This window comes from Eschscholzia californica, unplaced genomic scaffold, assembly GCF_041429995.1.
Source record: "Eschscholzia californica isolate CP2 unplaced genomic scaffold, dmEscCali1.0.p SCAF_3, whole genome shotgun sequence".
Lineage (NCBI taxonomy): Eukaryota > Viridiplantae > Streptophyta > Magnoliopsida > Ranunculales > Papaveraceae > Eschscholzia > Eschscholzia californica.
In genome coordinates, this window is record NW_028238420.1 from 65,770,661 (window position 1) to 65,890,591 (window position 119,931).

Genomic DNA, 119,931 nt, shown 5'->3' on the forward strand with positions numbered 1-119,931 from the left:
ACTATGATAAACTTGTTTTAAGGGCCCCCTTGCCCTTAGAACTCTCCATAAGGTTACCATTTACCTCCCATTATCATCCAGATAACTAAGATAGGTATGGCCAAAATTTTCGTTTTAAGTTTCTAATTAGTAGTCCCCCGAATGGATTAGGAAACCATCTCCTCCCCTAATTCTCTTTTGGTTATATATATATTTAAGTTTATTTCACTATAACCACTAGCCTATTCAATCTTAATTTCTTTCATATAATTTTCAGCCCCACCATGCCGAAAACTATAATTGCTTCTAAATATTTTCCTATCAAATATTCTGCAAATTTTGATAAATTTCTATTTCCCAACGATCGTGAAGGAATTAAATTATTAGTTCAAATCGACCTTATAGAGAAGATACAAAAGAAACATAGACGGTTGAATGAGGAAGAAGAAATGGGTTTCTACATAGAAGAAGAAGAAGTTATTCGATCTGAGAAAATGACAATGAAGGAAGATTCTTCCATATTGTTCTTGTATAAAGAAACATGTAAAGACTATTTAATTGACCGCCTTCTTGCTGACTTAAAACTTGATGAGAGTTCTTACTTAACTTTGATAACAAGAATTTCGAGTTATATTTCTCAAGAATGGGAGAAAGTGGTTAGTAATGGAGGGACGGATTCGTTAGGGATAGTAGTAAGTATTGAGATGGTAAGTGTCGAAGAACTCGAATGTGATGTTAGTTTAAAGGTGCCTGTAGTGTCCCAAGTGGTGGGCAGAAGCTGGACGGAGACAAACAAGAAGGAGGAAGTACTAGTTCATAAGAAAGTTGATGAAGTAGGGAGAAGAATTGCATAAAATTACATGAAGTAGATGGAGATATCTAAGACATAGAAGCCCACGTTCAAGAAGAGTTGTAGGAGGAAAACGAAGAGAAAAATCTATTTTGTTAGAGGGAAAAATAGACAGTTGAAAAAAAAACGAAGAGAGTATGAAACCAAAAATGGTTTGCCGTGGAACTAGTTTTCAGGTTGCCAAGTTTATAAAAAGAACGTTCATCAAAAAAAAAAAAGTTTATAAAAAGAAATTCTTGCAACAAAAAAAAAAGTTTACAAAAAGAAATTTAGTTTGAATGTTTAGAACGTTTCTTGTAATAATTACTCTAGTTCTTTTAGCTACTGATTTCTCATGTAAGATGAAGTGAAGTGGAGATTAATGGGACATGAAAGGAAGTGTGGTAAACGATCTATTTTAACTTTCGATTGTCAGTTTTGTTATTTCTAAAGGCTTTTCTTTTATGAATTTGTCTTGTTTACCGTATCAAAACAAAATTTTACCTGAACAAACCCAACTCTTTTATGAATATTTTCTTTTTTTTGGAAATCAAACTTCATTTAAAGGCCAAAAGGCTAATGAGAATTACATCATGAAGTTTAAAATAACAAAGACACAACTACAATCGGACAAACAAGACAAGTTACGCCCACTTGGAGTGCCTCAAGAGCTGCCTGATCTAGCTGGTGGGCTTCATCTGGTACTACCGCCACTAACCATCTAAGGGTAGTTTTATAACCAATGCTTCTTTCACCTTCTTCTCTTCTCGCCGTCAACCGTGGCGTGCAGATCTCCGGTTAGCGCGCCTCTGATTCCGGTATATCGGTAGAGAGAGTTGTGAGTTGATGAAGAAACTCCCAATCGTGGTCTATGATCAAAACACTCGACCTTGAAAAGACGAAAATAACAAAAGGTCCTAAAGACCAACAAAACAGACCCTAAAGACCAACATAACAGGCCCTAACGACCAACAAAGAAACATAACCTTTATTATACTAAGTAAATAGACAACTAGGAACTCTTTCTTCTCCGCATCACTCACTGGATCGATCTTTGATTCCTTAATACCACCATATGAATGAACCAGTTATTACCCTGTAATTAAGAACAACTTTCACCAAGAGCACCACCGACGCCACCACTAGAATCCGACGATTGCCCAAAAATCAACGCCACCCACTGGAGATGAACATTTGATGGAAAATGTTTATTTGGTCAAAACAACCATAACAGGATGTTACTCAATTTTGGAGAGACCTTGCAAAGAAATCTTTCCAATACCTAATACAATTAAAGGAAATTTAATTCCTTGCTCATGACTCGAATTTGTAGGTCTCAATTCTAGAGTTCTAGAAAGATAAGCTTGGGATCTAGAATTCTTAACACTATAGTAGTAGATCAGACGATTTTCAATTTTACCACAACCGAATGGCTCTTCTAACCCAATTGAACCGCAAGTGATGAATAGTAAGCGCTATTGGTGGGAGTATTAAGCATTAATAATGGTGAAGAACACATCTGTAATGGTGAAGCACACATCAACCATGTAAAGAAATCTCCACAACTTTTTCCCTTCTGAAAATATAGGTATATCTAAGTCAATTGACTTGATCCCATTCTGCCCAAATAATGGTGATTATGTAATTTAGAGAATGAAAACAAAAGAGAGAAAAGAGATGGGAGAGAAATAGGAAAGAGAGGACCCTAGAGACTATTCAAGGAGGAAAAAGTAAAAAAAGGAAGAAAAGAAGGGGATCCGGCGAAAGACTCCCCCTTCGCCGGAAGAACAAACACAGATCTGGTTGAAGAGAGAGAGAGAGAGAGAGAGAGAGAGAGAGAGAGAGAGAGAGAGAGAGAGAGAGAGAGAGAGAGAGAGAGAGAGAAAGAGAGAGAGAGAGAGAGAGAAACGCTTATGGAGAGAGAGAGAGACCATCTTCCTACCACAAAAAAAAGTCTCTTTTATGAATATTTGGTTGAGTATGGTTTTTACGAAATCCTGGCTTCACCCTGTTTAAGTGTATGCTCAAACTTAATAAATACCAAGATTTTTGAGCGAATTTGTGGAGCCTTTGTCAAGAACAAAACTCATGTTTTTTCCACCCAATTCCTTGTAATCCAATTTTTTTTCTTCTTCCCCAAACCGACAACTTCATCCATATCCAACCAACTAAGCTAGGAGTGGATGTTTAAATATACGGGAGTGATACATGTATAAAGTCTTTGACAAAATTCTTGACTTAATGACTCATTTTCACTAAAAGACAAAAATTCATCAAAGTTTTTCAAAGTTTGACTTTGATCAGGACCGTTCCCTTAGCATTTTGTCAACAAGATTCTTTGTACATTTAGCATTTCCCTTAAATATATGGGCTTCTGTTAAAGGGCTATGACCTAAAAGTCGCCAACAGAGGTGTTGCTATGATAAACTTGTGAGAGTTTGAGGGTCTGATTCTCTATAAGCAACCCAACCAACAAATTTCAAACTTTGGGGGTAAAAGGGGAAAGAGATGACTTTAAAAGAAATGGGCCTGCCTTTTGAACTCGCCATGATCCCCCGATAATATCTAGATAGATAAGGCACCACCAAAAGACTTCAATTCAAAACTTTCTAATTATCAGTCTTTTTTTTTTTTCTTTGTTGAAAAAAAATTTTTATTACTTGGAAATCAGGAAATGGACTACGGAACAGTTTCCTACCCAAACTCTCTTTCCGTTAAATACTATCTATATATATGAATATTAAAAATTGCTTCTAAACATCTTCCTACCAATTATTTGGCAAGTTTTGAGAAGTTTGTACTGCCCAATTGTAACGGCAGAATATCTGAATTATTTGTTCAAGTCAACTTAATAGAGAAGAAACAAAAGCAAAAGAGACGGTCGAATGTGAAAGGAACACTAATCAAATACTCGGTAGAAGAAGAAGAAGTTATTCGATCAGAGAGTATGACAATGAAGGAAGATTCTTCTATATTATTCTTAGATAGTTATAAAGAAACATGTGAAGATTATTTTATGGACCGCCTTTTTGTTGACTTAAAACTTGGTGAAAATGCCTACACTTTGATAGAAGGAGTTTCAAGTTATATTTCTCAAGAATGGGAGAAAGTGGTCACTAAAGGAGAGATGGATTCGCTTAGGGTAGTGGTGACTATTGAGGTTCTACACATCGAAGTACTCGAACATGAAGTAGAGAAAGTTACAGAAAATTACATGAAGATAATCGACATATCTAAGACAAAGAGACCCATATCCGAAAAAGAAATACTAGACAGAAGAGAAAATGGATATAAATTGAGCATCTTATTATTATAGTGAGAAAATAGATAGTTATCGGACTAAGTTCTTGATGGTTGATTATCGATATATTACGAGGTTTTGGGTTTATATTTGTTCTTTTTTATGTAATATAAATTTATTTTTTTAGCAAACTTTTTAAGAGAATATGAAACCAAAAGTTGTTTGATGTGGGATTAGTTTTTAGCTTCCAAGTTTATAATTTTTTTTTTTATGGTTTGAACTTTTAAGATACTTCTTGTTTTAATTAGCATTTTTAGCTAGTGATTTCTTATTAAAATTTTGAAGTATAAGTCATGAAAGGAACTATGATAATCGATATGTATTCTAATGTTAGATTTATTGTTATTATTATTATTACTTTATCTCTAAATGCATTGGCTTTAGCATGGTCTTGTTTATCAAATCAATCACTAAATAGAAAAACCAAGTTATAACTGAAGGCTCAACAAGCCGAACTCTTTTTGTGGGTATGTGTAGGTTTTGAGTACGAACTTTTTTTGAAAGCTGACCCCATGGTTGGCAAATCTAATTATTTTTTTGACGAGTTTTGAGCACGAGATGATTGTAAAAAGCCTCTTCGAGCCGCTTGAATACGCTTATAGTCAAAGATGAAAAGTATCTGGCTAACGAGATTAGTGGATGTTAAGTATGTGCTGAGTGTCTGTACCCGCCCGATTCCTACACCTACGATTCCTACACGTCCTGTAGACTAACCAACCTCCTACTTGTAAATTGGTGTCCAATCCTTCTTTCCCCTCAAAACCTAAAGTTGGCGAATTTTTAAAACAGAATTGATTTTGTCCCCTTTCTATTCTCATTGTCTTTCTCTCTCTACCCAAATTAACCCTTTGGGGATCTCCAAGAGACTTCTTCACCTTCGATGACTCCAAAGCTCCTCTCTTCTCTCTTAACATTTTCAACTCTTTAAAACTCTGGGTTTTGAAGTTGGGTTTTCCTTCTGAGCTCTGATTCATACATACCAACCCACCACCTCAAGAGTTTAGAGAGAGAAAAAGATGGCTACCCTTTCTTCATCAACCTACAATTCATCTTCTTCTCGTATTAACTCTTCTTCAGCTTCTTCTTTATCTGGTCGTCATGGGGGTATTACTCTCTCTTCAGTACCTAAAAAATTTCTTCCTAAGAAGATCTCTCTTCCATCTCCTAGATATTGGAATGTCCTTCACATGCAAGATGGTTAGTTCCCCTTTTCTTTTTTTGTTTCCTAATCCTCTTTTGTACTCTGGGTTTGAATAAAACTTACATTTTTAGCTGATTTGTGCTTGTTTTAATGATAATTTCTCAATTTATTCTTAATATGTTTGATTAGTTCATTAATTTCATGTCATTTTGCATCTTGGGTTTATTTGATTATGTTGTTTTTGTATTCTGTGATGTGGGTTTCCTCATAGTATCATCATCTTAGATTGCTAACTGACTCTAATGATTCAGTTTTAGTAGAAAGGGGGTTGGGATTAGATGGGTGATGCCTTTTGTCTTTAAGCTTTTTGATGATTAAATGGATATATAAATGTGGGTGTAGGTGCTGTAACTGCAAAATTGCCCATCATTGCAAACGAAACTCCATTAAAGGAGGCGAAAGATGGGTCTGTATTGATTTCGACCCCGGAGGAATTGAGTAACCTAGCAGGATCTAAAATCAATGAAGATGAGACAGTTAGTATAACTGTGGTTGGAGCATCTGGGGACCTTGCCAAGAAAAAGATATTTCCTGCGCTCTTCGCACTTTATTATGAGGATTGTCTTCCAAAGGTTTGATTTTGTTCTAAACTTAATGCACTTAATTCATTTACTTGTGTGATTCTTGAATTGAGTTTGACTAGAACTTGTTATATTGTTACAGCATTTTACTGTGTTTGGTTATGCTCGGAGTAAGATGACTGATGCCGAACTAAGAAACATGGTTAGCAAGACTCTTACTTGCAGAATTGATAAGAGGTATCAAATACTCCGAAATGTTTTATGTCCTTTAACTTGGGTCTTGTTGTCTTGTGTCTAGAGTAGTCTAGTAGTTACACTTTTCTAGACATTCAATTATAACTTTCGGGTTGCGTAATGTTTGTTTTTCTGCTGTGGATGGAGGATGAGGAGTTTGGTTCGATGATTACCGTTTGAATATTGATTGTTTTCTACTTTCCAGGGAGAACTGTAATGAAAAGATGGAGCAGTTTCTAGCGAGATGCTTTTACCATTCTGGGCAGTATGACTCAGAGGAGAATTTTGCTGTGCTAGACAAGAAGCTGAAGGAGCACGAGGTAACCTGGATTTAATTTCGAGTAACTAAATTCCGCACACGACAAGTAGAGTTTTAGTGTTTAATGGCCACTTGGTCCTAGTCCGCATTGATTCAATTTGGCGGAAAAATGTGCAATAAAGTAGTCATCGTTATGATCGCGATAGCCATTTTCCAACCATCTTGAATATGCCCAATAACCTATATACTCCATTCAATTCTGTCTTCGTCTATATGGATATTCTCTGCTCTATTTGAAATTGAAAGCATGAACTATGTCTTTTCTCATTGTTAAGCATCTTTTGTTTCCATTTATTTTGACAATGATAAATTGGTTATTCAGGGTGGAAGGATTTCAAACCGGCTTTTCTATTTATCAATCCCACCAAATATATTCATAAAAGTGGTAAAATCTGCCAGTCAGTCGGCATCTTCTTCCAATGGTTGGACGAGGGTTATCGTTGAGAAGCCCTTTGGACGGGACTCAGAATCCTCCGCTGCTTTGACAAGAGGCCTAAAAGAGTACTTGGTAGAGGATCAAATTTTCAGGTAAGAGCTAGCCGGCTACAACTTTCTCTCTTTCTAATTGTACTATGAAAATCGAACCTTAGTAAGTCTGGCATTTGGTCATCAGGATTGACCACTATTTGGGGAAGGAGCTTGTGGAAAATCTTTCTGTTCTTCGCTTCTCCAATCTTATCTTTGAACCTTTGTGGTCAAGGCAATATATAAGGAATGTTCAGTTTATCTTCTCCGAAGACTTCGGCACAGAGGGACGAGGAGGGTAAGCTGGTTTTAAACTTACATATTCTTGGGTGTGATCTTCCGTAAGAATATATCGTTTATTCCCCTTGATATTGTCCGTTCAGGTACTTTGATAGTTATGGGATCATAAGAGACATTATGCAGAACCATCTTCTTCAAATACTAGCCCTTTTTGCCATGGAAACTCCTGTCAGTTTGGATGCCGAGGATATCAGAAACGAAAAGGTTTCTATTTGCAAACCAAAATCTCGTTGCTTTTGTCAGTATATCCTTCTAATTTGAGTTGTTTCTTTTTCAGGTTAAAGTTCTTCGCTCAATGAAGACTTTGCAACTAGACGATGTGGTCGTTGGTCAGTATAAGAGCCATACTAGGGGTGGTATTAATTATCCGGGTTACACAGATGATGCTACAGTACCCAAAGACAGTCTCACACCAACATTTGCAGCAGCTGCTCTTTTCATAAATAATGCGAGATGGGATGGGGTTCCGTTTTTAATGAAAGCGGGGAAAGCATTACATACTAGAAGGTACGTTTTCATTCCCGGTTGGCATCAAAGGTAGCCAGTTCGTGTTTGTTATTGAAATCTGAAAGTAATTTGCTTGGTTAAAATGAAATTCATATGGCACAAGTAAATTTCACATAAATATAATGCGGATTAAGATTCATAAAAAAACAAAGCAACCATAAACTACCTTGTACACCCTCATTAATTTTTTGACCTTCTTTTGTGTGCCTTACCCACGTTACTATCTTCTTCCTATTGTTTCCTATGTTCGGTTTTGAGCCCGACTGACTTAAATGGGTGTTGTTTACCTTTATCTCGTGCAGAGCAGAGATTAGGGTACAGTTTAGGCATGTCCCTGGTAATTTATATACCCGGAACTTTGGGATGGATCTTGATCGAACAACAAACGAACTGGTTATCAGAGTGCAGCCTGATGAAGCCATTTATTTGAAGATCAATAATAAAGTTCCAGGGTTGGGAATGAGGTTGGATCGGAGTAATTTGAATCTTCACTATGCAGCAAGGTACGTAAAAATGTCTTAGAACTTGATAAATATTATGGATGCATTAGGCTTTTAGCCATGTCCTGGCTTGGGTATCGTAGGACAGCAGAAACATACAGTCTTTGAAGAGTATCGAAACCAACTTGAGTCTGAAGGCTAAACGAACATGGCTAAAACCTTCTTACCTAGACAGACATACATGATGCCGTTGCCCTGGTTTGGTCCTCTCTTGGATGCTTAATTTGATATCATGATCTACATTATTATATAATGTCAGACCTAGAAGTCTCTTGAAATCGGATATTGAATTTTAAATGTCCGATATAATGTGGATGATTAGTGTTCTTCAATATATTCCAATAACCCAATACTCGGGGATCGTTCCATCAGTGACACATTACCAGACACAACATCATCTAACGGTTCGATCTCAGTACTATGTAAAGATACATATCTCAGATCTCGAAAATAGTGGAAACACAATGATGAAATTTTATATGTTCATTTCTCTGTCAACAAAAGCTGGGTCAACTTCTCAACTAATCTTTACCTTACTCTATACTAAACTGCAATTTCTACTGATTAATGGTGTTTTTTCTGCTTGTTTTAAAATAGATACTCGAAAGAGATTCCAGATGCTTATGAGAGGCTACTACTTGACGCAATCGAAGGAGAACGGAGACTATTTATTCGGAGTGATGAACTAGATGCTGCTTGGGCTCTCTTTACTCCATTACTGAAAGAGCTCGAGGAAAAGAAGATAATCCCCGAATTTTATCCTTATGGAAGTAGGGGTCCGGTTGGAGCTCATTATCTTGCAGCTAGACACAATGTTAGATGGGGCGATATAAGTGCTTCGAGTACCACCAAAGGTGAAATTTGAGAAGATAGAGACTTGCTGCAAATCTCAATGTCACAATGCACCAAAAAAAGAACTCATAAGGAGATGGATTGAAACAAGTAGTAATATTGATGAGGAGTTGGGAGTTCTTTATTCAGAGGGAAGGATGGGTGTGTGAAGATTTGTAACGAAAATTGATGTTAGAAGAATAAAAAGTATTTTGTTTTTAGACTTGTGATTCTTAAAGTCTATCATTTTCATTGTTTTCTCGAGGTCATTTGAAATCTGACTCTAGGTCTAAATTGACTAGAAGTTGGAATTGACTCGGAGTTAGTTTTCTGAATGTTTTGCATCTCTTTTAAACAACTGATTTGGTTGGTGGTGAGTCTACTTGAGTCAATTCTAATTCAACCGATTCAGTCCAGCCAATTTATATTGAGGCATACGCAAAAAAAACAAACACAACCTTAGGTGGTATTTACAGCTACTAAATTCATACTATGTCAACTTCATTGATAGAGGAAGTTATAAGTGGACTAAAATAGCAGAAGAGCAAAAAACAGGGACCAGAACAGAATTAAATTAAATCAGGTAAAATAGAGTGGGCCAATAAGTGGGCTTCTTCATTTTCGTCACGGTAGTTGAATTGGAGTGCCCATAGAGGGTGACCAGTTAGTCGTTTCTCGGGTTGAATCCTCCAAGTGAGAAGATCCTGACCGTCCGTGAGAGCGTCTATTAGATTAGAGTTAATTCATTTCCCAACCTAATCAGCCAACAAGAGAGAGAGAGAGAGAGCTCTTAGGGCAACTCCAATGTGGGGCTCGGGCTCCCAATTTTGGGAGCTCCTGAATTTTGGGAGCCCCGGGGCTTAGAGCAACTCCAATGTTGGACTCCCAAATCTAAATTTTGTACATGTGTGGTGTAAGTGTGTGAGGTTTGTGTTTTAATTTTCACCCATTAAATTTTGGCTCTAAAAAATGATTATGTATTTCGATTATTATGTATTTGGTTTTCAATCAATGAAGTGTGTTAAGAAAAAATCAAAGAAATTCTATTTAAAAAAAATAGAATAAAAAATGATTTACATTTAAAAATTACACCAAAAAAATTAAATCAGAAAAAGATTAAACAAAATAATAACAAAAAAAAAAAATTAAACATGGGGTGGGTCCACCCCAATTCAACTGTTGGGAGTCCCCATGCTCCGCTCTGGGCTCCCGGGTTGGAGGGCTGGCCACCCCACCCCACCCCACCCCACCCACCCACACCACCACATTGGACATGCTCTTAAGTTGTTGATGAATATCTATCTGGTCTTCTCTTTCTTTCTTTCTTGCCTCTCACCACCTGATTTTGGATCTTCTTAGGTTTTCTTCTATTTTCTTGGTTCATGGGACTACTCACCTTTAGAGTAGTGGATAATTTTCTTTTTTTACCATATCCAACGGCCAAGATTGTGGATAACGATAATATAGTTCTCTTTTTTCCCACCAAATTACTTCAAGTTTCCCTTTCCTTAATTATGGAAACCCTAATTGTTGGTCCATACAAGAAATTGAAATACTACTACTAACTATCATGACAGAGATAAAGATCATTACTAATTTAGGGAAATATCTATGATTTAACAAACTTGGGTATCTGGCAAAATTTCAAATAACAAAACGGTAAAAAGAAAAATTTAGGAAATACTAGATTAGAGACTAATACAGAAACTATCCCAAATTGAAAATCTTTAGTTACTAATTGTTGCCTTTATTATTGGTATTACAAATTAAGTTTCTTTTATCAATCATAGTTGTCAAGTTTCTAAAAACTAATCAAAACACATTCTGTTTTTTTATTATGATTTCCTAATTTTCTTTCTTCAAAAATATATTTTTAATATCTGTTCTTGATTAAATTTTAGAAAGACAGATTCTTTATAAACCCCAATTATGTTTTCTCAAAACCATTGAAACTTCTTCTTCTTCTTTCTTCTTCTACTTACTCGTGAATGTAGAATTTGAACTCAATATGAAGAAACATATGATGAGTATGATATTACATTGTGGGTCGGATGCGATTTCTCAAGTTTCCGATTCCAATGTCTATAGCAACAACCGTAGTTCGAATAAACGTCAAAGACTAGACAACACGGCATCGTCTGCGAGATTCAAAGGGGTGCTTTTGCAACCGAACGGACACTGGGGCGCACAAATTTACAAGAACCACAATCGTGTATGGCTTGGGACGTTCAAATCGGAAAAGGAAGCGGCTATGGCTTACGATAGTGCAGCTATTAAACTTCGAAACGGGGATGCACACAGGAACTATCCTTGGACTAATCTAACTATTCAAGAACCAAAATTCCAAGATCTATACACAACTGACGCAGTACTGGATATGATTAAGGATGGGTCTTATCAATCTAAGTTTGTCGATTTCTTGAAGGGTCAATCTCTACCATTAATTGATAAAGAATCTGGGATGGATCACAACTTGTTAAGAGAGAGTGGTAGTAATGGAGGATATTCATGTCAACAACTCTTCCAGAAAGAGTTGACACCAAGTGATGTTGGAAAGCTTAACAGGTTAGTCATCCCAAAGAAGTACGCCGTTAAATACTTCCCCCAAGTTTTTGAGCTTGGTTCGAAAGAAGACACGACGACGGATGGTTGTGGCGGAGATGAAGTACCCTTAGAGTTTTATGACAAGCAAAGGAGATTATGGAAATTTAGATATTGTTATTGGAAAAGTAGCCAAAGTTTTGTGTTCACTAGAGGTTGGAATCGGTTTGTTAAAGAGAATGAATTGAAGGCAAAGGATGTAATTACATTTTACAGATATGAGTATAGGGGATGGCCTGTAAGGAAGGAGCGGTTCGACATGATAGATATATCATATAATGGAGATGAAAGTAACATCGGTCACTTTGGTGGATTCGATGGGTATGTTGGGAATAGGTTAGACTTACAGTTAGGTTGTGGTAGAAGTAGTACTAGTATTGAGTGTGAACCATCAAGTAGGGATGGGCAAGCAAAAGAAGAAGATAATGTAATGGTCGGACTAGTTCTGCCACCACCACCGGTGGTGATGGAGAACAAGGGTGTTAGACTTTTCGGCGTAAATATAAGTTGACAGAGGACTATATTATTTAGTTGCTTCTCTTTTTCATTTTCTAATTCGAGCTTTTAGGAATTCGGTCCTAAGAGTGATTGTAACTTTTGAATTAATACAAAGAGCACTACTTTTTTTTTTTTTGTTGTTGTTGTTGAAAGACAAAGTTTTAGTTTACTTGGGTATTTTTTTTCATATTCAGGTACGGAAACTCGATCTTAAATCTTAATTGACTACAGTCAGACATGAAAATTTTGTTTTTGTCTGACTAGACTGAATAAACTAGTTGAGTTAGATTTTACATCTATTTGAGTCGACGAGTCAAATTCAGATAATGAGAAGAAAAAAAATCCCACCTCAGATTGTGCTGTGCTTCTTAATTGTTGCCATGACTTGAAATATTACCCTTCCTTTGGAGTTTTTTTTTTTGTTGAAGGCCCTTTGGAGTTGTTGGTTTTATAGGCTAATCGATAAGTAGTACTCCTACTCGGTACATGTTTTTCTGTGACATGTTCATTATCAAGTGGCTAGGAGTATAAGCTCTTTGTGAGTATACTTTATTCTTCGAAAACCATTTATTATCTAATTGTGCTCTTTATATCGGTTGTCTGGATGCTATAAACATGTAGTCCTTAGTACCCATTTGGCCATTTGTAATTGTAGCAGTCGTATAATTTCCGATACAACCATTACCTGCTCAATTCTCTTTACTTGTTTTTACTGATGTCTGGCCCAGATTGGTGTACCTATAGGCACTCAAGCCGGTTCAAAACAGAACTTCATCAACCCGCTTGAAGCTGCAGGTACAGCCGTTTCCAACACAACAATTCAAGTAAATTTATGGTATGTATAGTAAGTATTCTTGTCACATGCACTTTATGTGTGAATAGTCCCACACTGACAATAGAAACTTTCATAACTACAAATAATTATGAGTATGGGATATGAAAAATACTCTTACCGACTTCTTTTTTTTTTTTGTTGAAATCTCTTACCGACTTCTTAGTCGCGGCAATAAGGATTACTAGACCATGAGATGGATGTGAAGTTCTAGAGGCTAGTGTTTTTCAAACCTCGGAACTTCGAATAATATATCAAAATCCAACGGCACATACAAGTGTAGACTTGTTGGGCAGGGTAGTTGACATACCAAATAAATGTAGGACACTGAATGTCACAATCCAACAATTAAAATGGGTTGGTTGGGTTTCACTCAAGTTTTGAATGACTCTCACTAGTTTTTATTATTATAAAGTTTTATATGTGTGTTATGGTACTATTATTATCTATTATGCATGAATACTGTCTAGTTATTTAAGACTTTATGAGATAAGAACAAGTTGAATTTGTCATCGAGAATACCCCGCCCATATCGTTATTAATGTATGTTGTATACCTTTTTTTTTTTTTTTTTTTTTTTTGTTGAGCATGTATGTTGTATACCTAGTTATACTAAGCAAATATTCTCTTAATTAAATAACTTGATTTTTAGTAGGGCACTAATTACCTAAGGACATTTTCAGTCTTTCTCAATATATTCTCAAGAAATAGTCCCTTTAAAATCACTTAGAAGGAAGGTTGCTTGCTTTGAAGAGTTCTCATCATCTCATGACCTCTTGGCTTGTACCAATGAGTTTCCACTAAGGGCTATGATCCACTTTTCCAATCCAATCTAGCTAGGAGCATAAATTCATATAACTTCACCAATTTCCCTATATAGAGCTAGTTAAAGAACCCATTTCTTGGTCACTACTTGTTCATCCTCTCAACTTCAACCTAATTAAATTTCTCTTCAACTATTATTAATTATTATCAATAAAGAAGCCCCTCTTGATTGAAATTTCTTGCAGGTTTGCCATGGACTTGCTTCTTCACAAGATCATCAACTTAATTCTCCCACCTGTCATCTTTATCATTCTTTGTATCACTATACCTCCTTATTATCTTTACAAGTTCTTTTACTCCATCTTAAGAACATTCTTCCCCATGGAAGATATGACCGGCAAGGTCGTTTTAGTTACCGGTGCTTCGTCCGGCATAGGCGAGGTTTAGCACAACACCTCATTTCACATTTTGTAACACTATCATATAGATATATAGAAGTTTAGACATTCTTATAGTTAAAAAAGTACTTATACTTGGTTTTTTTGCATGTATTTATGAATGTTCATAGCAACTTGTGTATGAGTATGCAAGAAGAGGAGCTCGTCTAGTCCTCGTAGCGAGAAGAAAAAAACTACTTGAAGAAGTTGCAGAGAAGGCGCGTCGATTTGGATCTAAAGATGTTTTAGTTGTATGTGGTGATGTTTCTAAGATCGAAGATTGTAAACAATTCATCGACGAAGCTATAAATCACTTCGGACGTTGTAAGTATTAGACTGCTAAAACTATACCACATTTTCGATGTTTATTTCCTATAGTGAATATCTTTGTATACTTACTTACAGTGGACCATTTGGTAAATAATGCTGGTATAACAAGTATTTGCCCGTTTGAAGAAGTTGTCGATATTCTCAACTTCAAACCCATGATGGTAATGAGAATCTTGCTTACTTTTCTCCTATTTTGAGATGAACATTATGTATGTGATTAGGCATTGATTATAATATATTGTTGTAAATGGTGTTTTTTGTAGGATGTTAACTTCTGGGGGTCAGTTTATGCTACTCATTTTGCAATTCCTCATCTCAAGAAAAGCAAAGGCAGGATAGTTGTTATTGCTTCCCCCTCTGGATGGTTGCATTCACCAAGACTTACCTTCTATGGTGTATGAATAACTTAGCCCTAATCTTATATATATATAATATATAATATGTTTTTTAGTCCTAAATTATTGATCTTGATAAAAAACTTAGTTAGCTTTATAAAAAATAATAAGGATTTAGTCCTTGAATAAATGTGTATGGTGATTTCAGGCTAGCAAAGCGGCATTGATAAACTTTTATGACTCGCTTAGAGTGGAAGTGGATCCGGATATCTCAATAACAATAGCATCTCCTGGTATAATCGAAACGGAGATGACCCAAGGCAAGCACTTAAGCAGGCAAGGTCAACTGCAAATGGATGAAGAAAACATGAATGTATGTATATTTTCTTATTTGCTACATCATTAACGATAAAAGTATACTCTCGTGTAGACCTTTGTGCACCGCCTTCAAGTATGACAAGAGTTATTTTCGAATTTTTCAAATTGTATAAAAACAAAATTACCCTTTGTCCTATTAGGATAAGGGGATGCCCAAGGATATACGCGATGGTGTACTTCAATTATTTTTGTTGCTAAATTTAACACTTTTTTTTTTTTGCAATGTTAAGATTTGAAATTTGGTCTTCTATGTTAGGGGGAAAATGGGTTTTTTTTAGTTATTGTATATATAGATCACTTGATAACCTACTTACTTGGTGTGATAATTTGACAATGGGCAGCTTCTTATCGGGGCATTTCCACTAGGCGGTGCGGGGACATGCGCAAAAACAATAGTAGAAGGAATTTGCAGAGGAGAGAGATCCATAACAGAGTTGAAGTATTTTGGAACAGTTTATTTGTGGAAAGTTCTTTGCCCTGATATCACTCACTTGGTTTTCAAGTGGATTATTTCTTTAAAACCTTACAAGGCTCGTCCTATTCCAAGTACCAATGCCACAACCAAAATACTTGAAGAAGAAGAAGAAGTTGCAACCAAATTGAAGTAAATCTTATGATTCACTCTTTCTAATTTTGCAAACCCTTAAAAAGATTCTCAGTAATCTATACTGTTTTGAAAGAAAGTTTATGTATGTTTTTTTTCTTGATTACTTTTGTTAATGAATGGGGATTATTAATTGTTATCTCTTGTGTTTCAAACATATCGTTATTGTTAAGTTTATGACCATCCAACTCAAAACCAATTGACAATGAGTGGAGAGGTTGTAGACATTATATTCTTGGTTGCTAGATATATACACATTCTCCTATGTCGGACTATTCTCACGCCCCCTTACGTGTGTCGGTCTTTTGAGCTTGAAACGTGTGTGTTTTTTCTTTTCGGTTGACGTGGAGCACGTGTGACTTTTTAGCCTATCACGTGTGAGCCTAGCTCTTAATATACCATGTTAAGTTTGTGATATTTCAACAAAAAAAAAAAAATTGACAATGAATAGAGATGACCTACAAATTATATTCTATATTGCTAGATGCACCTTCTCCCATTTGGGATCATTCTCATATTTATAATACTATATATGTGAACAATCAAATCAACATTTGCTTGACCAAAGGCCGGTGACAGGCTTAGGTGGCCTATCTACTTGACCCAAGGCATGTTGGAAGACTGACTTATGTGGACGGGTAGAGAGAAGTCACTTCTAGATGTTTCTCGCGTCTAGATGTTAAAAGTTGTGGAGAAAAATTAAAGGGAGAAAGAGAGCGACATACGTGAGCGATCACATTTTATTAGGAGGAATGACTTTACTGCTTACAAACAATATCCTTAACAAAATAATATTTCATCGATCATAATCGTATATTATAAAGATGAAATAAACATAAAACTGTCACACAAACTAAGACTTATATGTTGGTGTTTGGATTCACTTACAGTGGTTGGTTTCATTAATATCAACACATTTACTATTCACTTCTCCACCTCTATCTCAACTGTACAAATATTACATTGTTTGATAATTATGTTTATATTATATTACATGAAGGATATTCTTAGTTTTTTCATTCTAATTAATGAATTTATAAGATTATTTTAAATGATTGTTTTTCAAAAGCATAGTCTATGTGATGAGAATTGTTACAAAATAATAGGTCCTAGCTCGTTCTGATAGCACCATCAAAAGCAACCCTAGGTGAGTCAAGATGTGCTATAAGAGGACTAAATTCGAGCCATAGACAAATACAGAGTACACCGATTGAAAAAATTTCCTACATAATCGATTATGGGAGGTTCTAATTGCCCATTCTTAGTTAGAAGAGATGCTCAAATTAGGAACCAACTAAACTACCAAGTAATTATACAAATTAAGTCTTGTCAAGATTGTTGGCCTTTGAAAAGAAAGTTTTGGAGCATGTAATATCATCAATTTCCACTGGCCATAAATTTAGTAGATGACCATTCTGTCACAAGATGGTAAATTTATTAAAAAGTAGGTGTGGGAATTCAATGGAATGGGATTTGAGATTTTATCATTTCTTCACTAGTTGGCCTTTAAGTGTCTCTTCAAATCATTCTTCTAGTATGTCTATGTAATTAAAAAAGTAGTTCAACCAACAACAAATTTCAGATTTCAAGTTTTAATGTGCTACTCTACTTGACTATACAAAAATTCTAGATCTTTGATTTATCAAGATTTGAAATGATTCTAGTTTTCTTTTTTCTTCCAAAAAGTGATCTCATATGACTGGAGTCACTCGTCGTCACTTTGTCTCTACGTAGAGCTAAGGTTACGAGGTAGGGGGTCCATTTCTGAAACATCATCTCTCTCTACTTTTTTGAAGCCTATTAGGTCTAACTCTCCTAAAAAATCGGCAAAACATTTCCCGAGTCTACTTGTATAGTTTACTAGTTTATTGTGTAGTTCAAAACTTGCATATTTGATTACAAGAATGTGTAGTGAAAAATGCCAACTGAATAAAAACGAATATGTAGTGAGAAATGCTAACTGAATAGAATTTTTTTTTTCTTTGTATCAGTGTTCGATGGAAACGAACCAGAAATAATAGGTCTAAGTTCAACAGGCACAAGATTTTGTTCTTGATGAGCCTCCACGGGTACTCCACCTAATACTAAGCTTAAGCTCACATCGCCCAAGATATGGGCGCTTTCCTAAGCATATTAGACTATTATGTTTACTCACCTTCAATGACAATGCACTATTGGCTACAATACCACTTACAAAAACCCAAATGACAGTAATTGTCGACATTGACCTTGTTTTGGCCGCTTAAGCCGAACGTATACAAGATTTTGTTTCCGAAAAAGATTCAACTAATCCATTTTAAAAATCATGGCGTTTACTACATTTAAGCTCACACCTCTAGTACACGCTCTATGATCTCATATAGGGTTTTTCAAAGAAGCATTCTAAACCTTACCTAATAAACTCCTAACACCACTCCCTAAAGTAGGATTAATGCATTGTATCCCCCCCTAACAACTCATAATTTCACATGTCTTTGTCTTTTTTTTTGTTCTTGCAATTCACATGTCTTGTCTAACCATCTAAATTACGGATAATTTAATGGCGAAAAAGTAGGAGAGAAGATAACCATATATTAGCATCAACCACTTTGTGTCCTTGTAAAAGAAATTTTTGAGTTTTATTCATAAAATCTTGATCTTGAGTCCTTGATTACTTCAAGAAATAATGGAATTGATTCATGAAATAATGAACATACTTGTTCCTCCTATCCTTCTCATGGGGGTCCTTATATCCCTACCTCTTGCCTTCATTTGCAGGCTTCTATTTTTCATTAAAAGATCATTTTCCGTCGAAGACTTGACCGGAAAGGTTGTCATCATTACCGGAGCATCGTCCGGTATCGGAGAGGTAAATTCCAATTTTACCCTTCACATGAACTAAAAATCGGTATTTTATGTTTATATATTGATCTATAATGTCTTGACATATTATCTATATATTCATATATCTTGTAGTATTTGGCTTATGCTTATGCTAAGAGAGGAGCTCGTTTGGTACTTGTTGCAAGAAGAGAAAGTCTTCTTCGAGAGGTTGCCGAGAAGGCTAGAAGGTTTGGATCTCCTGATGTTTTAGTGTCATTGGCTGATGTTTCTAAAGTTGAAGATTGTAAAAGATTTGTTCAAGAAGCCATTACTCACTTCGGACGTTGTAAGTAATTATTAGATACTATTTCAGTAGATGTTCATGTTATATAGACATACTTCGCTACTGGTTGGAGCGTTACCAAGTTGTCTCCAGACCAGACCAAGGGTTTGAGAGATGAAATCATACTTCGCTACGGTAACATTTCAGAAAAAAAAATTCCTACTTAAATGTATTTTATAAAACAGAAATGTTAAGTTCACAAAAAATTTTGGCAAAAAGAAATGATGTGACAAGTCTCTTTTGAAAGTTTGACATAATCCTGACAGTCAAAACATGAACGAGTCATAAAGGGAACGGTCCAGATTCAGTCAAACTTTGAAAGGAATCTTGCCACGTCATTTCGGCAAAAAAATTGTCAAATTTTGTTTTGAAAGGATCAATTATTTTTTATTATGTCAAGCTACTTAGTTTGAGCTTGAGATTGTTTAGATGTTAATATTTTTTCTTTTCCTATTTTTTGGCATTTGTTAATATTAGTGGATCATTTGGTAAATAATGCTGGAATATTAAGTGTCTATTCATTTGAGGAAGCAACTGATATCACTCTTGCAAATCATGTTATGGTATTTAACCCTTCCATATATTATTCCCATTAATAATGGGTTCTTTTCATAATTATTCAATTAAACAAAAAAAAAATCTCATTTGTGTAGAATGTGAACTTTTGGGGTTCAATTTATGCAACTCATTTTGCAATTCCTCATCTAAGAGAGAGCAAAGGAAAGATCGTCGTGATTTCATCAATTAGTTCATGGTTGTATGCGCCCAACTTGATCTTCTATGGTGTAAGTACTGCATAAGTTCTTGAAATAGAAACTATTGATACAACAGAGTAATTCAACAATTATACAATAAAATTCTTTTTTTGTCGTCAGTTTCATTAATTTATTGGTTTTGTAGTTCGAAACTTGATATAAAAATAACTTAGCTAGGCCACAATAATAGAATTGTTGTGTAAGTTTGTCGTGTCAATAGAATTACGTAGTTAGTAAACTACTTATCTCTCAACTTCTCTGAAATGTTATTCTAACTATTGTGTATTTTGATCAGGCAAGTAAAGCAGCAATGTTGAACTTTTTCGAAACACTTAGAGTTGAATTAGGTTCTTCTGTTAAAATATCAATAGTATCTCCAGGGTTTATAGAATCAGAGATGACTCAAGGTAAACACTTCTCTAAAGATGGGACTGTTGATCTTGACCCTGGAAGAAGAGATGTAAGTACAATTTCTATATGTATATATAAGTTTTCAAATTCTTGATTTGCTATGATATCATGTTGAACAACTATTTTATTTGAGCAGGCAGTGGTTGGGATGCTTCCGGTAAGAGGAGTAGTGGAATGCACAAACACCATTGTGCGCCGTGTATGTCGAGGAGACCGAGACATAACAGATCCATCCTGGTTCAAGACTCTGTACTTGTGCAAGGTATTTGTGTCCGAGACCGTTGAATGGTTTTTCAATGTGCTTTTTGTGTCTCAACCGGGTAACTCAGCGCACAATCCACTCGGACGAAGGATTTTAGACACCACTGGTATCAAGAAATTCATCTATCCAGCTTCCATCTTGTCGGATATCAAAGGGAAGTAGCCGAGTGAAATCCATGTTTATGTACGTGCAAGGTTTATTTATTATAGCTTAGCTCTTTGCAATATCTATTCATTTACAAACTCATCCTACCAAACAGACGCTTAATGAAATTTAAACGAGCTTCTTTTAGGTTCGTCGATGTATTGATCTAACAAGGCCATGGTTTGCATGATATGTGAGTATGTGATCATTGTTACATTAGGAGTCGTTACATCACCATAGGTCATAGTGACTCACTCTAGCCATGTCCATGTAGTTTGTGTGTGATTGTACATGAGTCAAAGTCTAATTTTGAGGATGAATTAAGAGATCATCTTTATTAAAAATCATTCAGTTGATGGTCTTTAGCATAACAAATTAACAATGTATGGTAGCATAACAATGTATGGTGCAAATGTTGTGTGTGGTTGTAGGAATAGAGTAGGTAAGACTTGAGAAATGGGGAATTCATAGTCCAGAGTGAACACTAACTTTAGGAAAACCAAAGACTAGCTACCCATACACCTTCCTACATCTAGAACTCATTTATACCTAACACAAAGTTGATCCTCATTTGTTACAACCTTATTGGTTGAGAATTTGAAATGGAAACAAAAGCTAGGGCTTCTCAACTTCTTTTGGTTGTCCCTTATTGGCTCCAATCCACTTAGGGCAACAATTTATAGCTTCCAATCAGTGGGTTGATCTACCATCCTTAAACAAAATGTATTTTTAATTATGAATATATATATCATGGAGAGATAACATAAAGTAGTTTCTAATTAGTAGTGGAGGAACCCTTTTTTTTAGTAACTATCTTTTTTCCTGTCTATATTAATGAATGCATGTCTCTCTATCTACTTACAATCTAGTTTTTTGATTCATAAACCCTAACCAAAGTGGAAGAGGAGAGAAAGAGTCACTACTTGTGTTCTAATTGAAGTTGGTAGTACTTGTTAGCTAGTTACAGTTAGAAATGAAAAAGTTTCTAGTGATTCTAGTCATGGTCATAGTACTAACTAGCATGGGTCTAGACTCGGTCGACTGCGCATTTGGAATCGAACTCGACCCTTGCACGCCACCACGGTGTGCGATCGAATGCAAGAAAGTTCTGCGAGACAAGTACATGAGCGCTGCTTGCGTGACGGGCAACAGGGGAAAGTTTTGTGTTTGTTTAGGTTGAAGGAAAACAAGCCAAGGAAACAATTTGAAGTATTAGGTCTTATTTTGTGTGAGTTCAACAAAAAAAAAAGGTCTTATTTTGTGTGGGTAAAAGATATTACTTATGATAAGCTTAAGCTTAGGTCCTATTTTCATTTTAGGCTATGGTGTAGGCTTAAAATATTAAACGTGGTGTCTTTCACCCAATAAATGTGTGGACTAAATATTGGGAATTTTATAGGCACCAACAAAATTGCCAAGTCCAACACCCATATAGGTGAAGAGAAGTCATATGTAGGGAAAAAAGGACCATGTCCACACAACATCATACTTGATTTGAACCAAGTCAATAGCTAAGCTGACACGATTTTTTTTATTTAAAAATAAAAAATCTTCTTCACTATTACCAGGAGAAAAATGTTAAGGAACACGAAAATTAGGCAGATTCTGGATTGAAATGTGGTTAGATGTGATTCGTGTTTTCGATGATTTTGATCAACTGAAAATGAATCATGTCAAACCTCTAACTCTTATCGTCACAATCTTAAAGTATAAGCCAAAACTAAACATAAAATTGTTCTTGTTGTCTCTTTTTCACTATTGCCAGGAGAAAAATGTTAGAGAACAAGAAAACTAGGCAGATTCTAGATAGAAATGTGGTTAGATATGATTCGTGTGTTCGATGATTTTGATCAACTGAACCTGAATAATGTCAAACCTCTTACTCTTATCGTCGCAACCTTAAAGTATGAGGGAAAACTAAAACATGAAATACTTCTTGTTGTTTGAGGGTGAGTTCGAACCTTTGACCTTTGTTACACAAACCAAATTCTTAACCACTAACCTAGAGTTAAATTATGAAAATACTTAGTTCAAGTTATATGTATAAAAGACGGAATAACTCATTAAACTCCAAAATAGAGGCCCTTGCGTATGTTGGAGTCCAAAACAGTCGTTTTGGTTGTTTTAGGGTTGGCTCGCCCCTCTAACCACCACCTCCCCCAACATCAGCACCACCACTCCAATCTTTTTCTTTTTCCTAAAATGTGATGTGCTCTAATAATGCGTGTGAGCTTGGAAAAGTTTGAATCTGAATTGTGAACCTTTATCTTTAAGTGGACTTTGAACGAATCTTGTGTGCCCCATAATACTTCCCTATTTAAACCAGCTTGGCGCACATTAGCAAAGGTGCAAGTTAGCATCGACTAATTAGCTAGCCGCTCCCGCAGGATCCGCTTGTTGTTGGCGCAATTTAGATAAGCGCAAATTAGCTTTTACAATCCTTTATCAGCTGCGCAAGTTAGTTGCATCGCACTTTAGCAACGTTTGTGGCACATGTTTAGTGGCGCATGTTAGCGACAAGTGTGTGGAAACTTAAAGGACGGCACAAGTTGGTAGGGCAACATGTGAAGTAGGAAGAGAGAAGTTCCTCTATGTTGGAGATAAAATAGCAAGGAAAGGATACGATTATGAAACACACATCTCTACCCTCCATCATCATTCATCATCACCAATTCTCTCCCAAACAAAATCTTTTCAAAAGCTTTGGAAATCTAATATTCTGTCGATTAGACTAGGTGAACATAACTAGACGCTATACAAAGTCAATCAATCTGACCCTGAACTAACTCTAAGTCAATTTTATACTTAATCAAATCAATTACAAAGTTCAATCAACTCAAAAAAGATGTTCGTCTACATGCTCCACTAGAACCCAAAAGGTTAACAATAAACAAGATGAGATAAATCGTAAAGAAGTATAATTCTTTACTACTTTCCCAACTTGCATAGTTTGTGTTATATGATTTTGGAACACACATCTCTACCCTCCATCATCATCACCAATTCTCTCTCAAACAAAATCTTTTCAAAAGCTTTGAAAATCTAATATTCTGTGGATTAGACTAGGTGTTCCGTGTTCATAACCAGACACTATACAAAGTCAATCAATCTGACCCGAACTGACTCAGAGTATATTTCATACTTAATCAAATCAATTACAAAGTTCAATCAACTCAAAAAAGATGTCCGTCTACATGCTCCACTAGAACCCAAAAGGTTTAACAACAAACAAGATGAGATAAATTGTAAAGAAGTATAATTCTTTACTACTTTCCCAACTTGCATAGTTTGTGTTATATGAGTTTGGAAAAGCTAAGTTTTCTTTTGTGCCACTATCCCAAAAGCTAAGTTGAGTCTGATATTTGTCTTGTCCTGTCTAATATATTTATTAAATTTAGACCAGTATTTGAACGGTTAGTTGTCGCAGCCCGACCTAATTCCCACCTCTATTTCCACCATCACTAAGTACTCCCCAAAAACAAAGACAAAAATTTGAAGCGTGAGGATCATTATCGTTCTTCCTCAAACAAATCTTTAAAGCTTTCTCCATCCATATTCTTTTAAATTCGACTATACTAGGTGAACATAACTGGACATTGTGCAAAATCAATCCATATAAGTCAGACCAAATCGAATTAAGTCAATATCACACTTAATCAAATCTAACTACAAAATTCCATCACCTCAAAAAAGATCTCCATCTACATACTCCACTAGAACCAAAAAAGTTAGCAATCGACAAGATGAGATAAATTGTAAAGAGGTATAATTCTTTACTACTTTCCCAACTTGCAACTCGACAAGATGAGATAAATTGTAAAGAGGTATAATTCTTTACTACTTTCCGTAGTTGCGTCGTATGAGTTTTGAAAAGGAATTTTTTGGTTCCTAGTCCAAAAATCTACCCCTAAACACATATTTAGTCCCCCCTAATATTAATATAGGATTTTAAGCCAAAATAATAATTATAATTGATATTTAGTCCAAATTAGTTAAAGTATGTCTATACTTTAAAGTTACAGTATTTTTCTGTTTAAAAGTTCTTGTTTTGTTTCATAAATTACCTGTTATTTATTGTTAAAGTTTCATACTTTATTTCATGTTTTCCATACTTTATTTCATTTTTTTTTTATATGTGTCATACATAACACGTTATTTATCAACAATGTTTCTTACAAAACGAAAAGGACTAAAAACCTATTTTCTGGGAAGATTGGACCTTAAATTTTTTTTGAATTTTATTTTGGACTTAAAACCCATGGACCCTTTTGAAAAGCTAAGTTGAGCCTAACATTTGTCATGTCCTGTCTAATATATTTATCAAGTTTAGACTAATATTTGAACGATTGTTTTTGCTGGTCCAATCTGATTCCTACTCCTATTTCTGCCATCACTAACTCGCCAAAAAATAAAGATCGAAATTTTTGCTGGTCCGCCATGATTCCTACTCCTATTACCACCATCTCATGACCCAAAGTAAGTTCACTTTTGGTTAGGTTTATCCAAGCAACACTGGTACTGGTGATTCCGTCCTATTACGACAAGAGACATTTTGGTTTTTCGGTCACGAGAAAAAACAAAACGCCCCTTAACTTATTCACGACGTAGGCAATGAGATCATCGAAGGAGTCATCAAAAATGTAATTCGGGTAGGTAAAGGGTTGGTTAATCTTGGTAATACGTGACACATGTACGATATTGTTTTTATATGGCCTTACAAAGACATTAGAAGAGAAATAAGCCTTGTTTTTTTTACCCTTTTCTCTGTCTAACTTTGTTAAATGAGTGGTTCCAAGTCCAACATAAAAAAATGTTTTGGTATATTTTCCTAAATATAGTTTAGATGGACATCCATGATCATCTTCTCCACCCACTCAAAGACCCCACTTGTTCATAAACTATATCACAAAAATTCTTTCCTAGAATCTCATGGGGGCGTGGAGCTGACTATGATTTCCAAATATGGCCATTATTTTATAAGAAAATAAAGAACCTATGCTATGATGACGGACGTGCACATATGCTGATAATGGTAAAATAGGTCTATAATAAGTTATCATCGTTAGAGTACGAACAACTATAATTACATATATAAACTTCTTGTTAGAGCAAAATACCGTAAAATGAGAATACTGAAAATCTTTGATGTCGTCTCCTATTCCACTTGCAAAGATCGAGAATAATTAGTAGTAATCAATATTGATTGAGTTGGATGAAAATACAGAGGTAAGATCTTTGAACATATATAAAACTTGAACGGTTGCACCTACCTAATGGAACATATGGTTGACTAAGTGGTTAAAGTTCATCGAAATTCATCCATATCTTCGCGCATTATGTTTTCTCTCAATAGTCTTAATTAACTTTAAACTCCGTGAATGTTGAGATATCATGTATAATGTTAAATTCTCTGACAATCTGATTTTAAATCTATATTTGATTCCTACTTAAACATAGTTTAATATTACCAATTTAGTGTAGGACAATTCATGTTTAGAGGATTCAGATTCAAAAACTGTGGAATTTGAAAGTTTAACTAGTGATCATTAAGTAATAATTGGATTTTACTTGATATCTCTTAAAGAATCCTCTTTTAGATTTGAAACATAATTATGACCTAATACCCACCATCGTTGACCCATCCGTACACTTATCATTACCTCGAATCTTTCGCCCATCGAACTTTCGATATATTCCATTCTTCGTTGACAAAAACGTTCATTACGTACCAGAAGGAAGATATCTACGGCCAATATTAGTTAATCAACCACGTGTTATAATCTGAAAACTCTGACTAGCATAACTTCGTACTCTTGATCACAGTAAAGTACTAAACAGAAAAAGAAAATACGACTCGTCCCGCGAGTTGGAAGAGCGGGATTAATCTGACGGTTCTAGAATCATCATTTTGTGAACCTCGAGAAATAAAAGCAAATTGAAGAAGAGGAGAGTGGGTGGGACCCACAGAAGTGCCTACCACAGAGATTCACCATTTCTGTCCCTCCAAAACTCTTCATCCATCTCAAAAGCCAATTCCCCTCCTTCCACACTCCTAACTAGTCCTTCCTCCCTCCCTCAGTCCCTCTAGAGAGAGAGAGAGAGAGAGAGAGAAAAGTTGGAGCAGAGGATTGAATTCAAAAAATAGAAGCTCTGTTTTTCTTTGTTCATTAATCTCTTTTGATTTCCCATGGATTACTCTCCTCCTTCACTTCATATGGATGATGAATTCAAAAAGCTTCTTATTAGAATGAATCCTCCAAGGTAAATAACAATACCCTTCCTTTATCTTCTTTTTCACCCCTTTTTTGCTTTTTCCTCTGTAATTTTTTATTTTGGGTTTTCAGTGTGGGTAGTTTGGATTTTGATTTGCAGGGTTACAATTGATAATACTTCAAGCAGGAAAGCTACTTTAATTAAGGTTTGGGTTTTTGAAATTTTATTGTGTTTTTAGCTTTTTTTGGGTGCTTTGGGAGGACTATGGGTGTGTTTATTATGGTTCTAATTTTGGGAATTTTTGTTAGTAGTTGAGGGTTTTTTTGGGGGGGAATTTTGCAGGTTGATAGTGCTAATAAATATGGAAGTTTGTTAGAAGTAGTTCAAGTTCTTACTGATTTGAATCTTACCATTATTAGAGCTTATATTTCTTCAGATGGAGAATGGTTTATGGATGGTATGATTTTGGTTTTCCATTACCCATTTCTTTAATCATATTTTGGTTTTGTTTTCTTCTTCATTAATCTAACTCTCTATTGATCTTGTTCTTTTGTAGTTTTTCATGTTGTAGACCAACATGGCAATAAGCTAGAAGATGGTGAAGTCATCGATCGCATTCAACAGGTAGACCCCCTTCAATTTTGGTTTTTGTATTCAGACGAGTCAGATGTACAAATCAGATAAAAAGAAACGATACACTAATCTTACTACGAAGGGTTTTCTCACTCAAAAACCCTTGCCAAAAACCCAATTGTATAGCAAAAGCATATTATGTTGGACAACTTCAATGGAGCTTGGAGATGTTTCTAAGTTGTTAGACTACTAAAGTTTACAACTTTTTGCAGTCATTGGGTCCACGGGCGTTGAGCCTCCGGTCCTTGAGAAGATCTGTCGGTGTCCAGGCTGCGGCTGAGCACACAACGATTGAATTGACAGGGAGAGACCGACCCGGGTTGCTTTCCGATGTTTTTGCAGTTCTTTCGGATCTCAAATGCAATGTGGTTGGTGCTGAAGTTTGGACCCATAACTCAAGAATGGCCTCACTTGTTTACATTAGTGATGTTGACACTGGGTTGCCTATCGACGACCCAGATAGACTCTCTAAAATCAAACAACTTCTTCGTTTCGTGGTCAAAGGAGATAGAGAGAAACGAAATGCAAACTTTGTAGATTCCGACGGTGTTACCCATACCGAAAGAAGGCTTCACCAAATGATGTTTGCAGATTGTGATTACGATTGGGATAATATCGATGGCGAAGACAAGACTGATAGAAGGAAACCATATGTAACTGTTGAGAATTGTGCAGATAAAGGATATACTGTTGTGAATTTGAGATGCCCGGATCGACCGAAACTACTCTTCGATACTGTCTGTACTTTAACAGATATGAAGTATGTTGTTTTTCATGGAACTGTTGGTTTTGATGGACCAGAAGCTTACCAGGTTCGGTTCTTCCCTTCTCGATAAGATTCTATTTGTTGGTTTTTTTCCTTCCGTAAACTTTAGCATTTGAATTCAGGTTCCAATTATCATGTAAACTTGAAGATATCCCTCCGAATAGAGTCGATAACGAGAATATTACTTCGTTTCAGTGAGATTATTGTTTCCTCTTGAACAGGAATATTATATCAGACAATTAGATGGATGTCCTATTAGTTCTGAAGGAGAGAGACGACGAGTCACCCATTGCTTAGAGGCAGCCATTCGTAGGCGAACTTCAGAGGTATTAGTCATCGAAAAGATTGATTTTCTACCTGCTTTCTATTGTTCTTTGGGATGCCTTATTGATTTTGATGAAGCTATCTTATATGCATAACAATACAGGGAATAAGACTAGAACTCTGTAGTGATGATAGAGTTGGCCTTTTATCAGAAGTAACGCGTATATTTAGAGAAAACGGGCTATCAGTAACTCAGGCTGAAGTTTCGACAAGAGGGTCTCAAGCTGTAAACGTATTCTATGTGACCGATGCATCAGGGGTACCAGTGAAGAGTGATACTATTGAAGCGATAAGGAGCGAAATTGGACAGACAATTCTTCGTGTTAAAGACGATAGCTACTCAAAATCTAGCATACAAGAAGGTGGGAAGTTCTCACTAGGTAATCTCTTTCGATCTAGATCGGAGAAGTTTCTCTATAATCTTGGACTAATAAGATCATGCTCCTAATCGAACTTTGTTTGTTTGGAGGTAAACCGAAAATCTTTCTTTTCAACTTCTTGTTGATCTTAAAGCCAAAATGGCATAAGACATAAAGTTGTGGTTGATCTTTTCTTGTAACTTGATTGGGAAGATGAAGTTTTTCTTGTTGGTTCTCTATTGTAAATACATGTGCTTTTTGTACTCTTGTTTTCTTCATAGTGCTTCTCCAAAATCTTGATGTTCTAATGGTTGAAGTTGGCTCGGAACCCTAGCTCGAGAGCGGCTGTTAATACGATTTTTTTTTCCCTTTTCAAATTCAGATATAAAATCTGACTCAATATCTGAATTGACTCAAATTTGATTTGAAAAGTATGAAATAAGTTCTAAGTCTGATGGTGACAAATGATTGCTACTTTTTAGGCCAATCCTTTTCTGATTCTAAGTTGGCAAGTGACATTTGACTGGAGTGGAGGACCATCTATCCTGACTCAGGAGTCAGAGACAGAATGGTAGGGAGATCTGACTTAAGTCAGTGATCATTGGGAGGACAAATGATTTTTTGGGAAGTGTACTTACAAATCAGTACTGTTATACTCACACCTTCAAACTTTACACCCTACTTGCACATTCTTTGTGGATCATATTACACAAGGGTACCTTTATAGGTGGCCCGCTTTTTTGTTCTTGACTCGCTCCTCTCTTGACACTCCCTATAGACCTCCACTGAGCAGCAATTCAAAACATATGAACAAGGCACGGACACTTAGACTGGGTTGAGTCTGTCTTGTTCAACTCCAACACGGATTAGGCCCACTTTGAATGCCTTCAGAACATGTCGGGTCGTTAAGGGCGAGGAGGATCAAGAGCAACTTGACGTAGCGCTTATAGACTTACTCGTTACACAAATATAGGGGGCCTAAAAGTCAAGCCCTCATTCAACACTTTGTTGCCTAGTGGTTGATAGTGTTGACATAAACTCCAAAACTTTGGAGGTCTCAAGTTCGATTCTTAGAGGAAGTGTAATTCATTGTTATTGAATTTGGATTATTAAAGGTATAAATAATGTAATAAGTTTTTTTGAATTGAAATAACGTAATAAGTTTGTCAGGCTTTAGGCCCCTTTAATTATTGGTTTAAAATAAACGATTATCGTGTTTATCACATCTTTCCATGAAAGCATGAAATCTTGGTCATCCATCTCGCCATCTTGCCTTACTATTTAGAACATGATACTTGGTCGCATGTCCGAGAGTAGAAAATGAGCATACCACGTCATCACGCAGACTATAATTTCTGATTTCTAGTATCATGTTGGGTGATAGTCTCGGTCGTCCATCTCGGTTGAAAATCTAAAAATCACGGCCGTCCATCTCGGTTGAAAATCTAAAAATCACAGCCGTCCATCTCTGTTTCTGTCGGGTAATCTCGGACTGCCTATCACAAGAATGATTCTAGTGAAGATAAAAAAAAAAAGATAGACCGTTGAAACTGTGTTGACACCAACTGTTTTTTAAATTTCCCTCTCTCTCTCTCTCTCTCTTTCTCTCTGTCTGATGAAACGGACATCATATGAAGCTGCAAAATTGATAAGCAAATCACTAATCTCTGCTTCAAATCGTTCAATACCAACTCGTTCATGGAACCCTTCTCTAGAACAAACCCTTCATCAACTTGGCTGTCGAAATTCAATCAACCCTTCAATCGTTGCCAGAGTCATCGATCCATTTCTTCTCGATCATCACTCACTTGCTCTAGGGTTCTTCAATTGGGCTTCTCAACAACCTGGATTCACTCATAATTCTCTCACTTACCAATCTCTCCTCAAATCCCTCTCAATTTCTCGTCAATTCAACTTTGTTGAAAAATTCATCAAACAGATTAATACCCAGAGAATAATTCTTGATTCTTCTGTTTATCGATCTGTAATTGCTTCTTTGATCATTGGTAAGAAAACCCAGAGTGGGTTTTCTGTTCTTAATGGAATTAAAGAATTGATTCATGAAATTGGACCTGATATTTGTAATTCACTTTTAGCAGCTCTTGCTTCTGATGGGTGTTTGAGTTATGCGAAGAAGTTGTTCGATGAAATGTCTATGAGAGGTGTTTCATTTAGTACTATTGGGTTTGGTGTTTTCATTGGGAGGTTTTGTAGAGTTAATGAGTTAGAAAAAACCCTAAATTTATTAGATGAAATTAAGAAAGGAGGTGTTTCGACAATTAATGGGTCAATTATCGCAGTTTTAATCGTTGATGGACTTTGCCAAGCTTCGAGATTATCGGAAGCATCATGGGTATTAGATGAACTTAGGATAAGAGATTGTAAACCAGATTTCATGGCTTATAGGATTGTTGCTGAAGCTTTTAGATTGGCAGGTCAATCAGATGAAGCTGAAAAAGTCTTGAAAAAGAAGAGAAAAAAAGGAGTAGCTCCAAGGACTAATGATTATAGGGAGTTCTTATTCGATTTGATTTCGGAAAGAAGGATTGAAGAAAGTAAAGAATTGGGTGAAGTAATTATAGGTGGGAATTTCCCAATAGACGATGATGTTTTAAATGCTTTGACGGGATCGGTCTCTGCAACTCATCCTGATTCTGCAATCCGATTCTGCATATATATGATGGATAGAGGGAAGTTCCCTACTCTTCTTACCTTAAGTAATTTGAGTAGAAGTTTATGCAAAAACGGGAAAGCAGAGAAAATGGTCGAAATTTTTCAAATACTATCTTCGAAAGATTACTTCACAGATTTAGAGAGTTTCAATGTGATGGTTTCTTTCTTATGCAAGGCTGGCAAAGTTAAAGAAGCATATAGTGTTCTTCAAGATATGAAGAGAAAAGGGTTCAATCCTGACATTTCATCTTATAATTCTTTAATGGAAGCTTGTTGTAGAGAAGATCTTCTACGTCCAGCAAAGAGATTGTGGGATGAAATGTTCGCAAATGGATGTCGAGGGAATTTGAAGACGTATAATACTCTCATACAGAAATTTTCGGAATCCGGGGAAGTTGAAGAGGCGTTTCGATTATTTCATCACATGAGTGAGAAAGAAGTAGCTCCTGATTCGACTACTTATATTTCTCTCCTCAAAGGTCTTTGTAAAGAATCAAAAGTTGGAGATGCTTATGAGGTCATGAATATGTCTATTAAACAGGATATGATGCTTGCACAAACTATACTGACAACATTAGTTTCTTCTCAATGCAAGGAAGGTACATAGTTTCTTAACCCAAATATACCATTTTGTTTAAAATGGTAATCAGTTTTATTAGGGAGTGAAAATCTCCACAACCAAGAGCCGAACCCTGCTCTTTGCAGTGGAGAGACACCCGTGTTACCACCTGACAAAAAGGAGCTTCACAACACAAGAAATTGTTTTTTTTTTTTAAATGGCTCACAGTTTTTTAGATGACTAGAAACCTCCACAACCAAGAGTCGGGCTTAGTAGAGAGAAACCCATGTTACCACCTGACTAAAGCGGGTTTCACAACACGAGGATTTTTTTTGGTTTGAAATGGCACACGGGTTTATAAGCATCGAACACCAAGACCAAGATCAAGACCAAGACCAAGAGCCGAGCCCTGCTCTTATAAATGGAGAGACACCCATGTTACCACCTGCTGGAGTCGGGCTCATTAGACAGACACCCATGTTACCACCTGAATATAGCAAGCTTCACAACACAAGGAAATTTTTTGTTTAAAATGGCACACAGTTTTATAAGCACCGAACAACAGTCGGGCCCTGCTCTTCTAAGTAAAGAGACACCCATGTTACTACCTGCCCAAAACGAGCTTCAGAACACAAGTTCATATTGACTTTACTCTCGATCGAAGTTATTTTGTTGCCGGTATTTTTTTGTGGAGGCGGTTATTAGAAACGATGGGATTTTGTTTACTTATATGCATGTATGTTTTGTGCAGGTAATTTTGATGCAGTTTCGAAGGTAATACGTGCTCTTCCGCCCGATACTGGAAACCTTGACAGACATGTATTGCTCCTCAAGTGTTTAGCTGATTCTGGTAAGATTGAGATGGCTTTGGAACACATAATGTGGGTTGGAGATTGTTCATATTCAAGCTCACAAGCAATAATATCTGAACTTGTAGCATCTCTCTCTTGTTCATTGAAGCCAGATCCAATAATAAAGCTGCTTCAAGTAATCCAGCAAAAGGGTCCAATTTCGTATAGTGTCTCATCGACGAATTTACACATTTTATAATATACTTAATCTTAGCAAACACATTCGTGGCGCATACTTGTGGGAGAAAATGCTCGTAATTCCATTTGGAAATCATTTTAGATTTTCAGGCGATTAGCTAGAGATTTAGAATTCAGGGCGTTACAGAAACAATGGAGACAATCGACAAATAAGAATTTGAGGAAGGAGAAATCTTACATATTTGGGAATGGATATTTGATTTGACTCACCCATTTCGGCCACTTAGGTAAGAAGATCAAGCAGCTGTGATCCAACTTCGTAATCAAGTTTCTAATGAGCTTGTTAATAATGCAAATGTTTCATGTTTTTGGATTTTAGGCATATTTCATTATTGGTTCAACTCAGGTGGTTATCGTGCTTATCACATCTTTATGTTGTATTAATGCCTTGTAACGACTAACGTACACTTTAGTCGATTTCTCAAAAAAAAAATGCAAATGTTCATGCTAATTTTAATGCTTCTATTTTGTTTACTTGTGACATAAAATCTATCTCTTTACTATATGATTTTTTGTATAAAACAAAAATGTAATGGTAAGAAATGTTTAAACGTAATGAAACATCAAACTAATAGGGTAAGTCGATAAATGAAAATCTATTCCTTCCTGTACTGTTAAATTATCTTCATTTCCCACGGTTCCCAAGTAAAATCGCAAGAAAATCTAAGCAATCCAAAATTTTATAGTTAAAAGTTTATGATTTAAATATTTCCTTTCATTTCAATATTTTTTTATGCATCAATGATGTAAAATACATCCTATTAACCGTATATATCTATCACAAAGTCTATAAGCTATGAACATCTTAAGTTTTCACCACAATCAATATTAATAAGCATATTTTCTTATGCATCAATGATGTAAAATATATTCTACTAACGATATATATCTATCAGTTCAACAAAAAAAAAAAAAAAAACGACATATATCTATCACAAAGTCTATAAATTATGAACATCTTAAGTTTTCACCGCAATCAATTTTAATTAGCATAATTTTACTACGGCATCCTGTCTCAAGTTCATCTTTGCTTTTCTCATCTTCTCCGTCATTTGTCAAGGTAACTACTGTCTCTTTCAGATGTAAGAAATTCGAATTCCTCACAATAAAACACACTGATGTATGTGTTACTACTCAAGTAAAGTAGCTAGCGTTTCTTTTTTATTTGTAAAATATCTTAATTTTCTATATGGAAAAAGATTACTCTTCTTCATCTACTCGACTCCCACTTAACTATACGATGATAAGACAAGAACGAGAAGTAAAACCTAGTGTTGATGTTTCTTTCAATCTCTCTATGATCTCAGGTACCTGTACTGCTGCTGCTGGTACAAGTTGTAGTTTGGCAAACTTACATGTTACCCAAACCATTACAATGAAACAAGTCAATTGGGCAACCTGAATTTGAAGTGAATGTTGCCAATGATTGTGCTTGCCCACAATCAGAGGTGAGATTCAAATGTGCAGGATTCAAAACAGCTGAGAGCCAATCAACCCAGAAATATATATTCAAACAAGAAGGTTCAACTTGGCTTCTTAACAGTGGTAAACCTATCAAAGGTCTTATCAGCTTCAAATATGCAGCCGATCCTCCTTTCACTTTTGTTGCTGTCAGCTCTAAAATTCTTTGTTAATGATGAAGATGAAGAATTAACTTCATTCTTATCTGCAGTTTTACTTCAGTATACTAGTTAGTGATTCATGATATTTAGCACGAGAATGTGAGAGAAATTCTTTATTTTTTATCTAATTAAGAAAAATTTACATCAATTGATCATTATATTCTAATCTTTTGGAACTTTAGTTTCTTTTGTTTGCAACTATGACTCAGTTCGAATGAGTAAACTCTGCCCATTAAAAGCGACAATGTCGGCATATGACTACTCTATAGGTGTGGGCCAGCCGGGAAGGTCTGGCCTGTGAAACAAATTAAAGAATATGGCAACCTATAAACTTTTTCCAACTATACATATATATATATATATATATATATATATATATATATGTAGAGAGAGAGAGAGAGAGAGAGAGAGAGAGAGAGATTAATCTTCGGGGCGTTGGATCTCACCCATCAAGATTCGGTTGCTGGTAACTTTGAACCCGAGGAGGGTAGGATCGATTTGCTTCCCTTTCTTGCCTTTCTTCTTCCCGCTTCGTCCTCCTGCAACATCAGATGAATCTGAAGTTCCAAACGTGGGGTCGGAAAACTCTGGCATTGTTGGCCTTCTGGTGTTGCTTTTAAGCATGTCTATAAATGAAGTCTCTAAAACATCAGCGTCGTTGCACGAAGAAATCCTCCTGAATCCCACATCTCTCTTACTGACTGCTGCTGTTGTTTGAGTTTCAGGAGCTTTAGTTGTAGAATTCTTTCTAACACTTTGTTTCCTCTCTACGAAAATTAATAGTTTCAGAAATTCTTCTCAAAAGCTGATAAATTGAGTGAAGAAAAATATTTATAGGTGGGTAGATTAGGAGCTCACCATCAGGAGTTGCGATTGTGGTCTTTGAATTCTTTCTTGTCATGGTAGAGGCAGAGGCTAGCTCAGATAAAACTTCCTGGGATGAAATAGCCCGTGACACTGGGGGGCGTCTCAGGGAAGTGTTGTTATCTTGTCCTTTGGGGAGGGTAGACGATATCCTGCAAAAAAATCGAGAAGAATAGATTAACAAATAAAACAGACATTTTCACAAATCTCAAAACTTGCTCAAAACTTGTTCATTAATATACCACTTTCATCAGACAACCAATCAAACATAAGATGCAAAAAAAATTCAAGAAGAACAACACTAAAACATTTTAAGAACAATCCAAACAAATTCAGGGAAATGAACATGTGCCATTTATATTTCGAACAGTTTGTAGAAAGTTAAATATCCTTGAAGAGAAGGGTGAACATATTTACCTGCCCTCATTGATTGTATCTTCAGCAACTGCATTATCCACTCCTTTCTCAGATTTAACATTAACAATGCCCACACTTCCACCTGTTTCATTCCATGCAACACCTAATAAATCATTGGCAAAGAGATACGAAACTACTTATACGCTAATATGAATATGAAAGAAAATATTACCAGTGTTTCCAAGAAAAGACGGCCTGATAGGAATGCTCCCTGGCCTCTCTACGAGATTCGTAGAACTAAATCTAGCTTGATCGGCGGTGCACTCCTGCACCTCAGGAACAGTTTTGTTAGTTACCGCCTTGCTCTTGGAACTTCGCTTCTTTCCCTTTTTCCCTTCCTTTCCTTCGGAAGGATCTTTCTCTGCAGATGAAATAATATTTTGGGATTCTGAACTAGCGACCTGAGAAGTTGTACTGATATCAGGAACGAACTGTCCTTCGTCAGGCAATGCACCAGAATTATCTCTATCAGACAACTTTTCACTGTTTTCCAAACCAGTTGAGCGTTCATCAATTTCTGACTCTATAAACTGATTCTGCACTAAGTTGCCTGAATCAGAGGTGAGAGGTACTTCTGCAAAAGAATTCGCTCGATGCTGATCTGTAAACAGATTGAATGGAGAATCTGAACCAGCAAAGAGCAAAGACGAGTCCTTTCTCTCATAGGATGAAGTAGGAGCACCATCACCAATTGGTAAAGACTGGGAAGATCGAACGCCCAAATTCTGATGGAGCGTATCCAATAAACCAAGCTTTACATGTTCGTCATTGCCGCTTGTCGGTGCCCATGAACTCAGCTCCTCGGACATGTTAAGTTCCCTCCTCTGTTGCTCAGCTTGCAACTTCTGAATTCGATCTTCAAACCAGATGTTTCCTTGGCGTCCATTAGTCTCAGACCACTGGCTTCCAATTGCATCTAGATGTGAAGCATCAAACTGTGCAGGAACTTGATTTTGCTGAGAATGAACATGCATCTGAGTATGCCAACCCTGCATATCTTGAACTTGAGCACGAGGAAGAGGATCCAAAGAGTCAAGGTTCATACCACGAGCACCAACAGGGAGAGATGCCGACCTTTCGAATGGCAGGGGGCTAGGCTCATAAGGCCTTTGCTGTAACCGCTCCTGTATAGTAAGATTTCTCTCAAAATGGCTCATTTGCTCCTCAAAAGAGGAATGTTTCTGCTGTTGCTGGTACAAATCTAAAGATCCCATTCCTGCAGAGAGAGCCCGGTGAGGACCAGCAACTGTCCTGTTAAACTGGTCCGTCCCATCAACTGACCAACCCTCAGCAATACGCCTCTCTTCATCCATTTCCATCTGCTGCCTTAATGCCATAGAGAACTGCCTTGCTTGCAGCTGCTCTTGTTGAAGACCATGACGTTCTAACGGCTGCAGTTGTCCTTGTCCACGCTTTGCTCGTGACAGGAGCTCTAGGAGACGATTTTGCTGATCTTGTTGAGCACGTTGTGCAATTTTAGCTTGGACTAGCTGCTCCAATGTAGGATCAGCATGCCTTGGAGAGGGCCGATGATGTTGTTGCAGCTCATGTGGGTGCTGTTGTCTCAATAAAATCTGATCAAGCATATTATTCCCTCTGTGTTGATCAATCATTGACTGCCCAAAACCAGGATCCCGAAGTTGTTGCTGCAGCATCTGTTCCAGAGCAAACTGTTGAACCTTAAAATGTTGTCGCTGTTGCAACTGCTGCTGCTGCTGCTGCAACTGTTGCAACTGCTGCTGTTGCTGCAACTGTTGCAACTGCTGCTGCTGCAACAGCTGCTGTTGAAGCTGAAACTGGCGCTCTCGTTGAAGCCGGATTTTCAGAAGATGTTCCAGATCTGGTGTTGGCTGATTGACAAGGTGTTCATGGTGAAAGAGATTCCTGTTACGGGAAATTGTGGAACTTGGCGGTTGTTCCAGAAAGGATCCACTCCGAGAAGACAACAGACTTTTACGGTGGGCTTGCTGCTGCGACTCTTGCGTCATTAACTGCTCTGCCAGATCAAACGAGTTGCTGTCGTGCTCCATGTGTGATAATTTACGAGCATTTGAGTAATCTTGGCCAGCATTCGAATTTGAAAGTATATTTCTTCTGAAACTATCAGCCCAGGCATCCCCAACATGGGATTTATCAGTCATCGCACCAAAAGAACTTTGCGTTCGGTTGAAAAGAGAGGCATCCCCTCCATCTGTAAGATTCATAAAATGAGACTGATCGTGACTGGCAGATGGATTACTTAAGGATTGGATGTGTCTCGATGGAGCGCTTTCGAGCTCTGACCGCAACAGACCAAAGGGATGCAATTGATTATCTTTGTGTTGTGGTACTCTCCCTTCTTCCACATCATTTCCAAGAAAAGGATGCCTGGTAGAATTTGTCAAATTATCATGAAGGTCAATAGAGGATTTCCTGGTAGGAATCATGCTGCTGCTTTCAGGCCTTCCAGGTAAGGCAACTTCTGCAGGAGGAACACAAAATTGTAGTAACAGTTAGTAGCAAAAACAGGCACGGAAAAAATTTAAGTTGTACCAGTGTACCACCATTACCAAAAAGACTAACCTTCATTTTGCGCAATAAATTCATGAAATCTTTGAACCTCCGAATAATGAGGTTCTACTGGATCTCCAAATTTAGAAATTCTAGACTGATCGTGGTTACTAGAAAGACGTTCAAATTCTGAAGCTGCCCACTTCTGATCACTGGTCACGGTTGATGCTATAGAATCTGGAACAACATGAGGCACAGGCGGATCTGGGTTGTAAACAACAGCATCACGTGAATCTATCTCAGAGAGAGAGGTGGTAGTTGAGTCAGAGCAAGCCTTCAACTTGAATTGAGTCATGACCTTCCCAAGTTCTTGAAAAGGTGTTCCTTCAGGAGCATCTGAAAGGCAGACTGGTAAATCAGTCCCAAAGAAGCCTTGATCAAACCATGAAATTATGTCACAACCTAGGAATGGTCCCTGAACCTCTCCTTGAGGATCCCGATAGTACAAACGCAGCTCCTCAAGCGGTGGAGTCCTTCCCAACATATTTCGTTCTCCATTGCTCTTCAAATTCTGCTCATTGCTATTTGAAACCTTCTGGAGAGTAGATGGATCAAATAGAGGATCAGTAGTTCCCTGTACGTTGGTAGTCATATTAAATGAAGTTGAGGACTCAGAATTTTGAGTAGCATTCTTGAGGGATGTAGAACTTCTTGATAGTATATCATTGTAAAGATTCCCATCAAACTCTCTAACACTGCTGCTCTCGTTGACCTTCGCATCTGTTGTAGAAAAACAATCTCGACCTTCTCTCTGATACGAATGTACAGCTAGAACCAAATAAATAAACTTACTTCAGAGATACGAAAAATAATGATTCTTTTAACAATAACAAAAGGCTTAATTGGGATTTTCTATTTTCTCAATACGTATGACATCTTCGAGGCCTGGCTAAAAGGTTTATCTGAAGAATCAAACAACTGATTAGTAATTCACATTTTTCTCAGTAAGTATGACATCTTCGAGGCCTAACTAAAAGGTTTATCTGAAGAATCAAACAACTGATTACTGATTATCAAGCATATAGTTAAGGTATCAGTAAACAAATACCTGTAACACTTCCACCGCACCTCATCAGCTTGTCTCTAGGTGAATCTGGCAATACTTCACTACTGATGATTTTTCCCTTCGAAATATCAATAAGTGCATCCTGAGGAAGAAAAACAACATTATTCAGGCAAAACCAAACTATAATCAGTTGACTCTAGTTATCTTGACCTGATTTATGTTTGTGCTTTCAAGTTTCAATTGCTAAGGCAATGATAAATGAATCTACCCAGTGATGAAAAACACACTGTAACTAAGAACTATGAAAGACAAGACCTCTACAAGATCAACATTTAATCTTTTAACTTTCAAGCCAACTAAATGTGATTGCCGACCTACTTTCTTTGTGTGCGTAGATCGATCAGTTAAATACGTCTGTATTGTTGCCAAAAAACATCAAGAGAAATCGAAAAAGAACTAAATTAAAACAGATGAGATGTACGTGAAACTTACCTTCTCTTCTGCATTAGGTGCAACAAAGGCCAAAGGTTCAACATAGCCAAATTGTGTTATCGAGGATACTTCGCCCAACCCAACAGGAAAGTTATCAAAAGATGCAAGTAACTTTTGTTTCCGGTAGATGTCTAAAAGCTTTCCTCTTGGGTAGCAAAATGATTCAGTGGGAAGACCATGTTCTGCAAGCTCATCTACAGAGAGAGCACCAATAGGACCAACAGAGGGAACTTTACCAAGTGAGGGGCTAAAAGTACTGCTTGACCTCCCCCTTCCTGGAGCAAATCCTACATTCGAACAGTCCAACTTTCCCCTCCCAAATCCAGGCGCAGCACGATAAACAGATGACCCGCTAGAATGATTTTCCAGTCGATGGCGTGGCCTCCATTTATCGTGAGAATCAGTTTCACGATCCGCAATTGCACGACTGCTACCTAACAACTGTTTGCCATAATGATTTTCATCTTTCTCTACATCCAACCTCTTCTCCACACGAGAATCTTTCTCTTTGTCATCAGAACCCCATCTTGACGACCATTTGCTATCCCCCCGTGTTTCAAGTCCAGAATTACGATTAGGAACAAAATCAGCATTTTCTTTACTTGAGTAATTTTCAGCACGTCGATCATCTTTTCCACGATCTCTTCTACCTAGTAAGCTAGTTTCTCTCTCTTCTTCACGCCATTGCCGCATACTATCAATGTCAGATGCAATCTTTCTCTCCTTGTTCTCATAACCATCTAGCCGCCAATTATCCTTTTGAACATCAATGGAGTTAATATGAGGCAAAGAATTCTCTGGATGAGTTTCCTGTCATGATTAAAGCACCTATTAACTAAACTGTCCTGTATCCTACCAAGGCTGCTAAGTATCAACATTTTAGAATGGCCCGGATTACTTAACCTCCTACTGCCGAACTATATTTTCCAGGGATATTAGAGTTATTTTAGTCTAGAGGGAAGAAATCCAGAAGAAGGAAAATTAAAACCCTCAATATATTCAGCTAGTATTTTAATATTCCAAACATTTGAAGCAATTCTCTTACTTGTCCAAGTTTTTTTTGTCTATATCGTCACCACATTATAAGTACCAAAAGCTACAAGCATGTGATTGTGAAATTAGAGCTTAAGACTCATTTCAATTTATCCAATTAAGGCTTGTATGAATATGATGGTGGTTGAAATTAGAGCACATCTTCTTATTGTTTGGTTCATTCCCGTAAGACATTTCAGTATTTTCGCTTTTCAAAGTAATTACAATGGAAGGCATTGAGATATTTCTTCATTTATTCTCATCCATACTCTTACTTGAAGAAATTGAGCTAACAGCCTAAAATACGTCTCATAACAAATCAAGGACATCTTTATCTTTTTGCTTAATTGGCTGAAAAAAAAAATGCTTGAGGAATAGCAACCTTTTTCAGGCCACTAATTGCAATATCTCACTTATCTTCTCTCTACTTTTATTAATTTTTGGTAAGACAAAAATAAAGTACCCCATCTAGGTAATCATTAGTCTAAACATCAACAATCATAATACTAAATTTGAAAATAATATAGAGAACCATACCCCCGACATGCCGGATATTCCCACCTTACTTTCGCTTGTTTTGCCATAGAGCCATTGAGGAGATAATGGTATGCTATTATCCATTGCCAACTGATCTGCAGTGATGCCAAATGATAACCAAAGAAAATTCAACAATATCAGCCTATATTAAACAACATTGGAAATAACAACTGGACATTGCATAAACTAAAACCCATAAATCTTCACATTACATCTATAAGAGCTAGATTCCTCTAGTAAAACCAGTTGGACTGACAGCATGAAGACTCGATAATTACATTTGCTACGAAAAAGACCAGTACTTACAAATCAAGACTTGGAAAAATGTATAATCCTCTCATGAAATTCGAAACGACAACCAAAACTTCAAAATTCGAATCGAATTTCTGTTGGATAAAAAAAGGCATGACATGTCTTGGGAAAAAAACAAGTGGAGAGAAGAACCTAGACATTATATTCTTGGTTACCGAATCATCATTTTCCCATGTGGGACTATTCTCACAATAGTAACTTGTCGAGCTAAACCAATAATTTCATTAGTGGAAGTGAAACCAAAAATAAAGGTTGATTCTTTAAGGGTGGGTCTTAACAAATGACCTCAATTTCGAATGTAACCTGGAATTCGAAGAAAATACCTAAACAAATCAAATCAATAACAAAACCACAATACCCCATATTCAGACGAAATCAAATCATTTGATTTCCTCCCAAAATGATAATTTCGAATTAGCAATACTTCAGATCGAACAAATATTACTCAAAGAGGTCAACTCGAACAGTACAAGAACCCTAAAATGAATAGACCTAATTAAACAAGAAATGTCAAAAAAGGAATGCATTTTGAAATCGAAAGTACCTTTAGAAGACCAGGAGGAGGATAAATCAGCTGATTTCAATGAGAGAAGATCTCCAGGTAGATCAAACTTGTCATTAGCCATCTCGAATAGAAACCTTTGAATAAAGATCAGATAGATGAGATCGCGCGAGAACAAGTAGGAATTAAGATTTTAGTGAAGAATCAAAAGAGATGGTTTTGAAGTAGAAAATAGATTCGCATGTGAAGGAGAGAGAGAGAAGAAAGAGGAGAGAGAAAGTGAGAAATTGGGGATTTGAGGGATCAAGAAATGATCTTGGCGAAGTTGCAGGTTGAAGCTTTAACGGAAGAAAAATTGTAGAGAGAGAAAGAGAGAAGAAGAAAACGCGAGGGGAGAAAAATATAATGTGATCTCAGGGACCTTAGAATAAAAAATAAATAAGTAATAAAGGACAAATTTGTAAATATTAGTCTTGCACTTGGGCTCTGAAAAAGTTTGAGAATCCAAAACTCGTCATAAACAGTTCGACACCATAATCTATTAGTCTAGGTAGGGGTGTACATTTAATATCCGATCCATACAGATTTGGGGACCAATCGAACAGATTGGATTGGATGTCAAAATCAATAAGATCATGTCTATTTATGCTCCATATATAGACCAATTTGTGTTCATTAGTAGCAGGATCCATTCCAAGTCGACAACTCGCTTAAAACGTGTTAAATTGTAGAGAGATTTAGAGAGAGAAAGAGAGTGAGATTTAGAAGAAGAAAACGCGAGGGGAGAAAAATATAATGTGATCTCAGGGACCTTAGAATAAAAAGTAAATAAGTAATAAAGGAGAAAAATTGTAAATATTAGTCTTGCACTTGGGCTGCGAAAGAGTTCGAGAATCCAAAACTCGTCATGGACACCAGAATCTATTAGAGACCATAGACACCCAAATGTAAGTCTAATCACACCAACCCAATGGAACCAAGAGTGAGGCCCGACTTTGAAGTGTTATTTGCATCATGTCTAAACACGAACAGTTTGTCTAACATCAACCATTTATTAATGGTCGCTCGTTTGAGAAAAGAGAAGGGACCGTTTATTAATGGTTGCTCGTTTGAGAAAAGAGAGGGACTATAGGTGTTTAGTCCGTCTCCTTAAAAAGAGAACATTTGAACGTGCCCTCCCTTGAGTAGGGCGTATAGACTCCCTCTTTTTGGATAATATAAACCCCACCGAGTAAGGATTACCCGGCACACGATAACATCGAGTGACTTGACAGGGTGAGGGAGGGCTACAATTCTAGTAATTCCCGCCCGAGTATGTGCTAATAACTCTAAAAATGTAGAAGTTACCCAACCAGATGAAGGAATAAGCCCGTAGCCACCCCTAGTTTTGCCCCCATCAAAAACTTAAAAGTTACATAATCATATTGGAGAAAAGCCAACAGATATAATTGTGATACCACTTAAAAGAAGGTTGACTAGGAGTATAAGATTTTGATAGCTTGAATAAAAATAGACTTGACTTTTTCATCAGTCTATTCTTAAAAGTCAATACCAACTTAAAAGGTATCAAGAAACTATGGATAAGCAAGGAATCATCTCTCTAGGAAAAGTCACCTACTAAAAGAGTAGAATACACTCTCCCTTCACCCATACAACACACTTCCCATTTTCATAGAAAACCATTATCATCCTTGAAAATCATGACCAATTGTTAATTGATTGAGAAGTCAAAGTCAACTCAGTCAAAGCATTATCGGTGTCTTTCCTGCCTCGAAACTCCTTAAAGAAACAATTGAATGTTGCAGCAGATGGGGTTACTCCATTAGTTTCCATGTCATTAAGAAGTTCTTCGGCATCTTCCACATGAACAAAGACATTTTATAACTGAAGTGTAGGTAGCTACGGTTGGACAAATTCCTTTCTCTCTCATCGAACTCAACTTATCGAGAGACATATCTGGTTTATGAGCACGACTGACTATACACATGAAGAACGATAGAGTAACATCTGGTTCTATTCCTCTCTTTTGCATTTCATCTAACAAATTTTCAGCTGCTTGAATTGTTCTTTCAAACTAATAACTGCCACGACACATCAAACTGTCTAACTTTCCCCAAGATATCAATTATTAGATCATAAGACACTACATCGTGGCTATAACCCGCCTGTTCCTTCGCCCAAACGAAGAACCTCAAGTCAAGATGTGCAGCCGGGGAGGGCTCGTTGAACTCAGAAGAATCATGGGATGAGAAGCTTAATTTACGGAACAACTGCGGAGGAGTAACCAAGAACATAAACTGTCGCCGCGTAACTAATCTCAATGCCATTAATGACATGGTAATCTTCACAACTAGATCCTTATTCTCTTGATTTCATTCAAATGGCACAATATCAGTCACTGATTGGTGGTTGAAGATCTTATTTCTTAGTTGATAACTTGATAATGAAGGTCTCACGAGACAACATGTAATAAGTACTACTCAGTTTATCAAACACAAAAATCAGTAAAGTGAATTGGAGTTGGAAACCTAAAAAGAATAGATAAAATGAGTAACAAGCTGTACCTCCAACACAAAAACTCATCAAATATTTATTTGGAGCATTTTATCAAACACACTATGTGCAATTCAAGACAGGCATAGAAAGATAGTAGAGGCGGAGGTCAGCGAGTGAATAGAACAAAACGTAAATATATCCGTCGTAGTTTAGTTTAAATAAAGAACTCTCCATGTGTTGGCGTCGGCCGGTTAAGCAGCACATATATGTTACGCCACACGCAACATTTTTCTTTTGATGAGATAGGCCACACACAACATGGTGTATAACAACTGTTCCAGTTTATTATGCATCTACTCTAAAGTTTTGGAGACGACGGGAAAGCCCTGCGTCTAATTTCTGCTTGAAACGACTTATGTCTCGTTTGATGCCAACTAGTGGTGCTTATTGAAGTGGGTTGTAACGGGGCCAACCCTGGTTGAAATAGTTACGGGTCAGCCTTGGGCAAATCGATGTATCATGGTCCAACCCAAGACTTGACTCGGGTTTGACCGTGTCGATCTAGCCCATAGGCCTGATAACGCGTTCGGCCAGGTCGGACCTAATCCGTCGGATTCAGAATAGAGGCTCAATGTGATTGAAATAAAACAAGGGTTCACTTAGTCGTGTTCCATACAGGTCGGTTCTAAGGCAACCCCAGACCGCCCCGTACCGATAAAAACCACTAATTTCAAGAGAAGTCCCGCGTATTCGACATCTCTTTGGTCATGTTTGGCGCGGGGAATCACGTGAGGATGGAGTGTAGTTCCTGGAAATCACAATTCAGGTTATTGTTTGGCTCGTATGAGTGCAAGGAAAATAACATACCTAGGGAGCGGGTGAGTTTGTGATTTTGTTTTTCCGAAATGATTTGTTTTAATATTTTCAAGAGATACAAGCGAGAAAAAACTAGAGGATTGTAACCCTTGTAATTTCACAATATAATTAAAGTATACTTCTACAAAATTGAGAAATCATGAGCATAGGCTACTTCGGAAAAAGCCAATGTTGATCTCACTCAACGACCTAGATTAAAAGTGGATTTGTTGATTTTAGAGAACGGATTAAACCGAAATAAATACAAGTTTTTCAAGAAAAAAAATTAAAATTTAGTCCCTAAACAATATACTTTATTAAAAAAGTCCAAATCATTTTTTCATTCTATTTTATCATACAAAAAGTCAAAATTATCCTTATTGAAATATTAGAATGATTAATATTAGACTTATATGTCTTTTCCAACATATAAGTCTAATATTTGAGGGAAATTGAAACATTTGAGGGAGGCCTTGGCCCTTGTGCCTGTCCAAAGCCGGTAGTAGCTTCTATTTATGATGCAGCAACAGCAGCAGCCAGTTCGAGTTTATTCACCTAAGTTTAATTATACAATCTTCTACTTACTAAGTGATAGTTCTATTGGTATTAGATTGTTGTTCGTTAGAAACATCCTAAATTAAGCGTCTCATCCCATGCTTTTAAATTAACCAGCTTTGCTCTACTCTGGATCTTGACTTATGAACATACAATGGATCTATAAGAGCAGAAACTTGATAATTTTTGTGTTTTATCTATGCAAGTGTCATTATTTCATATCAAAACATAGTTCAAGTGCCAATAAGATGCCTAACTATGTTTCATGTTGTCCCAAGAGTAAGTTCTCTCTTAGCTTTGCTCAATTTCTCAGGCTTTTGTAGTTTCGGAGAAGATATGAATTCTTTTTTCACAGTTAATCATCTCATTCAACTAAAAACATAAACATGAACTCTAGTTTTCATCTAAAGAAGATCCTTCTTTAGATGTGGTGGTCGGCATTGTTCGAGATTCGACATCAAGAAACAGACAACCATCGAATTTTAATCACAGATTGCAGAATGTGTTTGGAATGCTATTAATGGTCACTTGGTCCATTCTTTGACTGGGCATAGTGAATCTGTAAGTGATCTCTGTCTGAAACTAAGATTTTGGATATATTTTGAAATCATTCTGGTTCCTTTGGATTAGAAGAGAGCCGTGAATTTGTTTTGCCAGATGGTCCTAAATCGCAAGCTAGTTTCTCCCTACCAGACCACTTCACTGACCATAACTGATTTTAAAAATAATGCATCTGAAAGCAATTCTATGACTTACGTTCTTTAGCTATGCATTAAAATCCACTAATTTCACTTATGGGAGTGCTATTTAAGATACTGTCTTTTCATGTATGTGTTCTGTTTTGGTAGTGGGATCTGTCTAAATTCTGATTTTATCTTCTCTCTTTCTTTGTAGACTTATGTTTTGGGTGCTCACTCTTTCAACCCCTGGATAGCAATGAGTGCAAAATATGATGGGAAAACTATAGTCTGGGATGTAAGACTCTATGTTAACCCTGTCGTATTTCTTCATGTTTCTGCTAGTACGTCCTTTTCGTAATTCCCATATACTGCATGCTCTTAGATATGAGAGGGGACATCTCTGCACACATATGAAGTTTGGCGCTTCAAGTTGGTTGACGGGAACTTTTCTCCCTAAGTGAATTATAGAGGAGTCAGATGTTAGCTTCATGTCACAGTTTTTACTTTCATTGAATTTGGGAAAAGAAGGCCCATTAGTTCACATTGGATCTTGCATCCTTGTTGGGCCAAGGTGGACCACACAACCATCAAATCAAATGGCGATGAATGCGTTACTTCAACAACGATAGGGATAGTAGAGATCTCATAACTTGTGGAGCAGCTTCTGGTGTCTGTGCTGCTTTCCGATCACCGCTTGGTGGTGTCTTGTTTGCCCTCGAAGAGGTAGCTACAAGGTGGAGAAGTGCTCTTTTTATGGAGAACTTCTTTTAGCACTGCAGTTGTGGTGGTTGTGCGTGGAGCATTCGTGGAATATTGCAACTCCTAAAAATGTGGGTTATTTGGTAAAGGAGGTCTTATTATGTTTGATGTTAGTGAGGTGACCTTGAATTACCACCCGATGGATCTTCTTCCTATTGCTATTATCGGGATCGTTGGTGTAGTTTTAGGAAGTGTTTATAATTGCATTCTTCACATGGTTCTTAGGCTCTATAATCTCATTAACGAGTAAGCAAAGAAAATAAACTTGTTTTGTTCAAGAAGTTTTCATCCTAAATATTTGAGTTTTTGATCTTCTTACTGGTGCCATCAGCTGAGAACTTTACTTGCTTACCAAGCTGAGCTAATCCAAGTTACATGTAGGGATTTATATCGCTTAATATATATAGTAAATCAGACCTTTGATGAAATGGCCCCTGGTGGTGAGTGGCCCAGTGCGGGCGCCTGCCGGCACCCCCACCACACGGCCTTGCCTCCTCCAAGAACCCACTTATGGCTAGTTGCGTTTGAATGTTGAGACTTGGGATGAACTGGAACATGGTCCATCCCACATGCAGATAGGATAAAAATTAGAGCATATGGATGAGAACTACTTCATAACTCATCCTTCTTGGAAACTTGGCAGCAGCATATATATGTGTACACCCTAGACTCATGACAACATATGATCCCTACTAATAATAGAAAATTAAGGCCAGCGCTTTGGGGAAAGCTAAACAGTTTCTGGGGTGTGAAATTTTAAAGGGAATATGTAAAATTTTGAAAATTTTCCGGGGAAACATATTTTATGGGGAATATGTTTCAAAATAAAAATAAAAAACTCTCCACCTCACCTCTCTCCTCCATCTCATCTTCTATCTCTGCCACCTCATCATCTTCATCGACGAAGGTCGCCGGCCGGTCAATTTTCCAGCCGGCTACCTTCAAACATTAAAAAATAAAAATTCTCTCTCCTCTCTCTCTCTTAAAAAAAAAAGAAAATTTGTTTTAAGACCTAGATCTGGAAGAACAGACCAGATCTAGGTCTGTTCGTGAGGTCTGTTCTGTTCGTGAGAAACAGAACGGACCTAGACCAAATCTAGGTCTTTAAATAAAAAAAAACTTTTTTTTTGAGAGAGAGAGGAGAGAGAAATATATATTTTTTTTTAATGTTTGAAGGTCGACGGCCGGAAAATTGACCGGCCGGCGACCTTCGCCGGTGAAGATGATGAGGTGAGGTGGAGATTTTTTATTTTTCCCTCACAATTTACAAAATAAAATTGTCAAACAAAATTGACCAATTTTTTACCAAGTCTTCACACTCCGGAAACTATTTAGCTTTCCCCAAAGCGCTGGCCAAAATTAAGCTTAACCTATTTGTTGCAATTCCCACAATAATTTTTTTGGATATCTGATAACTAATGGGTCAAAGTATATTTCTCTCTTACTTAAAACTTACTATTAAATTATGGCCACGGCTTTAGGGCATAATAAAAAATCTCCGGGGAATATTTAGTCAACAAGATTTGAGGGGCATATTTGTTTTCAACCCAAAAATTGAGTTTTTCGATTTTTGCCCCCTAATCTTCTTCTCATCTCTCTTCCTCTCTCCCTCCTCAACCTATTTCGCCCTATCTCTCTCTTGCTGAATCTAACACTCATTTTTTATTCTTCTTCAAAGCAATAGAACCAACCGTGTTTTCTTCTGTGAGGTATGTGATTTTTGATCTTCTTCTCTAACACCTAGGTTGAAATTTGTTGAATTTGATAAAAAGGGAAACTAAGACTCTGTAACAAATTAGAACCCAATTTGAAGACCATGATTTTCACTACCACTCACTTAATGGACATTGGGTTCAAGTTAGATTGGAATGGTGTTATTGAAGAAGTGTTCCTATACTACACAGAAATAGGTAGGTAATAAAAGAAAATTAGGGTTTGTTGATGTTGGTGCAATTAATGGTGGTATTTTAGTAGAGAGAGAAAAGTTCTTGTTTCATGGTGGCTTCTTGGTGTTTATGATGATTTAAATTTTGATGTGGAGTGTTGTGATTAGGGTTGAGATTATAAAGATTATCAAAGTAAAGTGATGAAGAAGAATATGGTTTTTTAATGATGATAATGTTTATGAAGACAAGAAGACAGAGGAAGAATAGGGAGCACAACTAGGAAAATTCGATTTTTGGACTCAAAACAAATATGTCCTATAGACCGACCAAAGACTTTATTCCCCGGAAAATTTTCTTTATTCCCCAAAGTCGCGGCCTAAATTATTGATGATACCTCTTTCATTTTCCAACCGCGTAAGTGGGTTCTAAGGTAAATTCTATATGTGTAATATCTTTAATGGTGCGTTTGGTTGTAGGATTCATGATTCCACGAATTCATGAGTCCTTGGGATTCATGATTCCACGGATTCATGAATCCAAATGGTTTCTTTTGGTTTGTTTGGTAACCAATAAGAATTATAGGATTCTTGATTCCTCGTTTAAAACCTTTGGTTTGTTTGTCTATTATATTTAGATTCTTACAAAATAAGATTCTAATTAAAATAATATCCTTCAAATTCATGAATAATATCCTAAAAACAAAATCTCATCCAAATATTGTCTCTAGGTAACTGAAATTACATGAAACCTATTTTTTTCCGGTGACTGAAATTCCATGAAACTTATTTTTTCACGAAAGTTTCAAAAATAGTTATTACTTTCTACAAAATAATTATTTTTTTCAAAATCATTATTTTTTCGAAAATTATTATTTTTTCAAAATCATTATTTTTTCAAAAATCATTATTTTGTTCAAAAATCATTATTTTTTTTCAAAAATCATTATTATTTTTTTCAAAAATCATTATTTTTTTTCAAAAATCATTATTATTTTTTTCAAAAATCATTATTATTTTTTTCAAAAATCATTATTTTTTCAAAAATCAAAATCATTATTTTTCAAAAAATAATTGTTTCTTCTAAAAAATAATTATTTTTCAAAAATCATTATTCTTCAAAAATAGTGATTTTAGAAAAAAAATAGTGATTTTTGAAAAAAATAATGATTTCTGAGAAAAATAATGATTTTAAAAAAAATTATTTTGTAGAAGGAAAATAATCTTTTGTTGATTTTAAGTTTGAAATTCAGGTTTATTAATCCAAAATCCTAACAAATCTTAGGGGGTAGGGTGAGATTTTGGTCCAATACAAATTTTGGAATTAGGAATCCTTAGTATTTAAGAGTCTTAGGATTCTTGATAGCCAAACAAACCAAGGATTCATGATTCTTACCAAATTTCACTTTTGATAGGAATCCTACTTAGAAATCCTGCAACCAAACACACCATCAGGTTTTTTTTATTATGTTTCTTCTTCTTTCTAATAAAAAAAATTAGTCCATATGATAGAGTTTCACTTACTTTGGACTATAACTCCAAAACATGATTTATGTCAACAGTTGGTAGCCCAAGTGGTTCCAAGGTGTTGACATAAACTTCAGAAATCCCTGGAGGTCCCAGGTTCGAATCCGAGAGAAGGTGGAATCTTTGGTTATTTGAATTGAGATTATTAGGGTGTAAATAATGTTGTTAGGCTTTAGGCCATGTCTTGTTGGACTATAGGCCCGGTTCTGTTAGTGTTTGAGTGGGCGGTTATCGAGCTTATCACATCTATGATGTATCAAGTGCCAAATGTAACGACATACGTAGATCGTAGTCGACTTCCAAAAAAAAAAACATGATTTACATGCGTTTGCGTTAATCACAATTAGTAGCTTCTCAACCGAAACCCAAAGAGTAAAAACTAGTTATAGGGAAATTTGCGTCCTTTCGAGGTTTTTTTTTTTGTTATTATCTCACCACTAATGTCAATTAGGAGATAAAGTTTTGGTGACTATTTTGGCTGTGAGACAAATATGAGGGCTAAAATTTCCAATTAGTCATAAATTGGGGTCAAATTGGAATTAACCCTTGAAAGAAGTGCAGTTTCCTGTACTTTGATCTATAAACTATTGAATCTCTTTAACCTTTCCTAGTTTCCCTTCACTTTCAATTTACTCTCCCCCCTCCTTTCTTCTCTGTCTCTCTACTTTCTCTCTCTCTAAATTCTTTAACCATCTAATAACTAAAACTAAACCTAATGGATTCAGTTGTTAAACAAGAAAATCTTGAACTAAGAGAAACTCCTTCTCTAACTTCTCAACTTGATGGAAAAAACTCTTCAAATTCAAAACCTCTTCAAGTAATTGATCTCACTAGTAGTAGTAGTGATTCTGAGGAAGAAGATGTTGATTCTGATGATGAAGAAAACGGTGGTGGTGGTAAGAGGTCTAGGGTTTCGAATGGTGAAAATGGAAGTTCATGCAAAAAGCAGAAACTTGCTGGTAATTTAAAAATCGTTTTGCCTCTCGGATTTCTTGACCCCTTACCGCCGGACGATGATGTCTTGCCAGATTTACCTCAAATTGAACCTGTTCGAAATCGTATTGATGTTCAAAGTAGTAGTAGTGGTAATAAGCAGTTTTGGAAGGCTGGTGATTATGATGGTTGTCCTGTCGGTGATGATCCATCTTCTTTCTCGACTGGTAACTCATGAACTTTCTTTTTTTGAAAGTTTTTTTTTTACACAGATTTGCTAACTTTATTTCATTTGCATGTTTAATTTCTCAATTTTAATTGTTTGCTTCACTGTGTGTTTGTGATTCTATTAATACTCAATTTGTAGGTGCATGAATGGGTAGCTTTTGTTTTGTTTTGGTAATGATGAATTGGTGACAATGTGGCGGAAAATGGTTATTTTGTTTCATTCATTAGACGCACCTCATCTTTGTTTTTTTACTTCTTCGTTGTCAAGTCGTTTATAGATGTACATATTTCGTGTGACTATGCTTCGTAATCGGGGTCGATTATTTGGGGCATTCCGTCATTGTCGTGGGCCATTCGCTTTCATTACATCAATGCGGATTGCCTCGCGAAATAGCAATAGAGCTTTTCTAGACATTTGTAATTCATTATCTAATCAGACAACACCTTGCTTCCAACATAAGAGTTGCTGAAAGTAAAATTTGGGAAAAAGAACCCATTGTATGGGAAATACTTCAAGAAGTTATGCAGGGACATACTGTATTGCTGCATAGAGCACCCACTCTACATACATTAGGCATACAGGCATTCCGACCCATTTTGTGGAAGGGCATGCTATTTGTTTATATCCATTAGTTCGTAAGGGACACCTCGGCCCCGAATCTCAAGCAAGCTCCACTGAAATCCAAAATTAGGGACCTCCGACTAGAAATAGAGCTCTACATTTAGGGGTTTTGCGGTTGAGTATTGAGGTGTGAAAGGATTGGTGTTGCTCGTGATTCCAGTTCAAGTGTCCTTAATCTTGGATTTCAATGCGGGTCGCTTTAGGTTAAGGATTGGGGCGTTACAATAGCCTCGATGGGAAGAATACTTTGGATTCGAGATTGCACTTTTGACATAGTTGTCTAGAAATGTGTTGTACTAGTAGGCATAATTTACTCTCCCGAGACTAGGGTGTAAAGCTGCGCTATATTTTTAACTCGGTTGTGTTGAAATACACGGATAACCGTAATTATGAAGTTATCTCAAGGTCTGGGATCACTTTGAGATTCTGAGGAAGAGTGTGTATTCTAGCATTTATCAAGTGCTGCTGCACTTGGTATATATTCTCGCTGTCAAGTTTCTAAGACGGATGAAACAGTTCTTATTTTTTTTTTCCTATCTGCAGGTGGCATGGACCACGTTAGGGTTCATCCTAAGTTTCTACATTCAAACGCAACTAGCCATAAGTGGGTTCTTGGAGGTATGGGACATTTTTTTCGCAAAAGGCACAGTCTATATTGATTTTGAACTATATCTTTCTGGATTTAATTTGCTTTATTGTACTTCATTTTGTCTTCTTCCGCAGCTTTCGCGGAACTCTTGGACAACTCGTTAGATGAGGTATTTGCATCTATCTCTTCTTAGAGCACATACGTACAACATTTGCATCACTTGGTATCTACCTAACATAAACTATTCATGCCAGGTCTGCAACGGGGCTACATTTGTGAATATTGATATGTTAATAAATAGTAAAGACGGAAGCAAGATGTTGGTGATTGAAGGTATTTTTCGGATGAACCATTTCTTTTGAGAAAAGTTGGTATATTGTGAAAACAGTCCCAAAGGACAAAGAATACAAAAGTAGAAGCTTTAAGGAGCATGCTGACATACAAGTGAGCGGTGCTCAACACTGGATGGACCTTTTTGGTTTAGGGCTAACCTCAAATGGCAGTTTAAGAAATACTAATTTAATATATTACATGGTACCATAAGCCATTGTTTGGGACATTTGGAAAGAAAGGAACAACAAAATCTTCAAAAAAGAAAATAGATTTAGCACCATAGTATAAGATGATGTAAAAGGAGTTCCATTTCATTTCATTGCTGCAAAAAAGATTGCGTAAAACGACTCCGTTCATAATTGGGACGCTTGGATGTCATAACATGTAACCTAGCCTCTCGTCCAATGCTTGTTATAGCTTTTTCTTTCAAAATTTTAATCCAAAATTACAAAAAAAAAGAATGATATTTTGTAATCTAAGTCTACACCTCATGTTTAGAAATGCTCATATGGTTTCTCTCTTCCAGATAATGGCGGTGGTATGGATCCAGATAAAATGCGACAATGCATGTCTCTTGGGTACTCGGCGAAAAGCAAAATGGCGAATACTATTGGACAATGTAAGTCACCTTTCTTACTAGAAGAAATATATTTCTCCTCAAAGCTAACAACGATAGTTGAATACCTGAAAATTTGAGAAAAACACATAATTCTCATTTATGTTTTTTTGTCCAGATGGGAATGGTTTCAAGACAAGTACTATGAGACTTGGGGCAGATGTTCTCGTATTCTCAATCTGTCGTGGTAAGGATGGAAAAAGGTATGGATTTTGCTTGATTAGAGGTTTGATGACAAAATATCTTTTGCCGTAATTCTGTTAGCTTTTCTGAGCATATAGCTGCTAATATCCATGTTGGAGAGTGGATATTTGGTTATATGTTAGAGGAACTCAGACTAGTTATCCTAGTGGGGGACGAATTACGCCAATTGTTGTCGAGTAACTCCTGAGTCCAACTACATAGCATGCCACCAACCATGACCATTTTCGTTAGGACTTTCCTCTCCTCAGCGAAATGCTATAGCCACTTAATAGTTACTATGTCGTAAAAAACCATGCAGCCAATTGTATTGATGGTGACACCATCCAAGCGATTCAGCCAAGTTGGAGAATTTCACCTGAGGCATTCTCATCAGCGAATCGCCTGCGAGACTGTTGCATTCTTTAATACTTTCTTAAAAGGAAAGTGAACAAATAAATTTGTTACACGGGAGTGTTACCTGGGTAAAACAAATTACGAATCTTATGTGATACCTCTTCCATCACTTTTCTGCCCCACCACATCCATTCTCTTTGTTATATATCTCGAAGCCTTATATATCTCGAAGCCTTCCTGTTTTTCAGGATTTATTTTTGACAGTTATGCCTGTTTATTTGCTTTTGTTGTTTTCGTATGATCTGTATAATATTTTAGTAATTTTCTTTCATTTTCGTATCTGCATGTTAGCCCCTCACAAAGTATTGGACTCTTGTCGTACACATTTTTGAGGAGCACAGGGAAAGAAGATATTGTAGTTCCCATGGTAAGCAAACATGTTGTCAAATATTGTATTTCAATGGATTCTTTTCCCTTACGTGTGTTACCTATCCCCTAACACAAACGTCAAACATTTAAGAAACAAGACGCAAAATAACAGGAATAATTACAAAGACCTTGAAGTATATATTAACATATACGATGTATGGTGCTCTATCCCTCTTTGCCATATATTTGACTAAGATGGGACATATGAAGTATGAACAATCAAACCACTCAGTAACAAGTAGTGGTGTTTATTCTTGTTGGTTTTAATCTTTTCTATGAAGTGTTCTGATATTCTTCCTGTTGCTAATGCTGCCTATGTTTGAAACTATAGCTTGACTACGAGAGAAAAAGTCGAGACTGGAAGAAATTAATGCGCTCATCTCCAAGTGACTGGACAAGAAATGTAGAAACTATTGTTCAATGGTCACCATTTTCAAGCGAAGCGGGTCTTCTGCAGCAGGTAATTCTTTCTATTTGAACAGTTAGTATGAGTTGATCACGGCAGCAGGAAATGCTATTTCACTTTCCTCATTTGAAGCATTCTAAAAATACTGGTGTACCTGGTGTCAAAAAGTTTCTCATAGAAGATCTATGGTGGGTTTATTTGCTGTTTTTGCTGTTGGTGGTTGTTAACATGAGGTGTGAAGTATGTGCATGACTACCAGAACACGAGGATGTAGATGTATGAGTTGTTTAAAATCGAGAAGGCTTTATCACTATATTTTTGAAATGTCTATTAAGGTTCCCCAATTGATGTATAAAGCAAATGTGCCAGTCCTTCACAATTAGTGGCTCGGATGGGGGATAGTTTTCTGCAATTGTTTACAAATTTTCCCTCATTTTGTAGTGTTTTGTAACTCCTTAAAATTGTGAAGGGAGGATTTGGTGATCCCATTTTGGGTATGAGTTAATTTGTTTGTTATTTGTGCAGTTCAATACGATGGGAGATCAAGGCACACGTGTAATCATTTACAATCTCTGGGAGGACGATGAAGGAAAACTGGAGCTTGATTTTGACTCAGATAGGCACGTAAGTATTCATTGTCATTATACACTATAGCGCCAGAAGATTATCTATTTATGTTAAAGTATTACTCTTTTATTTCTTAGTGCTATCAAGAAATATATATTCTCTAACAGTAATCCTGTAAGTCTCTCGACATGTTTAATGTTAATAATGCCTGAACTGACAGGACATTCAAATTAGAGGGGTCAACCGAGATGAGAAGAAGATAGAAATGGCAAAGCAGTTCCCCAACTCCAGACACTTCTTGACATATCGGCACTCACTGAGGGTATCTTGACCATTTTAGACTTGTTTTTTGTAGAACTTTTTTGTTATATGTGATTATCTCAGCGAGTTATTTTGGTTCCTTCGGAAACTATGCCTTCTTTTTGGTAACCATAGCCGAAGCACATTTTATGCAAAACCTGAAAACTCTCATAAAACATGCCTGCTTCATATGCGTACTGAAAGTTAACCATTTCTTAATCGTGAAAATCCATCTTTTCATCGCAATCAAAATTTTGGATCCCTTATTCATCTGGTATGCTTACCTAAATTTTATTCTCAAATTGTTACAGAGTTATGCATCTATACTATATCTCAGACTTCCACCTTGCTTCCGAATGGTTTTGCGTGGTAAAGATATTGTTCACCACAATATCGTGAATGATATGATGTTAATGCAAGAGATTACTTATAGGCCGCAACCGGGTGCAGACGGGATTCCAAAGGATTCAAGTGTAAGAGTTCCCATGATAATTAAATTTTTGATATCCCTGAAATATTTCTTAAGCTATTTCTTCTTGACCTTGACTGTTGCTTGTTTTGGTATTAGATGTATGCTGTTGTGACACTCGGGTTTGTCAAGGATGCTAAAGATCATATTGATGTTCAGGGCTTCAATGTTTATCACAAGAACCGGCTTATTAAGGTTTCCCTTTATCTTATTTTATGAACAATTAGTTCTTATGTGGATGACAACCCAAAGCATGTACTAAATTAAACTCATATTGTCAGCCGTTTTGGAGAGTTTGGAATGCTGCTGGAAGTGATGGCCGTGGAGTTATAGGTATTAGTTTTGTCTTTGCAACTCGAAATACATTGATTAGCTTAAGCCTTAGCGAAAATAAGTTTTTAATGTGGATTATCTCTATCTATTGTAGGTGTATTGGAGGCTAATTTTGTTGAACCAGCACATGATAAGCAAGGGTTTGAGCGTACCACTGTGCTTGCAAGGCTTGAAGCAAAACTAGTCCAGATGCAAAAGACATACTGGTTTGTTTCTTTTATATTCATCTTATCTCTTGTTTCCTAGCTACAGGGTAGTTTTTCATCTATATTTTCAATCCAGGTCCACGAAGTGTCATAAAATTGGGTATGCACCTCGTGTCAACAAGAAGATTTTAAATGCATCTGTAGAAGGTATATCACTGTACTTTACTGTGTTTAGCTATAGTATCGGCATTTGTTGCCCATAGTCTCACTGATTTAGCTTGATTATACAGATAGTTCACCTGAGTACATTCCTCGGTCATCTTCTCGACATCCAAGTATATCTGCATCCCGTAGCTGGGAGCCGAAACATGATAATGGACATGGGTATGGAAAGGGGAAGAATGAAAAGAAAACTGGCCCCAAATTTCGAAATATATCAAGTTCCCCAGAATCAACGTCATATATTGCAGAGGATGATAGCGGAAATGAAATTCCAGCTGTTGCTCCAAGAAGACGACCAAGTGGCAGTGGTCAAAAGCCAAACGGGCAATTTTCTCAGGACTCTAATGATAGTGATTTGGAACAATATCATGTATCAAATGCTTCAACTGACCGAGTTCATACGCGATCACAACTAAAGGTAATCTAAAATTGTGAAGGTCCACTGGTAGAGATGACCTTAGTGGTGCTAAAGTTTAATATGAAGCTCTTTTTCATGTTGTTATATACTTATATTGTTGTATTTCAATTATCCACTATTCGGTGCGAGTTCTTTGGTTGTCAAGCGACTCAAGTCTTGTGGCAGTTCTTACTGAACAGTTTCTAGCAAAAGGGCCACGAAGAAAATCTAATATTTTTTGGTTCGCTATATGCGTTTTTAATTGTCAGGGAGCTAATAGTACTTTTAATGGAAATGGAAATTCTCAAAAATCTGATGAACAACAGTTGAGATTGGAGAATTCTGAATTAAAAGACAGGTACTACCAATTTCGTAAGTTAAGAAATTGTATATTTGTTTCATACCTTTCAGTGTTTTATCTTTAATGTCTGATTTTTATCTATTTCAGATTAAACAAAATGAAACAGTCATTTTTGCGCGATATAGAGTACGAAAGAGATAGGGTTAAAGCACTAGAGGCTCTACTAAATGATCACAATCCTACCAACTCCGATCCAGATAGACTGAACCAGTTACAAGTGGAGAATCTTGAATTAAAGAACAGGTATAATACACGTCTTTCGCGCTTTTTGTTAGCTTGATTATAATTTATGAAAGGATTCTGACCTTGATGGCAATCTTGTTAATGTTGAAGATTAAAGAAAATGGAGGAAACAACCGCGAATGATTTACAGTATGAGAGAGATAGATATATCTCTCTAAAAGCCAACGTAAGTTTGTAATTCTATTAGAACATTGTATATTATGGATCCTTCTCAAAAATGCTGTGGCTATTTGTAATCTGTTTGCTTTATTGGTGGGAGCTCTGAAAAATCTTTTGTTTGCTGTTCAAATCAGCTGGAAGAATCAGAGCGAAGGATCGATGAAATGAGCAAAGAACAGGAAGTATTGATCGATATATTTTCAGAAGAGAGGAGTAGAAGAGACCGTGAAGAGGAAAATCTGAGGAAGAAATTGAAGGTGAGAAGTTAGATCCATTTTTTATTGTCTTGTTAATTTTCATCTATCTTCATCAATAGGCAGGTGCTAACTCTCTCAGCCTCTATTGTGAAACCCTTGTTTCTCGTTTGAAGGATGCTTCTAATACCATACAAGAGTTGCTGGATAAAGTTATTCTGCTACAGAAGTCTCCTAGCACAAAAAGGTAATGGTAGCTAGTGAGAGAACTACTTCCGGCATGCGATGGCAGGTTTTCTACCAATTCTCGGAGATTTTGCTAGGGCAAAACCTGGATATTTGGATACCACAGCGACTCTCATCGAAGCGTTTACCCTGTGCATTTAGTTTATACATATTAGCCTTCATGTTGTATTTTATTTCGGAACAACATTATCCTTTGTTTTACCTTGTATTTGTTTCCTTTATCTAATTCAATTTCAAGATTTGCCAATGTGTACCTTTCTTTGTTATTTTACTTCAATTGTGCATTGCAATAGAATCTCATCTGTGTCTCCATTTTTCGTGCTTCAAATGTGTGTAAACACAGTTGAGATTCTTCCTTCGACAATTTGTCTCCTATTTCATGTATCTGTTTCCAGTTTGGGGCTCTCATGGCGTTACCATCTTCTGCTTATGGAACATCTTGGCGTTCACGTAGTGCCTCCTCTCCGACCATTGGCACTTTCAGTCGAGAAGAAAAACTTCACCTTCTATCAGATTAATGCTGCCGAGGTTCTATGTCTAATCCTATATTTTAGCTTCTTACTCTTTATATTCATGTCTGGTCGGACTTGTGTTTTGATATGTACGGAGAAATGGGCTAGTTTTGAGATCAGCGAATATAGTAATGTTTAATTTTCTTGCGAATATGGACTTGTGTTGACTTATCAAGTTGTCTAATCCTATTTGCGAATATGGACTTGTGTTTTGATATGATCGGAGAAAAGTTATTTCTATTAACATGAACACGAGGTTTTCTTCTCATATATTGACTTATCAAGTTGGGTTCTAGAATATGTGAAATAATCAAATTCCAAGACAATAAAAACAAATACTAAATCTTCATTAAAATTACCTAGTCTTTCTAGAGAAACATAATGATAATATAGTTTCTCAACTAAATAATTGTATTGCATAATTACATGATAACTGAAACTTCTACAACCATAAAAGGCTAGCTAAGGGTTGAGATAATGGAGAAGTAAAAAGAAAAAGGTGACATGATTCATGGTTGCTGGTTATGAGTTTGGGCAGGAGGAGATGGTGGGATGAACGGAACCCAAGTTCTAGGGTCCCTAAGATTGAAAGGTGGAGGAGGGGAAGGAGAAAATAGAGATGAAGTTGGCGGGAGAGGTGGAAAAGGGAAAGGTAGTGATGGCGGCGGCCTTGTAAATGGCAATGGAGGGAAAGGAAATGACGGAAAAGGTGGCAGAGGAAACGGTAATGAAGGAAGTGGTGGTAATGGAAATGAAGGCATTGGAGGAAACGGAAATGGAAATGGAAATCCAAATGGTGGAAAGAAAGGGTAAAAGAACTTCGACGAGTTATAAGAATTTGCAATCCCTTCTTTATGTTTGCCACACAAAGTAATGTACCTCTTTATTGGTTTATAACTCAATGCATTTAAACTATAAATGCAGATATTTGCGTTCTTCGATTTTACTGTTATACCCTCAATTGTTGTCTTCAACCCAGGAACACTACATGAAGAAGATGAACTCCCGATCAAGCTTGCTTCACAGAACGACTCCATTGCTAGACCTTGCGCACATCTAACTCCATCAGTAGAAGGTACTTCCAACTTATAAACTCCATATTTATCTGTAGTTCTGTTAACCGAGTAGATAATTTCTTTTGTTGCTCTTGGTGTCGTTGCTCTTAATTTGCACTCAATATGAACTTTCGCACCTGTTGAATAAATCGAAATCCGTCAAACTCAACTACGAAAAAGAAATAATCTGTAAGAAAACTATGAAACTAAAACCTCATGTTATATCATTCCTTTCGTGTTTTACATCCATTTGGACCCTTTAAATTGAAAACAAAACGTTAGCAATAAGAAATTGCACCAAACTGCGTCACAAAGTTTTTCCTACAAGTTGTGATGATTCTTTGGGTGTTTTTAGTTTTTACCTGGTAGGAAGTAACTTTGTTTGGAGAAGACATTATTAGAGCAGATATCACAGTATACAACACCCATGACAGTGATCTTATTAGAGGTGGTGGGCTTGTTTTCGTGTTTCAAGTCGACTTCCATGCATAGTGAATGAGTGAACAGAGAAGCAAGTAGAAGTAGTGAGAGAAAGCTTGAATCCATGGTAGATTAAAAACAAAGGTTGTGAAGAAAGCTTTATTGAATTGATATGATTATTAGTGGTAGTAGTAGTAGTAGTAGTAGTAGTAGTTGATGAGAGGTGAGAATGTGTGGGTATATAAAGCTTTATTTTTGGCATGCCCGTGAGTGTGGTATGTTAATGAAGAGGCAAGACTGGAATAAAAAACAAGCTAGTCTTTTCTTTAACTAGTACTGTTCGCTAGAAACAAATGCATGTGAAGAAATGGTTTGGCAGATTATGTAATAGAGAGAGAGAGAGAGAGAGAGAGAGAGAGAGTTTCACGGGTGGAAGGAGTTGATTAGGAGGTTTTGTGAGTTCCTAGTGACTTAGTGAGAGAGAAAGAGATGGATTGGTCTTGGTAGTTGTTAGCACCACAATTCATACAGGTTTATTTACCTCGAATATGCTACACTTAGAGCCTTAGAGGATAACATGCTGACTCAGTTTTGCTAAAAGACAATTGTTAATGTTTAGACACCTCCTTAAGGTCGGCGCCTGTCCAGTCCCGTGTGTTTGCTCGACCATCCTGTTCCATTCCTTGGCCCCGCCATCATAAGTGTTTACTCAGCCCTCTCGTGCCTTGCACCGGGAAATCCTTTGAGAGGCCTCTCTAACAATCACCTCCCTGGGCAACTACCTCTCTGGCTCTCTCGCACATCATCATCAACTCAGTCGCCTCGTGCCTAGCATCGGGAAATCCTTTGAGAGGCCTCTCTCTGACAATAACCTCCCTGGGCAACTACCTCTCTTGCACATCATCATCAACGAAACTATGGTTACATCTCCATCAAGAAGCAAACAAAGAGATACAGAAACTATGATTGCATCTCCATCAAGAAGCAACCGAAGAAAGAAACTATGGTTACATCTCCATCAAGAAGAAAACGAAGAAATACATAAACTATAGTTACATCTCCATCAACAAGAAAACTAAGAAAAACAATAAAAGAGGAAAATATCCTAGCACGACTAGTAGGGGTGAAACTAAAGACTGCGAAAATCAAAAGACCTTAAAAGTCAAATTAGACGGAAAAAAAATTGTCTGACAAAAAAAATCTTGGTTGGATTGTGGGTTCTTTTCTGATTGAATTGGTCTTTAGGTTCACTTTAGTCCCATTTTTTACAAGCACGTGAGCCCCTAAAGGGGCCTGGATAAATGTTAGATATGTATATATATTATCCATTCAATAAATGTTAAAATATTAACGGATAGTCAAGTATTATATGCAAATCAACTTTGAATCTGTGTGGGTAAGTCTCGTTGTGATAAAGATCTTAACAAAACTATGTATAATTTTGAAGGTTTTCTGCTTCGTCGAGTGGGCGGACCTGAAACAATGGTCTGGAAGAAAAAGAATATATTTTGGCCAACTAAAATGCTTAAACTTTTCAAGTCATTTCCATTGAAGTTCTTTTAATTTTGAATAATTAATCATTCAAGTTAGATACTATTTGTTATTGAAATTCATTCTTCTTGTTCTCATCCTTGTTTCGAAACACTATTCAGTGATGGAGATATTAGCACAAATAGCTACAGTTTTTGGATCATATTCATTTGATCTCTTACGCACTAATAGAGCGAGGTCAAATCCATGTTCCTAAGTGAAGGTGAAGCGAATACTAAAGTAAGAAAAAGAAACTGAAACTCATCCCATCAATAGTAGTTTGAAAATAATCTTTTAATTGTTAATATTTGGTTAAATAAAATTTAAATTAGGTTTAGATCGAAAATCCTGATCGAAAGGTCGGATGGGTTGTCTGTTTTATTCTGTATGGGCTATTGGTCGTTTTTCACAATTAAAAAAACCGGTCTACTTGGACTGGTTTCACCCCTAAGCACGGTTGCTTCCTCGCTCGTCTCTCTCCATATTCGCTCTCTATAATTGAAAAAAAAGGGGTTAGGATTACCTCTAGCGGATAGCTATCATCAGCCGATGCTACCAGTGGAGATGGTGACACGAACTGATATATTAGGTTGTAGTGTTGCACCATACAGGTTATAAAGGATTCGGCCGATAGCTAGATACGTGTAATTGTACCAATCATAATTTAAATTCTGAGTACCAATCATAATTCAAATTTGACAGCGAATGGATATATGTTTAATTTGTTGGGTTCTAAGTCCACAAAAAAAAGCTCCAATCAACGAATATGTATTTCTTTTAACAAAAAAATATATTGCATAATTTAAACATCCTCTTCTTTAATGCGTTAATTACAAGATTATTTTGTCAAATGTCGTTTATCAAAAATACATTGTAATTTACTTCTTATTTCATTCTCTTTTAGTTGATTTTCTAGGTATGGGATAATAGTTCAAAGGTCGTGGCTTTAGGACATCCAAAAATATCTCCGAAGAAAAAAAGACTTTGATCAATTAGATTTGATTTTGGGGCAACTTCAGTTTGAGCCCAAAGTTTGGTTTTTTATATGCTCATAATCTTCATCTCCTTCTGTATTCTCTCTTGCTCTTCTATCTTGTTATGTTCTTCTCTCACTGTTTTTTTCTCTCTCTTTATCTTCTCCCTTTCTCACTGTCTCGTTATCTGTCTCATATATCTCACACCTCAGCTCCCTGGTTCATTTGCCCTCTCTCTATCATACACATCCCGTGTGTTTGCTCGGTTGTCCCATGCCTTGGCTTTGCTATCTCGTGTGTTTGCTCGGTTGTCCCATGCCTTGGCTTTGCTATCTCGTGTGTTTGCTCGACCCTTGACTTGACCCTGTCACCTTGTGTGTTTGTTCGGCCATCCCGTGCCTTTCTTTACTTGGTAATTCTTTGAGGTTTTTCTCTCTTTAACGGTCATCTCTTTCTGCTAGAACTACCTGATCTACCGTGCATTATTATCGACCAAACCATCGGTATTTAAGAGCGAGAGAGAGAGAGAGAGAGAGAGAGAGAGACCTGACTGGAGAAGCCCTAACTTAAATTCGTCCAGGAAGAAACTGAGGGGGGAGAGAGATCTATTAGAGAGATAGACAGGCAGAGAAACAAAAAGAGAGTTACTAGAGAAAGAGATATGCTAAATTTCGGTCAAAATTAGAGAAGAAGTTAGATGGTATGTGAATAGTATTAACTTGGTCATAATGTGTGTTGACTAACAAAAGTGTGTGATAAAGATTTTCCTTGACGGACAACAACTGGTCGCTCAAACTCTGTAGGACCTACAGAACTAGATCATCTAGGATTTACATGAAACCTAGTAGTATATTAGGTCTAAAATTCTATTTTCAAACAAAAATGATGCTATGCCCAGTTGAATCCCGGCCCCAATCCCGGCCGGGTGACTTGGCAGTCCAACCGGGCATAGCAACATGACGTGGGTTGTGTTTTTGGGTATTTGAGTTTTTATTTCATTTTGGATCCCCCGAATTTTGCTTCTTTGAAAATCAGTCCTTTTAGTCAAAACAGGGCCAAATCTCTTCTTCTATCATTATCTTCCTTCTTTCAGTCCTAGGGCAAATTTCCGGTTAAGAGACCGAAACTTTTTGGGAGAAAAACATCTAGGGTTCTTCATCATTCTTCCTTCTTTCATTAACAAAGGTAAGATTCAAATCTCTTCTTCTATCATCATCTACCTCTCTTACCTCTTTCTCTTTGCTAACTCTCTTTACAAATTTCTAATTCTATATCTCTCTCTCTCTCTCTCTCTACGAACCCAAGCTTCATCTTAGGTTCGATTTCAAGCTTGGTGTTGGCATCCCGCCACTTCCTAACAATCTTGGTTTGAAGGTACTTTGTTGTTATCTTTTCAACTCTAATTTTTTGAGAACTTTTTATGGTTTTGCCCTAATATGACTCAAATCTTTGGGGTTGTCATTAACAATCTTCTGAGGTTGTCATGATAAAAAATAGTAGGAACAAATTTCATTAAGTATTACTCGTTGGGGTTGTCATTAACAATCTTATGATTTTTATGATTTTGCCCTAATATGATTTTTATGATTTTGCCTTAATTTGTCTGTCTTGATGAAATTGTTGTGATGATAAAAAATAGTAGGAACAAATTTCATTAAGTATTACCCGACGAGTAATTTCTTCTGAAGTTAAGTATTTTACCAAAGTCTATAGTTGGGTCGTTAATGGTATCTGTATTTGTATAAGATTTGTATGTCAAGGTTGATTCACAATTGTCTCTCTTAACTACCTATTTCTCTTTGCTAAATCTCTATGTCTCTCTCTCTACTAAACAAGGTTGATTCACAATTGTCAACTGAGGTTTAGTGTTACTGTTAGACTCAAATTCGGCTATTATTCTCATTCGACGGATCTATTATAGGATGTTTTAAACTAATTTGTATGACTTTGCCATAAATTGATTTATGTTTGTCTGATTTGATGAATTTGAGAGAAATTTGCCCTCAAATAGGGTCTAATGTCATGCTATATATTGTTTTGTAGGTGATGGCTCGACTAACCGAAACGGAAAGGTATATTGTGGTTGTGTGTGTTTGTGTTTATTTAGATACTATCTGATGTTATAATAAAGGTATGTATGTTTTTGGCAATAGAAAATTAATGATATCGGATTCCGTAGAAGAAAAAAAACAAATCATATGTGCTTGCCCTAGATTATTGGTGGTAACTAGTTTTGCCCTAGATTATTGGTGATGACTAGTTTTGCCCTAATTTGGTTCAAATTGATTTCGTTCAGATTTTAGGTACGATTACGTAGTTTTTTTTTATTCCCCTCAGTCTTACATTATTTTTTCGGATTATTTGTGTTTAGATGGAAAGAAGATGGAGGAGATAACTTCTGAAATTTCCAAGAATCGAAGCACAAAGTAGACTACATTTGAAGATGTGAAGTTCTTGAGTTGTTTCTTAAGTGACAGAGGATAAAGATATTAGATGTTGGAAGAACGTTTATATACAAATGCACATTGGATCAGAATTTATTAAAAATCCACCGAACAAAGGAGTGAGAGACGACTTTTTGGACCCCTTGCTTTGTCGATGACGAACGAGTATACTACTAGTGCCATAACTTTCGGTTCAGATAATGAAGTGATAATCCTGAAGCTGGGAAATGAAGCTTATTACAAGATGTGGAGTATCCAATTTGCAAGTTTAGATGATTATGACTTTTTCAACTTCGAAAAAGTGTTTGAAGTTTAACATAATCATGATGATGATAGCACGATTCGGGTAGTTTAGTTATGTTTAGAATGATAATAGTAGGGTTAGGAATTTTTAACGATGAGAAATTGGGTTTCTGTGGCTTATGTTTTCCTGTGAAGTTTTGTATGTTACTGACTTATTATTGATAAATTTTCATTTATAAAGAATAAGATGAGAAATTTCATTATGTCTATGATCTGCATTTAGTTAAAAAGGTTTCTCTAGGAACTCTTTGGCAGCTTCGATCTGAAAAAGTTTAGAGTTTGCAATTTGGTTATTTTTTTGATGATATAGGTTGAATGCTTCTTCCATGTGAAAAGAAATGCTACTTGGAAGTATCTGATCCACTAAGACTCCATAAGAGACGTAGAATTGATTTATAGTGGTTATGCAAGTAAATGTTGAAAATCAGTCCATCTTTATAAAGAAATTGGTATAAATACAAATAAAAAAGAAAAAGAACGTACATCGGAACTACATTTATATTAACATGGGAACTACATTTATATTAACCGGTCAAATACATCTCTTATACAAGATATTTCCACAAATTTCAACACAAACTGCAACTCTATCAACTTCCCGCAATCTTCTTCTTCAAAGATTCGATATCGCTTGCCAACTCTTTTCTGCTCGACTGTTACAAAATATACGAGAACGAACAATTCAGCAAAATTTCAAGAGAGAAATATTAACTATATGTAAGATACAGTTCAAAGTTGTAATGCTCAAGTACATAATAGCAAATCAGTCGATTAAGCCATGAAAAGTCTTTATGTAAATACAGCTCAAAGTTGTAATGCCTACAAGAGAGATTGAGTTGATCACTACAGCCACAATGAAAGATAACCAATCTGCAACTAATGCCCCACCACCTTAGAGAAGAACCATGTATTTGTTTTCAAGTCCATCTCACTATTAAAAAGATTGAATTCTTATCAGCATCGAGTAATAATAGGATACAGAATATAATCAACAATATGTCTTTTATCCATAAGATGTGGCAGGAGAAGATAATAACTTCGTAGATCTTTCTCCTTTTAGATGAGAAATTTTCGACAGTCCGTTGACTACATTGAAGCTCAGCAATACTCCTATCTATGCATACCATAACTTCACCACGCATTCCATTGAAAGTCCTTACCACGCCACACCATGAATGAAGTTGGGACTTCCAATCTCATGTAACGAATTGTGTATTTGAAGCATTCTATTGAAAGTCCTCCACAAGTATGTTTGAGTTTCTTCGAATAGTTCGTGTAAAGGGCCACGATAATGAACGATAACCACAACGCAATTGAAGTTGACGCAAGAAGTGGTATAACATTGAGAGGTTTAAGAAATCAATTTATGACACAATCTTACAAAGTTCACAAAGTTCACAAAGTTCATAACATTTATAGCATATAATATAATATAATTAGGGCAACAAAACCCAAATTCATCAAACCAGGCATATATAAATCAATTTATGACAAAATCTTACAAAGTTCACAAATTTCAGAACATTTATAACATATAACTAGGGCAATTTCTCCCAAAATCATCAAATCAGACATATGGCAAAATCTTACAAATTTCAGAACATTTATAACATATAATTAGAGAAATTTCTCCCAAATTCATCAAATCAGACAAATAGAAATCAATTTAAGGCAAAATCATACAAAGTTCACAAAAATTAGAGGTGAAAAGGGTACAACAGAGTACCTTCAAACCAAGATGCTGTTAGGAAGTGGTTTGATGCCAACACCGAGCTTGAAATCGTATAGAGAGAGAGAGAGAGAGAGACAGAATGCCCAAATTCGTATAGAGAGTTTGCAGAGAGAAATCGTCCCTAAGATGATGCTGTTAGGAAGTGGTTTGATACCCTAAACCGAGCTTGAAATCGTCCCTAATAAATTACCATCCTAGGTTCCGGTGTATAGTATGTGTGTTGGTGACTATCACCAAGCGAACTCTCTTGTGTATCCAACACGGAAACAAGAGAATTAGCACAAAATTAAGTTCTAGAAATGATTCATCATCAATAGATTACTCTATATCTTCTTCTTCATCAGAAAATATTAGTGGGTTGATTATATATGGAAGATCTTTAGCTATAACCTATAATTTGCACTTCTATTTTCTGGTATTTGATGGATATCATCAAGGGTCATGAAGAAAATATGAACAATTTGAGGAGTTCATCAATGAATATTAAGAAGAAGATAAGCAAAAAAGGGTTTATAAGGTCTAAAAGTGAACAGAAGATTAATAGTAATATTAATCATGATTCATGGATTTTCATGATCTTGTTTAAAGAGTAATTAATTAATTATAGGTTGATGTTTGAATTTGTAAAATTCTATGGGTCTTTTTGTTTTTCTTCTTTTCAAAATTTGAACATAACTAGACACAAATTTTGTTTCTTCCTAAAGAACACCATTAGTGTGATCAAAACCCTAACACTAGTTCTACTTCAACTACTATAATTAACAGTATTTTTCATCAAGACTAATTAGTACTAATAATGGGGTTTACAATCAGTTTCTTCCATATGGAGATCAAAACCCTAACACTAGTTCTACTTCAACAGCTATAAATAATCCTTCTTTTATGGGTTAGCAAAGAGAAAGAGGTAACAGAGATAAATAAAGATAGAAGAAGAGATTAGAATCCTACCTAGTCTGATGAAAGAGGGCAGAATGAAGAACCCTACCTTTTGCTCCCAAATTTCCTCTTTCTCGGCAAAATCGATTTCGCCCTAGCTTTTGAATTTCAGGAATCGAGTGAAGAAGCAAAATCCGAGTGCTTTTGAACTAAAAATCACAACTCAAAAGAGGAAAGGAAGAGGGGAGCAAAATCGATTTGAGATAACTTTGGGAGCAAAATCGATTTGGAAGAATTCGTTTTTGCCCTAGCTTTAGAGCATCTCCAATGCAAAACTCAATTTTCAGAGTGTCCTCTTGAGATATCTCTAATTGTCCAACTCATCAATATTTAAATTTCAACCAATAGAAATCAAGTCTTTGTATATTTCCAAAATAACTAATTACTTTATTACGAAAATAATCATAACACGTAAGTAAAATAAAAGAGTTTAGAGTATTGCATTGGAGACATACAAGAATTGAGGATCTCTATTTTCGACACCTATGAGTGAGAATCTCAATTGGAACTCGACAAATAGGACGGATAGAGATTTTTTTGAGTTTTGCATTGGAGATGCTCTTAGCTGTTGGAAGAAGAGAATCCCGTGTTTTGGTGAAAATAGATAATGTCCTCAACTCAACAGGATGCAAACTTGAGGGACCTATTTGTAAATATCCAAAAAACTACCATTTCTCTCATTCCATGTCATGATGCTATGCCCGGTTGGACTGCCAACTCGGCTGGCCGGGATTGGGGCCGGGATTCAGCCGGGCATAGCATCATTTTTGATTTTCAAATAACTCTTTGGATTAATACTTTAATTTGCATTTTTTTTTTTTTGCAGCCATTAGGTGGTTCATATACCCATCACTTTTTCTTTTTTTTTTTTAACTATCATTATATTTGAGCATAAGAACCTTATATAAAAAAAAAAAGTAATTGAGCATAAGAACAACCTAGCCTTAGACATCACTATAAAAGCAATAAGAAGATTTAAAACATTCAAGAAAGACAAATACAATAATTAGCTTTTCTTTTCTTTTTCTCTAGTGACACTGACTCAAGGGTGAGAAATTAGATTCTGAAACAAAATGAAAATGACAAAAAAGAAAAGTTAAAATTAAAGAAAACAACCTCATTTGATTTGAAAGACAAACCCTACCTCCTCTTTGAGACTAAAGTCTCATCTCTATTTTCGAATCAAATAGCATTTTTCCTACTAATTAACATCTACCCTCATTTCATGATCTTCCAATGATATAGGTAAGAGCTATGAATTAAAGAGCTTTGAGACCAATTAAACATCATACTTTGCAATCTACCTAGCCGAATATTATTATTACAGAATGTAATTTTGCTTCAGTTGTATCACGTAAAGATCTATAATTCATACTTCGAACTCAAAATATTACATTTAGAGGAAATGATTGTGAAATTAGAGCCATAGGGCACCAGCTTGTTTAAGAAGAGGAACAAGAGATCCATTAATATGAGAAGCCATGACTCTATCCATTTCACCAACAAGTTTTCCACCAACAAAAACAATAGGAACACCTAATGATGAAGAACAACTACTACCCATTATCCTCATTAATCCTTTCTCAATCTCTTTTCCTCTTGGATCTTCATCTATTTCATAAACAGTTGGATTAACTCCCATTCCACAAAATAGTCTTTTAATGGCATGACACATACAACAACTACTAATGCTGAATATTACTACTGCATTCTCTGATGCTAGTTTTTCGATTCTATCGTAAGAGTCTCCGCCTCCGCCACTTCCACCACCGTTGCCGCCACCACCTCCGACCGTCCTTGACGTCGGCATATAAGACCCCCATGTTGACTCAGATGATGATTGATAATGCATTTTTGTCAAATAACTATCAAGTAATATATGGATATTGATGAGTAGAAACAAACAAACAAAAAAAAAGAGTAGTGTTGTGATATTGAGTGAGAGTGTGAGAGAAAGGTAGTTGGTTTAGTGGGTATTTATAGAAAGCAAAGTGAGAAATAAAAAAAAAAAAAAAAAGTTACAATTGTGATGGTTGTGTTGGGGACTATTTTGTTATAGAAGGTTGTTTTTAAGGGTGGTTTTCAAATTATGAAGAGTTTCTAAATCAATGCGCTCCTTGTACATGATTTTCTTCCTTTTTTTTGGTTGAATAACATGATTTTCTTCCTAGCACATGTTTTAGCCCTTACTAGTTTTACATTTTCACAATGGAAGAGTTTCTAAAGAGAAGGGGAAGTTTCCAACAAGTAGTGTCAAATGGCATTTGTTGGTTGACAGTGCTGACATAAACATCAAAATTCTGGAGGTTTAGGTTCGATTCAAATTCACAAAAATAAAAATAAATTTGAGGGAGCAAGAAACTCTGAATACTTGTCGTTAGGGGTTTTAAATTAATTACTATTGTAATGTGCAACTTGAAAAAGAAAAATGAAAAATGAAAAGCAAAACGAGTGTTTTAAAGTATTTGCTTATTTGGAGAACCGACCACTTACACTTTTTAACATTATCCACTTGGAATTTTGGAGAATGAAATATAAACCGCTTGTTATTTTTCCACTAAGAATTATTGATATTAAGAAAAATTACAACAGCTAAGTTATGAGATTGTGTTTTTTCAAAAATATAGATTACATTGAATTACAGTTACACAATTGTCAACCGATCACGTATTGATTAGTTCATAAATGTGAAAAAAAAAATTATTATTATTTATCAGTTACATTACGATGGCGTAGTAACTTGTGGTATTGATTGACATCTGTTTGAGTTGGGTACTTAAAATTCATTTTTCTCTATGAGAGGAATCCTTCAAAATAACTTTGGTCAAAGAAAAAGAAAAAAATGCCTCATGAGTCCATTGATATGATATTCTTTGAATATGGTCTTTATAAGATACGGCAAGCCATGGCAGGTGGCGGTGCCTTTTGTCTCATCCTGTGTTCTTTGTCAATTTGGTTAATACTAGTAATTAATTAGTTAATCAAAGAATCCAGATTGAGGGAAATTAATTAATTAAATAAGTAATGTCTATTTGAACTTAACACTTATGTATATTATTATTTTTGTACACAAAACCTCTGCCAACGCGTTATGTCAGGTTTAACTATTTCTCATACTACAAGACATGAGAAACATATTTCTTGCAAGACTATTGAACGCGCATGAAATGTGTTACTGTAGTCAAGAAGAGTAATATTATATTTACTTGGAGTGCGTCAATCGAGTACATGTGAAGAGGTATTAGCAGTACCTGAGAGCTTTCTTTAACCTCGAAATTTTGTGAAGTTACATAAATAATAGGTTTTCCTAACGCGTGTTCTGAAAGCACGTACGGAAGTTATATATGAGGACGGCACCTATTCTCCTGAAGTCACATGGTCATTTTGACGAATTCTTTAGATAGAGGTCACTCGCGCATCTATATTTATCTACCTATCCACCTTAAGGGCAAAGCCAGCGTGCATGGGTTGAGGCTCCCAATTTGAATTTTGGGAACCCCAGCCCAGCCCGCTGGCCGTCCAACCCGGGAGCCCCGGGGCTGGGCTCCCGATGGGGCTGGGGGGCTCCCAGCCCCTAAATATGACCGTTGGGTTGTCCCAACGGTCATATTTGGGGTGGATCCCCTAAAAAGGGGATCCACCCCACTTAATTTCTTTTTTATTTATTTTTTAAATTAATTTTTTTTAATCTTTTTATTGTTTTAGATACTTCTTTTTTAAATACTTTTTGCTAAAAAAATGTTTTGTTCTTTTTTTTTGTATATCATTTTAAAATTCTTTCGTGATGGAACAAAATAAAATTTATTTTTTTATTTGGAATTAATATTTTATAGTTCAAAATTGAAACACAAATCTTACACACGTTCATCACACACGTACATAAATTAGACTTGGGGGCCCCTGCTGGGAGCTCAACGTTGGAATTGAGAAAAGCCCCAGGGCTCCCAAAATTTAAGGGCTCCCAAAATTGGGAGCCCGAGCCCCCACGTTGGCTTTGCCCTAACTGGCTCTAAATCTAAGTTTTGGCATTGAAATGTTTACTGAGTTTGGTATATATATATATATATATATATATATATATGTCATTTTCATATATCACATGACAGTTCAACTCAAAATAGAAATCAACTTCATCCAAAATTTTTTATATCTTTAATTAGCTCAAATTACTGAAGCATCTGATTAGATTATAAGACAATTACTATCATCGTAAATCTTACTTAAGTTCTTTTTATTTTTAACAAGTTAAAATTCAACTTCTCTCGTAGATATATTAACTTATTCAAACAAATAAACCTAAACAGAAATATGTTATTATGGCTTAACCCAAGATTGGAAAACCCATTAATTGAGGATAGACATTCACTTAACAACAAAGGGAAAAGTAATTAGTAAGATGAAACATAGATAATTAAGGTTTTCGGGTTAATTGAGTTTGCCTTTAAGTAAGTAAACAAACAAGTTAATTGTGATTGTCGGATTCATGGGTTGGATTTTAGTCTTTTAAATTTCTTTAATTAGTAGTCACAATCACCCCTTTTTGGTCAAAAGTAGTACCACTCCAATCACATTATTTATTCCAAAACAAAAAAAAAAAAAAAAACAATTTATATAATAAATCATTTAAACCACCATCCACAATTTCACATGCTTGCACATAACATGACGCAACTACGTAGTACTATATATTTCTACATCTTCATGACGTGCCATGATGGAACCCACGTTCATACATCATATGCAACACGTTATGCTACCATCATCATCTCCCATGTCAAACATTCTTGTTTCGCGATTTTCCTTTTAGATATTTTAGATCTGAATCGTCTGAATTTGACTTATTTTGGTCAAAAAAATCTCTTCTATGTCAACTCTCAACAGCCCGGCAGACGTTCTCCAACCTGGACTTATTACCAGACCATACTAGTCTATCGGACTCAAATCGAGGCCTACATCGGCCCGAAATAACACCTGAGTTGGCCTGGCCAGCCGAGCATCTCTAAACAGGTTGATCCCATACTGCTCTTGGAATCCTCCTTCATACGTTATATGCACATGCTATGCTTGCATCATCATCTCCCAAGTCAATATTCTTGGGTGGTGTTCGTTTAAGATGGTTTGAATCTGAACTGTCTGAATCTGACTTCTAATCAAAAGTAAAATGTTATCTAATAAAGGGAGGGGCTAAACGCCCCAGCCAAAGTGTTGTAGCCCCCGGATTACACATGGGACCTCTCACAATTTGTGCTTAATCCGGAGGCCTACAGCAGTTTAGTCGGGGGCCTTTAGCCGCACCCTTAAATTAAACAGGCCGCGGTTTTGGGGAATAAAGAAAATTCTCCGGGAAATAAATTCTCGAGGGAATCTAGATTTTATTTTAAAGTTCTCCGGGGAATAAATTTTTATAGGGAATACAAAATACATTTTTTTGAAAGTTCTCCTCCATCTCATCACCTCTCTCTGCCACCTAACCTTCTCGCCACCTCATCATCATCTTCTCCGGCGAAGGTCGCCGGCCGGTCAATTTTCCGGCCGGCGACCTTCAAACATAAAAAAAAAAAAAAAAAAACAAAATTATCTTTTTCCTCTCTCCTCTTTCTCTCTCTAAATTTTTTTTTCTCAAAATCACTCTTTTCTCTCTCTCTAGATCTGGTGAACCATCTCTTCTCTCTCTCTCTAGACCTTCAACAAGGTCTGTGAACAGACCATCTAGGTCTGGTGAACCAGATCTGGTTCACCAGATCTAGAAAGAGAGAGAAGAGTGATTTTGAGGGGAAAAAAAAAATTTAGAGAGAGAAAGAGGAGAGAGGAAAAAGATAATTTTTTTTTTTTACTTTTTTTTTTTTATGTTTGAAGGTCGCCGGCCGGAAAATTTGCCGGTCGGCGACCTTTGCCGGAGAAGATGATGATGAGGTGGCGAGAAGGTTAGGTGGCAAAGAGAGGTGATGAGATGGAGGAGCCTTTTTTATAGCATCTTCTAAAATTAGAAGCCCCTTAGCAATAGAAAGAAACATAAAAAGTCAATCTTATTTGACTAGTTTTAAGAAAAATCTTTATTCCCCGGAGAATTTTCTTTATTCCCCAAAGCCGCGACCATTAAATAAATCGCACTGCTCCGAACAATGGGCACCCAGCTACTGTAAGCACTCAAACATCAAATAAAATTACTTAATTTATACAACTCAGTGAAATATGGAATCAAACATCAAGAGCAATCAAAGAACATTTTCTGAAAGAACACCTATCAAAATTTTCATCCTTCATCTATCCCTTAACACTTTAACTTTAGGATCAAGAAATTCATGAAGATCCCATGGAAGATATGACTGGCTTTAGAGACCACCTTCCCATACAGGAAAATTCTGGTAAGGATTAGAAAGATTGGTAAGACGGAGGCATGCCTGTAAGTTGAGGTCCACTCATTGGACAACCAGATAAAGGAGGTGGTGGTTGTTGTTTTGAGGGCGTCAAACCATAACTATAGGGTACACTTGTCATGGATCCAGCAGTTTGCATGAAATGCCCGGGTGGTGCTAGTACAGGCTCCCCCGACATTGATGACGAAGAAGGTGGTGGTTGAGTGACGGCCGGCTGGTGTTGAAGTGATTCAGGATGTGGAAATGGAGGTAAGGGTGGCGTAAATGACTGTGAATAAGACGAAGGTAGATGGTTTTCGATTTTAGGTCTCTTTTCGGGTTGATACTCGGCAGAGGAATCATTAAGTTGGTTTGTGATTATACCTTCTGATGCTGCTAAAGAATTTAGGACCAGAGAGAGCATTTGAGCTGAGGAAGAAGAAGCTGCAAGTTTTGCAGCAACAGCGGCAGCTGCAGATTTCCTATTGTCTTCTTCAATGGTTGGAGCATTGATCGGAAAAGTTAGTCTCTGTGGTGTGTACATGACTGGAACTGTTTTCTCTTTCTCATTACTGGGTATTTGAGTTTCACGAGTAAAACTCGAATGCATTTCAGACAAGGTGGTTGCTTCATTCGGTCTCTGCTCGGTTAGCATACTCCCGTTCTCAAACTTTCGGCAAACATTTTCCAACTGTTCTGATCTAGCCTGAGCATCCTGAAAATGGAACACACGAGAACATTAAGTGGAATATAAATATATATATATATATATGTATATATATACTTCACCCTAAATCATGTCTCAGTGACGCCACATGGCGTGAAAATGTGTGCCTTGGTGCCACGTTTGGGTGCATGCTCGATTCTTGTGACGCTAGACCATGTGAGCATGATACTGCGGTACATGCACACCCGGTGTATGCTCGAAAATGCCGTTCTGAAGTGACTAAAAAGTCATGTCACTTATCTATGTTCTTGTATAACGATAAATCAATCTGACAATTATAATCAAAACCTAAAAAAAGTGAAAATCTGCTAAAAATTAGGTTTAGTGAAGCTTGAACAAATACCTTAAGTTGATTACTGACTTGGGTAAGCTTAATTTCCTGCTCCTGAAGAGCCTCTCTTAAATGAGACACCAGAGTTGCTCTCGATGATTCAGCTGCTGTCAGTTGTTCAATGCTTTTCCTCAATACATCACGCTGTCCTTGAAGCTCAGCACATTCAGATTCATTAAATTTCCCTGTTCATTGATGAAGACAACTTCAGTTACTGAAATCGTATCAAATTTAAGGATTTGACCATTTTATGATATACCTGAGCTATTATCACTGCCGATTTCCTTTTCTACTTTTGCGACAAAAGCAACAGCAGTTCTGCATTTGCTCAATAAAGCTTCTTCGTCAACTGAGCCATCATTAACAACTTCATAACTTGAAACAATTTTATCCACTATATCTCCAAAATGTTGTTTCTGTTTGATGAAAATAAAACAAAAAAGTAATTAAGATAATCAATCTCGAAACAAGTGATGACCCACAAAAATTCGACAGCCAAAATGTGTAATCGAATACGCTTATGCGGACAATATTTCTCACCGTTTTCTCTCCGAAAGTTTTTCCATTTCTATTATTTTTCTCTGAGTTCCTTCCCGTAAGCTCTTCTTTGAGTATCTTACCCTGAGAACCAAAGACTTTTCTCTCTTCCCAAATACCAACCTATATATGCAGAAAATGATGAAAAATAACGAAAGAGAAAAGAAAGAACGATTCTTTGTAAGAAAATGAAAAACTCATATAAGTTCTAAGCCGGAAATTAAGGTAACTTCACATACCAGTCGAAGGGCAGCATTTTTTTCAAACTCGTCTCCTTTCTCGAATACGTCCCTAAGAGCATCCGGAAGAACTTTCCAAAATTCACCTACAAACTCAGGACCCTTTCGCCGACTATTCTGCAATATATCATTTGCAAGATAGAGATACGACAACCTTTGCTCTCGAGGAGAGCAATGGAATTGTCTAGCCCATGTTTCAACAACTTGCTTTGCTTTCGACCTATGAAAAATACACCAGTGTGATAGAGCTTCAAAGAGTCAAGGGGAGCAATGGCAAAAATTGACATATTTTAGGAAATAAACCCGGAAAAAAGAACATGAAAATATGAAATATGTGAAAAAAACATGAAAAAAATCAAACCTGGTCTCTTTTGTTGACAGTGACTAAGAAATCATAAAAGAAGAATAGACCATAATGTTCCATCTCTAAAAAGATAGTAAATGAAAGGATACTCTCTATGCTCTGTTGCGAGCTATTGAGCTTGGCCAGCTTTTCTACCAATATTTGTCCATTGAATGTACCATTCATTGCTCCAGATATAGACTTCTTAACCTATTAATGAAAAAGGGAAAGACCAGATTTAAGTAATATTCAAGTTTGCTCATGCAAAAACCTACGAGATCTCATAAAGAAAGATTATCAAGACTGAAGCATGATAAGAACAGGGGTTTAAACAGTTGCAGAGCAAAATCGTCAGATTTAAGCTCGTAAATAGTAGTACATGACTAAAAGAAGTCACCATACTTTTTAGCAATATGCCGTCAATTTGATCTGATACAGTGAAAAAAAAAAGAGCTCAATCAAGTGCCTTCTAAATATTTGAAGATAATGTGTCATGAAGTCATCGAGAGGGATGCCAGGTGGATGAGAATTTTTTTTCTTTCTATGAATCTTTAAACGATTATATTGCCCAAAAGATTTATGGTGTGTTTGGTTGCAGGATTCCTAAGTAGGATTCCTATCAAAAGTGGAATTTTGTAGGAATCATGAATCCTTGGTCTGTTTGGCTACCAAGAATCCTAGGACTCTTGAATCCTAAGGATTCCTAATTCCAAAAATTGTATTGGACCAAAATCCCACCTTACCCCCTAGGATTTGCTAGGATTTTGGATTAATGAACCTAAATTTCAAACTTAAAATCAACAAAAAAATATTTCTTTCTACAAAATCATTATTTTTTTTTCAAAATCATTATTTTTTTCAAACATCATATTTTTTCTAAAGACTTTTAAAAATACTCAAATAATAATAAATCATAGGATTCTTAGTTGCCAAACAAGCCAAAAAATATTACTAGGATTCATGAATCCGTGGAATCATGAATCCCAAGGACTCATGAATCCGCGGATTCATGATTCCGCCATCCAAACACACCATTAATGTACAAACGCCCTTTGAGTGAAAAGAGCCCAGGTCGACTGGGCTAGCCGACTATGAAAGAAAGCAAAAAAGATCAGGACACTAATGCATCCTGACGACATCCGAGCATTACAAAAAATTACATAGTTATCAACATGACGTCCCAGGCACCCGTAAACCCATAAAAGAATAGTAGTCACTTGGGTGAGAAATCCATTAGCACGCAACATCCAACAAGAGTTTAGAAGAGATCTAAGCAAGGTTTATTTACCGTTAAGGACCGATATAAGTACAACAATCTAAGATTCTAAGTAGAACGGGAGTAATCACCATTTTAAGTAAGTAATACAATTTAGAATATGTAGACTAAATATCTTAACTTTGTTTCCCTTTCATTTAGGAAAAGTCCATCTAGGAATCGAAAAACATCTCTCAAATGAAACAACCATTAGAATATACAATTATTTCATACCAATTGTGATTAATAAAATAAAGTCATACTATACGGGTTCTTTCACCCATCACAAGTACTTCAAAAGAGTAGTCCACAATCTCCCTACTATCGTCTTGCCTTCTCTGTCAATAACTACTAAACATTGCTAACCCCTTAGAGAAAAAAAAAACTCGAAATTCAACTACCCAAACATCAATTTTGTTTCTATAGTTTCCTCGACCATAGAACTTAGTTTTCTGTCTCTTTCCTCTAAAGGTTATGTGGGAAGCAAACATGGCAACCAAAATAGATAGCTATAGCTATCAGGAAACCGAATATAGATGAGTTAGGCATTACAAATTCCACATGCATGATCAACTAACTCTAATCCAATTACAGATTGACTCTCTTTGAATAACTTCCTGGATTGTGCAAAATTTTGATAGATTGAAATATGCACTTAAGCAACTTATCTCAATTCCATATAACTAAATTTAGTCCCTTCAAATGATTAATCTACTAATTAGTAAATACCCATCCTTAATTAGATCATAAAAACACCCTAAAGAATTACCCAAAAAAGAAGCAAACTTTATGAGTTTAAATTAAAAGTAAAGAAGCGCCATTGAAGAAGAAATTAAAATCCATAGATAAGAACTAGAGAGAGAGAGAGAGAGAGAGAGAGAGAGAGAGTCAAACCTTTTTTAAATACAAATGGAGATGATGATGATAATCAGAAGAAACAATAACAATCTTCTGAAGTTTTACATCTATTTGGTTCAAAATAGATAGAGTTGGGAAAGTAAATTTTAGGGTTTTAGGGTTTATTGAAGTAGTTTGTGGGGAGGGAGTTTATTGGATTCTGGTCGGTTCTTCTGTTCAGACTATTGGATACTCTATTCACTTTTCTACTTCAAGTCTGGAATCTGGATTGTTACTGATGACCTACAAACTTAATTTCCCAATTTACCCTCTTTTACTATCTTTATTTACTGAACCTACCTTTAGCCCAACCATGTCCAGACCACGAGCTATTCTGAGTTCTGACCTAGCCACCTGATCAGGCTTTCCTTAAATGGGTCGGATGAAGACATAATATCGGTCGGTCGGCTGGGTCCGCACCGAATGACAACTCTATGGGTGACTAATTCATACGCGGAAAGATCTTATTTGGTTTGTAATGTAACTCTCAATCTTTTGAGGGTTTACTCAAAACATAATGTTGTTGCTATGAATTATATGTCCACGTTGACATGACGACGGCTATCGATCGACATACAAACATTTTTAATTGTACTGGTATAATCGTAAAGGCTTTTTTAGTTGTACCGATATAATCATAACTAAATATGATTTTAACTCAGACTAACAATTATAAAGTGAACGAAGAAAAATGCTAAATTGTCTGAAAAACAGGATGGACCACATTGCCAAGTGAAACTAAACCTAAACCTAAAAAATAGTTCGAGGCACACGCTGAACAATTAAAAAAAAAACTAAATCTAAAAAATGTAAAATGTATTTGTTTTATTTAAACATGGAATCAATCAACATAACATTAATTAGATTAACGGTAATTAAACACATAACCATACAATTAACACACCCAAAAAAGTTAACTAATGAAACAAATTTAACGCAAAGAAAATCATTACTTAAAAAGTTCACCATCTTCTTTTCATCTCTTCATGATCATGATCATGTTCTTCTTCTCACCATTGATGCAGGATTTCCATCAAAAAGTTCGTCGATCGATGTCTCAATATCTTCTGGCCCATATTTTATGTACTTCTCTGGATTTCTCCCTGAATCCAAATATTGTCTAAACCTTCCTAAGAATGATCTATAAGCAGGTATCATAACAGCTGATATTGAAACCCTAAGTTCTGATTGAAGTTGTTCATCACTTACTACCCATGAACTCTGTGTTTTATGAATCTCATCAAACATTGAATTGAATGATTTGAATCTTTCTTTCAATACTGTTTTTGATACTTTCCCATTAACTTGTAATCCTTCATCTCTAAAACATGACAAAACTTTACTCCAAGTTTCTCTTTGATAATTCTTATGGTATTGTCGAAGATCCGAAGATCGTTTTCGACTCCAATTATCACCCATTAATTGATTAATCTCTGCTCCTTTAATCTTCTGCATTATATACCTGCCATTATTCATTAAGAATATATAACTCAATGATATATCTTTATATAGTTTAGCTTTCGAATCTAAATTTGAATCTAATAAATCCATCACATTCATAATCTGAATAGCAAATTGAGATTGAGGTGTTGCTCGATTGTCGTTGTTTTGATTCGTGGGTGTTCCGATATCATAATCATCATCATTTGATTGATCAATCCTTTTATGTTCATTGAAAACTTGTTCTAATGTTTCTTTATACTCACAAACATATTTAAGATAATTCATGGTGTATCTTGTCAATGGATGAACTGCTCCACCAGGAACTGGTTGTTTACCCATATCACTCCTAATTGAGTTCTCAAGATCACAGAAAATACTTACTACTGATTCACCAAGTCGACACCGAGCAGATGAAATCTCTGTTTTCAATTCATTTGGCGATTCGTTTACGAATATTTCATCCATGAATGGAATTAAATCGCGTAAAGTTTCATACATATCGAGAAATTTAAACAATTTCTCAGCTGATCTTTTCGTCATGGCAACGGCTTGAGCGAAATTCAATAATTGGATCATCACTAGTTTGATAAGATTGGAAAAGATTGTCATTGATAATTTTGTATGATCACCAAAAATAGATTCACAGAGTTTCAATTCGCCCGGGAAATGAACAGAATTGCAACGTTTGAATGTCTTAATCCATGTAGAAATCTCTGTTTCAAGTGATTCCCATTGCATTTTCAATATCTCATCAATACTAATCTTTTCAAACCCTAATTTACTCAAACTATCTTCGAAAACATGTCTTCTTGTGATAATATAAACTTGACAACATTCTGATTCATACCCAGCTGAAATCATCGAATTAGCGATTCTGTTCAGATTCGAAACTGTTTCCGGTGAGTACCCATGGAATTTAACATCACCGGAAGATCCAGGTTCGGGTATTATACAACGATCTGCTTGTTCTTTGAATGATCCTTGCTTTTTGGTTTTTGGGTTGTTGGTAGATTCTGTTTCAGTTGTTTTCGAATCTTCTAAAAATGATCGGAATTCATCTTCTAAAAATGCCATTGCTTTCTGCAAAACTGTACCAGAACGGTTAATAGAAACAGAGTAGTCAGGGTTGGATTGAAATTCTCCAAGGGTGTTGGTGAGTTTGATGATTCTATCAATTGATTGAAGAAGATTAGGTCCTTCTTCTGAATCTTGAAGCCATTTCTCTGGTTCTTTTGTTGAATCTTGATTAAGAATCTCAGCTTCAATCAGTTTCAGAAAGTTTTCAATTGAAGCAGGGATCTCCGGTGGTGGATCGTTGTTATCATCTGGAGAAGGATTAATCTGATCATTGTTATCATCAGAAGCAACCCTTTTTGTATCTGACGAAGATGATGATGAGAGAAGAGTTAAGAATCGATCGATTTCTTCGGATAATTTAGTGAGATTGGATTCAACATCAGATGATTCTTCTTCTTTTTCTTCTTCTTCTTGTTGTTCATTCTGGGTTGTTGTTGAATCTTCTGTAATGGGATTGATTTTTGGAGATTCAGTTGGATCGGTAACTTTAAGGGATGATTGAGTGTTTGGGGAGGAAGGAATGTCGGATTGATCAGAATTGTTGACGGAATTAATGGAGTCGTTTGTAGGACTACCGGAATGATCAAGAGGAAGAACGGAATCAGTTTTTTCCATTTGGAGAGTTAGGAGGAGGAGGAGAAATGTGTTTTGATTTCTTGAAGGAGATTGAATGAAGAAGAATACGAAAGAGAGTAGTTTAGAGAGAGAGAAAGTAGAAGATCGTGAGGAGGAGATGTGTGTTTTGTGAGAATTTCATGGTGGTTGACTTGAGTTTGTGCTCGCCACGACGTTCCGGTTTTTATTCCTTCTTCTCTCTGCTCTTGCCTCTCTTCTCTCTCCACATTGTAGGAGGAAGGTATTTGGGTATCACAATTGTTGTTTGGGCCCAAAATGGAGGCCCACTTCAGCCCGAAAACCGATCTGGGGTGCTCGCGTTGGTACGGAATTTTCTCTTCCCACATGCTCCAAACCTCGAACTAATGGGAGTAGGTCACATCAGCAAAAAAAACATTCTGAAGGGTTATTAGGTCTGATTTAGACACTACTTGTCACCCAAATTGCATTTTGGAGTCATTACATCATTTATATGCCTTGTAAGACTAACATAGATCCTAGTCGTTTTTTCAAAATAAAAATAAAAAACTACCATTCCAAAGGTATCGTGAGCCCTAAAGTTCACATAAAGACCCTTTAAGTTCATCGCCAGGGATATGACGGTTCAAATCTTAATTTATTGGTTGTTCAATCCCCATATCGACTAGGAGAAACCAATTTCTTTATAAGGAAACGAAAGAAAATGAAACTGATATGAATAGTTGGTGGTCTGGTGTTAAAAAACATTTGGCGCCTTTTCCTAATAATGTTAACGCTTAGTTTCTTACAAGTACTATATTTAACAGAAATCCAAAATAAACTAATTTCAAAATTTCTTTTTATATAAGATGATTATAAACTGTATATTTTTACTGCTAAACATTTTTAAGCAAGAACCACATGCATTGACCTATGCTCATTCATGAAAAAAAAAAAAAAGTAACGAACTCCATAAGTAGTCTTTAAACATACAAACTCATTCAAAACTAATTGATTATCCATAACTAATAGATGGTTTTACGAATAGTTCGAGATAATAATGAGTTCATAAAATAAACAAAAAACTGACAAGGGAGGTATCGAACGTGTACCCTCATACTTGCTTACCAATTGAGCTACATATTGTCAAATTTTTATATTTAATAGTAGTATGTATTTAGGGGCATCGCTCTCTGAGAAAATCTTGTGGTTACTTCACCCTAGATGAAGGCAACTCTGCCTAAAATTTTCAAACAAAAACAAATAGCTTGCTCTCGGGTTTCTAAAGGAAGGCACCTTCGTCTAGAACCTTGTACGGGAGGGCAACCCGAACGGGAATGAGATGTAACTGTGGAGAGTGATATGAGAAGAAACAAAGATAGAAGTACACAGAAAAGTAGGGGTGGTGGTTGTGATGAAGAAGATGGAAAAGAAGATGATTTTCTTCTTATTTCTTGTGCGGCCTCGTATGAATGTGATTTTGGAGAGCTTGACTGTCATGATCCACTTAGGTTAAGTAAAAAATCATGTGTGCCAATAACATCCCCTTTCTAGATTAGTAGATCTGCTGACTTTCGCCACTTTTCCTTCGTGAAAAATATGTGGAAACAAAAAAAACTAGACAGACTCTAGACAAAAATCTTATGTGGTTTGTTATGATTCGTAGTTCCGATTATTCTGATTTACTAAACTGTGAATCACTACAAACCTTATAGAATTTTTTTCTAGAATCTACGTGATTTTCTTGTTTTGTATCATTAATCTTGCTTCGAACAGGGGTATTTGTGGGTTTGATGATGGCCTCATGGTATAGAAATGAGGGAAACTTTATATGTACTGCATATTTTTGTTATTCACACATCACTAATAGTTTAATAGGAAATTTTAGCCACAAGTATGTGACACAAACTTGTGGTGCACATAAATTTTCTTTAAGATTAGTTGTCCCAAATAGGCAGTGAAGGTAACCAATTTTTGACTTGTGATTGAGTTTGACCGAAATCGAGTTTTAAACCTGCATTTACTAAATAAAAAAACAAAGTTTATCTTGGTCAATAGCGGTAGAGGATATCATCTCTTGGAAGAGAAAGACATAGGAAAGAACCATATACAGAGAAATATAGTTCAACAAAAAAAAATATAAAGAAAAATATGATTAAAAAAACTAGAAAATGATTAGGAAACAAATGAAAGTGTTAGAACACTTTGGTGGGGCAAAGAGACGAGTTGGTCACATTTAAAGTACCAAATATGAATTAAACCTTAAATCTAGAATAAAGTCATTGGATGTATTAATGGTGGATCTTTGAGAAGAATTATTAGATGGAGCACATGGTGTCACAAATTTGATGCAAAATTTTGTTACTTGACTTTTATTATTGAGTTTTTTAAATGAATTTTGAAAATTATACTTTGGGATAACATTTTTTCCAAAACATAAGTTTTTAACAAATTTTATTCACAATTTAAATTAGTACCTTTTTTCTTGATGAAAGAGTAGCTTTTAAAACTTGAAATAGAATATATTAGGAAATGATAACACTTTATTTTTTACACACTACCAGAGTTATCAGAAATCTCGGTTGAAATAACCATACATAGTATTTCTGTAGAAATAGTATTTTAGTTTATGTTGATGATCTCCTATACAAAAGAAACAGTTCAGAAATCATTAAATATGAGACTATATGATGGAGACCATCAAGATGGGCCTCACGGCCGAACTAGTTAGAGGGCCTCATGGCCGAGTCCATTAGCGTTAGAGTTTAGGAGTTTCCATGTTTTAGTATTTCCTACTAAGTCTAGGTTTAGAAGTTTCTATATTTGAGTATCTTTGATATTTAGGAATCCTAATTTGAGTCTATCTAGAAGTTTCTAAGTTCCTATAAAAGGAAGTCAGGTCTGTCCTTGTTATTCAGATCAGAGAATATTATCAACCAAGTTTATTATTAATCAAGTTTATTGTTTATCGTTATTTTATCAGTTTTATTTCGTTAGTTTAGTTTATTAACAATGGTGGATTCCATTACTTTTACGCTTCCGCAACAATCTACATCACTATAGAGATGCAACGGAAATGTTTGACACCTCGATATCAACTCTTCACCACCTGGGGTTGTAGAGTGCTCCACCAGTTGGGTTGTTTGCTCATTAAAGCGGTACGTGAGCTCGATTCAGGACGACGTGAGACAGTTTGGTCCATATCTGACGTGGCATTAAGCACTGAGACCTTTCCGTAATACCAAAGGACCACGATTACAAGTCATGATACATGGCGAAAAAATAATACAAAGATAAAAAAAAAAAAAATTTCAAATATTATTTATAAAATGATAATATTTGAAACTAATTATACAAATTCATCTTTTTCTTTTCCTCGTCAAATCCATTGGCCACGTTATACAACAGATCAACAGATATTGTTTAGAGAGAGAGAGAGAGAGTAGAGAGAGAGAAAGTGGAGGCGAAAGTGTGTACTTTGATTCTGATATATATATACTTAATAAACAGGGAATGAATACATGAACAGGAAGCACCCAGCTCTGTTCTCTTAATCAAACTCAAAGTTATAGTATTTTTTTTTATTTCATTTGTTCTTGGGGGTTCCTTTCATTCTACTTCACTTGGGAATCATTTAAAGTCTTTTTTTCCCTATCAAATCAATTGGATCTAACACAGTGAGAGAGAAAAGACCATGAGAGTTTAGAGATTTTGATTTCTGGGATTTGTGTAAGTGGAATCTGATTGATTTAAAGACATGGGTTGTTTTTCATGCTTCAATTCAAAGGAGGATGAACAGTTAAATCCTGCAAAAAAGAGAGATGATATTCAAATAGAGGCAAACCCCAATGTTGCTAAATTGTCATCAGGTAAAGGTTTCTATTTTTGGCCCTTTTTTTTATTGGTTAAACTGATTTGTTTTGTTTGATTTTGGGCATATATTTATTTTTTAATTGATTATGTTCAAATTGAGTACAAGAGAATCAGAGTAGAACAATGGACATAAGAACACAAGAGATTAGGTGGTTTGATTGGTATGACCTGTATAGAAAATAGCTAGATGATTTTACTATGAATCAGGAACTACTTGTTTGAGATCTCTTTTTGAATCCTAACCCATTTTTGCCATCTACCTAATTTAGATAACAGCTAATTTTATCTCTTTCGAGGAAGTCGAATTCTACAATGAAAAACTAGGGCATATTAAAGAGAGTGGCTCGGGTCAAACCCGAGTTGTATACAAGGATAGGCACAAACAATTAGGGGCAAGGACATTTAGAATGGCCGCGCTTCATGTCTTAGATCGGCCCATAATTAAGACACTTGCCAAAGATTACTCCTATGGTAATACCATTAGAGCTATGTTTAGCCTTGTTGAATTCTATACAATTCCTCGTGTGTACTAACCATGCTCTAAATTTTGCATTTTTTTTCTTCTAGAAGACCCTATTTGCATCTTCTGGCCTATAGTCTTCTAAACAAGCTCCCACTAGGTTCTTATGAAAATATTCAATCTCCCCACGCATAACAATAGGCCATTGTGCGCCTGAAAATGAGAGACATACAAACCACTTGGGCCTCAAAAGCCTTTTCTGGGTCGCAATTTTTGTTTGTGATATCTTATTCGAATTGCTTCAGCATATACCGTTTTACCATAAGGTTTAGCAGCTTGGCCATTGAATGAGTTCCAAACTGTTTTCAAAGTTATCAGTTTTGTTTTCTTCAATTTAGTGGAACTTCCATGAGTTTTTCATTTTTCTGCTTGTTATGATTTGTAGTTAGGTAATAAGAAATTTGTATTCTATTATTGGTAATTTGATACATTTTCTAGTAATAGAGCTTGATTTAGCTACTAGGAATCCTAATTATTGCATCTGGTAGGTAACTTGGTGTCTGAACTCATTTTAGATTAACAGTCGTGGATATGTTGGCTTCTACTGTTGTGTTTTGACCAATACTTAGGATTAATTAGATACTAGCATTTCCTGCTAATTAATTCTTTGTACTGTGTAATGAATCTTGGTTTTTCCTCATCTAATTGAAATGCAGGAGCCGACAGGTTGAGATCAAGAAGTACCCGTGGAGGATCAAGAAGGGAATCCTCGGGTCGAAAGGATACACCTGATAATCATATTGCTGCTCAGACATTTGCGTTCCGAGAGCTTGCAGCTGCAACTAGGAACTTCAGACCCGAATCTTTATTAGGGGAAGGTGGATTTGGGTGTGTCTATAGGGGACATCTCGAAAGCACGGGTCAGGTAAAAATTCCATCCTTGATTATTTTATTGGATATGTTCTTTTCACCTAGGATGTCACCATCGACATCCTTTTTCTTAACAATATTACACGCCATGGCTTGAGTGTAGATTATACTTTGTTGGAATTTATGTATCATGGATAGTTCTCGATCTTGTTTGACACTTGCGTGCACTTTGAGTAGGCTGTGGCGGTAAAACAGTTGGATAAAGATGGGCTCCAGGGGAATAGAGAATTTTTGGTGGAGGTTCTCATGCTTAGCCTTCTACATCACCCTAACCTTGTAAATCTTATAGGTTATTGCGCTGATGGCGACCAGCGTCTTCTCGTGTATGAATTCATGCCCTTGGGATCATTAGAAGATCATCTACACGGTAAATCTCGAATACCTCTTGGGCTTCTCAAACATCTGTGATTTCAGATTTTGTTTAGTGTTTCTTGAGCATTCTGTTGCGATCACGAAGTTCTTAATTTCTTAACTTGTTCTCTTAGCTGCATTTTGAAAAAGGTATATAATGGTTCCAACTATGCATCCTATGTTAATGAAAATTGCACGTATGTTGAATTGTTTTTACATAATCTTGGCCGTGAAAAAAGAGAAAAAAATCATGAGTTATTTTTGTATAGATCTACCAGCTGATAAGGAAGCACTAGATTGGAACACAAGGATGAAGATTGCAGCTGGTGCAGCTAAAGGGTTGGAATACTTACATGACAAAGCAAACCCTCCAGTTATCTACAGGGATTTCAAATCATCCAACATATTATTAGGTGAAGAATTCCAGCCAAAATTGTCGGATTTCGGTTTAGCAAAGTTGGGCCCAGTTGGAGACGAATCACATGTGTCCACTAGAGTCATGGGAACATACGGTTACTGTGCTCCCGAGTATGCCATGACTGGACAACTGACAGTGAAGTCTGACGTTTATAGTTTCGGGGTGGTCTTTTTGGAGCTGATCACTGGACGTAAGGCCATCGATAGCACCCAGGCTCATGGACAACAGAACCTTGTTGAATGGGTAAGCTTGTCTCCTTATAGTGGTTGGGATGAACTTAACTTTTCTCTCTTTGTCTTTGATTTCATCTTAACTTCATGTTAGGTGGTGTACGTGTTAGTTTGTTTTCTATTGCCTGAGTTTGTCTCGCCTAAATTTGAGTTGTTTGAGTCTGGCTTGGTCTAGCCAAGGATTCGGGAGCATAATACTACAAGTCTTATTGACAAGTTTCTTGTTATGACAGGCAAAACCGTTGTTCAATGATCGTCGTAGATTTCCGAAATTGGCAGACCCACGGCTGCAAGGTCGTTTTCCTATGCGGGGATTATACCAGGCTCTAGCCGTGGCATCCATGTGTATACAAGAACAAGCTGCTAGCCGACCTCTGATTGGGGATGTGGTGACTGCATTGTCCTACTTAGCATCTCAGTCATATGACCCTAATGCACCTTCGGGGCAATATCGAAGTAATGGTGATAAGGAAAACGGAAAGATTGGCAAGAATGAAGAAAGTGGAGGTTCTGGACGAAAGTGGGACTTTGAAGGTTCTGAGAGAGAAGACTCTCCCAGGGAGACGACGAGAATGCTCAACCGAGATTTAGATAGAGAGAGAGCTGTTGCTGAGGCCAAAATGTGGGGTGAAAATTGGCGAGAAAAGAGGCGGCAGAGTGCACAAGGCAGTTTTGATGGTTCAAACGGTTAGTTAGCGCCAACACCGTGTGAGCTCTCACATTCTATCTTCCACCAGCGAGTTTTCATGCTTTTTCACCATTGACATAAAAACAAGTTTGGCAAATGCATCAAGGACTGGGTTGGTCTCCTAATAACAGAGACTTGGGGTTGTATGCATTAATTTGTACTGAGGGAATGAAACCATTGTTGAATAGTGTATGTTTATCTGTCAAAAGTTGTATGAAAAAAGTGAAAGAAACCGACACGCAGTCGCGATCTTTCTTCCTTGTTCCGTACCCTAGCAGCATTTCCTAACTTGATTTTGTTTCAGAAAGTCTTTTTTTTTATGGTAAACATTAGTGTTTTTATGCTTGATCAGTATGAGCTAATTTCCTATTGTTGTAGTTGTGATTAACCAAAATTTGGATGTAATATGGTTGGGCTCGTTTTGGGTAGGAAAAAAGAAAAGGTGTTCCCTTTTCTTTCCTTCAAGCCCTACTCCACCACGACTTGTTCTCCACATCGCCAAGCGTTGCACTTTCCGACAAATTGCCATTTCGGACCCTCAAAGGAGGGAAACCCCTTTGCGGAACAAAGAGAAGAGAGAGAAAAGAAGAACGAGGAGAGAAGATGCACAACCGATTGGCCAAGCAAAGCAGTTGTTGGCAGGACGGACGCATAAAAAGGTCACTTTGCACCTAAAAAGTCAAAACGTTGAGGTTTAGGATTTTATCTAGTTGGGCCAATAAGTTCAACAGGCCCATTATCATGGCCCAACTAAGAATTGGTCGCTTTTTTCATGAGAAGTTTTATAGGCACTGCATTGGCTGTATGCACCCTATCACAAGAGTGAGAATAGATAAAAGCTGATTCTTGATTTTGGGATTTAAAATTGTAAGAACAATCAGACAACATGGAGGAGGAATACAAAACCCTAGAAATTGTTCAAAATTCACCCAACAATTCCTCTGTTTTCCACTTATACCTCAATAACCCATCTCATCGAAACTCACTCTCACTCGATTTCTTCACTGAATTTCCAAAAGCCCTTGCTTCCCTCGATGAAAACCCTAACGTGGGTGTGATCATCATAGCCGGTCATGGTAAAGATTTCTGCTCTGGAATCGATCTAAATTCCTTAAAATCCATCACGAAATCTCAATCCAAGGATCAAGGAAGGACGAGAGAGCGTTTGCGACGTCAAATTAAGGGTTTGCAGGAGTCGATTAGTTCAATCGAGAGATGTAGGAAACCAGTTATTGCCGGAATCCATGGAGGTTGTATCGGAGGTGGTATTGATCTTATAACTGCTTGTGATATCAGGTATTGTACTGAGGATGCTTTTTTTAGTGTAAAGGAGGTTGATTTGGCGATTACTGCTGATCTTGGAACACTTCAGAGGTTACCAGGGATCATCGGATATGGGAATGCTATTGAATTGGCATTAACTGGAAGAAGATTTTCGGCTTCAGAAGCGAAATCTTTGGGTCTTGTTTCTAGGGTTTTTGGCTCCAAGGATGCAATGGTTGATGGCATTAAAGCTGTTGCTGAAGGTATATATCTCTCTCTAACTACATTTGTTGTTCCTGATTTAAACCTTGAATTTCTGATACTGCAAACTTTTTAATTAGATAATTCTTAGCTACCCAACTCCAAGGATTAAATTTATGTGAGTTTTCTTCCAAGTTGATCATTGAAATGAACTCTATATGAGTCATGGAGGTGGAGAATTCGGGTTTCAGTGACCTACAAATATTGAAATCCTTGAGATATCTTTGTAATTTTCTTCTTCATCCATTGTGAAAATCATCCGAGTCATTGTTTGGCAAGGAATAGGTCTCTCCGACGGTCCGACCGAACCACGTCAATCTCTTGTGTGTATGTTGACTTCCGTTGTTGCTTTTCTTGGTTTGCTTGTATTTCTTCATAACACACTTGTCCCAAATGATTAGCAAAGTTTAATTTCGATAAAATTAGTAGTTTTAAATCATTAGCTATATTGATTTAGATCTCAGTTTGAGTCGTCGCTGAGTCGGAACCATAACAATCTAAGTGTTCAACTTGATTCCGTGTTGTGGAAATCTTGACACTTGAAATGTTGCTGTTAACTACTCTCTCCAAATTCAAATATTATATGTCGACTACCAACCCATGTTTCTTAGGTGTTGTTTTTTTTTTCCTGAGTCTGAATCTGAAATCTGAACCAATCTATGTCTAATTTACATGTATAGTTTGAGTTCTTGCATATGTTTACATCTCTAATAAATTCAGACCTTAAAACAACTCCCTTTATCAAATGCGCATTTGTTTCATAAGCTGAAAATGTATGCATTGGATACAAAGACTTGTTTCAACATCTTAAGATAAAAGCATGCAAAACAACTAAAATTACAGATAAAACTTATTCAGATTTCAGATTTGAAAGAAACAAATGTCACCTTAGTAATATCTCCCATAAGCTAGTTCTTTCTGACAGCACTGGAGAGAGGTTAGAATTAGATGCTCAACCTAGAACGGGTGGAAGAGGATTAATGGCGAGAACTGTTTAGGTACAAAGGGTAGTAGAATGACTATGAACCTAACTCACGGAAAAGAATTCAATTATGTTTCTAGTGAAGCCTTTTCTTTCTTCTTTTGTTAATGGTCAAGATAAGAATAAGCAATGGGTTACGATTCTAACATTTTAAACCTCATTCTTCATACTTTCATTAAATATGATAGAACTCGGAGGATTCTAAATCTCTTAAAGTAAATTTTGTTCTTCGATTTGGATGGAACAGATATATTGGAAAACCTTTTCATACTGAAATTGAGTTAAATTTTACGATTTAACAAATGTGTAATTTTATCTCAAGAGAAATCAACTTTGTGCTGCTTTTCTTTATTATAGATTTGTACTAAAAGGTCAAGAATGGGATTTTCAGGAATAGCAATGAAGTCGCCTCTTGCAGTCATCGGAACGAAAGAGGTATTGGTGAGAGGTAGAGACATGAGCATCGATCAATCATTAGATTATGTAGCTACCTGGAACTCGGCAATGCTTCCATCTGACGATCCCACAGAGGCGGTATCATCCTACCTTCAAAAGAGAAAACCCGTCTTTGCTAAGCTCTGATAATTGATTCTCGAAATCTCTCCTCCCCCCTTCAAAAGAGGGGAAATAATGTTAAATAATCACAGGTATGTTCTTGTGTACCTTGGAACGGATTTAAACAGTAGCAAACCCCATGGCATCTGTAATAGTGTTGTTGTAATTGTTAATAAATATGGTTACCTCTATGTTGTTTTCAGTTATTCAACTCTCTTTGTACTCCCCATGTGTAATTCTTTTTCACAAAGTTAAATGGATTTTGTCCGAAAAAGGTCAAGTCATCTGACTTCATACACATGAAATGTTTGTACTATTTTCATCTGTTTCTCTCTTTTGGATGTCCTACAAGAAATGTCGGGAGACTAGAATAATAGGAATTGTTGAAGGGTGGTTATTTTCCTGTCATTGTTTGAAACCCAAAGTCAGCTCATGTTAGGCATTCAGACGAGTCAAGCATCCCAAGTCATATAAAAACAACTACTTCGAAATCTAACTTTCGGGGTAGGATAATGTTTGTGTCTAACTGTTGTGATTTGATTTGTCTGTTCGAGTTGTAGTAGAAATTGTATTTGTTTATCTGTAATAATCTAAAGAACTATTAATTTTCTATTTCTTGTTATGTAACTATTGTAACGATTATATTATTTCCAGTGCGATTGTTTATTTTCTAATCTAATCTTTTCATTGCCCTCTTTTCAATTGGGAAAAGGAAAACATTTTCCAATTCAATCAGTCTGTCTCTCTCTCTCTCTCTCTCACTCTTAGACTATATATCAAACAACAATTCCATCTGTCAAACATGAGTCTTTTAGGCCCCCTCTTTCTTAGCTCAGAGTATTGTAGTATTAAGATCAATCAAACTATACTTTAGTATTAATTTTACATTTTTATGAATTAAGTATCTTATTTTTTTAATAAAATAACAATAAAAGATTAGATGGGCCATTTGTATTACTAATGATTGTTTTTTTACTATCATATCCAATTTGACTGTTTTTTAATCATCTTTCTAAAAGTGAATTATTTTGAATTAAACTTTTCTTAAGACCAATTCTTTTCCCTCCTTCTATCAATAATAATCCCCAAGATCAGCTTACCTTTTTCTCTAAACATTTATCATCCAATCTCTTGGTTCTATCATTTGTGCATAGTCTATATATCAAGTTCGTCAAACAGAACATAATATCGTATTCGTTAGTTGTAGTTTTTTATGTCAAATATCGATAATAGCTTGTCGCTAATGGTCTTAGACGATTGTTATACTCCCACATTGAGAAAGTTCAGTGACGGGTCTTAGTCATGTGCTCAAACTTAATAAATGTCAATGTCTTTCGGGTGAATTGATTGAGTTTTTGCCAAGAAACAAATTCCACGGATGTCGTTTAGACAAAATCGCTATACGCTATTAAAAACATTGTATGTCTATACATCTAGTAGCCCTAAAAAAATATCATATCATATGTTAAATTAGGAACAATATTAGAAGTAGTAGGGTTAGGGTAAAGTATGGGTTGGTTGATGAGCAAACAAATCTTTTAACCAAAAAAAAAAAAAGATGAGCAAACAAATGAATTATGAGACAGGCTGGGTGGTGTGGTGGTGGCTGTGAAAGTTAAAAAAAAAAAAAAAAGAAAGAAAGAGTAGGACCCCCCTTGTTGTCCCTAATTCAACAAAAACAAATGAATTATGAAAAAGGAAGCCATGAATGAATGAATGAATGAAATCCCAACCAAAATACTTCCTTCACTCTAATAATAATCTTACCTGTAAAGCTTCCCTCCCCATTACCAATCCAAACCCTTAGAGAGAGAAAGTTGTAATAATCTTCTTCACTTGTCATTTCCACACACTTGCTAGTAGAACAACAAGGAACAAGACTAGTTAGAAAGAGAAAGAAAGAAAGAGCTGTTTCATGGATGGATGGTGTCAATTGCTTTTTTCCACCTACTTTACTTAGCTTCAATTTAACACAACCCCTTACTAGAGTTGACATCTAGTTTGTTGGTTGTTCAGAACTCTGAAAAAAGGAGCTGCCTTTTTCATTCTTTCTTCTTCTCCTGGGAGGTGATATCTTCTACCTCAAGTAAAAAAACAGAAGTTAGAGAGAGAAAGAGATGTACAATCCCAGCAGCGCCGGTGCAGCTACCACCCCTTCTAGGGTTTATCAAACTTGGAAGGGCAACAATGTAAGTTATGATTTCATTTCCTGGGTTTTGCTTAATTCTTGTCTCTGTTCTTAAAAATTAGGGCTTTAGCTTACTTGCCTAATTGAGAAATAACATGAAATTCCATCGTTTTGTACCAATATTTTCATTAAGTCTTCTGTTACCTGATTCAACTTGGAGTTCTTAATCATGGGTTTGTTCTTGTCTAGTTTCTTAGACAGTATATGTCACATCCTAACTTTCACACAACTCTTTGTGTGCTCTGTGGCAATGAAATTTCCTTTTAAGGTACTATATAGTTCACATTTTCTTATTCACTCGGAACCCGGGTTGATCAGATGAAGATGGGTAGCTACTTCATCTTGAATCCCACTTACTTCAAATCTATACATATTTATCACTACTCATTGGCATTACCCAAACCTCAACTAGGTTTTCTGCATTTCACAAGACTTATTTCGATGATTCCGTTTTGGGAATTCTTGTGACTTACCCTTATTTGGGTGATACGCAGATATTTTTTCTTCAAGGAAGATTTATGTTCGGGCCGGATGTGAGATCGTTGGTACTGACTATATTCCTCATTGCTGCACCTGTAGCAGTTTTCTGTGTGTATGTTGCGAGAAAATTAATGGATGTGTATTCTCATCACCTCGGAATATTAATCATGGGGGTTGCTGTCGCATTCACAATATATGTGAGTATTCTCTCTATCTGAATCTTTTTTCCCATGTAGCTACATGTACTTCATTTTATAGTTCTCATTTATCAATAGCATTATGGTGTCGGAGATTGTTGACCATATCAGTTTCTGAAGAGAAAAGAAGGTGATGTAGTTTTCCCTCTGAAATAGGCGAATATAGTATTTTGTTTAGTATCCTACAACTTTTGACTTCCATGAACTTTATATCAAAAGATAAACGTATAAAAGCATGATAATGTCATTATATGATATTCCTTTGCAGTTCTTCTTAATTACAAAGCTCATATGCTATAGGGCTCTCTAGTGACATTGTTTTTAATACTAGTACCATTTTGTTTCCAAGTTGAAGTTATTCACTTTGTATCAAATCATGTATCTAATACACATGTTTTCAAAAATATGCTTCCGTGAACTTTGTGACCTTCCTTTGTTGTACATAGTGGAGTACGTTTCTCGCCGACTGAACCGCGTAATCTTTTGTGTTCATACTTCATACTAGTATATAACCTTATCTTGGTCCAGAAGACTGATGCAACTAAGGACTAGAATAACCTTTTATCAAGTTGCAAAAAGTTAGACCTAACTCGAATCAAATTTCACTATCATCTCTGAACCTTTAATTTGACTAGTTGGAACTGATTCAAGTTCGCCTTTTGTTCTCTTCTCTTACCATACTTTTCCAGGATTTAGCACTACTCTTGCTTACATCTGGAAGAGATCCTGGTATAATACCTCGCAGTCCACACCCTCCAGAGCCAGAAGGGCATGATGGTAATGCTGAAAGTGGTGGTGGTCAAACCCCTCAATTACGTTTGCCTCGGACGAAAGATGTAACAGTGAATGGTATAATTGTGAAGGTCAAGTATTGTGATACCTGTATGTTGTATAGACCCCCTCGTTGCTCACACTGTTCGATCTGCAACAACTGTGTGGAACGGTTTGACCACCATTGCCCTTGGGTTGGGCAGTGTATTGGACTGGTAATATTCTCTCTCTCTCTCTCTCAATTTATCTGGCACCTATAAATTTTGCGACTAATCATTGCACAATAATCCGTCTCTTTTGTCGTTTCTTGAATGTTTGTCTTTATCAGGTCATTTCTGAGTTTTTTGTGTGACCTTCATTATCTTAACCTCGTATATATTTAGGGGATGAGGAAGTATCTGAATACTGCTACTTTTTTATTCTTTGTGCAGAGGAATTACCGTTTTTTCTTCATGTTTGTTTTCTCGACTACTCTTCTCTGCATATATGTATTTGCGTTTTGCTGGGTGTACATCAAAAGGATAATGGATGCCGAAGAGACGACTATCTGGAAGGCAATGACTAAAACTCCTGCCTCAATTGCACTGATAATTTACACCTTCATTTCGGTCTGGTTTGTTGGTGGTCTTACAGTCTTCCATTTGTATCTCATAAGCACAAACCAGGTAAGAAACGAAACACCTGAGTTTTGTGTGTTGACAAAAATAATATTTTTGTACTCCAAAGAGATTGATGATTCAATTTTTATTCCTTTTTGGTCTTCGGCAGACTACTTATGAGAACTTCAGATATCGATATGATCGTAGAGCAAACCCTTATAACAAAGAAGTTGGAGGTAACTTTAAGGAGATATTCTGTTCAAGCATTCCTTCATCCAAGAATCAATTCAGGGAGAAGGTTCCCCTAGAGCCTGACGTACCATCAAGAATAGTCGGCGATGGATTTATAAGTCCAAACATGGGAAAAGCTGACGGAGATATAGAAATGGGTAGGAAAGCAGGATGGGCAGAAGCTGGATCAGGGCTAAGTGATCTAGAAGGGCGGCCCAGCAACACCGATGGGCTCGACAAGGATGGTCTTTCTCCTGATTTAAGTCAAACTCTACCAACTGAGAACTTGGATGGAAGAAGTGGAATACATCCGAGGAGGTCTAGTTGGGGTAGAAAAAGTGGGAGTTGGGAAATATCACCTGAAGTTCTTGCTTTGGCAGCTGGAGTTGGAGAATCAAACAGACATACTGGTGGGAGCACAACAGGTGGGAACCGATAACCTTGCCCGGAAAGAAGAGAGAGAAACAAATCTTTATTCGATGTCAATTAAGTAGGTGGGTCGGCATTGGTGGTGGTATCAAAATCAACCAAAAAAGAACTTTCGTTGTTTTGGTGGTTCATGTTATCGAACTGCTAGCATGATTTGGGTAGGGACTGAGAAATTTTGCTATGCAGGAGTTAGCTGTTTGAGCCCCACATTGTCTGAAGAAAAGAAATCTTGTGATCCCATCCATTATGAGTTGTGTGCATTTATATGGAGCTGAGCTAACCCGTTAATGTGTTACTTTTTCTTTCTTTTTTTTTTGTATGTGATGACTTTTATTGGATATTCATACTACCACATCTGAATTTGATTCTAACCTTTTCGTATTTATGTCATTGAATATCGAACCACAATGAAATAATGAGCATGATCACTGAGGAAAATTGAATCAAGATCTTCCCATTTCAATGAAACTAGGTATTCTACAATGTTATTTAGGACACTGCAAGAAGGACATCAATCAAAACTAAATAGAGAGAAAAATACAACTCATGAGTATGATACTCAGAACGGGGTAGAACTGATAAATTAATTAAGAAAGACATTAAAATGGGTAAAATCTCTTGCTTGATCACATGATAATCCTAGAAATTTCAGTTCATGGATTGAAATCGTTTCATGATGAGCATGCTCATGTCCATATACCTCTGAGCACAGTTTGAAAGGCAAGTTATCTCGCTAGAGCTGAAACTTTTGCCAGGAGTACTTGTTATGCACTTGTCCCAGCATGTATCTGTAAGTTTCGCCACCATTTCGTTAAGCATTGCTCTTTCCTTCTCTTGCTGAAGAAAACAAAAGAAACCCAATTTTAGAGTAGTTCAAGATTTCGGGTCTAAATAGACAGTACATTTTGCCAAAGTTCATCGTTCAATCGACCAATCGTATTTGATGCAACTAACCAACAAAACAGCGAAAATCTTGAAGAATTTTTTTCGTAATAGTAGTTAGAGTGAGCTTAGTTAGACACATAATTTGTACTAGTAATTCTAGTCTATGAACTTTTAGTAAGGAATCAAGAAAATGACGTATATTTCAGTAAGACCGATAATAGTCCCACGTAGACAAAGAAAAGTTTTATAACCAACTAAACAATTAGAGCATCCCCACTCACTTTCAATCGGTTTGACACCAATGCCACAAACTTAATAGACTTCCCTTTTGCCCCTAAAACCTATTGTTCCCTACTAATCTATTCATCCATGGTGTTCTAATTCAAAATAAAGATATAAGATCCAATTAGAACATCTACTACCAAGAAACTAGGGTTAATATGTTCTTGTTTATCTAACCTTGAAACTAGACAAAAACCTCAGAAATCATCATATGCCATAACAATGGAGGACTAATCAAACAAGTAAAGCTGAAATTTTCAAAAATTTAAAACTTGGGTCGATAAATTAACCAGTTTTTAGCTTCATCCATGAAATTTATTCTCAATTCTATAACTTTAAATTAGATCTTATAACAAAAGTAAAATACCTCTTTGACTTATGAAAAACAGAGAAATAAAAAAGTGACAAGACGAAAGGTGTGATTTTTAATTGGGGAAATTAGGGTTTTACCTCAATGAAGTGCTGTAACTCGCCGGAATTAAGGGGTGATGAATCCATGATAGAGTACCAACCTGGTTTCGATTCTACAAAATCACTTCTTTCCTCCCAGAAACCCTAAAAAACTGGTACTAGTTTTTAGTTTATTTATTTGAAGTTTTTAGCCCCGTTTTTTAGTGGAGGTGGGCTTTGTTATTGAAAGCACACCATAGATCAGGCCCATATTGTAGTTAAGGCCCATGAAGACCCAAGAGCACATATTCCCACCCAACCGAAGTGTCTAAAGTGGAAAAAATATACATGTTTCCACCCAACCATAGTGTATATATAGTAAATACAAGTACGGTGCATTTTACTATCTATATCTGGAGGAGGGATCAAGAGGGATCGATACTCCGAATTTTCCTCTTTGTTGTTTATATTATATCTATAATAAGATCTTGGAGTGTAGGTTTTAGAGAGAGATTCCATGGAATCAAATCTTACACACAGTTCTTCTTATTGATTCTTCCTCTTCTTCTTGTTCTTCTTTCTCTAACATGGATCACATATTCATTTCCTAAAGTTACAAAAATTAAATTCGATGAAGGATTTAATCCATTTGTTGGATATTTTTAAGGAATAGATGTCAGAGAGAAAAGAAGATTCAATATCGCCGAATTCTACGATGAACAATTCAAGAAGATTGAAGATGAAATTACAAGTCAAGAGAAAGGAGCTATCAAGATTTCACTTTTATTAGTTTAATATTATTGTTGTAATTTTCTTTTTGTCGACCTTTAGGGTCTTTAATTCTCGATCTATACGATCTTTTTGTCGACCTTTACGGTCTTTAATTCTCAATCTCTAGGATCTTTGTGTCTGTGTCTAATCAATTATTTTCTCTTCATGAGACACTTTACATTTGAATGTATGTAACTCTCATGCAGTTTTCAGATGAGAGGAATAAGAATTCTACCATGTACTTTGTGATATTCACTGATGAATGGAAGTATGGTTTTGATTAAAAAAAAAAAGATATATTTTATATATACATATATATACATATATGTGATAGATATCGTTCGCGAGAGTGTCCAGATTCTAGGCTATAGGTGAACAGTCAAGCTTAGTATGCATCGAAATTTTGTGGGTGGGTTCGTGGAGCCACACTTAGTATGCGTCAAGGCCTTGAGGGTGGGTTCGTGAAGCCTTTTTCAAGGACAAAATCTCGTATTTGTGGATTTGGACCTAAGGTGTCTAAAGTTGAGACAATATCAACAACTGCTAAGGCTTAGAGTGTCACAATATTTATATGTTTGTGTTGAATAATTTGTCACGACTTATATATCAAGATGATTGATTAATTATATAAAGCAAAGGCGGCCGCACGTAATTGGACGGTGATGTTGTATGTCGAAACCTTGAGATTACAGGATTGATTACTTGTTGTAATGAAATTAATGAAGATTAAGATTGTTTTAGTTGTATATTAATAGTTATTTAAAGTAAACCAAACTATTCTATTACTATTAGGTCTTAATCAGTCTTAAAGAAGAATTATATTGTATAATTTAGGAATATGAACAATGAGGCCTAAAAATCTGGATTACAAGTGAAAGCTAAAGGAAGATAGGTGTGTTTATTTGTTGAATGATAAGTACTTTTTTTTGTTGAAACAATTATGAGTACTTCACAAATTTAAATTAACTTAGAAATTCAAGAAACTGAATTCATCTGGTCGTATAACTTATTCTTTGTGCACTTACATTATGTGCCTGTGAAAATATTGATGGATTTAAATATACATGGCTAGGTAGCTAAAATTGCACGATGAATAATACTTATGTTAGTCTATTAGTTGTACTTTTCAAGTAAAATTTTTCTTTCTGAAAATACACTAGTAGATGCGTTTTGACGTGCAAACTTCTCACCGTAATAACATGTCAATAGACTTCAAAGTCTAGTTAACCATCCAATCAGAATAAACTGTTGGTTTTGTAAAAATATGTCGTCTATACACATACTACTGTAGGTCTACAAATAAAAAATCATCGTTTTCAACTGCATCAAATAAGTTGTCTTCGGTATGTCTAACTATTCTACTAATGGTATAGCCTGATATCTATATGGATGTATCCTATCTATTTGGGATAAGGCTTTGATTAGAAATGATAATGAAATATTTGCAAATGGACTATAGTTTGCTTAGATCATTACTTCAAAATTACCCAAAAATTGAAATAAGGACATAGACAATCACTTCAAATTAAAGAAATCATACCACCTCCAAATTCTAATAACAAATATAAATACTTTTCGTATTCATCCATTTAATCACTAAAGTCTTGTTTTTTCTTTCTTTTTCTTCTTTCAAGGAGATAACTTATATGAGTTTACATCAAAACTGAATTCCCCCAACTACCTCAAAATAATAACTCATAAGTTCAATTTGTTTTGCTTCTGTTAAGGAGAACAGATCAATTATTTTCATAAAAACCATCTAATGTATTGTTATTTTCTTTAAGACACATTGGACTACGAAATTCAGATAGAATTTACTGGATTTATATTAGTGTGATCCCTTACACTTCTTAAAACAACAAAACACATATAAAAGTACGTTTTTTTTTTGTTGTTGAGGATATAAAAAAGTAAGTTTTGAGACAATGAAATATACTATATGATATGGAGTATATACTTTTATATAAGTGTATGAGTTTTCAACAAAAAAAAAATATAAGTGTACGAGTGCACCATGATCCATGACATTGAAACCAATGCTTGAAAGTTGGGCAACCCCAAAAAGTTAAAACCAACTATAATAAAAGGTTTTCAAAACAAAAACTAGAATGGCCATTGAAGGAAAACATTAATGAGGGAAGAAACCCAAATTGACAAACCAAATTCAAAAAAAGTAGAAAGAGAATGACGTTAGAAAGAGTTATTATACTAATAAGGAATTAAAGAAAACACAAAGACATTTTCCTCTGTGAGACATTTTTCACTCAAAAATACAATAATTGTAGCCTTTGACGTTTCTCTCTCTTGTGATCCTTATAACCCTCTCTCTTCAACTCTCACACGCAAACTATTTTGACCCTCACAACAACAAAAAGCAAGAGAGAGAGAGAAAGGGAGTTTTTAGAGAGAGAGAGAGAGAGAAAGAGAGAGTTTATATATAAATGAGGTTAGGAAAGGCAAACTTTTCTTTCCATACTACTACCACATACAAGTGGGGGAGTTTGCCTTTTCTATACGGAATCTTGATTTTCTTGGTTTGTCAATGTTTATTTGAGGCCCCTCTTTAACTAATAAAATTCAATCATCCCACGCTACCCCCAACTTCAACTCAAACTTCCGTTTTACCTTTCTCAGACAACCAATTTACTCTTGCACCATACTAATCTCGTTTACTTTATTTATACACAAATTCAATAAATCTTAAAGGTATTTGATTATAGAGACACCCATCTTAGAAGGAAAAACGATGAAGTTAATTATCTCAATCGCAATCCGTTGGTCCTTGTCTGAGTATGAATAATCTGAGTCAAACCTATCTAATAGGCTAGCTAGCTTGGCTCATTTCATGTTGAAATGATATCCTTGTCTGAATAGGAATAATGTGAATCAAACCTCCCTAATAGACTAGCTACCTTCACTCATTTCACGTTGAAATGAACTTTGATGCCATAGATACTTCTAAGTTCTTGTCTGAAATGACTTGTACCCTTCTAATTAGGAAACAAAGGTCAAGTCAAAAAGATTAAATTTGTCGTAGTAAGCAAGCATATGACTAGTGGCCGCCTACCTTGAATTTATGTTCAATCAATATCATGATGGAATTAGAATCTAATTTACAACGATAAATATTATTTTGCACATGTTAACTTATTTTCATAAACATTTAAATTAACTAAGTTCGAGTATTACGTGCAAGTCAGAAAGTGAATCTCAGAACTCCTTTAAATCAAATTCTTATTATCACTAATTATTTCTTCTATTCTTTTTTATTATGTATCTATTTGCATATGTAAAATATTAGTCATATAGATAATGTTAGGAGTGTGGAAAATCCAAAACCCTAGGGGTAAGAGAACATTAAAATAATATTGTAGTCGATATAAAGTAAATCGATAACTAAGCCAACAAATAATGGTACTCCAGTTAAAGAATTTGAAAGATATGTTATGTACTATATTCTAACAATGAAATATTTCCTTCGGAGAAACATAAAAAAAAAAATGTCTAAGCTAAAGTTAATGCTAGTAAAAATGACTAGGTTCCGATTGAATTTTAATAGACATAGGTTCTATTTGTGATATTAATAATTTCAATCAAATAATCTATATAATAAAACAGAAAGAAAAACGATGATTGGGACAAACATCCTTTTTTAATAAAGGATATTGTCTAGAAGCCCTTCTCAAAATTTAAAATATAGTCCTCCGTAGAAATAAAGTTACCTATTAAAAAACAATAACCCTTTCCTTCTTAGAAATAAAATAACTAATTTACGAAAAAAAAAGAAACAGAATAAATTTCAAGAGTTAAAAAAAGGAATTAAAATCTCTCTCTCTCAATAAAATAATAACTTATTTAATAGAAAAGAAACAAAAAAATAATGACTAATAAAAATCTCTCTACTCAATAAAATATAACAATAGATTTCGTAACATTTGATTGATACAAGTGTCCGTGCCCTACGGTATATCAGTATTTCTACATATCATTATTTTATTTCTACATATCATTATTTCTTAGAAATAAAAATTCTAGTTTAAGAAAAAAAATAAGAAAAAAAATAAATTTCAAGGGTTAAAAAAAGAAATTAAAATCTCTCCTTTCTCAATAAAATAATAACTAACTTAAGAGAAAATAAACAAAAAAATAATAACTAATAAAAATCTCTCTCTCAATAAAATAATAACTAATGAAAATCTCTCTTGCAAGTGTCTGTGCCCTAGGGCACGGAATATACCCTAGTTATATATAACACTGGTTTGAAGAAATTATTGGAAAAAAATGAATCTAAACTTTAAACGGAATGAATGGTCAAATATTTAATGTTTCGGGTACGGTGGGTACTTTGAGTCATGTACTCGGGCCGGACCCTGGGTTTTTGGGATGACGTATAAATAGGTTATCACTTTTTTGGGTACGGTCGTATAAACTGGGTTAAGGGTACTTTAGTCATTTCAAATAAAGAGAAGGATTTTAGAGATGTAACAAGAGAGAGAGAGAGAGAGAGGGGCGATTTTGTCAGATACCCTAAGTCTGGATATTGGGGGTGTGTTTGACATTTCGGGGACAAAGTAGGTCCGAATCCTTTATCCCCGACCGCCCCGACCCAACTACCCTATACCACTCAAAACAATACTAGTAACATTTTTATATGACCTAGCTGCCCTTAATTTCCCAATGAAACAAAATGATAATTGTGGTATTGGCATTTGAGGTCCTGCCTGAACTATCTTCTTTTAGTTTGAAATTTCACAAGTCCCCCGTTCCATTTTCCATTGAAGTGAAAATCTATGATTTGTTGAACTCTGAAGTAGTTTTTATAGTCTTGGAGAGTTTATAAGCGGCTTTATGATAATTGATGGTAATTATGAACATATTCTATCTTTATGATGTATATTGTACTCCTGTAATGTTGTTGTGAAAAAATGACGGTTTTGTTTAATCTATCAAATCATCATTTTGATTTTTTTTTTTTCTGAAACCACGCGAAACAACATTTCATTCATAAGTGATTAAGTCACAATGTTACATGGATGATCATAATTATTTCTCTCCTCTGAAGACTTCATGAGAGTTACATACCTTTAAATGCAAAGTGCCTCATGAAGAGAAAGAAATGGGACTAGACATCGACTCAGTAAAATGACCCTAAAGGTCGGAAACGAAAGAATCTTTAAGATCACGGATAAAAGGACCCTAAAGGTCAACAAAATAACAAAAAAAAAAACCAAAAGAACCATCGTCGCCGTCACCGGAAGAGAGACATTGGTAGCCGATTTTTATCAGAAGAGATTGTTTGACCCTCATTTGATGATCTCCTCGTAACTATTATTAGAAGAGAGACATTGGTAGCCGACTTTTTATTTTCTCTTTCATCCCTCTCGATTTTCTTTCTCCCGTTTAATTTTCATGTTTCTTTCTTGTTAATGATATTTATCCTCCTAGAAAACTATAACTATAATAATGTAAAACATAACACGGTAAAATTGAAAGGAAATGGATAACCTATCATACAACAAGTTCCTTAGTTGGATTTAGAAAAACTACTTGCCGAAACATGGGGTTAAAATTGACCATTGAGTGAAATGTGGGCGATTATAAGGGTCAACTAACTTCAGAAGTCGATTTCATAACTTCTGAGCTTTTTAGAAGAGTACCCAACTGATCTGTAAAAACATCAAACTAACTGAGCTATTTGTAAATGTTCGACAAATGTTCCTAGGAATCGAATTTAAAAGAGCATCCAACTAATTTTTACAAGATATTTAACTAACTGAGCTATCAATGGATATTATTTCAGACAATTAAAACCTATTTTCCAGTTGACTCTGTAAATGTGACATCAGATGACTTCATCCCTACTCGAAATGCAACCTTCTTGCGGACAACCATCAAAGCACTAAAATACCCCTTTAGAAGCTCTTAATTACCCCTACAAACATTTTCGTAGTAAATATCACAAAAATCCAAGGATTAATTTGTAATTTTCCAATAAAAGTAGAAGAAATGGCGTCGACCTAGATAACACAAAGTTAGAGAGAGAGAGAGTTGCGTGGATGAATGGATTGGTCTATGTTTGTTCTTTCCATTTAATTAATCATTTTTAACCTTTTTACAAGTAAACCCTAATTATTTAATCCCTCTCTCTCTCTCTCTTTATAAGTAGAACATCAAGAACGTTTATAGTTTAATTAATCAAAATCTTACTACTAATCTCTTTCTCTCTCTAAGATGCGTTTGAGTATTGTTTACGCTAAATTGGTCGTCTCATTTCCCTCTCTCTAATTCATTACTACTATAAAGAAACCCAATCTCACATTATCTTCCTCACAAACAAAACTTCTTCCCCTATCATTCTCATCTCTAAACCCTTTTCTCTCTCTACAAATCAGATGGATTACTACTACAAGAACCAAAAATGGGTTCTTTGAATTCATCAAGCATCATCATTATCAATCCAATTGCTCATAAAAGTAGTGTTTTGAGTTGAATTTCACCAGAAATTTGAACACCCCATTACTTATTAACAAATGGAAAAGCTTAATTTTGTTAAAAATGGAGTAATTAAATTACCCCCTGGTTTTAGATTTCATCCAACTGATGAAGAACTTGTTCTTCAATACTTGAAAAGAAAAGTTTTTGCTTACCCGTTGCCTGCTTCAATCATACCTGAAATTCATCTTGTTTCTAAGTATGACCCATGGGATTTACCAGGTTTGTATAAACCCTACCAAATTTGAGTTTCTAATCATTTTTTATCTTCAAAATAACATTAGGGTTTTCAAGAAATTGATTGAAATTAGTTTTTTTTTTGGTTGGTGTTTAGGGGATTGGGAGCAAGAGAGGTATTATTTTAGCACAAGAGAAGCTAAGTACAGGAATGGGAATAGAACCAATAGAGCAACTGGTTCTGGGTATTGGAAAGCTACTGGAATTGATAAGCAAATTTTAGCAGCTCCAACAAGAAGTAATAATCAAGTAGTAATTGGGATGAAAAAAACCCTAGTTTTTTACAAAGGGAAACCTCTATCTGGTTCTAGAACTGATTGGATTATGCATGAATATCGTCTTGCTGTTTCTGATGGTGGTGGTGGTGGTACTGGAACCAAATCTTCCTCTTCCCCAAACAACAAGAACACAATTCAAGTTAGATCCTTATACCCAATTCAAAAATTTTCATTTAGAATTGAATAGTACCTAATAATCTTTATAAAATCATGATGATGGCTAATCATGAAAAGTTGATCAAATTTAAAAACTCATAAGTATTTGCTTTAGGACTTCACTTATTGCTAAAAGTTCATGTCTTAGAGTGTGGTCATAATATATGTCAGCTTCATGTCATTAGAATTCCCCTACAAGATTTTGTTCTTGGCGAAAACTCCGTCATGAACTCAGGCCTCGATACTTACTAAGTTTGCGCACATATCTCTCAAACCCATGAACTTCACAACCCATAGATCAGGATGGATAATTTATGGAAACTGAAACAAACTCAAGTCTTGATTTTGTTTGTTTTGTTGAACTTTATTGATGCAGAATTCAATTGTGCAAATGGAAGATTGGGTACTCTGTCGAATATTTCTAAAGAGAAGAAATTCGAAAAGTGAAGAAGAAAATCAAGGAAAAAGGGTGATTGCTAAACCTAATTTTATTGATTTCATGAAGATTCAAGAGAAAATTGAGGTTAGACCTACTACTTCATCATCTTCCTCTGCATCAAGTGGGGTCACTGAAATCTCTTCCTCTGATAATGATGAAAATAATAATAACAGTAAGAATAGTAATTCTACATGTTCTTATAGGGAAAAACCTTGAAAGTTCCTTTTATTTTTTTTTCATTATGAGTTTGTATTAAGAATTGGGTAATGGAAACACCCAGTACTCAAATCTGTAATAACAAATTTCAGGAATTAACTCTTTAGTTTTTATCCCTGTTTTTTTGTGTTTCTCATTTCATGATTATTACTTCAACAAGCAAACCTAAAAGGCAAGTAATTTTACATGAAGGTTCTCCAAATGAGAGAGAGAGAGAGGAATCTAATAAAAGGGAAGAGGAAAGAAAAGAGAGGAAAAGAATGAATTAAGATATATTTGCACATGGGGTTCATTTAGACCTTTCTTTCAGTATAAAAAAGATGGTTTTCTCAGAAGAAAGAACCTTTACAAAAATTTCTTGGTTCATGTTTGATCTTCAAACCAAAAGAGGTTGGGAAGTCTTGGTAGTTGTCGATATTGTCTCTGATTTTCACACTCAAACCTATGTTTAATAATTTATTTCCGGTTAAGACTTTACAAGTCCATCCGAAAGACTTCAACACTTCTGAGTTTGAGCAGGCACATTTATCTCACGTTCACAATTCTCCCAAAGAGAAAACTATATTCCTTGACGTGTACACGTACCTATGTATGTGTGTGTGTGTGTATCTGTACACGTATATAGTAATCAAGCAACAAATATTACTGCATAAAGACTAGCTAGATCTTTGGCTACCACCCCATATCCGGCATGATCATTATGACACCTAATTAACAAAGAAGGTTAGTGTTGGATTTAACAATCATTAATCTCTAACACCTAATTAACTATTTCTACTTGTTCTTAGATGTCCCCACACTCAATAATCAAACCCTAATTTGAAAACAGTACAAATGTTTTGAGGTTGAAATTATAAGTGTATAAGAGTATAAGTGTATTTTTGGTCATTTGTATACTTTCCTAAGGGTCCTTTTGTCTTTTCACTTGTGTACACTTTATCTATATAATGAAATCATATTGCCCTGATTAGGGCATCTTGACCAATACTTCTACATGGTATCAAGAGCCGTCTAAAATATTCTCCCCTCCCTTGTTTTCAGTGCTCCTTCTTCTTCTTCTTCTTCTTCTTCTTCTTCTTCTTCTTCATACTGTCATCAATGGCGGATTCAACTCAACAAATTTCTTCTCCTCCCACTGCTTTCTCTACTGAAAACCCACCCACTTCCTTCTCTTTTCCCTCCCTAACTAACATTTCCAATCTCATTTCAATCAAACTTGATCGAACTAATTACCTTCTTTGGCGTAGTCAAATGTTACCAATCTTGCACAGTCAAGACTTATACAAATATGTTACAGGAGCTTGTCCTGCTCCTCTTGAGTTTCTTCCCAATCCTTCTTCTTCCACTTCAACTCCTAATCCTGATTTCTGCTACTGGCATCGCATTGATCAAATGTTACTTTCTTGGATCAATGCCACCCTCACTGAGCCTGTTTTAGCTCAGGTGCTTGGATTGACAACTTCTCAAGCTGTTTGGGAAGCTCTTGAAAGGAATTTCTCTTCACTAAACTCAGCTAGGTTGATGAACCTTAAGCTTCAACTTCAAACCTGCAAAAAGGGTTCACAAAGTATAAGTGATTATCTTCTTCGAATCAAAAACTTATCAGACTCTTTAGCCTCTGTTGGTCACTCTGTTTCAGACCAAGAACTTGTTCTTATTGTGCTCTCTGGTCTAGGACCTGAGTTTGAGTCCTTTGTAACCTCGATTACCACTCGACTCATTCCTCCTACCTATGATGAACTTTACTCTCTGCTATTAACCCAAGAGTTTCGTATTGAGTTACTTCAAACTCCAACTCCTTCACCCACTGTTAATTGTCACAAGGTACTCAATTTGGTTGCTTAGCTTCAGAGTTTATTCTTGTGGTTCAACATGTTCAAATTCTCTAAACTATTTGAAGTTTGAGTTCGAATGTTTAGACTTCAGAATCTATTATCTATAGACTACATGGTATACACTAAGGTAACAACATAATCTTAAATAATTATTCGGTGACGCGTGGAAGTGTAGAGAGTAAGTGGACGGCTTCATCAGCAGGTACTAATCACAAAAATTGATTGATAATTACTAACAATTAGAGTGACGTGGAAGACGACAAGAGGTAGGTGGAGAGAAAGAAAAACAAAAGAAAGAGAAAACAATTGCCGACCAATCTTTCTTGTTTAGAGTCATATAACCAAGGCTGTTGAATTAAGGTTCTTCACGTCTCTCTCTCTCTCTCTCTCCTATTTGTTTTCTTCATTTACAGCCTCTTTCTGTTGTCGGGCTCGGGCCACAAATGGCCAATCCAACATAGCCCCATGGGCTAGGAAGCTGCCCCAATCTGGGTCGAGTAAGCACATGGGCCGGCCTGGCCAGTAAAGTCCGCCCACTCGCCCCATTTATCAAAACCTAATCGGTGATTATATATACTGTGCACAATGATTTTAAAAGGCCTCCCCGTTTTTGTTAAAAGGCCTCCCCATGTTATCGTTGACTTGGTAAAACACGTTTGACTTGGCTTGGTTAAAGGGCCCCCTCTTTGAATGGGTGAAAAAAACCCCCTTTAAGGGTGTATTTAACCCACATTAACATTTTAGTTGTTAATTATTAAACTTCCTAAAACCCAAATCCCTAGATCCCAAATCCCTAGAAATTCCTCTCTTATATTCTTCTTCCCTCTTCTTCCACCGGAATTGTCAACATCACCGGCGACCATCATCGACGGGGAAAGTTCATCGGAGTTGTGCAACAATCTCACATTGTTGTTGCACTCCTAAACCACTTCTCTATCCCTTTCTAAACTCTTAAACCACCATGGATGAAGCAAGTTTCAAAAGTTTTGGAGAAACATCAAAGGATCCTAAATCATCAATTTCTGGACAAGATTCAGTCTCCCAAGAGGTATATGAACATATCCTAACACTTTTTTCCAAGTTGTATGATATATTCGTTGGTTGTATGAAAATTTTTTGGTTGTTGAACACGGAGGGTATTTTCGGTCTGGTCCAACCGAATTTATGCCATTTTACGGCTCGAGTCCGCCGAAAATATGCACAGTAGCTACTGTGCAAAAATTCGGTGGGCACGAACCGAAAAATGTCAATTAATTCGGTTCGTGCCCACCGAATTTATGCACAGTAGCTACTGTGCATAAATTCGGCGGACGCGAGCCGAAAAGTAATACATAAAACGGTGGTCTCGGACCGTTTTTACTAAAATTCTCTTTTTTCCTTATAGGGCTTTGCTGTTGTGGCTTCTTCTCAACTTCCATCTCAAATTACTACAGACACTTGGGATTTTGGAGGTTCTAATACACAAGAAAGGTGGCAAGATGCAGTCGAAGAAAACGAAGCATCATCGGAATTTGGATGTCTTAAAATTGTAAATCGTGAATGTGGAGAAGAAGAATCCAACATTGAAGTTCCAGATAAGAAAGAAGAAAATCAAGAAGAAAACAGACCATATGAAGGTTTTGTCAGCATTGATGTTAGTGAGTATTTTCGAACTGAACAAGTGTTTGAAACGAGAGACGAGTTATGATGAGACATGAAAATGTCCCATCTGAATCTCTTAACTCGGGTTAGTTAGTCCAATTCGAGCGGTTACTCTGATGAGTTGTTTGATTTTCTTTCTCAGGAATCTTTTACGGAGTTCGATGTGAAAAATAGATAAAATCGAGAGAAAGACGTGTTGAGGGCATTTTGGTCATTTTGTGCTCTGAGAATTTTGGCAAATATTGACACTCGGATGAAACTAGAGTTCATGACGAACTCGTGGGCGAAAACGGAAGTCAAATAGGAGTTCGGATGAGGAAGTTGTGGCAAGTCAAAGTTTTGGTCAAGTCACTTGACCAAAGTGCATCATGGAAAATTCAGATACATGTGGCGCAAATCTGGACGTGAGTGGGCTTATTTCGGTTACGTACGGGTGTTACTCGGGCTTCTTCTGGATATGATTTCTTGTGAAGCGGAACACGGTAATTTGATAGTCCGCAGTGATCCACCGGCCAGTTCCTTCTAGAAACCCGTGGTTTCATCCTTGACGTCCGCGGTAACTTCCCTTAATGTCCGTGAAGTACCTTATCATCCACCCTCTAGCCAGCATACGTTACCTAATTGGTTGATTTCCCAAATCTATGGGAAATCCTACCGATTATTTTATTACTCCTATCTTATCTAACTAACTCAGTTTCCAATTTTTAGAGAGTTGAAGATTTTATTAATTTGGAAAGACCAATTTTCAATTAGAGAAGGAGATGATCTTTATTCCTCTCTTCTCTGTACGGTTGGAAATTAGAAAACATAAGAGGATATTGGAGAGAGTGTGAGTTAGAGAGAGAGATTAATGAAAGAGAATTTTTCTCTTCAAATAGGAAGAAGAAATCAGAAAGATTAATGGAGAGATTTTCTCTAACCTTAAAAGAAGATTCAGTATGGATGGAAAATTTTCATGAAGGTGGATTCGATTGGAATAGACAGTAGAGAGAAATCAAGATATATATTTAGAGAGAGAAACCGATTTCTCTTCAAGAACCGAGAAGGAAAGATTGAGAGGGAGCTCGGCTGGAATAATCTCTGTTAGAGATAAATCTAGAGAGAGAAAAATTAAAGAAGATTTTCAAGAGATTGAGAAGATCGGTTGGATGATTTTGAAGAGAAAGTGAGATTCGATTTTATTTGCTGCTCTTAGAAGGTATAAAACAGAGAGAGAACGGAGGGTTAAGGATCATCTCGGATTTGGGGGTCAAAACCTCTCAAGAGCTCAACTAGAACAGAAACACTAGAGAGAGAGTATCTATGCTTGAACAGAAAACCAGAACACCATTATCATCATCTACTTCTTTTCTGTTTTTTTTGTATTTCATTCTTTGTGAGAGAGAGAGAAATTACATAGAGAGAGAGAGGAAGAGAGAGAGGTTAATGTATTGAGAGAGGATTGTAAAGAGATAAAGAGTTGATTCATTGAATTTACAGAGATCACTACAAGAGATAATTCATCATATGCTATTTTTATTTTCCATTTTCTTCATCTTTTCCTTTTCTTTGTGAGAGAGAAAAGAGAGTGAAGAGAGTGAACATAGAAAAGAGGGAGGATATTTGTACTATTGATATTTCTTTGTGAGAGAGAATCTCATCATCAACTATCCATCTCATTCCTCATAATCATGGAAGCTTAACATTGGGTGATATCTACCTTACTTATCTTTTGCTCTTAATTTTTATAATGAGATTCTTTCTGATGAGTTTGATTAGCTAAATCTCTTTATCTATGGTGTTTGATGAAATCCATGTTGTTATTTACTTTTTAGGTGTGATTAAATTCGAGTCAAGTAATCCTTTGGTCGTTCATGTCTAACTTGCGTTATTCTTGATTATTGATTAGTTCCTTCATTATTCATCTTTCTTAAGTTGATATTCCATGCTTAGAATAACAATGCTTTGATGGATTATACTTCTTAGTTGATGCATAATAATCGAGTAATTAGTATATAGGGAATGATGCATGTATCTTTAGTTTTTATCGTTTTAAGGAAGATATCTTCCGGACTTTAGACCATTCATGTTTTAAAGCCCGTGTAATAAAAGTAACTCGTTGACTCATTAGTTCACCTTTAGAGTTGTTCCGTGGATAGATTCTGGACCCATAGATCATTCCCCCATTTGAGTTCATCTTTTCGTAAATTTATTTTTAATATTTTATTCATTTCAAAACCAAAACCAAATCATTTTAAAATCCTATTACTTCCTAGTTTTAGAATAGATTCAACTAGTCTCTGAGGAACGAACCGGTCTTACCGGAAATTACAACTTGACACCCGTGCACTTGCGGGTGTAGACCTATTTAGGGTAACCTTTCTAGGCCAATCAAGTTTTTGGCGCCGCTGCCGGGGACTAAGTTCAAAATTTTTTCTAAACTTGGAAAGTTTTTATTTTTGGTAAGTTTTTATTTTTGGCCACTTTGACTTGCTTCTCTATTTTTGGTGTGCAGGGCATTAAGGAGCGAAAGAGAAGGCGCAAACAAGGAGGAGGAGTCGAAAAGAAGAAATTTACAGTTTTATTTTATTTTATTTTTGGTGAAGAGAGACTTTAGACTTTCTAGACTTTATTTTTGGATTTAAGTTTTGACCCTAATTTAAAGGGCATAAATTGTAACCGAAAAACCAAAACGAAGCCTCGGGTTCGAACACTCGCGGGGAGAGTGGCCCGAGTCGTCTGCAAAGGTCGTCGCCCGTCTCGAACGGGAGGTAACTTTCTCTAATCACCCACGAATCCCCTGTTAGTGGGTACTTTTTATAAGATCTTAGTAGTGCTTCCTCGGTTTTCGTGTTAAAAAAAAAAAAAAAAAAAAAAAAAAAAAAAAAAAAAATTGGACCAAAAGAAAGGAGTCAAGTTTAGTTACATAAGTGTCAATTCTCATCTTGTGATCGTGCCTGACCATCATGGCGCATTTTTCTAATGGTTGGACGTACCCTGTTGATGATGATGACCTTGATCTAAAGGGACCCGTCATCAACCGAACTGATATAACCTTAAGAGAATACCAACAGTTGCATAAAGACTGGCTTAACCAACGTGGTACGACTCTAAGAGATTGTCAACGACTTAACGAGGGGAATAGGCTAGTTGAGCCTAACCGAACTGGTATGACCCTAGGAGAGTACCAACAGATGTGTAGAGACGAGCCTAACCGACCGGGTATGACATTTCAGGATTATAAACGAATGTCTAGAAACAGTCCGATTAGTGAGTGGAGTAGACCATATGAGCCTGATCGATCTCATATGACATTAGGAGATTATCAACAAATGTGTAGAGATGGTCCGATTAGCGATGGATATGGTCCGACGCCAAATATATATGAGAGACCTTATTGTCCACACTATTCTGAGACCAATGACTTTAGAGACAGGTATGATCCTAATATGTACGGAGGAAGTTATTATCAAGAGTCTACGTTTAATTACACTAGCGAACCTTATTACGAGGAGACTCTTGAAGATAGATCTCGATCAGAGTCCGAGAGTCGTCTTATTGAGATTATGTCACAATTTACGACTCAAATGCAGCAGGATACTGAGTCCTTGGCTCAACAGATGAAAATGTTTAAGTCACAGTTATTCGCCGACGAGGAAGGGGGTTCACCACCCCAAACTCAGGAAGGTACTAGGTACGATGACGAGGTTAATACGTCTAACCCTAGTACTAAGTTAAATGTCGATGAATTTACTGATAATACCCTAGAGCCTGAAAGGTCTGATGACCTTGTTGTCTTGCTTCCTCCACCTATGTCATCTCACCATGATAGGACTGTATTAGACGTTGATATCCAGAATGACGGCGCTATGAGCAAGTTTGGGAATGACACTATTCTGAACTTTCCGACATTTGAGATTTGTAAGGAGTCAGCCTTAGATGAAATTCTAGGAAGGCATGATATTATGAATGACTGCGAGACTCCAGATGTATTTGAGGACATTGATGACAGTAGAGACATGTTAGATAGTTTGTCAGACTGTTTACCTAAGGAAACCATGGACCTTGACGTGGTCCCCGAGCATATTGCCTTACCCTTAGAGTCTAGTTTGACCTTTCACATGGTCTCAGACTCGGTTGTTGATCCCTTTTGGGACACTTCAGATGTCTCCTCGAGAACGTCTATGGAAATAGTGGATATTCTATCCACTAAACTTGCAGATGACTTTCTGCCTTCGACGGATATATTGGCCCTTCATTGTTATGTCGATCCTTTTGATGACTTTCTAGTCATTGGTCCGAGTATTTATAGTTACTTAGTGGACTGTGCATCCACTAAGTTTGGGGATTGCCCCTCTTCTTTGATAGTCTCACATGCACTCTCTGCAATTCACAAAAATGTGAGACTATCGTTCACTGAAAAATTTGTGTTTTGGGTGGACCCACAGATGTATCGAATATTGGTTTACAGTTAATCACATATCTGTAATCCAGTAGGTTAATCCTTTTTATTTTTTTCGAATCATCTGTTTCGTCTGGCTGAAGACGTTAAACTTAGCGCTTTCTGGGAGGCAACCCACGCTTAGGACTTCCGAATCAGGTAATATCTTTCCCTTCACCCTGTTATTTTTTTGCATAGTCTTCAGAACATTGAGGACAATGTTCGGTTTAAGTTTGGGGATAGGGGATTGAAATTTTTTGCTAAGTCCTTATTTCAAAAACTCAAAAGGGTTCAAAATTTTTTCAAAATTTTTGGATTGAAAATGTGAGTCTAGTTATTTTTGCTTGTTAATAGTTATAGAGTCTAGTTGGTTGTACTACACTTTTGCTAAAGGTTTTTCCACGAATTTCGAGTCTTGAGGTTGTCAGTGCACTAGCCATGTGAGTGTTAGATAGGTGAAGAGTAGACTTTTCTGAGAGAACTTAATCGATCATTAGTGGAGACTTAACCTATGTGAGATTCTGAGCCTTTCTTGTTGTTTTGAGTGATCTCTTCTGAGCTAATTCTGAGTAGAATGAAGAGCTACTCAACCTCGCAATATTGAAAGAAGAACTCATTTGATCTCTTGAGTTCAAATTTTACAACCACTAGGGATGTCATCAGGAAGTAAACCCTTCTCTTGTACTCTGAGAAACTTGAAAACAGTGTCAACTAGAGGAAGATAGAAATCCATATTTTAGAACCCTGAGAATAAGGCATGAAGCAAAATGAAGAGAATTTTACCTAAGGAAAGAATAATGTGAATAAAGTACGTTATGTATTTGAGTTTGATTACCAGAAAAGTGTATTAAAAAAAAAAAAAAAAAAAAAAAAAAAAAAAAAAAAAAAAAAAAAAAAGAAAAGAAAAGAAAAACAGAAATAGAAAAAAGAAAGAAAAGAAAAAAAAAAATGTTTAGTTGTGTTTAAGTGTTTATTCCCTGAAGTAGTTCTTGAAGATTTGAAGACGTCGAGTTCTCAGGAGTTCTAGTCACATCCTTAATATCTATTGACCTCTAGGAAGCATTGTTAGAAAGTAGATCAGGTGAGAAGAATCGGTAAGCTTCCCCATTCCGTATTAGTGGTTGTTTCCTTCTTTGAGATCAGTCGTCCACAAAATTTTGGTCCGTCTTTTGTAATGTGTTGAGTTTTCCTTCATATTCATACTAACACATAGAGTGAACCATTCTTGAGTTACTTTAATTTTTGAGTGTATGACCGTGAGGCAGTAGTCGAGGCGAAATGTATCGAGACGGTAATCGAGGTCTTGTCTTTTCAGAACCGAAATGATACTCATATTGGCTGGTCACGTGCACTTCGAGTCTTGATTACTAATGAAGGAGTTTTTAGCATTTGTATGGTTTGGTCGACTTAGATTTCATTTCTATTAACCTTCGAAAATTTACCGGATAAACATTTTTAGTTCATATCTTATTTAGACCCTTCTGTATTTTTGAGATTTTTGGAATTTTGTGGGTACATTCACTGCAAACCCTCACGAGACAAAACTCGTCCTCTAGGGCAACCTAGAGGTTTAACGGCTTGTTGCACGAGCTAAGTGCAATCGTGATTCCCTACGAAAGTGGTGAAATGAGTTTAGTTTTATTTTTCTGTTTTGCTCGAGGACTAGCAAAATCTAAGTTTGGGGATGTTTGATGAGACATGAAAATGTCCCATCTGAATCTCTTAACTCGGGTTAGTTAGTCCAATTCGAGCGGTTACTCTGATGAGTTGTTTGATTTTCTTTCTCAGGAATCTTTTACGGAGTTCGATGTGAAAAATAGATAAAATCGAGAGAAAGACGTGTTGAGGGCATTTTGGTCATTTTGTGCTCTGAGAATTTTGGCAAATATTGACACTCGGATGAAACTAGAGTTCATGACGAACTCGTGGGCGAAAACGGAAGTCAAATAGGAGTTCGGATGAGGAAGTTGTGGCAAGTCAAAGTTTTGGTCAAGTCACTTGACCAAAGTGCATCATGGAAAATTCAGATACATGTGGCGCAAATCTGGACGTGAGTGGGCTTATTTCGGTTACGTACGGGTGTTACTCGGGCTTCTTCTGGATATGATTTCTTGTGAAGCGGAACACGGTAATTTGATAGTCCGCAGTGATCCACCGGCCAGTTCCTTCTAGAAACCCGTGGTTTCATCCTTGACGTCCGCGGTAACTTCCCTTAATGTCCGTGAAGTACCTTATCATCCACCCTCTAGCCAGCATACGTTACCTAATTGGTTGATTTCCCAAATCTATGGGAAATCCTACCGATTATTTTATTACTCCTATCTTATCTAACTAACTCAGTTTCCAATTTTTAGAGAGTTGAAGATTTTATTAATTTGGAAAGACCAATTTTCAATTAGAGAAGGAGATGATCTTTATTCCTCTCTTCTCTGTACGGTTGGAAATTAGAAAACATAAGAGGATATTGGAGAGAGTGTGAGTTAGAGAGAGAGATTAATGAAAGAGAATTTTTCTCTTCAAATAGGAAGAAGAAATCAGAAAGATTAATGGAGAGATTTTCTCTAACCTTAAAAGAAGATTCAGTATGGATGGAAAATTTTCATGAAGGTGGATTCGATTGGAATAGACAGTAGAGAGAAATCAAGATATATATTTAGAGAGAGAAACCGATTTCTCTTCAAGAACCGAGAAGGAAAGATTGAGAGGGAGCTCGGCTGGAATAATCTCTGTTAGAGATAAATCTAGAGAGAGAAAAATTAAAGAAGATTTTCAAGAGATTGAGAAGATCGGTTGGATGATTTTGAAGAGAAAGTGAGATTCGATTTTATTTGCTGCTCTTAGAAGGTATAAAACAGAGAGAGAACGGAGGGTTAAGGATCATCTCGGATTTGGGGGTCAAAACCTCTCAAGAGCTCAACTAGAACAGAAACACTAGAGAGAGAGTATCTATGCTTGAACAGAAAACCAGAACACCATTATCATCATCTACTTCTTTTCTGTTTTTTTTGTATTTCATTCTTTGTGAGAGAGAGAGAAATTACATAGAGAGAGAGAGGAAGAGAGAGAGGTTAATGTATTGAGAGAGGATTGTAAAGAGATAAAGAGTTGATTCATTGAATTTACAGAGATCACTACAAGAGATAATTCATCATATGCTATTTTTATTTTCCATTTTCTTCATCTTTTCCTTTTCTTTGTGAGAGAGAAAAGAGAGTGAAGAGAGTGAACATAGAAAAGAGGGAGGATATTTGTACTATTGATATTTCTTTGTGAGAGAGAATCTCATCATCAACTATCCATCTCATTCCTCATAATCATGGAAGCTTAACATTGGGTGATATCTACCTTACTTATCTTTTGCTCTTAATTTTTATAATGAGATTCTTTCTGATGAGTTTGATTAGCTAAATCTCTTTATCTATGGTGTTTGATGAAATCCATGTTGTTATTTACTTTTTAGGTGTGATTAAATTCGAGTCAAGTAATCCTTTGGTCGTTCATGTCTAACTTGCGTTATTCTTGATTATTGATTAGTTCCTTCATTATTCATCTTTCTTAAGTTGATATTCCATGCTTAGAATAACAATGCTTTGATGGATTATACTTCTTAGTTGATGCATAATAATCGAGTAATTAGTATATAGGGAATGATGCATGTATCTTTAGTTTTTATCGTTTTAAGGAAGATATCTTCCGGACTTTAGACCATTCATGTTTTAAAGCCCGTGTAATAAAAGTAACTCGTTGACTCATTAGTTCACCTTTAGAGTTGTTCCGTGGATAGATTCTGGACCCATAGATCATTCCCCCATTTGAGTTCA

At 36.1% G+C, this 119,931-nt stretch overlaps 15 protein-coding genes, 2 long non-coding RNA genes and 2 pseudogenes across 28 annotated transcripts; 13 read left to right on the top strand and 6 right to left on the bottom strand.

The window, feature by feature from the left end:
* Nucleotides 1–4,658: 4,658 nt before the first annotated feature.
* Nucleotides 4,659–9,208, top strand: LOC147553506 (glucose-6-phosphate 1-dehydrogenase, chloroplastic-like). The gene is made up of 10 exons (XM_086667645.1): nt 4,659–5,306; nt 5,653–5,882; nt 5,974–6,068; nt 6,271–6,385; nt 6,707–6,912; nt 6,998–7,147; nt 7,233–7,353; nt 7,427–7,656; nt 7,959–8,159; nt 8,754–9,208. The coding sequence occupies exons 1-10, from the start codon at nt 5,126–5,128 to the stop codon at nt 9,019–9,021; spliced, it is 1,797 nt and encodes a 598-aa protein (XP_086523771.1). The 5' UTR covers nt 4,659–5,125; the 3' UTR covers nt 9,022–9,208.
* A 1,802-nt stretch (nt 9,209–11,010) lies between these two features.
* LOC147553507 (AP2/ERF and B3 domain-containing transcription factor At1g50680 pseudogene) lies at nt 11,011–12,099 on the top strand (annotated as a pseudogene).
* Nucleotides 12,100–13,350: 1,251 nt separating this feature from the next.
* Nucleotides 13,351–15,906, top strand: LOC147553508 (11-beta-hydroxysteroid dehydrogenase 1A-like). 3 transcript variants are annotated; one of them, XM_086669993.1, is made up of 7 exons: nt 13,351–13,461; nt 13,506–14,124; nt 14,252–14,444; nt 14,526–14,611; nt 14,714–14,845; nt 14,994–15,158; nt 15,505–15,906. In XM_086669993.1, exons 2-7 carry the CDS (start codon nt 13,936–13,938, stop codon nt 15,769–15,771), a joined length of 1,032 nt encoding a protein of 343 aa, XP_086526119.1. In that variant the 5' UTR covers nt 13,351–13,461; nt 13,506–13,935; the 3' UTR covers nt 15,772–15,906. The 3 variants fall into 3 exon arrangements, with proteins under 3 accessions (XP_086526119.1, XP_086526121.1, XP_086526120.1); XM_086669995.1 differs by having other exon boundaries at nt 13,360–13,461; nt 13,929–14,124; XM_086669994.1 differs by lacking the exon at nt 13,351–13,461 and having other exon boundaries at nt 13,506–13,823; nt 13,929–14,124.
* Nucleotides 15,907–17,758: 1,852 nt separating this feature from the next.
* On the top strand, nt 17,759–20,635 carry LOC147553509 (11-beta-hydroxysteroid dehydrogenase A-like). Its single transcript, XM_086669951.1, has 6 exons — nt 17,759–18,615; nt 18,723–18,915; nt 19,390–19,475; nt 19,566–19,697; nt 19,963–20,127; nt 20,215–20,635. Exons 1-6 carry the CDS (start codon nt 18,433–18,435, stop codon nt 20,500–20,502), a joined length of 1,047 nt encoding a protein of 348 aa, XP_086526077.1. The 5' UTR covers nt 17,759–18,432; the 3' UTR covers nt 20,503–20,635.
* Nucleotides 20,636–24,824: 4,189 nt separating this feature from the next.
* Nucleotides 24,825–29,073, top strand: LOC147553510 (ACT domain-containing protein ACR4-like). 3 transcript variants are annotated; one of them, XM_086666021.1, is made up of 8 exons: nt 25,560–25,710; nt 26,308–26,745; nt 26,857–26,902; nt 27,040–27,154; nt 27,254–27,321; nt 27,543–28,142; nt 28,318–28,422; nt 28,524–29,073. In XM_086666021.1, exons 2-8 carry the CDS (start codon nt 26,672–26,674, stop codon nt 28,866–28,868), a joined length of 1,353 nt encoding a protein of 450 aa, XP_086522147.1. In that variant the 5' UTR covers nt 25,560–25,710; nt 26,308–26,671; the 3' UTR covers nt 28,869–29,073. The 3 variants fall into 3 exon arrangements, with proteins under 3 accessions (XP_086522146.1, XP_086522147.1, XP_086522148.1); XM_086666020.1 differs by having other exon boundaries at nt 24,825–26,745; XM_086666022.1 differs by having other exon boundaries at nt 25,560–26,745; nt 26,829–26,902.
* A 1,160-nt stretch (nt 29,074–30,233) lies between these two features.
* Nucleotides 30,234–34,830, top strand: LOC147553511 (Tetratricopeptide repeat (TPR)-like superfamily protein). 2 transcript variants are annotated; one of them, XM_086666027.1, is made up of 3 exons: nt 30,234–32,051; nt 32,763–33,087; nt 34,309–34,830. In XM_086666027.1, exons 1-2 carry the CDS (start codon nt 30,395–30,397, stop codon nt 33,059–33,061), a joined length of 1,956 nt encoding a protein of 651 aa, XP_086522153.1. In that variant the 5' UTR covers nt 30,234–30,394; the 3' UTR covers nt 33,062–33,087; nt 34,309–34,830. The 2 variants fall into 2 exon arrangements, with proteins under 2 accessions (XP_086522153.1, XP_086522152.1); XM_086666026.1 differs by lacking the exon at nt 34,309–34,830 and having other exon boundaries at nt 32,763–33,511.
* On the bottom strand, nt 34,783–42,929 carry LOC147553512 (uncharacterized). 2 transcript variants are annotated; one of them, XM_086666024.1, is made up of 9 exons: nt 42,437–42,929; nt 41,581–41,675; nt 40,012–40,821; nt 39,562–39,661; nt 38,526–39,281; nt 36,136–38,424; nt 35,964–36,045; nt 35,541–35,698; nt 34,783–35,449 (listed from the first exon to the last, which is right to left on the bottom strand). In XM_086666024.1, the coding sequence occupies exons 1-9, from the start codon at nt 42,516–42,518 to the stop codon at nt 35,103–35,105; spliced, it is 4,719 nt and encodes a 1,572-aa protein (XP_086522150.1). In that variant the 5' UTR covers nt 42,519–42,929; the 3' UTR covers nt 34,783–35,102. The 2 variants fall into 2 exon arrangements, with proteins under 2 accessions (XP_086522150.1, XP_086522151.1); XM_086666025.1 differs by having other exon boundaries at nt 41,605–41,675; nt 42,437–42,809.
* An 8,630-nt stretch (nt 42,930–51,559) lies between these two features.
* Nucleotides 51,560–59,725, top strand: LOC147553513 (protein MICRORCHIDIA 4-like). Its single transcript, XM_086665921.1, has 21 exons — nt 51,560–52,308; nt 53,475–53,549; nt 53,655–53,689; nt 53,775–53,853; nt 54,380–54,472; nt 54,588–54,672; nt 55,358–55,433; nt 55,767–55,895; nt 56,367–56,465; nt 56,629–56,730; nt 57,020–57,181; nt 57,277–57,372; nt 57,459–57,510; nt 57,605–57,716; nt 57,793–57,863; nt 57,947–58,296; nt 58,545–58,633; nt 58,724–58,879; nt 58,970–59,045; nt 59,173–59,295; nt 59,409–59,725. The coding sequence occupies exons 1-21, from the start codon at nt 51,864–51,866 to the stop codon at nt 59,481–59,483; spliced, it is 2,580 nt and encodes an 859-aa protein (XP_086522047.1). The 5' UTR covers nt 51,560–51,863; the 3' UTR covers nt 59,484–59,725.
* A 592-nt stretch (nt 59,726–60,317) lies between these two features.
* Nucleotides 60,318–62,559, bottom strand: LOC147553514 (Pollen Ole e 1 allergen and extensin family protein). The gene is made up of 2 exons (XM_086665922.1): nt 61,408–62,559; nt 60,318–61,182 (listed from the first exon to the last, which is right to left on the bottom strand). Exons 1-2 carry the CDS (start codon nt 61,589–61,591, stop codon nt 60,500–60,502), a joined length of 867 nt encoding a protein of 288 aa, XP_086522048.1. The 5' UTR covers nt 61,592–62,559; the 3' UTR covers nt 60,318–60,499.
* Nucleotides 62,560–64,869: 2,310 nt separating this feature from the next.
* On the top strand, nt 64,870–66,919 carry LOC147553515 (uncharacterized). Its single transcript, XR_015236908.1, has 4 exons — nt 64,870–65,154; nt 65,275–65,343; nt 66,013–66,041; nt 66,341–66,919. It is a non-coding gene; the product is annotated as an uncharacterized LOC147553515 (long non-coding RNA).
* Nucleotides 66,920–67,131: 212 nt separating this feature from the next.
* On the bottom strand, nt 67,132–70,004 carry LOC147553516 (uncharacterized). 2 transcript variants are annotated; one of them, XR_015236910.1, is made up of 4 exons: nt 69,944–70,004; nt 69,397–69,635; nt 67,540–67,647; nt 67,132–67,369 (listed from the first exon to the last, which is right to left on the bottom strand). It is a non-coding gene; the product is annotated as an uncharacterized LOC147553516 (long non-coding RNA). The 2 variants fall into 2 exon arrangements; XR_015236909.1 differs by lacking the exon at nt 69,944–70,004 and adding an exon at nt 68,443–68,694 and having other exon boundaries at nt 69,397–69,687.
* A 319-nt stretch (nt 70,005–70,323) lies between these two features.
* Nucleotides 70,324–71,326, bottom strand: LOC147553517 (glutaredoxin-C1-like). The gene has a single exon (XM_086669210.1). It carries the CDS (start codon nt 71,234–71,236, stop codon nt 70,802–70,804), a length of 435 nt encoding a protein of 144 aa, XP_086525336.1. The 5' UTR covers nt 71,237–71,326; the 3' UTR covers nt 70,324–70,801.
* Nucleotides 71,327–75,519: 4,193 nt separating this feature from the next.
* LOC147553518 (uncharacterized) lies at nt 75,520–80,322 on the bottom strand. The gene is made up of 7 exons (XM_086670859.1): nt 80,067–80,322; nt 78,028–78,127; nt 77,575–77,822; nt 77,339–77,458; nt 77,058–77,214; nt 76,811–76,983; nt 75,520–76,455 (listed from the first exon to the last, which is right to left on the bottom strand). The coding sequence occupies exons 2-7, from the start codon at nt 78,101–78,103 to the stop codon at nt 75,757–75,759; spliced, it is 1,473 nt and encodes a 490-aa protein (XP_086526985.1). The 5' UTR covers nt 78,104–78,127; nt 80,067–80,322; the 3' UTR covers nt 75,520–75,756.
* A 555-nt stretch (nt 80,323–80,877) lies between these two features.
* Nucleotides 80,878–83,423, bottom strand: LOC147553519 (exocyst complex component EXO70C1 pseudogene; annotated as a pseudogene). Its single transcript, XR_015236953.1, has one exon. The product of XR_015236953.1 is annotated as an exocyst complex component EXO70C1 pseudogene (transcript).
* Nucleotides 83,424–86,079: 2,656 nt separating this feature from the next.
* On the top strand, nt 86,080–90,458 carry LOC147553520 (serine/threonine-protein kinase PBS1-like). The gene is made up of 5 exons (XM_086666071.1): nt 86,080–87,031; nt 88,212–88,420; nt 88,603–88,792; nt 89,046–89,437; nt 89,658–90,458. Exons 1-5 carry the CDS (start codon nt 86,920–86,922, stop codon nt 90,114–90,116), a joined length of 1,362 nt encoding a protein of 453 aa, XP_086522197.1. The 5' UTR covers nt 86,080–86,919; the 3' UTR covers nt 90,117–90,458.
* Nucleotides 90,459–90,925: 467 nt separating this feature from the next.
* Nucleotides 90,926–93,471, top strand: LOC147553521 (delta(3,5)-Delta(2,4)-dienoyl-CoA isomerase, peroxisomal-like). Its single transcript, XM_086666074.1, has 2 exons — nt 90,926–91,638; nt 93,010–93,471. Exons 1-2 carry the CDS (start codon nt 90,999–91,001, stop codon nt 93,198–93,200), a joined length of 831 nt encoding a protein of 276 aa, XP_086522200.1. The 5' UTR covers nt 90,926–90,998; the 3' UTR covers nt 93,201–93,471.
* LOC147553522 (putative protein S-acyltransferase 7) lies at nt 93,010–98,451 on the top strand. 2 transcript variants are annotated; one of them, XM_086666073.1, is made up of 6 exons: nt 93,010–93,265; nt 95,190–95,362; nt 95,856–96,038; nt 96,728–97,024; nt 97,241–97,474; nt 97,578–98,451. In XM_086666073.1, the coding sequence occupies exons 2-6, from the start codon at nt 95,291–95,293 to the stop codon at nt 98,076–98,078; spliced, it is 1,287 nt and encodes a 428-aa protein (XP_086522199.1). In that variant the 5' UTR covers nt 93,010–93,265; nt 95,190–95,290; the 3' UTR covers nt 98,079–98,451. The 2 variants fall into 2 exon arrangements, with proteins under 2 accessions (XP_086522199.1, XP_086522198.1); XM_086666072.1 differs by lacking the exon at nt 93,010–93,265 and having other exon boundaries at nt 94,647–95,362.
* Nucleotides 98,452–106,419: 7,968 nt separating this feature from the next.
* On the top strand, nt 106,420–108,331 carry LOC147553523 (NAC domain-containing protein 83-like). The gene is made up of 3 exons (XM_086669897.1): nt 106,420–107,110; nt 107,223–107,542; nt 107,936–108,331. Exons 1-3 carry the CDS (start codon nt 106,927–106,929, stop codon nt 108,212–108,214), a joined length of 783 nt encoding a protein of 260 aa, XP_086526023.1. The 5' UTR covers nt 106,420–106,926; the 3' UTR covers nt 108,215–108,331.
* Nucleotides 108,332–108,488: 157 nt separating this feature from the next.
* LOC147553524 (uncharacterized) lies at nt 108,489–116,985 on the top strand. 3 transcript variants are annotated; one of them, XM_086669896.1, is made up of 3 exons: nt 108,489–111,097; nt 111,434–111,686; nt 111,833–115,725. In XM_086669896.1, the coding sequence occupies exons 1-3, from the start codon at nt 111,011–111,013 to the stop codon at nt 111,862–111,864; spliced, it is 372 nt and encodes a 123-aa protein (XP_086526022.1). In that variant the 5' UTR covers nt 108,489–111,010; the 3' UTR covers nt 111,865–115,725. The 3 variants fall into 3 exon arrangements, with proteins under 3 accessions (XP_086526022.1, XP_086526021.1, XP_086526020.1); XM_086669895.1 differs by having other exon boundaries at nt 110,060–111,097; nt 111,833–116,985; XM_086669894.1 differs by having other exon boundaries at nt 110,060–111,097; nt 111,434–116,985.
* Nucleotides 116,986–119,931: the final 2,946 nt, after the last annotated feature.

Bases quoted from the DNA above. Each gene is read 5' to 3' on its own strand.
- LOC147553506 (XM_086667645.1), top strand. From the start codon at position 5,126: ATGGCTACCCTTTCTTCATCAACCTACAATTCATCTTCTTCTCGTATT. The intron at 6,069-6,270 runs GTATCAAATACT...TCTACTTTCCAG, and splicing joins ACTTGCAGAATTGATAAGAG to GGAGAACTGTAATGAAAAGA. The intron at 6,913-6,997 runs GTAAGAGCTAGC...TTTGGTCATCAG, and splicing joins GTAGAGGATCAAATTTTCAG to GATTGACCACTATTTGGGGA.
- LOC147553508 (XM_086669995.1), top strand. The intron at 14,445-14,525 runs GTAAGTATTAGA...ACTTACTTACAG, and splicing joins TATAAATCACTTCGGACGTT to TGGACCATTTGGTAAATAAT. The intron at 14,612-14,713 runs GTAATGAGAATC...TGTTTTTTGTAG, and splicing joins TCAACTTCAAACCCATGATG to GATGTTAACTTCTGGGGGTC.
- LOC147553509 (XM_086669951.1), top strand. From the start codon at position 18,433: ATGGAATTGATTCATGAAATAATGAACATACTTGTTCCTCCTATCCTT. The intron at 19,476-19,565 runs GTATTTAACCCT...TCATTTGTGTAG, and splicing joins CTCTTGCAAATCATGTTATG to AATGTGAACTTTTGGGGTTC. The intron at 19,698-19,962 runs GTAAGTACTGCA...TATTTTGATCAG, and splicing joins CCAACTTGATCTTCTATGGT to GCAAGTAAAGCAGCAATGTT.
- LOC147553510 (XM_086666020.1), top strand. From the start codon at position 26,672: ATGGATTACTCTCCTCCTTCACTTCATATGGATGATGAATTCAAAAAG. The intron at 27,155-27,253 runs GTATGATTTTGG...GTTCTTTTGTAG, and splicing joins TGGAGAATGGTTTATGGATG to TTTTTCATGTTGTAGACCAA. The intron at 27,322-27,542 runs GTAGACCCCCTT...AACTTTTTGCAG, and splicing joins TCATCGATCGCATTCAACAG to TCATTGGGTCCACGGGCGTT.
- LOC147553511 (XM_086666027.1), top strand. From the start codon at position 30,395: ATGAAACGGACATCATATGAAGCTGCAAAATTGATAAGCAAATCACTA. The intron at 32,052-32,762 runs GTACATAGTTTC...TGTTTTGTGCAG, and splicing joins TTCTTCTCAATGCAAGGAAG to GTAATTTTGATGCAGTTTCG.
- LOC147553512 (XM_086666024.1), bottom strand. From the start codon at position 42,518: ATGGCTAATGACAAGTTTGATCTACCTGGAGATCTTCTCTCATTGAAA. The intron at 38,425-38,525 runs GTTAGTCTTTTT...TTCCTCCTGCAG, and splicing joins ATTTATTGCGCAAAATGAAG to AAGTTGCCTTACCTGGAAGG. The intron at 35,450-35,540 runs GTGAGCTCCTAA...TAATTTTCGTAG, and splicing joins CACAATCGCAACTCCTGATG to AGAGGAAACAAAGTGTTAGA.
- LOC147553513 (XM_086665921.1), top strand. From the start codon at position 51,864: ATGGATTCAGTTGTTAAACAAGAAAATCTTGAACTAAGAGAAACTCCT. The intron at 53,550-53,654 runs GTATGGGACATT...CTTCTTCCGCAG, and splicing joins CCATAAGTGGGTTCTTGGAG to CTTTCGCGGAACTCTTGGAC. The intron at 55,896-56,366 runs GTAATTCTTTCT...TTATTTGTGCAG, and splicing joins AAGCGGGTCTTCTGCAGCAG to TTCAATACGATGGGAGATCA.
- LOC147553514 (XM_086665922.1), bottom strand. From the start codon at position 61,591: ATGGATTCAAGCTTTCTCTCACTACTTCTACTTGCTTCTCTGTTCACT. The intron at 61,183-61,407 runs GTAAAAACTAAA...TTTATTCAACAG, and splicing joins ACAAAGTTACTTCCTACCAG to GTGCGAAAGTTCATATTGAG.
- LOC147553517 (XM_086669210.1), bottom strand. From the start codon at position 71,236: ATGCATTATCAATCATCATCTGAGTCAACATGGGGGTCTTATATGCCG.
- LOC147553518 (XM_086670859.1), bottom strand. From the start codon at position 78,103: ATGAATGGTACATTCAATGGACAAATATTGGTAGAAAAGCTGGCCAAG. The intron at 77,215-77,338 runs GTGAGAAATATT...TTCATCAAACAG, and splicing joins AAACTTTCGGAGAGAAAACG to AAACAACATTTTGGAGATAT. The intron at 76,984-77,057 runs GTATATCATAAA...ATCAATGAACAG, and splicing joins CGGCAGTGATAATAGCTCAG to GGAAATTTAATGAATCTGAA.
- LOC147553520 (XM_086666071.1), top strand. From the start codon at position 86,920: ATGGGTTGTTTTTCATGCTTCAATTCAAAGGAGGATGAACAGTTAAAT. The intron at 87,032-88,211 runs GTAAAGGTTTCT...ATTGAAATGCAG, and splicing joins TGTTGCTAAATTGTCATCAG to GAGCCGACAGGTTGAGATCA. The intron at 88,793-89,045 runs GTAAATCTCGAA...ATTTTTGTATAG, and splicing joins ATTAGAAGATCATCTACACG to ATCTACCAGCTGATAAGGAA.
- LOC147553521 (XM_086666074.1), top strand. From the start codon at position 90,999: ATGGAGGAGGAATACAAAACCCTAGAAATTGTTCAAAATTCACCCAAC. The intron at 91,639-93,009 runs GTATATATCTCT...TGGGATTTTCAG, and splicing joins CATTAAAGCTGTTGCTGAAG to GAATAGCAATGAAGTCGCCT.
- LOC147553522 (XM_086666073.1), top strand. From the start codon at position 95,291: ATGTACAATCCCAGCAGCGCCGGTGCAGCTACCACCCCTTCTAGGGTT. The intron at 95,363-95,855 runs GTAAGTTATGAT...GGTGATACGCAG, and splicing joins AAACTTGGAAGGGCAACAAT to ATATTTTTTCTTCAAGGAAG. The intron at 96,039-96,727 runs GTGAGTATTCTC...ATACTTTTCCAG, and splicing joins CTGTCGCATTCACAATATAT to GATTTAGCACTACTCTTGCT.
- LOC147553523 (XM_086669897.1), top strand. From the start codon at position 106,927: ATGGAAAAGCTTAATTTTGTTAAAAATGGAGTAATTAAATTACCCCCT. The intron at 107,111-107,222 runs GTTTGTATAAAC...GTTGGTGTTTAG, and splicing joins TGACCCATGGGATTTACCAG to GGGATTGGGAGCAAGAGAGG. The intron at 107,543-107,935 runs GTTAGATCCTTA...TTATTGATGCAG, and splicing joins ACAACAAGAACACAATTCAA to AATTCAATTGTGCAAATGGA.
- LOC147553524 (XM_086669894.1), top strand. From the start codon at position 114,636: ATGGCGCATTTTTCTAATGGTTGGACGTACCCTGTTGATGATGATGAC.